This window comes from Lotus japonicus, chromosome 1 (genome assembly GCF_012489685.1).
Source record: "Lotus japonicus ecotype B-129 chromosome 1, LjGifu_v1.2".
Lineage (NCBI taxonomy): Eukaryota > Viridiplantae > Streptophyta > Magnoliopsida > Fabales > Fabaceae > Lotus > Lotus japonicus.
The window spans coordinates 136,010,342-136,133,180 of record NC_080041.1 but is presented as its reverse complement, the minus strand read 5'-3'; the positions used below and the strand labels follow the sequence as shown (position 1 = coordinate 136,133,180).

The window sequence follows — 122,839 nt, the reverse complement described above, 5'->3', positions numbered from 1 at the left end:
TTGGGATCGAGTTGATAAGAGATATATACTATCGTTTCACGTAAATTAGGTTGATAGAATACACGGAATTGAAGATTCAGATAATACTAAAAAATAATTAATTAAATTGTAGTCAACCAAATTTGACTGATCAGTGCAACGTTCTCGGGCTCAAAGCTAAACACAAACAAACAGGGTCCATAATTTCAATTTGAATTGTAGATTGTCAGTCTATTATTATATTTCCTTTTATAATATTCTTTCCTCTAATGATTTTTTATTCAAACATGCAAAACATAAAAGACTAGTGGTAGATTCTTCGAAATCATAACTCTTAATCATATAATTAAATTAAATCAAGTAACAAATCAAACCAATATAAATAAGGAAATAAGCATAAAAATATTTCATCCAAAAGTCACCTATTATTTAGCAAAACAGACTTTTGGACGTGTTATTTTTCAAGTTCAGCACTTAAATATTGTATTCTCGCACCTGACCTCACAAGAATTTCGGCATTTAACTAGTGATTTTGAACCCAGTAAAATACTCTACTCGTTAGTTTACCTCAATTTTAAATTTGAAATCAGTTTAGGCTTATAAGGATCTAACATAGTGGAGTGAGTCTATTATTTTTGTCTAGAGAGTGCACTATGGATACTTTGGTGTAAAGGTTAAATCACTTGAGAAAATACATTGTTGAATTGCGACACTAAAATTCCATAATGTGGTTTTGTTTTCACAGGGCGAGTATTTCTTCACTTGATACATATTGTGGACCTAGGTTGGTTATACTCATTTGTAATTGTTGATTGTTGATTGTTGAAGGTTCAATTAATTGGTTCTAGTTTGATGGTTAAGTACTTAATTTCCTTGATCCTTATGAGTAAGTCAAACTTTAGGGGAAAATGAGTTTAATTTAAGAGTTTCTCTTTTTAACTTGGTATCATTGTTAGTTCTTTACGGGATTTGTAGATTCATATTGGTTATCCTCAGGTTCAATAAGACTTCCTCTCCTATTCTTTCACATGTAGCCTACTATGAGCATTATGTATTTCTGCACAAACTAATCCTGATTTCTGAGTTCTTGTGATATTTTTGATTGATCGACTGGCTTTTCTATGTGGCATTGCAGGCTTTTCTGGAAGTAGACATTGTTGCTTCTGGAGGTACATTTATTGCTTTCAAGTTGTTTATAATTTAAATCACTATTCATTAGAGTTGTATTCTATTAGTGCAGTATCGTATGGAGTCAATTACTAATTTTCAAGTCAAGTATGAGAAATTGTGTGTTTAATAATTTATAACCGGTTTAGAGCCTCATGCTGCACTTCTTGCCATTATCAAATGAGTGGATGAATAAAACAGGACATGACCTATTTGTAGTTCTTGTTCTGGAATTTCAGGAACCTATACATTTCAAGAACCATTATTGATTGATAAAGCTATGCAATAGATTATATTACATTTGTTAAGATGTCACATTGTTAAGATTTACGGGATAGTAATCAATAATCATAGCTCGCTCACTCAATTGCATGGTCCAGCAATTGGAGCAGCTGAAGCTTTAGCTTAACAATAACTTACTCTGCCACTTTTCTCTTTGGATCTCCTTCTTTTTCTTAATAGGTACCAACGAGCAGCTAACTACCACCATACACAAAGCCTCAACTCCAAGTAATATTCACCAAATTATACAAATCAAACTTTCCCGTTTTAGGTTTACTTTGCTGCGTTTCTACATTAAACGCATTTTGTTGGATCTATTATTGCTATCAGTATTTAAAAATGTACTGGTTCCCCCCATTCAGCCACCTTAGGTTTCTTCTTCAGCTGAAAGGACTGATTTACACACTCATGTTCCTGTTACAGGTACAAAAGAATATTGATTGATTTTGCGGAAGCACTTGATCAGACTTAGAGTAAACTCAATTACTTTGATGAACTAGAGAATCTAAGGTTTGATTGCTAGCTTGACTGGATTTTTTTCTTGGATTTATTTTTCCATTGTCTTGTAAATATGCATGCTCTTACATTTACTAAGAAATTGAAGGAGTAGGAAGTGTAATCATGGAATAGGTTGAATTTAGATAGAGTAAATCTGCTAAAACTCCAAAAATATTTAATATCAACAGTTATCAATTTCAAACAGTCCATCTATGAAGTTAGTCAATATTGTTATTGTTAGTATTTTGCAATACTTGAATGTGAGAGAGGAAAGTGGAGAATTGAAACTCTATTGATAGGCTTTAAATAGGCAAATAAATAAATCTCAAAATAATCGGTTACAATTCATGCGTGATGGGGGTGCAATCCGTTGGGAACACAATCACTGAGCATGAGTTAAGGAGACAATTAAGGAGGCTGAAAGTTTGAACCAGGACCAAGACTTGTTGGATTCGAGATATGAAGAAGAGAAAATTAAGCAATTTGCTAATATTGACTTGAGGAAGTTGGATGTGTATGTGGGCCAAAAGTCCAAAACCAAGGGACTACATGAAAGAGGTGGGTTTTTGAAGATTATGAAGAACTGTATTGTATTTGACAAAAAAAAAAAAGAATTGTATTGTAAAATGTTGGGGTGGGCAAAATTCCATATTAATAAATGTTATGCTAGCTGGGAGACAACGATAACTAACGTGAAATTCAAGTCGGTTTGGGATCAAATCCATTGTAGTTATTATGGGAGCAATGGTGTTCAATGGATTCTGTTTATGCTTGTATGCGTATTTGTGGTTTTTAATTATCTCCTTGACATGCATTTCTAGGAAGTTGAAGACGCACAGAAGATTAGGAGAACAGTTATTGACTGCTTTGAGAGTGCAGAAGATATGAAAATGGTGATACAAGAGATGCCTCAAGTAATGTCAAAAAAAAAAAGTAGAAAGTCCTTAAGATGTTCTTGTCTCTTGTGCTATATATTTGCTCTGAGCAATCCCAATTGACTGATATTTTTTTTCTAGAATTGCTTGGGGTAAACTTGGATTGAACTACTTATGCTCAAATTATTTTGAATTATTTGGTTATTAATTACTAAAAGCATTCATAATTATTTGTTGTTTTGTATATGTACCTGCTAGTTTGGTTAACTTCTATTAATTTATGCGAACATAGTAATGATAAATAAAAGTAAAAAAATATTAAGACACTGCCAGATGAAATTATTTTATATTTAAATAAAAATATTATCATCAATAGAATGAGTATGAAATTAGTTGTAGATGAGCTGGCATTTAAATTACTTAATAGCTACGTATTAGCTGCGAGATTGCTCGCAATATTTTCCTGCCAATCAGCTAGGAAATAGATGTAAACTTTCCTAGTTAATAACTAGTAAAATAAAAAATTATAGTAATATATGACTTGACTTTAACCTGTAAATAGCTAGGAAACTTTTCAAATTTGCCTCCGTTTAACTGGAAAAATATTTGGAAGCCAATCAGCCACTCAAATCAGGCTACCAACAATCTGGTAGCCAAATGCTAATTTTTTTCTAGCTAAATGCAGTTTGCTGGCAATTTGCTACGAAAATTTTGGAGGCTAATCTCCGAATTTTTTGTTGTGATGTATTCTAATTTATTATTGATTTGTTCTAATTTTATTGTCGTGTCACACTCGTGCCCTCTACTATATCATGTCGTATAGCAATTCCCCACCGGAAAAAAAAAAACCATTTCCATACACATAATAAGGAAATAAGAAATTGAATTAAGTAAAAAATCAACCAATATAAATAAGGAAATAAGAAATTGATAATTCAAAAAATAATAATTATCATCAAAATTAGACTCTAAAATCTCTATAAGAAAATGAAAGTCTAAAAGCGCTATTCTTAATTTTAATAGGGTGAAACCAAACTTCCAATGTAATTGTGGACAATCCAAGCATATTGAGAAGCTCTATGACTAACTTTGAATGTATTATCTCTGTGGTTATATAGAACTAGTTCGTTGTAGGACATCAGCAAAACCTCATTAATCTCAGACAAGATGAACTGCATTGGACTGAAGTAAGGAATCATATGGGCGAGATTTCGTTCAAAACGAAAATTGAATAGTTTAGTCCATGATGCTTGAGCTCCAAACTCCTTCATTTGCCAAACCACAAATCCCTTCTCGCCGTCATTTTGCAAAATACACAAGGAGTCCTTCAGAACATCAAGGAGTGGAAAACAACGATCTTTAGCATGTTGAGAAGAAGGAGGCAGTGACAATTGTAAATACTCTTCTCTCCCCAAGTTAAGTGAAACAACAATGAAGGTTTTGGTCTTTGTTAATATTAACCAATTAAGTGCGCCACTCGCATAAACTCCATTGCTCATTGCGCTTGGCCAAACCCTATTTGGGAGATCTGGGAAAGATTGAATCCTTCTCCAACAAGTACTGCCCATGTCATAAATTTTCACCACATTTTTCTCAGGCTCTTCTTCGAGAGAATTTCGCATGTCCATAATAGCCACCATCTTATAAGTTTCATTCATACAATCATATCCAAACCCAAAACTATCGTCCGAATTATCCTCAAAAGGTTGTCGTGAAAAAGTCAGAGGTGGTGACATTGACCATAACCCGGTAATTGGGTTCCACAAACGGACCCAACAAGAATATGATGATACATTTTCAGAGTAAAAATATCTCCGTTTGGCAAAAGACACCAAGCCGTTGCAGACTCCAATCAAATTGTAACCACTCTCTATTGGGTATAGATTTCCCTTTTGGGATGAGAACAACAAAGGAATAGAGTAAATTGATACATATGATTGATCCAAGGATTCATTGCCCGCGTTGTAGGACTCGGACAATAATTGGATGTGTGCGAAGTCTCTAATGTTGTTATCTAAAGAACAACGAAGGTGTCGTTTCACGAATTGAGGATTAGAGATTATAAGATTCCATGACTTGCACACGAACCTGAACCGCATGAGAGATTTCACCGGAAGCAATAACAAGATTTCTCTAATGAGTTCATCGGGGATAAGAATCGGAGGCGGCAATAGCTCTGCTTCTCCAACAGGAATCTTCATGTCGGGCGGTGGTATTCGTTGATTCTACTCATTTATGCTTATATATATTCACTGAATCTGATCAAATAGTTACCTTTTTTATCATATTACTTTAGGACTGAATTTATACGGATTTTTTTTTCTTAATCAGGTATCTCCTCATTAAAGATTAGATTATATTAGAAGTTAATATATATATATATCAAATAAAAATTTACCCACCCTGTATATATTTTTTGAAACTATCCACTTGTATATAATATAAATATAAATTTGAGTCTTCACTCTTCACTCTAAAAACAGTAAAAAGTGAGGCAGTCAAAATTCCACACTCTGATCTCCCTCATCTTTATCCACTTCTTGAGTTAATTTTCTCAATTTATCACTACATTTTTCTACTACGTTCATCTGGGCAGTTTGCACTCCATACCCTTTGCTGGTTTTCTAATTTCCCTTGTCCAATCCAGCTCTTAATTATTCATTCTCTCATGGCTTTAAATGTTTATTATATTCTCAACAAGCCTACCCATTGCTAAAATTTCTTGGAAATTCCACAATTATGATATTTCTCCTTTCACACTCAATCAAATTATGTCATGTAAGACTAAACAGTGTATTTCTTTTCAATTTTAATTTAAATAAATATAAATTTATGATGTGATTGAAATAAATTGAATGTTTGTGTAAAAGAACTTTACACTCATAAGTCATTATGCATCAACATTTTTCATCAATCATCATATTTATTAGGCTTAATACATCAGAAGGCCCCTGAAATTGTAAAGGGAATCAGTTTCAGGGCCTGTAAAATTTTCGCATCAAATTGGGTCCCTAAGATTTTTTTTTAATTCAATTAAGGCCAAATCTCAATTTTGTCCTAGTCATCAGTGACACCTGGCTTTTATAAGTTTTTTTTTAATTAAAAAAATAATTTTTAATTCCAAGTCAACAAAATAATCAGAAAAAAAATTTAAAAAACTTAATAAAAACCTAATCTAATAATCCTAAACTAAACAACCTAATAATCTAATAAACCTAATTTAAAAATCTAATCATCAACACCATATCACCAACCCAGAAACCCACCGCAACCCACGCCACCCTCACCCCCAACCGGAAACCCACCCCCACCAATCGCAACCCACCCCACCCTCACCCCCAACCCCACCCAGAAACTGAGCCCACAAAGAGAAGATGAAGAAGAGGAAGAGGAGAGGGAGAGGAACAACCTTGCGATCAGATCTAGGCAAGAAGAAGCACCACCAAAACCCAGCACCCAGCTCACTTTGTCATCATCTTCAACATCTCACCCAGAAACTCACCCACCTCGTAACCCACCCCACCCTCACCTGCAACCCACGACAGAAACCACCCCCACCCAGAACCCATCACAACCCACCCCACCCCACCCGCAACCCAGATGGAGGACAAGAGATAGAAGAGGGAAATGGCGCCATCATCTGAGTCTGTTCCGCTCTACCTCATACCACCACCACCACCCCCACCGATTCCCCTTTCGTTTGCTGCTATTATTTTGGTTGTGGAATCCATGAATTTGACAAAATGCAGAAACAAGAGTTTCCTCTCTCTCTCTGTTCCTCAATCGACAATCGTACATTCTCTTCAAATCTGTTTGCCTTCTTCAAATACAGATCCAAAAATTAGTTACGTCTCCAACTCTCCATCCTATAAATTTGCAGTGTTCTTTTTATATAAAAAAAAAAAAAAAACATTACTTCACAGAGTTCTAAAACGGACAGTATCTGTTATGTGATTTTTTAGTTTGTTTTACATTTCAGTATTTCCTTCTTTTATATGGCTATGATTGCAATTTAATTGAGTTATTGAGATTTTAATTATTATATATTCTAAATTATTTTAGAATATCATATTATTTAAAATAATGGGATTCAATGCTTCATATTTGATTCACAATCAACGCCACACACATCTATCCGTCTTGTTCTAATTTTCCTCCTAAAATTTGAAGAACATTCAACAAATTAAATTAAACAATTCAACCTCCATCTACCAGGCGGACTTGGGGATAACCAATTCATCCTCCGTTGCCTACTTTCATGCATCCTTAATTTCAGTGATTAAGACTGTGTTTGTAAAATAGTTGGACTGAACGTGAAAGTACGTTCAACTAACTTTACAAGTGAGTTTCGTTCAGCTAACTTGCTTTGGAAATCGGGAATCCTACGTGAAATCACGTTACAACTGAGTTGAACTAAAAAACAAACAAACACTAAAACGTTCATTTGAAACCGAGTGCACTGATTCACCCAATGTCAAATACCAATTGTTGTGCCTATAATAACTGTAATTAAATGAGATACTACTTTGTTAAGATTTATTTTCAGATTAGGATTAAATTAGAATAATATTAATTATTAAAATAATCAAAGATTACATTTAATTTAGATGTACTTAAGATATTCTTTTTGAACTCGTACTTAAGATATTCTTGATCACTTAATTTTAGGAATTAGATTTTATCTTAAAATATATTTATTATTTTTCTATTATATTTTTAATCTAAGAGAGCATTATCAATACTAATAATAATTAGTTTTTAATTCTTTAAATTATTCAGATTTGTAAATCTGTTGTACCTATTCTTTAAGCAAAAGTCTATTGATCCATTCTTTGGCAAAAGACAAGCGCATGATTAGAGGAGAATAAATAGGAATTTGGTTGCTTGATTCACTGACAGCAACAAACAACAATTAGATCATTTTTTCCATTCACAATTTATCTCTCTATAAGCATATATAATCATAACAAAGTTTGGACTACATTCATATAACCAATGGCTGATAGGATTAGCGAGTTGTCAGACGAAATTCTCCTTCTCATTCTCTCGTTTCTTCCAACTGAGATATCATTAACACAAATCATGTTTCAAAGAGGTGGAGGCCACTTTGGCTTTCAGTCCCCACCCTTGATTTCGACTGTGACAGATATTATGAACGTGAGAAACAACAGTGTGGCTTTGCCAGTTTTGTATGGGCAACCATTCAGGCACGAGGTCCGCACCAACCAATCAAAGGGTTTCGCCTCCTCACAAAGGCGTATTATGACCAGCGATGGTTGAACAAAGCAATACAACGTGGAGTTGAGAACCTTGAAGTTGAGTGTCACCCTTCATTCTATTTGCCTAGCAACATCTTCAGCTGCACAACACTTGTTTCTCTCAAGTTGACCTGTGCATTTTTTCCAAATAGATATGATCTTTCTTCTCCTATTTACCTTTAATCCCTTAAAACCCTGAGAGAAGTTGTCTTTTTACCGGCTCAAGATTTTATGGAGTTTCTTTATGGATGCCCAATTCTTGAAATTCTGGAAGCAAATGATGTAGTCTTTTATGACTCTTTATTCCAACGGAAATTTAAGAGTTTATCCAAGTTGGTCAGAGCAGAGGTCTTTAAACTCAGCTGCCATCTTGAGGTATTTTTTATTCCGATGGAAGTTTTTTCTAATGTGAAGTTTCTGAGCTCAGACCAGGTTAGTATATGGTAAAGGAGGATAATGTTTAGTGTGTTTTTTGTTTTCTGCTTGCTTGTAGACTGTGGTGGTGATAATAATTTCTCTTTACAACTCTTGCAGTGGTGTGGTGAAGACATTCCTATGTTTCCCAATTTAATTCATCTGGAGCTCATTAACGTCGAACTTAAGCTATATATACTCAATTGCAGCCCTAACCTTCAAATATTTGTCTTTGATTTCAAAGATTCTTCTTCTGAGCATTGGTTCGTTCCGGAATGTTTTTCTTCACAGCTCAAAAAGTGTGTTATTGCAAATTATACAGGCATGGCAAATCAGATGAGATTTGTTAAGTATGTTATGCAAAATTCAACATCTTTACGCACCATGACAATAAGTTGCAGTAGTGAGGATCAGCAGAAAAAACTTCAAATGTTAATAGAATCATGCCCGCGGAGCTCTGCAACCCTGTCAACTTTTATTTAAGTAATGGATATCATATGCCTGTTATTGTTCCTAGACGGTCTGTGCCTCAGTTGATCTATCATGTTCTTATTTAGCATTGGCTTAGGCCTTATGTTTGAGAAGCTTCACAATATAGGCTCAAGATACTTGCTCTTTCTTAGCACCATCCACTACTCAATATATTTATCATTTATTCTTTCTCTTTGCTCACTTCTATGCAAACAAGTGCAGTTATTTGAATCTCAGGCACTCCTGACATCCCCTTAAAACAAGCTAGCTTGTATCCAATATAAAAATACCTTGGGCTTGTGCATACTTTTTGGACATGATCATCACAAAAGTTTTTCAATATTGCAGTATAAACTGGCATAAAGAGAAGCAGTTTATAATACAGGGCTGGCACTGAAGCCAGGAGAAAGGTCTACTAGTTCCTACAAGCAATGCTAAAATACTTAGTTCTATTTTTACATTGTAATTGCTTGAGACAATTGACAAACCTGATTTCACTGGTGTGTTTGCAGTTGACAAGGATAATAGCGGTTATCCCATTACATAACATGCAGCTATACATGCTCCTATACAAATATTAACTGTCAATGTACAAATTTGATAAGCATGCTACTTTCTAAGATGTATAGCAGATAAAATTCCATCTTAATTTCCACTGTTTTTCTGTCAAAAAGCATCATCCTAGGATCCTCTTTTTGTTGAAAGAGATATTAATCATATTATGAAAGCCTCTGTGTGAAACCACTTCTATTTCTTATTTCGTAGATATGTAGAGAACCAGCTTATATTCACAACTGTTTTAGAGTGACTCATAGGGATAAAACCCCATATTTTGCTGGTTAGATCACATGGAAACCTGTTTCTTTAATGTCCTTCTCTTTTTGTGTCAATCTGCATTGTGCAACCTAAATAAATGTATGGAGTAGTTTTAGTTTGCTTCTGTTTTTCCTTTTGAAAAATAACTGTTACATGTTTGAAATATAAATATGCATTGTGCAACGGCAGCCTAAGTTAAATGTTTTTCCTTTCTCTAGTAGAATTTGAAGCTTAATTCTTCTTAATCCATTAATCATTGTCTATGGAGTAAATGTATATGAAAAGGAAAATGTATTTATAACTCACACTATCACATGCCTATTTTCATGTTCAAGTTGAACACCGTTAATGATTGTTTGTAAATTCTTTTATTACTTTTTCCAAGCTTCCTTTAGAGTGTCCAACTTTTTTAGGAAGTCATGAATGTTATTTATCATAATGTCGTCTAGTAGATGGCTGATAGTTGTAATGTACACTTCTCTTTTCTTTTCAACAATAGGGAGTAATAAGCAACATGTCATAGATTATTGTAACACTTCGCAAAATCAAAGCTAACCAGAGAGAGCGTAAGTAGAGATGCCTATGGTGCAGCTTAGTTTGCAAAATTTGCAGGATAAGCACCTTATGCTTAGAAGCGCATCACATTTAATATAGGAAGAGTGAAAAAACATCTAAGCATGTTAAGCTTCACCATAAAACCTTTTACAATCACTTATTCTCCCACAAAAGCTACTACAAAACTACTAGTAGTATCTTATTCTAGAATCACTTTCGCCCTTTAAGTGAAAAAATATACTTTGCATTCAGCCGATCATGCTTGTTATTCCCTATATAATCCTTAGACAATGATTAATGGATTAAGAAGAATTAAGCTTCAAATTCTACTAGAGAAAGGTATGTATCTTTTTAATAATGAGGCTAAAAAATTATTCAATGATAGAGTTTATTTATAGAAGTTTAAATGGAAAATTATTCCCTAATTTTATTTACCCGTCAAACAAACTTACTCATGGTTAAAGATTAAACTCTCCAAAGATCAACCTCATTGCTTAACATATTGAAAATGGTATCGAACTTCATGCAATGTTTCATGACTTCTAAATATTGCCACCAAAACAGTAATGCACAGAGACTAACTTGGACAGAAGGCTTAATACATAAACCAAAGTCTGAAAAGACTGAGACTACCTTAGTGCACATATATCACGTGGAAAAAGCCAAATTAATATATCCTGTAGGAGAGAGTGGGATCGAAAAATGAGTGTTATAAACATACTCATGCCATGACACACTGGACCTTGGTACAAAGCCAAAGTCAGTAGTATACAGAACAGAACAATGGACCTTGGTATATCTTAGCGTGGATGCCATGGTTGCAACACATAATAACTCCACAAAATATCAAACAAATCCAAGAGTTTCTTCACACATAAATTTACCGTGCTAATAAATTTAAACACCATTGAGCATAAACCTCAGCTTGAAGAAAATTGATTTGGATATCAATTAGCGACGTGTTCTTTTTGTTCTTATCCCTCAGTTACATATGAGCATTCAGATTCAGACCTGTCAGGTCAGAATGAAAAAGAAATTCCTTAGACAATGAAACAATCAATGTTCAATTATATAGCTAGGCTTTCACATATTTTCAACAGACACCAAATAGTAACAAAATCAATATATAGATAGATAATCTTTAGTAAAGGTTTAATTTCTTTTTTTATCTGCGTTTTGGTACTAGACCTACAATGACCAAAGGGAGGCTTATAAATGAACTTGACTCGTTAGGATATGGAAAATTCTCACTTAAGCTTGACAATGAATAGAAATTTTTTACATAGTAAAAACAGCCATTTCATATTCTACAATGAAGGTCTAATTATGTGTACAAGGAAAAGGCCACACCTCAAGATTCAATAATCAAATGCTTTTCTCTGCAAGACCATTTTATTTTGCCAAATTTGCTTCTCTCCATATTGCTTTGACTTCATCTGTCCGGAACCGCTGGGTGAATGTCGAATCCTCCAGCGGAGTTGATGCACCGTGGGCATATTCAAGGAGACCAGTATAAGCGATCATTGCACCATTATCAATGCAGTACCGATCATCGGTGGCAAACAACCTTCCTCCACGTTCAGAGCACATTGTTCTCATCATCTCCTGCAAGCGCTCGTTGCAACCTACACCACCAACTATAAGAACATCTTTCGAGTCACAATGAGCCATGGCTCGCTCAGTTATCTCGACTAACATGGCAAACAACGTCTCCTGCAAAATACTAAGAAATATTAATTTGCAAGTTTATTATTTATAACATACAAGGAGGGAAAGGGAGCAGCAAAATCAGACTTACCTGCAGAGAGTAGCACAAATCTGCAGGCGTGCACTCATTATTTTTAAGCTGTTCAGCAGCAGTTGCTTCAATATAGCTCAATATTCCACTAAAAGATACATCCATCCCTTTGACAACATATGGAAGGTCTATAAATTTCTCTCCTTTCTTTGCAAGCTGAAGAAGAAGAAAACCATATAAGCCAAGTTGAGACAGATCAAACTATGACAACATTATTCAATTAAGCACAATACAACATAATACATGTAAAACTCCAAGTAAAAGTATTGAATAAGAAAACATTTTTCAAGTTTTTCATTACATTAAACATAAGATAAATGGGGAAATAAGTAAAACAGATAAAAACCAAGAAAGATTTCCGTGCTGGAACTTGAAGAAAGAATAGGCAAATACAATTCATTACTGCTTAAGTTGCATATAAATAACAGAAAACTAGAAGCACCAGGTTTGATATCAGAAACAAAAATGAAGAGGACAAACTCATTCAATTTTAACTTCCAATGTAAGACCATACAAGCAACCTCTCATATTGTAACCCAGCTAAGGGAAAAGTACAACAAAAATGTTCCATATTCCATACAAGCACCATAAACTACGTAAAATAGATAGTTAGTGAAGCACCTGCTCAATGTTATATCCAGGACTAGGATCATTAGAAAGAGTCAACACCCTTGCAAAGCGATCCAAGCAATTCCCCACAGCAATATCAATGGTTTCCCCAAAGATTCGGTAACGCCCTTCACTGTAAGCAATGACTTGAGTGTTGCCACCACTGACATACAGAACAACAGGATCAACAGCACCGGTGACAACCCTTCCCATCTCAATATGTGCTACACAATGATTGACAGCAACAATGGGCTTCTTCCAAAGCAGTGAAAGCACACGAATAACAATAGCAGACACTTGTAATGGAGCTCCCATGCCAGGACCCTTGGTGTAACAGATGCAGTCAATATCCTGTGGAGTGACCTGTGCTGTTTGCAGAGCAGATTTGACAAGGGGAAGAATGTGTTGGAGATGGTGCTGTGCTGTTTCCCTGGGAAGAAAGCCTTGACCAGGAGGAGTGATGTAGGTGTGGCGTGGGTTTGAAAGAATGGTGCCATCCAATGTCACAACCCCAACACCAATCTTGTTAGCTGAACCCTCAAACCCCAAAGCTATCATTTTCTTCATTTCCACTCTGGGAAAAAAAACAATGTTTTCATAATCATACTATCATTGAACCATTTGAGGCACTGGTTCAAGGTATATATAATAAAAATTACACACAATACATAGATTTCTAAGCTTTAAAGTTACACATTAAATTATAAAAGGAACCAATGCAAATGCAAATGAAAACTGCTTAAAAAGGAACCAATCTTTTGACATTGAAGATAGCACAATACAACGCGAGTCATCACAATCTGCAACTAAAACTGGGCCTTGATTTATGATCATGTTTCACATACTGGTATCCATACAGATTGAGCCAATAACATGCCTCTTGTACTCAAAACAATACACAAGCATAAGTACATGACCACATCTAAATTTGAAAGAAAACAAATAATTTAAACAAAAGTATCCATCCAATTAATAATTATTCCACATCCAGACCTTATATATCAGTGTGGCTAAACATAAAAGCAATTGTGTACTAAAATATATTGAAAATATTTATTTTTTCAAAAAAGAGAAATATTATAGATAAAACCATGAGAGAAAGTTTCTCATGGAAATAGAAGAGTTTACATTATAGTCCAAGAAGGAGAGTGGACGTCTTTCATAACATCAAAGAAAAATAACATAAATATAATACAAGTAAGCATAGCTCACAGCCCAGCCTAAAAGTCAAGATTAGGATAATTGAGTCAATGACCAAGACACGATACTACATAGCAAAAACAGAACCAGGAAGAATTGGCAGATGCAAATCTTTTCTCCTCATGGTTATAAATCATTGCAAGAGTAGCAGATTGAGTATTAGCGAATGTCATGTATATCCCTCTAATAGTAGCTGGGGTGGTTATGCAAGGGAAGCCCCTAACTCACACCATTTATCTACATACGATACAAAATCTTCATTCATATGTAACACCTGTATTTTGCTTCTTAAATCAAGGTTGTGGGATTAATTTGATGAACTAAACTACTTCAGTCTTCCCTCCCCTCCATCCTTCTATGTTGTACTTCTATCTATCAAACCCTAGATAGAACCCAAACCCTTTTCTAGAAATTTGAGAAAGCATTACCTTTTGAGTGACTGAGAATCACAAAACCCAAACCCTTGTCGCGTGCGTGACAGCCGTGACTGAGAACAGAGAGAACAAGTGTGTGTATGAAGAAACTCGCTGAGCAGGAAATGAAACTGACCGGAGTCGGGTGGTGGTGCCGGCACTCTGATATGGATAACTGCTTCCTCCTCGTTCCTTAAACCTGGGAATGGGAATGGGAATGGGAATCACAAGACCCGTTTATGTCTGTGCCTTACTTTTTGCCGGCTGTTTCTCTTTCTCTCTGGGCTCAAAGTTCTCAGCCCAAACCCACCACCCGGTAGCATATAGGCCCATCTAAAAAAATGGACATGAGATAATGAACATACTTGAAATATAATAACTTTACATTTTTTATTTATTTAGTATGTTTTTCTTTATTACTTAACAAAGGTGGAATATAAGTATATCCTGATAATTGGTTTTGACTTCACAATCAATTCAAGTTTGCAAGAGAGCAGAAGACAACTAAGCATTTCTAAATTCTAACAGGATGTGACGCATTTGTTCTGCTATTAACAGTATTGATAACACCCCAGGCAAGTTACTTTCTCATTTACTCAGCAACTCCTTCATCCCAATCCTAGCTGAGAAATCTTTTGAATATTCTTCCCTTGCCTTGTTGGCTAGTGAAAGCCATTTCCAAAAGGTTATTTGTTTGTTTATTTAACCTTTCTTTGTCACATCTCCACTAAGGAAAACCCATCTTTGCTAAATCAGCCGTAGACATCACATCACTAACCTTAACATAGCAGTTTTTCATCTTTTAACATTGCCAAAAATTAAATAGTGATGTGTGGACGGCACACTCAATCTCACTTGCAGAGAGTACAGAACACGATGTGGGCATAGCATGCCCATTGGTTCACCAATAAGTCAAAACTTACATTAAAATGTGTTAAAGATGCTCCAAAAGGTCCCATAAAGTCCATTCAAAATCATTAAGGAACCTCAGTCAACTAAGATATGTCTGTATGAAACTTCCTCTTTTTTTAGGTCACCACAATATGATAAGACTAAATATGTATGTGTTTAGATACCATTGGACTATTTGAGTATAACATTAACGAACTTATAAATCAATTCATAAGATGAACTTTTTTTACCTTGAAGTGCATGCTAACATCTGTTTACTTTGGAGCCAAAAGATATTCAAACATAGCCTAAATGGTAAGGACTATTAAACACATTGCTAGAAATCAACAATAGTAAATGCCTTTAAAATTCAGACTCTCAATACAAGTTTTAAAAGGTGCAACTGTGAAGACAGTCTAAAGCCATAAATATTGCACAGCTCTGAAGGACACAGGTAGTGGTCAGCAGAACAAAGTTGGTCTATTCACAATGAGGAAACTAGAACCAAATTGCCACTTGATGGGCACACATGAAACAAGTAAATGTAAATGCACACCCAAAAGAGCCATCAAGACGGAATCAAGATCCTCTTATATGTAAATTTCATCATGTTTCCTTGTGCTGACATTTTGAATCTATCTCTCTCTTCATGCAAATTAGTAGAAGGTACCCTTAAAATAATTATGAAGAGAAATATAGACACAATACTTTATTTGACATTGTAATGTAATATACGAGATAATCATAATCCCAACAAGAGGAGTGTAATATAGAGAGGGGGCGAGTACGGCATAATCATTTCTTAACACCAAAAGAAATGGAGAAGGCAGGAATTCTTATTAGAGCAAGAGCATGAACAGAGAGAATAAAAAAAGGTAAAAATAATATAGTTGTGGTATTTTTAAGTGCTTTGAATAATAATCTCGTATTCATGACTAAGAAGTTTTATCAGCAAATACATCTTGTATGAAATGCTAACATACAAAAATCATATTAAATTTTAGCTCAAAGAACAAGGAAGAACATAAGCTGAAGAGCCTCAGATACAAGTCTCAATAACAGCATTGATTGTATGGAGATCTATGGAGCAATTTCAAGCCTAGGCTCAAAGCAAAAACCAGTAAAGAACTGCAGGGAAAATCTTTTTGTCACAGGGCACTTTGGTGACCATTTCCATTGGTTATGGCTCATGTCATATATGAGAAGAGTGGGAGCTCCATAACTTTGAATAAATATAAGATCATCTGCACCACTACTAGCAAAAACATCATCAAACTCCCCAAAGCCTTGGAAGAATTTGAGCGGCATTCGTCCAATCTCTTCCCACTTCCTATCATTCAGAACCCATATACCAACTCCTTTTATTATGTCATGTCGAGCTGATTTACCGATTCCTCCCACCATTACAAGCTTCCCCTTCAAATTCATTAGACGGGCACATGTTAGATAACAAGGTACTGGAATAAAGCTCGTTGTTAAGCTATCTTGAGAAGAACAGTTGGACAAATTATATGCAACTAGGGCATGGCGATTTTCCAGCAGGCCGCCTCCAGTTGAGTAAGCTAAAAAGTATAGCACCCCATTACATATCACACTCTCGTTACCACCTCTCCAACCCATCGAAACCTCTGTTAAAGGTGTCTCCCAAGTTACTTTTTCTGAATGGTATAAATGAATTGAGATATCCCACTCGAAAAAGGTTTTTGGGACTTGCTTAGATCTTACAATTGCCACGGTGTAACTGTGAGATTCCCTGTTCACTGAGAGTGCTAATGCATTGTAATCAGAAAATTTCAAAGCTGGATGGTCCTCAAGTTTCTTGTAGCTTTTGGTAATAGGGTTGCAGACGTATAATTCATCCTTGATGTCATAGTCCATGAAGCAAACCATGCCACCGGATGAAGCAATAAACCAATTAGAAGTGTCAATGCATGGAAGTTCAACGCCATACCATTTGCGAAGGAAGGGATCAAAAGCATAACCGATTGGTTCATCACAGTTTGTAAACATAAAGTACCAAGGTTTCTGCGGAAGAATATGTGAAAGGTTCGATAAAAACCTCTCTTTAGTAACAATTTCACGCCATCTTTTACACACACAACAAGCTCTAAAAATGCTCGCAATGGGGAGATACATTAGGATATGTTCCAACAAGTCACCAGGCAAAACTTCATCCACAGAAACAATAGTTCCTTCTTTTTCATCTTCCTCACCAGGTTCTGAAAGTGAAACAAAATCCCGAATCTCCCTTCGTCTGTTATCATAGTGGCTTATCCATGATATTTCCCCTTCCATTGTTGTTGAAAGGAAAGACCTACAAGACCATATTACAACACAAGAATAAAAGAAAAAGACAGATGGTTAATTGGTTAATAAAGCATCATGATAACAAATAAAAGGGTATACTTAGATTGTGGAGATATGTCTTCCTATGTTCAAATTCAACAAGGTAAAGCACCTCACAAGTTAGTCACAACAAAATGAAAAGGGTATTTTGGATCATCCAACCATGATCTATTGTGCAAAAATCACAATAAAAATAACATTCATGTGCAGGGTAAATAATCAAAAGTAACTTGGAATAAAATACAACAAGGACAGAAGAAGATATAAACAGAAAATTAACTCCCCTTTAAAGGAAAAGAAACAACATTTGACACAAAGCAACTTTCCATAACCTTGAACATAAGGCACAATTCAAACAATTGGAAAAAAAAAAGGTGAAATACACATCAAGCAAACATCCAATCCTAGATCCTGAGAAATCCCAATCTAATATCAAAATTCCCAAAACACATACAGATCAATTGAGCAAAACACTAAAGCAATAAACTTTTTTCTGAAAAAAACTGAATTTTTTCGAGAGAATTGAACTGGAGAAATGAAAATACCTTGTTTGCAGGAAAAGGGTATGGAAGGAAGGAATTCAATGAGCGTTCATATGAGCGACCCGAAAAGGAAGGGACGAAGAAAATGGGAAATTAGATTCAGTGAATAGCGATTAAGATTCTTTGAGAGGTGCCTCAAAAGCATTCAAGTTTGGGGAATGGAGGAGGCGTGCATTTTGCTTTCAAAGGGAAGAACAGAGAAATGGGTGGCTCCAGATTTGGTTGATAAACAAGGCCAAGCAACACAACACAAAAAACACTTTAGGAGAGAGAAAGAGAGAGAGAGTGAGCAGCGTTAATTCATCTATTTATGTATTGTGTGTTAAGTTATTTTAAAGTATGAAGTTGGGGTTTCATCATCGTCCATGAAAATGAAACGCATATTATAGTTAGTCGTTTACTGCTCTGCATACTCGTAACAATAAGATTAATTATTGTTGTCGGCAGTGGATACTTTAAACTTAATTAAAAGAATAATGTATCAAAGTGAAATAAAAGGAAGAGAGATTAATGATTGATGCGGTATATATTTTTTAATGACACGTTATATTTTTTGTGCATTAGTTGTACTCTTGCTTTTTAATTTCTATATGGTTTTCCACTAATGGTGTTGGAGTAGATGATTCGACCAAGGTGACGACTATGACCAAGGTGACGACTATGATGGTAGTTTTTACTCAAAGTCAAGGTGATATTGTGAAAGTTTTATTTGGAAGGTTATGGCTAAAAAGAATTGATATTTAAGCGTGTATGTTGTGACCCACTTCCCTTTTCTATGTACCTACCTAGTGCACGATGTGCTCTTCATGGTGGAGTATCATAATTTTCTTTGTCAATATAGGCAATGAGAATTGGGATTGTCGGTTAAGACAGTGAAAGCTATAATTGTCGATGTACACAACGGAGACTCAAGACCTTGCAATCACGGTGGAAGTTGTTGAGGTTGATTATAATGTATGTCTCACATTTCTAATGTTGATGTAGAAAGAAAGAGGTCAAGGAAAATATCTTAGAAAAATCTCACATTGTGCGGCGTGGTGAAAGGTGGTCGAGTCCAAGATCACCAACACTATATATAAAGATTTCAAGTTCCTTGTAACAACATATCAAGCACTACCACGAGGAAACATTTTAGGCTTCTGTTTGTGTTTTCTTTTTCTTATACTCTATGATTTCTCTATGATTTTAGAGTCTTGTGAAATGTAATGTAAGTATTTGCTTTGGAGTATGTGAGTGTATTGAAGTCATGAGGTGGTTAAAAGTGAAATATGTGTGTTATAACAACGACCATAATTTTTCTCTAATTTTAAAATTTTCCCCACTATATTCTTGTGCGTTAACTATTCTCAAACTTTCTAATTTCTCTATGATTTCCCAATAAAACTCACTCACATACATAAAGATTGGAAGAGAAATTAATAATTATTCTTCATAATATACAAACAGATAGCTAGGGTGATTAACCCGTAACAATGGGTACGTGTTGAACACCACCTCATCGTTTTCGTAAGACAAAATGTTAATTAAAGGAGTAAAAGTAGAAAGTTGGCTCAAAAGCCATGCCAAGAATCAAATATATACTAGACATAAGTAGCATGTGGTGTCCTTACCTTTGGCCGAAGGAGTGTGCACAATTATGTTGTGTTAAGAATTGTTGCAAAAAAGAGTGATGGTGGCCACACCACACCACTAGAAGAAGACTCTTTCCAGCGAAGTAACGTGTAATGCAGGGCCTCACTTCCAATAGTTTACCCTTGGTTCCTCTACAATATCGATCAATTTCAGCTTTCAATGTTGTGATTGTTTGTCCTGTTATCTCCAAAATTTTAATGGAAAGCCAACCAAATATATTTGCAAAATGAAAAGAAAAAGCATGCCCGAGAGTCCATGGCCAAACATTGAGTCAAACGTCCTTCTTGTAGGTGGGCAAATGGTGGATTTGAGCTCTTTTACATGCTTTGCTTATCCTCAAGCAAAGTGTTTGACAATGTTGGGTATTGGGTCGTGGAACTTGAGGAATTCGAGCAGTAAAACCGTTTAATTAGGGAATTGATTTAAAGTTACCTTAACAGTAGCAATCATAAATTAGTTATTGCATATGTGTAATTAGGACACTCGATAAATTAGTTAAAAGGTTGCATAAGTCTCAATAGGTATATGAGGTAACTTCGCCTAATATTGTAAGTCCCAACGCACAATAACTGACCTTAGTATTGTATAAGTCATCCTAATCACATGAGCATATAGTCTAACATTGGAAGTTGGACACTCAGTAACTTGACTTAGTATTATATAAGTTAGCCAGGTGACATGAGGTTACTCGGCCTTGATGCACGGCGTAAGTCGGTCACTATATGAGTCCGCCTAGACAGAGATTATAAGTTGGCCATGATGCATGGGAATCTCGACCACATTATAAGACTCTCTTTTTGGATTTCATTTGTTGAATATGCATTAGAAATCGCGATCCCAATTTACAATATATCAAACATACACCATAAGTCCGCCAAGATGCTGAAGCACACCTCAAAACACTAGTCTATCTTAGTTTTATGCTTTCAATTAATGGATTGATCAATTGACTAAAGTGCAAAAATGTCTCTCTTTATTTTGTTCGATGAGTTGTTAAAGAATGTGGATGGATTTTCCTTGGAGGTTTGAAAGGTATGTTGGTCTCACATAAAGGGGAAATTGAATTGACAAAGGCTCTTGCTTTGGTGATGATCTGTGAGTACTGCTCATCTAATTTTAGTGCAGAGCAGCTAATCAATATTTGTTTCTTGATTATGATACCAAAATAAGTGAGCAAATAGACTTTCAAGTTCAATTACTTAATTGAAAAACATGCATCCCAGCACAAACTTTGAATTTCATGTATTTATGAAAGCTTGAATTGTAAGGCAACAAGCTAGAGCTAAAAAAAATTTCAAAAGCAGAACACTGTAGGCAGAGACTACTGTACAACAAGAGGCAGTGACAGAGAAATGGCAAACACGAATAGCTAGAGATGTGAATTCGCCACGGAGAATCTCCACCGTCCATCATGTTGACCAAACTAGACTATAGTACTTGACTTCTTCTTCTTCTTATGGTGATCGATGATCATGATTTTACCTTTCTAACTCATTGCGGTTGGTGGTGGGACCCAGGCACCGGATACTACCGGGGGCCACCAAGCAGCACAAGAATCCCGAACCCGCTAACCCCTTCTTTCCCGCTCCGGCCAATTCCCTCACCCCGTTCCACTCCTTCAACGCCGTCGTCGCCGCCGCCGTCGATCTCGGCGACGATGAAGACGACGTCGTCGTCGAAGACTCCGCCTCATCCAAATCCACCGACTCCGTGCAAGAATTCTCACAAGATTCGCTCGAAACCTCCTCGTTCTCCTCCGCCTTCGACTTCGACTTCATCTTCCTCCGCGGCCGGCTCTGCATCTTCTCTCCCATCAGGTCGCGGTAACCAATCGCCGATATCTTCTCCAGCGCCGGGAAACCTGACGAGCCGTCTATCACCATCGCGCCGATGTTCATCACGCCGTCAAACCTCCCCGACGGCCGCTGTATCTGGACGGCGGTGAAGGTGAAGCGCGGCGTGCCGGGAGACACAATGTTGCTGATCAGGAACCTCACGGTGCCGACGAGGTGGTCGCGGAAGGTCCCGACGGCGTAGATGGCGACTGAAATTCCAGAGGTCTCGCTAGCAACATACTCCGGCGTGACGCGGAAGAGGAACTTGTCGTTCCAGGTAGGGTTCTGGCCGCCGATTTTGTCGACTCGTGTTCGGAGCTTCATGGAAGGGTCGATCCACGTGACGGCGTAGGTTTGTAGCCTCCGGCGGAGAGAGGAAGGGGGCTTGAGGCCCTGTGCCGAGATCAAGTTGATCTCCAACACTAGCTGCTGCTGCTGCGGCGGCGTCTTCTTCGCCGGCGACGGCATTGTTTCTCTCTCTAACTCTCTCTCTAGAATGCTAGTGCACCATCTCTACTCTTTCTTGAATCTCCGGCGAGATCAACGGACAAGATGGTTCAAGAAAGAATCAACGGTGAGGTGAGGTGTCAAGTGAGTTGAGAGAGAGAGAATATGGTGTTTTCAGAGAGTGGGTCCTACGTGTGTATTTAAGGGGTGTATTTATGCAAATTTGAATTAGTTAGAGGGTTAGAATGTAAATGAAGATGCTAGCTGTAAATAACTGAACTGGGTTTAGGGTGTGAGGTCCTAAGTGAATTGTTAATAACGGCTATAATGGAATCTTCACAACAAACCCCACTTGACAACTATTATACAGGTCACACTAATAAGTAGTTAAATATTAATTAATCTTTATTTTTTAATTCTTAATGTGTGGGCTTTAAAATTGGGCTTGAGCCCAAAGGCCCACCATCATGTTTTTGTTTTCTCTTTTCTCTCTTCGTGGTTGTGATTACTGTAACAGTGCTAGGGTTTTGCAGAATCAAGGTCTGGCAACAATGGGAAAAGCGAAGAAGGGACCAAAATTTGCGGTAAGGAAGAAGCTTGTTTCTTCCAAAGCAATTAAAAAGTGAGTTTGTTTTTGTTGTGTTCTTTGTTAATTGTTAGTTTCTTTGTTATGTGCTCTGTTTTCACTGCTGGAATTTGTGCGAATTCAGCTATAAACAAGAGGTTTTGAACCCAGAAAAGAAGAACCATGTAAAGGAAAACTTGCCCAGAAACGTGTAAGCGTTTGTTATCACCTTTTACTTTCACTAGCACTATTTTTATTTTATTAATGTATGGTTTGAATTTGGCTTGTTTAGTCCACATTATTCTTCGGCTCTTTTCTTCCAATACAATACTGCGTTGGGACCCCCTTATCGTGTTCTGGTGGATACCAACTTCATCAATTTCTCTATCCAGAATAAGGTAAGTTATAGTATATTTTTCTTCTTCAAAACTTTGCACTTGTTGTGAACTTGTGATACTTGTTTCCCTCTGTTAACTGAAGAATTGAATGAACTATTGTATGATTATATCTGGTTCTGCATGTGTAGCAGCTTCTCATGGAATAGTATGTTTAAAATTATAGTACATGGTGTTGCTGATGATGTTTGTGAGTTGTGACTGTATTTTGATGATTTCCATCGATGGTGGCTCACACAATTCATTGGCTTTGTTTATGTAGTTGGATCTCGAGAAGGGAATGATGGACTGCTTATATGCAAAATGTGAGTTTAAATAGATGATTTAATGTCTCAGTTTATGAATTTCATGTTTAATTTTAGTTGAGTGTTGGGATTTCTATTAGGTTTCAGATCTTATGTTGTGATAACCTTTATAAGATTAAAAATTTGTTATTTGAATAAAACATCCCATACTTAACTCTTACTCTTATTCTATTGATACTTTGGATTTTCAGGCACACCTTGTATCACAGACTGTGTAATGGCAGAACTTGAGAAGTTAGGACAAAAGTATCGTGTAGCTTTAAGGTAGAAATTATTTCATGTTCCTAATCCTTGATTTTCATTGCTTTATATTCTCATTCATTCGGGATATGCATGTGAAATTCAAAATTATTCATGAATGCTAGCTAGGCTGAACATTTCTTTTGGCGAAGTTTCTTCTTTACTATGTGCATTATCAATTGAGTTTATGATTGGTATATTTCTATGCTAAAATCCCTAATTTTTTAAAAGATAACATGAATTAGAAAACCAACTTTTAATTTCATCCGTTTTCATATTCTATTAAAAAAATAGACATAGGAGGAGTTCACAAAGGGTAAAACTTTAGACAGAGTGATAGAGTACAAATCAATCTTCTTCGATGGTTTTTTTTGTTTAGACTTGAGCAAAGAAATAGTATTGTTCCAGTCTCTTATTGTGGATAATTAATTGCTTTTATACATGACAGGATTGCAAAAGATCCTCGATTTGAGAGAATACTATGTACACACAAAGGGACCTATGCTGATGACTGCCTTGTTGAGAGAGTTACTCAGGTGTGACTTACTTTTATGCATCTGTGACATGTTCAGAAACATGTGGGATCATCTTGATTATTAAGATTCATTTGTCTTTTTCTGGCTTTAGAATAGTTTATCTTTTTTGTTTTGTTCAACAATGAAGGCAAGATCTTTCTAATATATTAGTACATTTTTTTTGGTTTCTTATCAATTGGTCGTATTAGATATTTATTTCCTATTTTACTGGACTTAGGTATTTCTTCATATGGTTTTGTAGATCCGTAAGCTCATTTCTATTGATATTTTTCAATTGAAAAATGAATATATAGTATATCAGGATACTTACATTTGGGAGTTTTCCTCTCCCTTATGTCCCTTGTAATTTTTTACTTTGAAAAATTGCGACGAAGTTTTGTTTTCGTTATTTTTTCTCAATTTGAATTCATAATTAAGCTAATGAATATGATTGAGTGTTATTTGTTTCATTCTTGGTGTTTATGAGCCTTATTTTCCAAATTCTTGGCTTTTGCAGTATATTCATTTAAGTAAAGTGAACACTTCTATTAGAAATAGTTTCAAATAAAAATAGCAGGAAACTCATCTGCTGCTTATTTACTCTAAATATTTTCTTGAGTGCAGCATAAATGCTACATTGTTGCAACATGTGATCGGGACTTGAAGAGAAGGATCCGGAAGGTAAAGTCACTAATCTTTTCTCCATCTTTGATTGTCTTGCTATTGGACCTGGATGCATGAACCCTGAGCACCCCTGAGCTGGATTTCTGTATTGCAGATTCCTGGTGTGCCCATAATGTACATCACCAAACACAAGTACTCAATCGAACGGTTGCCTGAAGCAACAATTGGTGGAGGTAGATACTCTGTATTGTAAAGTAATATTATACAGTAATGTACATATCTGTTCGCTGTGAAGGTTGGCTACCAAGAAAGCGTAGGCTATAGCTAACGACTAACTAAGAAATTGAGCTTAGTTAATTAGTCTAGGGAATCCTTTGGTAAACAAGATAACCAAAGTTTTATTTAGTTTATCTCTTCAGCACACATGAGACAAACTAAATTTGAGCATGACATTGCCACTGACATACTGCTTGAATGGTATGAAGAGCTTTTAGGTGCTTTTCAATAGCCCTGGTCAGTATGATTCCTATAGTAATAGAAGAAATATACAGAACCTAAGTCGTCTAGTTATAATGAAGCAAAGTTTCTGCTTATTTGAATGTAGTCAATTTTGTAATAAAGCCACTGTTTGCTTCTTGCACCTTAACTTAGTGAAATTCATACCCAAATAATATGCCATTTTGTTGTTGTTAACAATCAAGTGCCTCATCCAGTCTTAATGAATGAAAATGAACCATTAATCCTATTAGCTATAAGCAGGATTAGACTATTCTATGCTGCTCTAATTATTTCCTTACATAGTAGTATTTTACTCTTTTTTGGCACTCAACTGATGTACCTATGGTTTTTAATGCAGCACCAAGAATTTGATACAATGACACAGCAACTGTGTATAACTCCATAATGTTGACACTATATCCCGCTACTTGTTTGGTCCGTTTGTTTGCTGTACTAAAATCTGAGGGAAGCTCTGATGGAAGCTCAACGATGAACAGGAAGCAACTCTTCCATTTTTGATACATGAAATTTCCCCGGTGTTACTTGGTCGATTTGGATGTTGTAAAAGTTTCTTTCCCTCTGTTGCCTCACTGATGTACCAAGTTGAACCTTGGAGAGTAGTACCTAAACTACAATGACATTTTCATAGTTCTAGTCATATAGATATCTTGAAATGCACTTCTTTTTTTATTTGGAACTAGTAAGGTACCCGTGCCGTTGCACGGGTCTGCACGACGATCACTGTGATTTTAACCAACAATAATTATTAATATACATAAATTTATTTATTTGTAAATATTTATTTGTAAAAGATAAGTAAATTTTACGTTCAAATATGTATTTCTAATGATATTCTTGAATATAAGCGAGCATAATAAATTAGAATAGCTTAACTAACGATCATTGCTTCTAAGCAAAAGCATGGTATTCAGCCTTACTACTATAAATATTGCGTGCAACAAAAGTGATTGAATCACAACACCCATGAGGTCAGTTATCCAAATTTGATGACAGAATACATTATACATTATAACCTTACAAATAGTTATATCCATGTAAACTAAAAATCCAGGCAAACATGTGTGAAAGAACAAATAATTGTAATTTTGATTTAGATTTGATAAATCCAAACACCATATGCATACGGTGGCCACTTGAATCGTTGAGAAGAACCTTTCTTGAATCGAGTAGTGACGACACAAAGGTTGAACCTTGGTAGATGATTGGAGCATCCACAGCCCCTACAATAACCAAAGAAATATTAAACTAAGGTAAAAACAATATGAAGAAAGCAAGTGATAATTAAGGGATAACATTGAACAATGTTAGAACATAAATCTCCTAAGTCAAGTGATACTTGTAAAGTAGAATTGATGCTAGCAACCATGAATTGATTAAGCAATAACAAAAGAAATGCTTTTATGGTTTAATGAGTTAGTACTTAGTACACTTCTAGTATAAGAAGATCAAAAGAAAGAGTAGAAGATTTGAAGTGATATAAAGTAATGAGTGAAATAGTAAATAACTCACAATATTTTGAATTTCACATGATTTGTTGTGACTTTGTAGAATCAAGAGCTGAAACTTGTATTTCCATTGCAAGCTAAATACATAAGATAAATTATTTAAGTCAGAAGGAGTAGCTTTAAACTTAATGTCAGCTCATATTTATAAACTTTTTAGCAAGAATATTTTATATTTTACTGATTAGTCTAAATTACAAAGCATTTGCTGTAATGAGTTCAAAATACAAACCAAATCTCCAAAAAGTAACACTTCAGCAAGTTGTAAATTTGGACAACAAAAATGGTGCATCGGCCCTGCAAATAATATGAAATGTGGTTATTAATTTGCCATTCAATATTAATATGCTAGTTTATAATGGGTTTAGAATCACTTACATGATGAGGAAGTTGAGAACTCCCAGATGAAAAAAAAACTTCTTCCACAATATGTAAACATACCAAAAAGCCTATATCATATTCAAATATAAATATTAATAATAGGGAAAGTGCAACTTGTATAATGTTGCTTTGGAAAGTTCAAACAAACTTAATGAGATCTAGCTCCATGAGAGAAAATTTTAGTAATAAAGTTTCTTAAAGACTCTCTTAATGGAAAACATGTTATCTTATAATGGATTTAGATAAACTTACAGGATTAGGAAGTTGAGAACTCCCAAATGAGGACAAAATACTTCTTCCGCGTCATGTAATCATGTAAGTGCACCTAAACCCTATATATTTTGAAAACATGAATATTACTTGCTATGGAAAGTTATAACAAATAAAGCTGTCTCCAAATTTCAATGGTGCAAAAAAGTAGCAAACTTGGTAGATAATGTTGCAAAAAAAAATGCATTTGCACAGGTAAATAATTGTGACATGTAAATATTTAACCATTCTAAACTAAAGCAAATATGGCTGTTATATTAACAACTTTCATACCGGAATGAAGTTTTATTATGATATATATCAAAAACCTGAAAAAAAAATATTCATATGGAATAGTTAGTTCCCTAACGATATATAATATATATAATTAAATTATATATATATATATATATATATATATATATATAAAAGACTCACCTACTGTAAATTTTGAAAGACCTCCTTGAACACAACATTAGTAGTTGTGTTTAAGGGTTTTCCTTCACTATCATGTATTAAGATCTTCAAACCTTGTTTACTTTGAACTCTAGAAAAGGCCACATACAATTGACCATGACTAAACACTGGCTTAGGCAAATACACTCCAACATTAGCTAGTGATTGACCCTGTGACTTGTTGATAGTCATAGCATATGAGACAATAATGGGGAATTGTCTCCTTACAAGTTTAAAAGGCCATGGTGATTGAGATGGGGACATGCACATTCTAGTAATGTAAGTCACAACTCCCTTGTTCTTTCCAGAGATTTCCTTAGCTCCAATAACATGATCTGAAAGGTGTGTAACAATCATTCTTGTGCCATTGCATAATCCTTCACATTGGTCTAAATTTCTCATCAACATGATTGGTGTACCAATTTTCAATTTGATCTTGTGATTAGGGAGACCAGAAGTTCTAAGTGAATTCAGAAACTCAGGTGTAAGAGTCTGAAGTATTGGATTTTGAAGTGCTTCTGATTTGTCAATTGAATCAGAGCTCAAATATTCTCTTTCATTACCTGGTATTAATGATAGAACATAATCATTAAGCTTGTCCACAACCTCAATTGTTGATGCAAGAATAGCTCTAGAATTTAAATATTCTTCTTTCAAGTAATTTCTTGCCAAATATGGATAAGTGCTTTGCACTATAGCACATATAGGATCATCAAAATTAACAATGAGGAATGATTCAGGAATCTCTATAGTTGCATAACCATCATTTGGCTCACCAAGTTTTCCATCACCAACATCTAATAACCATTGTGAAAATTGTTGAAGTTCATTTGCATTCAAATTATTTGGATCATTTTGTAAACGCATATTCTTTGTGAGTTTCAATACATGGCAATAGTCCCAAAGATATGAAGCATTAATTGTTGCATTGACAATATCAGAACGACTACCTTTTGGTATAACTGGAAGAATTTGTCTGAAGTCACCCCCAAAGACAATCACTTTTCCTGCAAAAGGAGCATTTACATTATTAGAGCAATTCATGATATCTCTAAGACTTTTATCTAATGCTTCAAAGCAAAACTTGTGTGACATTGGAGCCTCATCCCATATAATTAGCTTAGCCACTTTCAGTAATCCTGCCAATTCACTTCCTTGGTGAATATTGCAAGTTGAGTTCTCTGATGTAGGCACTGGGATAGCAAATTTAGAGTGTGCTGTTCTTCCTCCTGGCATCAATAAAGATGCTATCTCACTGAATGCTACAGTCAAAACAATATCTCCTTTTGCACGTAAAGCTGAAGCTAGTGTCTTCCACATAAATGTTTTTCCGGTACCACCATGACCATATAAGAAATACATCCCACCCTGCTCGTCAGAAACTGCTTTCATGATTGTGTCAAATATAGTCCTTTGCTCATCTGCAACGTATGAACAACAAATTAAAATATGTGTTACGAAAATATGAAAGATAAAAAATAAATAGTTTAACATGATATAAAATTGCACAACCTGTGAGAGACTTGAAGTAATTCTGGAACTCCTCATTCAATTTAGTTGTATCATAATCACGTTCAGCATATATGAGCTTGTTTCCCAAACGATTTGTGACATATCCTTGTGGATAAGGCATTGATGGGAAATCCTTCAGACTTCTTCTATTTGATTGCAGTAACTCTTCAATCAGCATAAGAGTTATATTTTGCAATTCATTATCACTAAGCTGCAAGTCTAACAAAAAAGAACAGAAAATAAATATGAATTATATCAGATTTTATAATGAACTTTAAGCAAATAATTGTGTTACAATATGGTATATGAAGTATAAAAGGACTAATTGTTTACCTTAGATATTTGATAGCTTTCTTTGTTGATAAAGAACATCTTCTGATAGCCATTGCCATGTTTGCTGCCACACTTTCTCAGGTCTCGTAATGCTGTTGGAGATTAGCAATCTTAAAAATAACTTTCTTAAATAGTGACCTGGTCCCCAATCTTTCGCTTCCTTAATAGCTGCAATATACTCTCTATCATCTTCCAAGAATCCCATTGCAAAGCATGCCTCGCGAAAGGTAGGATGTAGAATATCGCCCACAGTTCTGATGTCTTCATAGCTACATGGTCCCTTAACAACAGCTAACATCATTCTCAAGTAAAAAAGTTCACCAGAAATTGGAGGAACCCAATTAAGTCGTCCAACAGTGTAACCCCACTTCCTAAGTCGCCAACATCTTTTTTTTGTCTTGTAAACAAACTTTGACACAAACTGTGCATAAGTCAAATTTCTACCTTCATGATAGATCTTATTTGCATTCAACCATGATGTAAACATTGATTCTTTAACAGTTGCTTTAGAGAGTACGGAACCAATATCATCATCATCATTAAAATACACACAATGTTCACCGGGAAGATGAAAATAACATCTTTCAACCGCAGGGGATCTACCATGTATTGGAAATGCCAAAACTCTCCAACATGCCTCACATGATGAGATATATCGACAATCAAGATATTGTTTAATTTCATCAATTACATCAACTTGATTTCCATTTTGATCTTTAGTAGGGACAATAGCTGCAGTGATTCGATCATACCCTTTGTTGATGTATTTGAATAAGTACTTTATAGAAGTACTTTGATTACACCATTCAACATTCATATGTGTCTGATACTTCAATAAGAGTGTTGGATTATAGGGAACAACATAACGGTTGTCAAGAATGATACCTCCTTTTTCAACGGTGTTGCCATTATTTCTTCTCCTGTATATTGGATAACCATCCTTGTCAACAATAGTACCACTCTGATATTGCTTAGGAAAGTACTTGGAACATTTCCCATTTTTCATGCATGGTGATGATTTATTAGCTGAACCACAAGGACCATGTATCATATGAGAACTGACTATTTGATATAACTCTCTCTCATGTTCTTGGTTAGGTATTTCAGCTGAAATAATTTTGTCAATATCCTCTGGATTTAGATACTTGTTATCTGGATGCAAGAAAACCAGAATGTGCGCATGTGGCAACCCTCTCTTTTGAAACTCAATTGTATATATATCTGCATAGAAAAAAAAGAGGTAGTTAGAAAGTTTTCAAAACATATTTTAGTAAGATAAAAAAAATTGGATAAAAAAACGTAAAGGTATATTCTTTACATGCAAGCACACGACCAAATATTTTTCCCTTCTTTAAATCTGTCATTAGTTCTTCAAATTTAATCTTGAAAACTCTAGAGACAATATCAGGACGATCTTGTGCTGTTAACTTCATTGGTTTAAGCAACCTTTTAATTTCTGGCCAATTTGGATTGCATGTGAATGTAAGGAACAAATCAGGAAAGCCAACGGCACTACAGATTGCCATGCCATCAAAATACAACTGATCCATGAACCTACGACCTCCTACAAATGTTGAGGGCAATATGATTCTTTTCCCTCTATTTGATCCCTGATTTTGAGTATGATCAACTTGAGAAGTTTGCAAACTGCTATATTTATCAACTCTCAACTCTTTTTGATGATTCCTAATATAAGACAACCGATCAGACTCCATCATAGTGTATGCATCGACTATAAACTGTTGAAACAGTCTCCTGGCTCTCAACAAAGTTTGCCCTTCATCTCTACGCATTTGAAGTCTGAAAGATATCCACTCTCTAATAGTAACTTTGTTTCGTTTGGATTTTTTAGAGCCAGGTCTATTTCTATGTAGCACGTCATGCCTATATCCATCTTCACCATAAGGAAATAAAAGTGGATATTGCAAACCAAAATAGCCCGGATATAACTCATTTATTCTTTTCAATTTTCCACTTTGTCATTCAAGTATTATGTCTCTGTTTGACCCCACGTCAACATCACCAACAATAAGAGCAGCAACTTCAGAAACAGACGGTAAGTTATATATTCTTCCATCGGTAGCTCTATCAGAAATGAGTTTTAACTTGCAGTCATGTATATGTGAAGCTTTAAATCTCTCCTTTGCCATTCTAAATGATTTTGCATATGCATTATCGTGATCAAGCATAGCAGACAACCTCCTCATAATTTCTGGCTTGAGATGATCCTGATTCCTATTATGCCAAATATAAATGATTGTTATTATTTACACAAAAATGTACTTCTATCATAACTAAAATGACTAATTTAATAAATTTAATCTCCAAAAAAAATTATTATCTACATACCTGAATGTAGATAGTCTATTTTGCACCTCATTCTCAGTGTCATATATATAAAGGGCTTAATCATCATATTAGTCCCTGTCTTTGTGTCGCCGTCTGAACCAGGTCCCTGACCGGAAAAATTTGTGGATTAAATCCCTCTCTTTTAAAAACGTATGGAGCAAGTCCTCGCCGGAGCTCAGAGCTCCGGCGAGCTTGCTGAGTGGCAAATGAATGCTGATTGGGCTTTATCCACGTCATTTTTAATTAATTTTAAATGATACATATTTAATTAAATTAAAACTATTAATTAAAAAATTCTTAATTTCTAATTTCATAAATATTAATCCTAAATAAACACAAAAAAAAAAATTCATGAGGATCATCAATATTCTTCCCTTCATGATCTCCAACCCAGAAAAAAATCTTCCTCAACCAACAATCTCAGAAGTCCCAACAACCTTCCTGAATCTCACCCCAAACCCAACTCCTTCATGTCTCCAAACCCAACTCCAGATTCAGGAACAAACCCATAAACCCCATCTGTTGCCAATGAGCCAAAAGCAAGAACCTCAAATCATAATTTCTCATGATGAAAAGAATCTTGAATTGAACCCTCATAAAAACGAATCAAAACTGAAACTAGATGTGAAACCAAATTTGAATACAAAAGAACACATTTACTGAACTGAAATCAAAACCATAATTCATTCCAGAGCCAAATTTCGTTCCAAACCCATATCTGAGCATAAAAAATACTTTACAGAACTCAACCTGACCCAAAAATGGGAAAAGATGAAATGAGAAGAAGAAGAAGGACATCCCATCTAAAAAAATTCAATCTTTGCTTGGATATTGTGCAATAAACCTCTTTGATTGTGTCATCTCTGCTGGCTTTCCATCTTCCTCCTTCTCCTTCTCTTCAGTAGCTTATGTGCTGCCTCTGTTCTTCCTCACCCTCTACTCCTTCTCCTTCTCCCATGAACTCGAACTCAGATCCGCACCCAGAACGACCTATTGAACCCATGTCGGAAACAAACAAGCCACAACAACCACCCGAGCTCAAACCGAAGCAAACCTAGTCGTACCCGAACCCAAAACAAGCTAGATCGAGTCAAATCGGTTGTAGGTTGTGGTGGGGTTGGGGTTTCAGTTGCAGGTTTTCATGGGGTTTTGGTTGGGGGTGGGGGTTGCAGGTGGTGGTGGGGTTTTCATGGGTCCTTTGGTGATGATGAAGAAGAAGAGTAAGAAGATAAAGGAGGAGGAGAAGAATTTCTGGATTCTACCGGAATTGAGAAATTAGGTTTTGAGAAGATGAAAGGAGGAGAACGGCTGGAGAGGAGATGGATTTTCATGTTTTCCATCTATCTAATTATTTAGGAAATTAGGTTAAATAATAATTTTGGGTTTTTAATTAATTTACTTTTCTAATTTCTAATTTTTAATTTTTTTAATTCCACGTAGGACTCATTAATACAGTCATCATGCCATTTCATCACTCGCCGGAGCCCAGGGCTCCGGCGAGGACTTGCTCCATACGTTTTGCATTAATGAGGACCTTTTGCACAAATTTTTCCGGTCAGGGACCTGGTTCAGACGGCGACACAAAGACAGGGACTAATATGAGGATTAAGCCTATATAAAGTTGTGCAAATTTTGGAGAATCACCAGGCTTAGGCAATAGGCTACCAATCAGATGACATGTTTGTCCTTGTATTCTAATGGTAGGCGGCCCTTTGCCATCATTTATTGACGTATCTAGTTTTGCTCCAGGTGATGTGAAAGCAAACATCATGTTATATGCACGTATATGCTGTTGAAAATTCTTGCTATCAGGGGAATCACAATCAAACATAAGATGCTTCAACACATTTGGGGGGCTTTTCAAAAGTGGAAGTTGAATCTTCCCATCACCACAACACTTTTTAAATTTGGGGTTCTTTGTCTTTTTGTCTTTTTGAGTTCTTTCTTGGTACCACATATATGCTCCACAATGCCGACATTCAAAGTCAGGATTTCCAATATCAGCATATCCTAGTATACGAAATAATGATAAGCACATAATATGCCAACACAAAATTTGAACTAATAGTATTCTCACATACTTGTATTAGATGTCCCAATATCTCGCCCAAGATCATCTTCAATAACATATTCTTCATAAGAACTTGAATCATCATCTGATATTAAGGAAAAACGAAGACAAAGTTAGTTGTGGAAGGAAAAGCATAATATTAGTTTAATAATACACTAAAAGTTTGTAAAAGAATGTAATAAACATAAACATCAACTTCATCATAATCATAATCATAATAATACACTAAAAGTTTGTACTATTACCTGTGCTAGATAGCGCCATATCATGCCCAAGATCCTATCCTCTTCGAGAACAAAATCTTCATTAGAACTTGAATCATCATCTGACATTAAGTGAAAAAACCGAGGCATGTTATTTGTGCAACTTGTCTCCTCAAGATTGTGATATTGCACAAAAAGCATACTATTCAGTCTAATAATACATTAAATTTATTAAATCGCTGTAAAAGAATGACTTTACCATCAACGTGCCAAAGTTCGTCTTGAAGACCGTATTCTTCATCAGAACTTGAATCATCATCTGTCATTAAGTGAAAAACTAAGATATAATTAGTTGTGCAACTTGTCTCCTTAAGATTTGTCATACTGCACAAAAATCACCTTATCTAGTCTAATGATACATTAAATCTTTGTAAAAGAATGACTTTACCATCAACTGGATGACAATGAGAAGTCTCAGGGATCTGTGGTTCTTGATCACACACATGTGTTTCTCTTATTAAATGTGTATCTGACATCAATGATTGCTTCACACTTGAGGTTGTTTTTCTTTGTTGAGGCCTTTTCTTTCTCTCCATAGTAGAATTTTCTGCATCTACTATATTGTTGATGTTGTCATTGAATTTAGAGAACTTGGTAAAAAGGTTGACACCCAACAAATTAATGTCAACTGCATTTCTTTGCACATGCTTGACCTGATTGCTTGGTTGACTCCATCTATTGGATTTAGAACTTGAAGTTATATCGGGAGTCACAACACTATCATTTGCCTTGTTAAGAATCGCGGATGAGATATCTGTTAAAGGTGTACTATGCAGTGCTCTTAGGGAACATTCTCTATCTGCCTTCATAGAATTAGTCTCGATTGACATATGATTTTCAATATCTACAAAAAAAAAACATTTGAAACTTATTAAAATGTGAAAAAGGTAGACTGATCACAACAACGACTGTATCAAAATAATCAAGGTTTAAAATACCATGATGAGCCCGAAGCAAGATTTGTTCATTACGTTGACTAAATGCCATTCTTTTTCTTCTCTTCTCCTCTAATATTAACTTCCTTTTCAAACGTGCTTCCTCATGTTGACCTTTGTTATTTGGTCCTTTGTCCATGGCTTCAAAAGAAAGTAGTTTACTATTGTCAATTTAAATCAAGACCCAAAAAGAAAGTTCAGGAAACATATTTGAGAGATGAAAGCAGGAAATAGGTCCTGAAATCAAAAACCCAAATACATTGTGATTAATGGAAGAATGTGTTGGTGACAAAAGAAAGTTAAAGTTGGTAATGGAAGAAGAAACTTATTAATGGTGAGATTTTTTTCAAAGGGGATTAAAAATTTAATGGCAGGCAAAAAAGTACTGAGAAAAGAAAATATGTTATGAAAAGACTCATCCACAATATAGTAAAATGAAAGAAAATCAACATATTAAAAAAATATGTCTGACTTAAAATCTTGGAATCAAGGCAAGATTTTATAGGATACAAACAGGAGCACCAACATCCCAGGAAAATAACCAAAACAACACTAACCTTGCAGAGGGAAAAGGAGTTTGTCGAAGGAGCTTCACCGAACCCAAACAGAGCTCCAATCAGCAGCAGGAGTATGCTTGTAGAGGGAACCAAAAAGAACAATAGTCATCTTGGGTTTGAGATAGGAAAGGAAGAAAGCAAAAGTGGGAGAAGAGTATAACTGGCATGGTGGGTCACTTGTGCTGATCAAAAGTGATGGGGGGAAGAAAAGCAATACCGTACTTGTGCTGCAGAAAAGTGATGAGAGGAAGAAAACAAATATGGTACTGGCAAGGTTACAATTGGAATAAGATTATGAGTAGAATATAAAATAAAATTAGAATTAGAATAAAAAAACAAAGAGTTCAAAAAAAAAACCACCAATATATGGTGGGTATGTGGCCACGTCACTATTTTAAAGTGATCTTGCATTTGAATGATTTTATTATATCATGATTTTTTTTCACGGATATACTATCATGATTATATACTTTTTTTTTTCTTCTTTGAAGAAAAAGATAAGCTTATTTTGGTTAATATCAAAATATATTGTCAGTTACTTTTTTTTTTTGAACGTAATGTCAATTATATGATTTCTTAAAAAAGTATATTTGATTGGATTTGAATTATTTTATTTTATTGTTTACAGGAAAAAAAAAGGTATACTTTATACTTTATTATACTTTATTGATACTATAAATAAACTTGATGAGAGTAACACTCTGATGAAACATAAAACACCCCACCTCTTGTCTGTAGTATGTGTCATATTGAAACCTCTCTAGGACAAAACTCATTTAAGATAAAAAAAAATTGATGCATCGGAAAACTGATTAAAACTTATTTTAATTTGACCAAAGAATTTTAAAAATTATTTTAAAAACAGTTTATTTACAAAACAACCAAAGATACAAAAAATAAAATTGAGAGCATAATCAATCTGGCACTGTGTTATTACGTTGAACAGAAAATTTGCCCAATTCTATTTTTTCAAATGATTTCATATCCAATCAAACCAATGCTAGATCCTTACTGTTTTCAAGAAATAGATTAAATAATACAAACTTAAAATTAAAATTAATACAAGGTTCCAAGACATATATTCACTCCATATAATAAAGTGAGCTGGAAAACATCTTCCACATAGTGAAGTCAATACTGGCTAAACAGTTTAGATAGCATCTAATTACAAAAAGATTATATAGCATCTAATTACAAAAAAGCCACAGTTACTGATTCAACTGTTTCTAACAACTATGGTTAGTTTCTATTCTAGCCAAAAGATGCAAAAAGAAGTTTCACTCATAAGCTTCATCTTAATAATAATAAATGAAGCATATCATTCAGTTTTGATGTGCTTTGTGACTTTTGAAGAAGAGAGTTGAACAGAAGGCAAATCTTGGCATGCAAAATCATCATCTAGTGTATCCTTTGACAATCTCTTAGCAGGAGTACAATGTCCTATTGATGTAGTATCAGAATCAGCTGTTGCAGACAATGATTGCTGAAAATTTAAGAGAAATAAATACCAATCAGCACACTTCCAAATTATTGGAGCAGGTTTCAATCTTGCTTTATATCTTAGTAAGACACTTACAATCTCATATGCATCATCTTCTTTGAGGAAGGAGCTAATTGATTTCCCTTTCTTGCTCATTAGGGAATCCTACAGATAAAATCATGTGTTAAAAGTTTATAAATCCAAACTTTTTTCATAAGATGGATCAAAAGATACCTCATCAACTTGCAATTTGTCCCTTATGCTTTCAATGGTCTTTTCATTATCAGAAACTCCTGTGACAGAAAACTGTTTGTAGCCGGGTTGAACCTTAACTTTAAAGGCAAACAGTTTTCCAAGAATGCAATCAATTGGTTCTGGAACAACCATTGCATCAAATTCACCTTCCTACATAATGACGAAACAATTAATCTCCAAAAGAAACATGCATAAGACTTTAGTGTAAGTTGTGTAATTGTATATACTAACATCAAGAAGTTGCTTCTTAAGATCAATAGCAGTTTGCTTCACTAATTGGATACACTCTCGATCCCACAGCACAAATTTTGAACTATTATTGTTATAGGATACCATAACTTCAACCCTAAATCTGGAAATACATACATTAAACAATTAGTAAAGCATATCATATGCAAAAACGCATTCATCAAAACATAGATAGTGATTAAAGTATATAACCTTGGAACTGTTTCAGTGTTTTTTTTCCCACATTTTGGACAAGTGAATGGTAGACTTGAACAATCTGCCTTCCTATTGCACTTAAAGCATGCTTCATAGCTCCAACCATTTCCAACACACACTTTATCTATTTTGGCAACAGTTACTACATAGCATTCCTATCAAATACAATTCATGATCAAATTTGTAGTTGTGTATTAAAAAAATTGAAGATGACATAAAAACAATGCAAAAAAAATTATGTTTGAACCAGATACCTTCTGAACCTCATTAAGCTGAGACAAACTTTTAACAATATCATTTTGCACAAATTTCTCTTCACTTGTAAATTGAGAGCATGAAGAGAATTGAGACATTTTTTGACTGTAAGATTCATTGACACATATTGAGCCCAACCTATAAAATTATTAGCAATTTAAAGAGATGTGTAATAGACTCAAAAATATAAATATAACAAAAAAATCATCTTGATAAAACTATAACCTGAATCTAATAAAAGATGACAAAATTGTACCTATTTTTATACTCCTAAATCTCCGCAAGAGGTTCATCAATGAACAATTTCGAACAATACATTGAGTTTTGGATGGTTGTTGGATATTTCCCTGCAAAAAAATAGTGATTTCCATATTTCAAAAGTTAGTACAACAAAGTCAAAAAGCATAAGAGAATTTAAATTAAATATAAAATAACAGAACAAACCATTTGTCTCTTTTATCTTTGCAAGAGAAAGCAATATGACAACATGACCTTCTACATGTGTTTCCAGAAAACTTATCATCCTAGCTGCATAGTTCTCCCACAAAGTACAATGAAGAGTATTGTTCCTTCACAAGAGAATAGAGAAAAATAAATGAATTTAAAATTGTACTAATCAATTACATAAGTTGCTAAAAAATAGAGTTAATAATCCTATAAATTTATAACCTTTCATCCTTTAAGACCAATACCACCCTTTTTGGCACACTCTCTTTTTGAATTTGTACGACATCTGACAATTCACCGATCACATCTACAAATAAAACATAAGTTACAACATAACTTCTATTAAAAAAGAATCCTAAAAAAGTAACTTTTGTCACACCAAATATCACATTACCTACTAACACTTCAGTAGATGCACCTCCCGCTAAGATGTCATCAAAGGGAGTGAAGTGATAAATATTATGAGGTATTTCAGGAATTTGACGCGCTTGCACTATTGTCCCTTTCATGAAAACTAATTTGTAAGGATGATTTGAAGTCCTAAATTGACCATCATTGTGGTTAACCTCAAAGTTTTGAACAATATAAGTGTTGTCCTCCTTAAGCATTGACTTCCACTTGTCAATATCGAATTTTTTCACTACAGCTGTAATTTTTCCTCCCTGCAAAAGTAGGAACATAAAAATCTCATAGTCAATAAGTGTAGTATTAGAAAATGAACATGAAGCCTCAGTTAAAGAAACTACCTTTTGATCCATAAATATCATTTCCATAGCATTCACTTTCGATGACTTCTCAACAACCCAAAGATTAGTTATTCTTACTCCCAATTTCCATGTTTCTTTTGAATCATCAACTTCAGCAATCAAGCTAGTCTTACGTGCCATACCTTGCAGGGAGAATGGCAACACAAATAAGGCTTCTAAATCTAAAACCAAATAAAAGAATAATATTTTTTGGAAATCATATTTGGCTTCAAATCTTCACAATCTTCAAAATCTGACTCAAAAGTGTGAACAATGTTTTGTGAAGGGATTTTTTTTTTTAAATATAAGAGGTGAAACGGTGAACAATGTGCACACCTCAAAAGTGTAAAGCAAAGCAAAGTCAAATCTTTAGAGAGTAGAAAAAGAGGGAAACATATTGAAGGAAACCTATCATCTTTCTTGATAAAAAAAACAAATCTTCAAAGAAAAAGATTTGAATTTTTTTTATTTACATGTGAAAAAAAGGGGGAAAAAATCAAACCTTGATGAGTTGTAGAAGACTAAGGAAGAAGAAGAACAAATGCATTCACCGGTTCTTTACAGGAGAGAAGTGATGAATAGATTGTGAAAAATGTGAAATATGTAAAGTGATGGGAGGAAGAAAAGTGATGAGAGGAAGAAAAGCAATACCGTACTTGTGCTCCAGAAAAGTGATGAGAGGAAGAAAACAAATACGGTACCGGCAAAGTGATGAGATAGGATGAAGATGGCAGAATCCAGAGTAAAAAGTTAGAGAGAAATCTGGAATAGATAAGATTTTGCCTATATTTTTATTATTATTTCTCTTTCTAAAGTGTCAGAGTACATCAAATTGGTTTGAATTGAAAATAAATTAGAGAACCTATGAAATGAAAAGCAACATGAATAAGACAAAAAATAAGAGAGGTAACAAAGAATGAAGGAGAGAAGAGAACTTAAAATAATCTAAAAAAATGAGAGCACGACACGTCACCAGTTAGGGTTGGATTTTCTTAGAGTATATTGATTACATAAGTTGCTAAAAAATAGAGTTAATAATCCTATAAATTTATAACCTTTCATCCTTTAAGACCAATACCACCCTTTTTGGCACACTCTCTTTTTGAATTTGTACGACATCTGACAATTCACCGATCACATCTACAAATAAAACATAAGTTACAACATAACTTCTATTAAAAAAGAATCCTAAAAAAGTAACTTTTGTCACACCAAATATCACATTACCTACTAACACTTCAGTAGATGCACCTCCCGCTAAGATGTCATCAAAGGGAGTGAAGTGATAAATATTATGAGGTATTTCAGGAATTTGACGCGCTTGCACTATTGTCCCTTTCATGAAAACTAATTTGTAAGGATGATTTGAAGTCCTAAATTGACCATCATTGTGGTTAACCTCAAAGTTTTGAACAATATAAGTGTTGTCCTCCTTAAGCATTGACTTCCACTTGTCAATATCGAATTTTTTCACTACAGCTGTAATTTTTCCTCCCTGCAAAAGTAGGAACATAAAAATCTCATAGTCAATAAGTGTAGTATTAGAAAATGAACATGAAGCCTCAGTTAAAGAAACTACCTTTTGATCCATAAATATCATTTCCATAGCATTCACTTTCGATGACTTCTCAACAACCCAAAGATTAGTTATTCTTACTCCCAATTTCCATGTTTCTTTTGAATCATCAACTTCAGCAATCAAGCTAGTCTTACGTGCCATACCTTGCAGGGAGAATGGCAACACAAATAAGGCTTCTAAATCTAAAACCAAATAAAAGAATAATATTTTTTGGAAATCATATTTGGCTTCAAATCTTCACAATCTTCAAAATCTGACTCAAAAGTGTGAACAATGTTTTGTGAAGGGATTTTTTTTTTTTAAATATAAGAGGTGAAACGGTGAACAATGTGCACACCTCAAAAGTGTAAAGCAAAGCAAAGTCAAATCTTTAGAGAGTAGAAAAAGAGGGAAACATATTGAAGGAAACCTATCATCTTTCTTGATAAAAAAAAACAAATCTTCAAAGAAAAAGATTTGAATTTTTTTTATTTACATGTGAAAAAAAGGGGGAAAAAATCAAACCTTGATGAGTTGTAGAAGACTAAGGAAGAAGAAGAAGAACAAATGCATTCACCGGTTCTTTACAGGAGAGAAGTGATGAATAGATTGTGAAAAATGTGAAATATGTAAAGTGATGGGAGGAAGAAAAGTGATGAGAGGAAGAAAAGCAATACCGTACTTGTGCTGCAGAAAAGTGATGAGAGGAAGAAAACAAATACGGTACCGGCAAAGTGATGAGATAGGATGAAGATGGCAGAATCCAGAGTAAAAAGTTAGAGAGAAATCTGGAATAGATAAGATTTTGCCTATATTTTTATTATTATTTCTCTTTCTAAAGTGTCAGAGTACATCAAATTGGTTTGAATTGAAAATAAATTAGAGAACCTATGAAATGAAAAGCAACATGAATAAGACAAAAAATAAGAGAGGTAACAAAGAATGAAGGAGAGAAGAGAACTTAAAATAATCTAAAAAAATGAGAGCACGACACGTCACCAGTTAGGGTAGGATTTTCTTAGAGTATATTGAAGTGAAAGTTTTGTTCTTATTGAATCTGAATCATATCTAGTTCATGCTTCACTTAGAAGACTGAATTTGAAATTAGAAAAATCAAAATAATTATTTTTCTTTTCTTTTTTTAATTATTCCGTACATGTAAAAAAATAAGTGCCTAATGTGGGATCACGATCAAAACAACTGCAGGGGGTCCCAATCTCAAACACGAATAATTTCAAACAAGATCCTTTATATTATAAACTCTTTGAAGTAGTAAATCTCACGTTTCATATTATTATAACTTAAACTTAATTAGTACTTGTATTAATCTTAATGTGGTATACATATTTAAAAAAATTGTCTAGAAGGTTGTTAAGTTCAGTTTAGTCAAAGACATCTGTTCAAAATCACATTGATGTAATTTTATTCTCAGAACTGCTGTCATCTCTTCAAAAAAAAATGTCTCCCAAAGTAGAAAGAATATGTATGGGAGTTAAAACAAAAAAATAAGAGAAATGTTCTACCCAGAGAACGGAAGAAAATAGTGTTTCAAGTTCAACATATGATAAGACAACGTCTCGGCTTAAATAGTTCAAACGGTTGAATCTGAGCTAGTGTTTTCACCAATTGATTTCAACCTAATTTTAGTATTTATTTTTCAATCTAATTTTACTACTTATAAAGTAATTGTATTAATTCCTCCTTTAGGAAAGGGAAAAACATATGAAATAGGAAAAATTGATTGGATAACTGAGTATTAAATGCAAGGGGAGGAAAGTAAATAAAATGCATGAATATAAATCACAAGAAGCTTTGATTCAAATAATTGCATTTCGACCACTTCAGCATAGCAGCGTTTGTAGTCCAACGGTTAGGATAATTGCCTTCCAAGCAATAGACCCGGGTTCGACTCCCGGCAAACGCAAGAAGAATCGTTGTTTTTATCAATCATATAGTAATTTCAGTAATTTGAAAATCTTTTCATAAAATTCACAGTGCTAAGAAATAAGAATTGACATTGCTACATATTTTTTCCTGCAAGTGCAAGTCCCTACGATGCTCATTTTGCCAAATTTTCCAACACATGGTAAGACAAGTAAGTCAATGAAACCTTTTCCATAGAATTATCTCCACAATTATACATATTAAGTATGCCTATAGATCACATTTCACAAGTATTTATCTTGTGTGACCTAGCTAGCACAACCGCTTACTATACACAATGCACGGCCATTATTCAAAAGCTGGAATTACCAATATAAACTACACTAATTTTGGGCATTAGTAAACGCATGGTCCATGGAAAGAGATTCTCAAATATTTGAGTAGGTCTAAAGTGTTATCTTGATTCGCTTTTATCCGAAAGAAAAAGAGACTCTCATGGTGGATCCCCTGCATTTTGTCTTGAGAGGTGTTCATGAGATAGAACTAGCCCTGATCTTTGCTGCTTTTGTCTTGACGAAAAAACTAGATAGCATGCTTTTGCTGCGACTAGGAGCTTGGGCAGCCTCTCCCCTTTTTACATTGCCAAAGGACCCAAATGCTGTCAATGGTTTTATACCCTCCAATGCATCCTGCAGACGAAGAATCAGAAATGTTACTTCCTGCAAACTGGTTAGTAGGGAAAGTTGTACTGGTGCATCAGTTGTTAGAATCTCGAATGTTCAGTTATAAGTCAAATAACAAGAAATGTTTTTCCAGTGGAAACAATCCTTCAAAGTTGAAGAGTAGGAGAAGAAACACAATCAAGTAGAATATAGTATACATGTTGAATGGAAACCAGTATAATGTTTGGACATATCAACCAAAGAGTAACTTTGGATCATATCTTTTGGATCATTTCCATTCATTCTGTTTAAAGCACATATGCATCAAAATGGTCAAGCAGATAACCAAAATAGAGCATTAAATGCTTTACAGATATCACAAATGCAGCACCTTTTAGATCAAAGTATCTCAATAAGTTGGATCAGAGTTTATACTAACCTGGCTGTGAATTTGTGATATCAATAGTTTTACTAAACCGATACTCTACAAACATTTTAAATCTCAGTGTGCTGCTAGTACCACTAAGTTTCTGTTAAGTGTTTCCCCTCATATCACTGAACTTTAGAGGTTTTAAATAAATTTTAGCTCTACAAGGTTGGTTTTATATTGCTATAGTTCCAACGAATCTTATTTTAAAACCTGGATCTTTTATATTGATTTTGACATTTTGTGTAGAATTTTATGGATATGACGCTTCATTTCAAGAAATGTCTACGCAATGTCGATTCTATTAGCAAAGACTATCTTTACATTTCTTCTTCCACTGCCAGTGCATTTTTTCTTAACCATATAGTCCCTCAATGGCCATCCTGCATGAGTTTGGGCCGCCACAGAACGACCAACAATGCATCTATCCTACCTCATTTGTTAATGATGCATGACAAGTAATGAATCTCAGTTCAAAAGATCTTTCACTGGATGCATGTCCAACAGAACATGCACAACCATCCAAAAAACAGAATTATTCAGTGTAAGAAAGTAAAGTGATAGAGTAATATAAGTATCAACTAAAGCAGCCAAATACACCCCAATCCCTGTTACTCAGATTATCCTGTCCCATAAATTTGAACTTCTCTCTCAACTTCTATTCATGTTCAAAATCCAAAGACTACCCTAGAGATTTTTTATCCGAGATCTTATCAAACAGCATCAGGTAAAGCTGAACAGTTAAGAAAACATGCATAAAATTGACAAAAGTAGGTTAATAATAATCACAATCTGACTATTCAATCAACCACAATACCACCAGGTTATGAAGAATATGGCATTACCCTGCCTGTGACACCCACAGTATGGGTGGCAGCTCTAGAAGTAGGAACTCCATTTGGTAAGTGATTTTGTCCGGCAGAGGGTTTCATCTGCGTATTCTCTTCATTATCTACATGCATGCAATTCATAATTGTTAGGAGGTAATATTTCTACAGCAAAAATAAAAACTATTGTTTGCCAAATTATTTAATACAGGGGGGATACAGCTATTCAGTTTACCTAAAAGGTGGAAAACTCCAGTAGTCTTGGCCGAAAATTTTGGGTCCTTGGACCTGCAAAAGTGGATGCGTTAAATCATTAATAAATCACTCCAGTAAACTGTGCTACAATAATGCCATCCATGATGAAAAGGGCATAACACTACAACCTAAAATGGTATACTTACTTTGTTGAAGCATGCAAAGTCCGTTTTTTTAAGGTAGACTTAGTTTCTGATGCTAAATGCCATGAAAGAGTTTTTGCAACAGGGGTACCTAGATAAAATAATACACATCCAGTTGAATAATATAATATCCATTCACGACCAAATCAGAAGTTGTGAGAGAACACACACCAAAGTGAAAGAAGTCAGAATAGGCAGAGTTTTCCCAACCACATACCTGAAGATAGAGGACCAGTTCTGGTTTGAAATGAATTTTTTCTTGTATCAATCTTCTTTATATGTGGATTGAAATGTACCTTTTTATTGACAGCGTCTGGCTTGCATAATTTAACAGACAGTAATTACCAAATCTAGGAATTAATAATTACTTATGGCAGAAAGTAAAAGCAGCTAACCCTACTTGGCAAAATGTAGTGCTTATGATGTCTAGGAATATAAGCCAACAACTGCTGTTGCCGAAGACCTTCTTTATCCGTGTAAGTTCGGCATGTAAGAAGTTTCTGCACGGCCGGAAATATGTCACCAATCAACACCAGTTGAAATTTCTCTATTTTAACATGATATCTTTAAAATATTTGAAATTACCTGATTTAGACTAGAGATCTTCAAGTCCATGGTTGACACATCTAACGTTTGCTGCTCAAGAAGGTCGGTTAACTTGTAAGCCACAGTTCCAAGATGATCAACAGCATTGACAAGGGCTCTCACAGTATAATCTTTCAGGTTGTCAAGTACCCTGATACATAAATAAAATGAGCCTCAAGAAAAATCCATCCAGTTCAAATACACAAGAATTACCAGCCACTAAACTACACATACACAAGCCTATAGTATCTCTCCTATTCTATTAAAAAACTAGTCACAAAAATTTGAAGGCTGAAAATTCAAGTCATGAAGCAAAACATACTACTTGCATTTATGAAAATACCCAATTTATAACACAGCAGGAAATTTTAGCAAGTTCATTCAACAACAGAAAACACAAAATCTCCTTACATTTGTTTGTGATCACATTCACTACGGAGATAGGAATTTTCACAGTACTCTGCAGCAGAATAGAGTTGAGGCCTCAGGTTCTTAAGTTCCTGAAATGACCATAAACAGAGAGTGCATGCATTAAAGAAAAAACTAGCCACATGAACATGAATGAAGAAAAAGGAATAGATCTGAATGAATCAAGCAAGGAATCTACCTGCAAGGCGAAGACAAAGCTCTTGCTGTGTTCCATGGAAACCTCGTCGAATGTCATCGCCATTGAAACCAATGAAGAAGCTAGGGATTTTGATTTGGTTGATGAAGAAGAATCGAATTGAAGAGTGAGTCAGTGAGTGACTTAGAATCAATGTTTCTACTAGTTGCAGAGTCAATTACAAGCGAAAACTACGTTAATTAATGTTTCATTAATTTAATTTAATGCTACTAGTTGTTAAGTAGTTAATTACATCAACCGCCACAAAAAATTACAAGTGAGACTCAGCACCGTTACTATTTTTTTTTACATCGAAATGATAAATTGGAAGGAATCTACTGAGATTGGTCTCTAATAGGGGTGTACAAAGGACGGGCTGGGACGGGTTTTAGTTAACCCTAACCCGGCCCTAAATATTGATCGGGTCAATTCTTAGACCCTAACCCGTCCCTAGACCCGAAGAAACCCGACAATATGCGGGTCCAATTTAGGACGGGTCTATGTAGGACGGGACCGGGTTGATCCGAGGGACAATAAATCTAAGACTATTTAATACTAATTATAAAATTTAAAGACAATAACATATTAAAATGGTTACAAGTGATAACTATTTTTTACAAGAAAGAGCTTGAAATGATCCAATTCTTGCATAGTCTATGTCATAATCTATTGCACTTGAGAGGTTTACATTTTATTTGATCTATATGCACGTGTCACTCATTTTGTTTGATCTCTCTTCACTTGTCTCACATGTGCATTACATAATTTTCTCTTGTTAAAGCATGAAAGTGTTCATCTTTTAACCAACATTTATTTAATTAGTAAGATAGATGTTAAAAAATTTCATATCATCCACATGGTAAGATAAACTTGAGAATCATCTATCATATTTTAACCATTATAACAAATTAAAATTTTATAAAATATATATGTGGGACGGGCCGGGTGGCCCGAATGTCAACAAAAACCCGACCCGACCCGAAGCCAAATAACTCAATGATCAACCTTAACCCGACATCTTTTAATGATCGGGCCGGGTTGAACCCGGCCCGAAAGGCTTGGGCCGGGACGGGTTGGCGGGTTGGGCCGGGTCTTGTACACCCCTAGTCTCTAACCTCCCACATCCAACCTATATGTTTCCTAGCTCTTAGTACTTGAAGTATCATTTCGGGGACAACCGTTACTATTTTGAGTATTTTCTCTTGCTTCATGTTAACACATATTTTTTTTAATATTTACACTTACTATATTATCTATGTCTTTAAAAGGGTGTGAAGAAAATAAAGAAAGAGAAGGGAATATGGTCCCAAATATAAGCCAACAAGGCACCCAAAGATTCCAATCTTTCCTCACTAATTATTCGCTTCTTAACTTCTTTAATTGAAAGCGATGGCCCCAGCTTGTAACTTTTTAATTGATGATATAAATTTTTTGTACCATTGTACAATCTTACTAAACTTGCTTCAGCAACCAAAGGATTTTGAGTAACTGTCTGTGAAGAAGGCAGAAACTAAAAGATCATATATAATATACCTCTGCTTATTAGGCATTGATTCGGTATATATTGATTTTAAGCAACAATTTTGCTTGTCTTATCAAAGTGAGTAAAAGAGGCACTTAACATAATGTGCATAATTAATATATATGAACACACAGAAACACATCATGAACTCAAGGTCCAACATATCCATATGTATTTAATACATATTTGAAAACCCCCCTATAATAGAATCCAGAATCAATTCTGAGTAGCAGCTCTTGTAAGTAGCTTTTGGGCTCCAAAATTAATTCTGATAAAAGAGAAGCTGATCCAAACATGCTACTAAGATTCTAGACTTTGCTTTTGATGGAAGAACTGTATCCTGTTTGATCATCATAGTACTTGGACCACAACATGACACCGCCATACTTTGTGCTATCCTTAATAGCTGGAAGGACTTTTGATGTCAAATCACTAGCAGAGATGAATCCACTTCCAGCAGCCTGTGGTGATGCTGGTAATCCTAAGAAAATTTTTGAGGCTGGGATATGAGAAATCCACTGCTTCCACCCATTTTCAAGGTTAGCAATATTTCTAGGAGAATATTGGCAAGGTGGGTTGTTGTAGAATTGAACCCAAACATAGTCAAAAAGGCCTGTTTTGAGGGCATTACCAATCCAAGCATCTGGGAAAGGACACTGAGGAGCAGCACTTAGATAAACCTTCTTGCCTTTTTTGCTGTATGCTGAAAGGTACCTGCAAAATTAATGTTTCATAAACAAACAATTAACTCATTTTGATGTTTAAAAAAACCATTTTACTTTATTTTTGTTAGCTAAGTGTGTGTGTGTTTGGCTGTGAATCAGGCACACACTCAAAAACAAGTTATTTCAAAATTTACATGTTGTAGCATATGGCTTAACATGATTTATTTGCAAGACGTGGTTTTCAAAATGAAACCAAAACTCACTAAATTTTTTTTTTACAAAAAATAAGTTGGCTCACGAGCTGGCTAGCTCACTTCGATTCCAACCTGTTTAGCCCGCCAAGTTAGGTGAGTCGAGACAAAAACTCAAAAAATATGAGCTTCAATTTTTTCAACTCATCCAAAAAGTAGGTTTTGAGCTGAATTGACTCACGAGCTAGAGCTCATTTTGACAGAACTAGTTTAAAGGTACCTTGCAAGATCATCCCAGTGTTGGTTTGTTCCTTGTTCAATGTCAAAGTCTATGCCATCCAAAACAGCATTTCCAAGTGGTCTTCTAGATGATTGTCCACCTAAGAAGTTGTTCCAAAGGTAAGTTGCAACTTGCCTTGCATCCTCAGAGGATGCAAGTGAGTAGCTACCAACCCCTCCTCCAATTGAAAGGATCACTTTGATACCTTTAGCTTGGCATGACTTTATGTCAGTGCTTAACTTGGTGCATCCATTGCTAGACGCATCACAGTGACCAGAAAGGTCTAGCCTTGGAGTCCTACCATTGCCAAAAGTGGAGAGAAAAGCAAGGTTCACATATTTATAGTTCCCTGTGGCACAGGTTTTTGCCAAGGTGCCCTCATTCCCATTTTGACCCCAGTAGATGGAAATTCCTCCAGCATCTGACCCTCTTGCTAGGATCAACATCACTAAAAGTGAGAAAATTGGTATCACAGTTCCTAGCACACGTGCCATTTTTCTTTCTTGCCCTAGATTGAGTGGTACTTGCTCTCTTATGATATTGAGGCTTGTGTTGGCTGTGGAAAACTATGTTGTTTGGAGAGGTTTATATAGCTGGATTTGCTTCGACTGTAGCCATGTTTTACTTTGATGACAAGCGTGCCTTAGCAGTTAGCAGTTGTAGAATTGTTTAATTTTGGCTTCACATGATTGTCTGAGACTAAACAAATCAATTTGGTTATTGCCTTGTGCCCTTGTCTCTGGTTAGTCTTTACACTGTACGCCATGGGGGAGAAGTTACACAATTTCCAGGCGTATTTGAGTGTCGTTTTTTTTTTCCAATCAACATTATTTTTAACTTTGTATTTAAAATGCACAAATAGTTGTTACAAAAGACACATGCCTAGTCTGCTAATCTGTACCCTTCTTCTTTGTTAATCAAACAACTAGTTTAGAAAAATTATATAATGTAAATTAAATAAATATGGCAAATCACACAATGATGTGAAAATAGTGACTCCTTATAATTAAACTTGTATGGTATGTAGCTAAGGTTGTCAGAGAGTAAAGTTTTTGGGGTTAGAGGAGTCCAAACCCATTGCAATCCCAAAATCTTTGGGGGTTAGAAGAGTTAGTCTAGACATGAACCAAAACCAGAAGCAACTTCAAGCGAAGGAAGGAAGATATTAGGGATTTATTGGTTAGCTCGGTTGATGAAGAATATTGAATTGAAGAGTGAGTGAGTGAGTGACTTAGAATCTTTCTAATTCAATCTATGACTATCTCCTAATACAAAACAACAAGTTGCAGAGTTAATTACAAGCCAAAACTACATTAATTAATGTTTAATTTAATACAACTACAAGTTGTTAAGTAGTTAATTAGATCGACCCCTCCCAAAAATTATAAGTGAGAGTTGCATCGTCACTATTTTCTCTTGCTTCATGTTGTTCAACTCTCTTCCACTTTATCTTTAAAAGGGTGTCCCAATTAAAAGAATTTTGATACATTCACACTCTAATTTTTTCCATCCCATTTTCACTCTTTAATTTCTTTTCCTATCTCATTCTTATTTTTCTATCACATCATTTATCATATCTCACATTTCTCCCCCTTTTACCGTACATTTCAAGAGGTCGACATGTCATCAAGGTGTGCAAGGATTATTTTCCCAATTAAAAGCCAACAAGGCACCAAAAAGCTTCCAATCTTTCCTCACTAATTATTAGGTTCTTTGCTTCTTTAGTTTCCTCTCCGGCTCTCCCTTCACTTCCTTTTTTTTTGAGTTTTGATTTATTTATATTCTATTTTCTCATTCATATCATTTTTACTCACTTTTGTTTTTTTATCTCTATCATTTTTTTCCATATCACATAATCTACGATATATATGTCTAGACTCTAATTTCTCTCTTGATTATGAATTTTGAGTGTGAATAAACTTTTATCCTTCTCCCCACTTTTGTTTTCAGAAAAATAGCAGAAAGCGATGTGGTTTTTTTAAAATATAATATAGAAAATAAAACTATTCACTAAAAATAAAAGTAGTTTGAACAATTTATCAAAATGGGGTAGTTTTGATTATTTGCGGCGGAAATGAAAATCCGCCACAAAATCCTTGCCAGTGTGTTTGCGACGGAAAATCAATCCGTCACAGAATCTTGCGACTGAGAAATGTTCGATCAGTATGTTTGCGACGGAAAATACATTCGTCGCTTCTGTTTGCGACGAGAGAAAATCCTTCACAAGTTTCTTATCAGCGTGCTTGCAACAGACAGTGAATTCGTCACAAAGTCCTTGTAAGCGAGGTGAACTTTGCGACGGAATAATAGAGATGGGTTTAATCCGTCGCAAATTCCAACACATTTTTCATCTTATGCATATTAGGCATTGATTCGGTACATATAGAGGCATGCATGTTGCTTGCAAATTCAATATATACTTCTGCGTATTAGGCATTGATTCGGTACATATAGATTTTAAGCGACAAATTTACTTTGTATCAATGATGAAAGAGGCACTTATCATAATGTGATGAGTTTATATATGTTCGAAGAAAGTAACAATATCCAATTATCCAAATAAACGAGCATTACTAAATATATTCAAAACAAATACATGCATAGTAAATACATATGATCACACAGAAACACATCATGAGCAGAAGTATAATTGGTTGAGAAGCTAGAACTAATTCTGAGCAGAAGCTCCTGCGGGTAGCTTATGGTTTCAGAATTAATTCTAATATAAAAAGAGAAGTCGATCCAAACATGCTGCTAAGATTCTAGACGTCGCTTTTGATGGAAGAACTGTATCCAGTTTGATCATCATAGTACTTGGACCACAACATGACACCTCCATATTTTGTGCTATCCTTAATAGCTGGAAGGACTTTTGATGTCAAATCACTCGCAGAGATGAATCCACTTCCAGCAGCTTGTGGTGATGCTGGTAATCCTAAGAAAATTTTTGAGGCTGGGATATCAGAAATCCACTGCTTCCACCCATTTTCAAGGTTAGCAATATCTGTAGGAGAATATTGGCAAGGTGGGTTGTTGTAGAATTGAACCCAAACATAGTCAAAAAGACCTGTTTTGAGTGCATTTCCAATCCAAGCATCTGGGAAAGGACACTGAGGAGCAGCACTTAGATAAACCTTCTTGCCTTTGTTGCTGTATGCTGAAAGGTACCTGCAAAAATCATGTTTCATAGCAAACAATTAACTCATTTTGATGTTATTAACTTATTATATTAAAAACACCATTTTACTTTATTTTTGTTGGCTAAGTGTGTGTTTGGATGTGAATCAGACACACACTCAAAAACACGTTATTTCAAAAATTACACGTTGTAGCATATGGTTTAACGTGATTTTTTTGCGAGACGTGGTTTTCAAAATGAAATCAAAGCTCACTAATTTTATTTTTATAAATAAGTTGGCTCACGAGCTGGCCCAGCTCACTTCGATTGCAACCTATTTAGCCCACCAAGTTAGGTGAGCTGAGAACTTGAAAAAATATGATCTTCAATACCTTGCAAGATCATCCCAGTGTTGGTTTGTTCCTTGTTCAATGTCAAAATCAATGCCATCCAAAACAGCATCTCCAAGTGGTCTTGTAGATGATTGTCCCCCCAAGAAGTTGTTCCAAAGGTAAGTGGCAACTTGCCTTGCATCCTCTGAGGATGCAAGTGAGTAGCTACCAGCACCTCCTCCAATTGAAAGGATTACTTTGATGCCTTTGGCTTGGCATGACTTTATGTCAGTGCTTAATTTAGTGCATCCATTGCTATATGCATCACAGTGACCAGAAAGGTCTAGCCTTGGAGTCCTACCATTGCCAAAAGTGTAGAGAAAAGCAAGGTTCACATATTCATAGTTTCCTGTGGCACAGGTTTCTGCCAAGGTGCCCTCATTTCCATTTTGACCCCAGTAGATGGAAATTCCTCCAGCATCTGATCCTCTTGCTAGGATCAACATCACAAGTGAGAATATTGGTATAAGAGTTCCTGTCACACAAGCCATTATTTTCCTGTTTTCTTGGCTTGAATCGAATGTTACTTGCTCTCTTATGATATTGAGGCTTGTCTTGGCTGTGGAAAACTATGTTGGAGGAGAGGTTTATATAGCTGAAGGTTGCCAATTTGCTTTGACGGCAGCCATGTTTTTACTTTTATGAAAGATAAGCGTGCCTTAGCAGTTATCTAGTACATAGAATTGTTAAATTTGGCTTCACATGTTTGTCTGAGACTAACCAAAATAGCAAATCAATTTGTTTATTGCCTTGTGCTCTTGTCTTTTGTTAGTCTTTACAACGTACGCTATTGGGGCTGAAATAAAACTCACATGTATGTGAGTGTCGTTTTTTTTCCAATCATCATTATTTTAACTGTATTTAAATGCACAAATAGTGGCTGAAACTACGCAAGTACGCATCTGCAAAGACACTCCATCTTGTCTATCACTTAGTTGTTACAAACGACACATTCCTAATCTGCTAATTTGTACCCTTCTTCTTTGTTATTCAAACTACTAATTTAGAAAAATTATATAAAGTAAATTATATAAAAATGGCAAATATCACACATTTTGATTAAACTTGCTTTATTATAGTCTATTGGTTTAGTAAATAGTTACTCCATTTTGAGATATATAATGGTATGAACTATGAAGCCAAGGTTGACAGAGATTAATATCTGGGGTTAGAGGAGTCCAAACCCATTGCAATCCCAAAATCTTTGGGTTAGAAGAGTTAGTTTAGTCATTAACCAAGCTCGTAGCAGTGTGTTTGGATTGACGGTGGACACATAATTTAAAGCATAGATAACTCAGAAGCTGAACTTTGTAGCTTGAATTAAAGGAGTATAAATTCAATGAAAAAGTGAACCGGTTATGAATAGAAGCAATAAAAACATCAACAAAGAGAGCCTTTATTCCCATACCAAGTTTCTGAGTTTCTATACTTCTATAAATGCAGGTGATTTCCACTTAATTGGAAGTCACTTCTATAACCGGTTAAGGTTCATAACAGTAAGAAGAACATAATCTATACTACATTATATTATATATAAAGTATAAACGAATATGCATAATGCAATAGAAAGTGAACTTAAACCCCACCTTCTGTTTCTGAGTTGAAGACAACATTCTCTGGTACCACCACAATAGGACTCCTAACAGTATATCTTCCAGTTTCTTCAACCCACTCAAGTGCACCAGAAGCTACACTATGTTTCTTCTCCATTTGAGAGTGCTTCAATGTCAAAGTGAAGCTCAGTTTCTCATATTTTCTCTTGAAAACCAGCTTATTAGGAGAAACAGTGATTGCTGAATCATTTGACACGTTCACCCTGGCCATGTAAACTGCAGGACCATCTCCAACATTGGTCACAGTTCTCCTGAATTTTCTCTCCCCAGTTACACTCTCATTGACATAGAAATCTATGAAAGATGGGCAATTGAAATCATAAGATGACACTGAAATTGAGCAATTATAGCCTTTTGATCTAGTGATGGATAAAATTTGGCTTTTTGTGAGGTTCATGGCACATAAAAGGTTGACATAATCTTGAGGTGTCACATCATAAATCAAACCAGGATCAAGAGCTCTATTAGGATTAATCTGACCAGCTCCCATAGCCAGAGGAGAAGCTGGTTGAGGAGGATCATAGTAACCATTCTCTTCAACATGTTTTCCAGTGTTATCAAGTGGGTTTGCTGTGGTTATAAGTGCAGAAATAATAGCAGAAACACTCCATTCAGGGTGTGCATTTTTCAATAGAGCCACTACCCCAGAAGCATGAGGACAAGCCATGGAAGTTCCAGTTAACAAATTGTATTCACTGCTCAAGAACACATTTGAGCCAATCTGAGCAGCAGGTGAATCTGGAATCCAAGCAGCAAGAATTGATGATCCTGGTGCCATCACATCAGGCTTCAATACAGAAGGACACCCCCAAGAAGGGCCTCTTGAACTGTAGCTAGCCACAATTGGAGCATGCTTTGTTCCAACAAACGTTTGTTGAAACTTTATTGTTGCCAAAGGGTGTATTGTCGTTTTTACATATTCGATCACACTTTTTCCATCTTCAGGGCTAATCACAACACCAGGGCATGTCATTGTTAATTTTCCCCTTTCAGTGAGTCTAGAATCACTGGACATGAATATAGCTCCATACACTTGAGACTCCGTCACATGACGAATCTGCTTTGCAACATGCTTTATTGAATCACATACAACAATGCTTTTACGTCCTAACTGTGATAAAAGCTCAGAGGAGTCACATGCTGAAATGTTTTTATGGTAAACTAGAGCAAGTTTATTCACTGTGGCACTTGCTGGGAAAAGTGTCCACCCCACAAAGCTCTTCCCATTTCCAAGAACCAAAGTGCCCCCAAAAGAACGCTCAGTGTTGCTTGCTCCAACTGTTAAAACCCAAGGAATCCCATTGTGTAAGGATCCAAGGGCTGGACCAGAGTTTCCTGCTGAAGCTGAAACCACCACACCTTTCTCCATGGCAGAGAAAGCACCTATTCATGAGATTTTGATGAGATTTATGACACATTACCGAGATATTAATGCAGCTGTGATCTTATTACATGTTACATAGATATTTATACGACTATGCCAAAATATTGGGATTGATATAGGAGGTAATTTCGGAGTGAAATTCATGTAAATATTTTAGAAGTATGTGTACTAAGTGTGAATAGCATTTTGTATATATGTTCAATTCATATGAAATAGAAAGACATGTGATTATTCTCACTGCTAGAATCCTTTACCTATTGCTACTGGATCCTCGTACAAAGGCACCTTATCAAACCCCATTGAGATTGAAATCACATCCACCCCATCAGCAATTGCTTGATCCATGCCTGCAAGAATGTCAGAGGAGTGTGACCCTTCAGGCCATGAAACCTTGTAAATAGCTAACCTTGCTCTTGGTGCAATTCCTCTGGCTGTGCCATTAGCATAACCAAAATAAGATGTGCCATTCACATAGTTGCCGGCGACTGTGGAGGAAGTGTGAGTCCCGTGTCCCATGGTGTCTCTAACCGAGTTCATGCCAACTTTAGCATGTTCATTACCTTGTGCAGCAAGAACACCCTTGTTGAAGTGTCTTGCTCCTATGAGCTTGGAGTTACATAATGAGGGATCAAATTCTTGTCCAGCCTCGCATGTTCCCTTCCACTTGGAAGGAACTTCTGTTGTCATGCTATGGTCTTTGTAACTTTCACTCTCCGGCCAAATTCCGGAGTCGACGATGCCAACGATGACGTTTTCGCCGTAGTTGGAAGCAGGCCAGAGGCCATTGGAAGGGTTGAGAGAGAGGAACTCATAAGTCTGGGTGGTGTCAAGTGTAGCTGCTCTGTCATTATATGCTGAGATGAAACCTGGGGTTTGTTTCAGCATCTCTAATTCCTCTGGTGACAAGGTAACACAGAAGCCATGAAGTGCATTGTCATAAGAGTAAAGAATGGAGGGTGCTTTGTTGTTGTCATTGTTATGTAAAGAGGTGGAAATTGAGTTAAGGGAAGTAATGGTGGATGAATACCAGTGGTGATAGGAGGTGAAATCCTCAGGCATGTGAGTCTTGTCCATGTGGACTATGTAGGTGCTCCTCTCTGATAAAGCAGATGAATAGCATAATAACAATGACCAGATTGAGAGGCTGAAAATGTGTGATGAAAGAAACAATAAGCTTCTGGTTTTCATTGTGTGTAAAAGGAAACCTTTGCTTAGAGATGCAGATGAATGAGGTGCTAATATGGTGTTACATATCATTTCACTTGTTCAAAGGTTATAAAGAATACATGTTTAGTGTAGCTAATTTTACACAAAGATCGGTTAGTTTAACTTAACTTGCCGGCACTTGCCATCTTTTTTTACAATACCACCGCAGAGAGACCATAATCTGAGATCATTTGTAGTTATGGCTTTTTACATCAACCTAAGTTTACCCTTTCCTAAATCCCGATAATCATGTTTGAATATTTTAATATATAGATCAAATTCAGCCAACCATAATTTCATTCCACAACCTTGGACATTACATAAGGCCACTTGTACCTTTTCTTTTTCAGGAAAAAAATAACAAGCTTAAATCTCATGTGAGGTCAACCATTTGAATCACGCTCAGACAATGAAACTTTTAGCTCTTAGCGCAAACAAAACGATGGATAGAAAATTATAATACTAAATACATTCCAGTTGTTAATATATATATGTATAAAAATTATTATTGAACCTACTTCTAATGATAGCTTGTAAATAATTGATTTTGGACCATTTCAGATTAAAAAACAAAGGAAAATGAAAAGGTTTAGTCAGTATTAAATATTTGATACATTATAAGAAAAGATATTACTCACGATATATTTGGATTGCTAAAGCCGAATGAAGTAAAGTGAAATTAAATAATATTAGATTTCATTGTTTAAAACAATATGCAATGCATAGTATTCAATATTTCATCCAATACTTCATTTTTTTTATCATAAAAAATCCAAACAATAATGGTTACTTAGATGCAATTTCATTCCATTCTATCCTATACAATGCACTATCTATTGAATGTACAATATAGTTTAAAAACATAAATTCATATTCAACTAAATCATAATCAAGAAAATAGTATAATCTTAGATGCGATTTTTAAGTTCAACCTAAAAACCCTTTCAATGAAATTCAGATCCATTCAGTCGTCCCAATATATAAGTTTCTGTTTTCTTTTGATACATCCATACAGAAACGAAAAAAGATTCAGAATGAAGCAGTTATAGCAACCAATTTATAAGCCACACTCACCACTAATGGTCACACTCAATAGCAAGCAATGTCTTGAGGTGGAGCGACAGGAAAGGGAGCTTGCATGAAGGCTAGTAAGTGGGTTATGGCTAGAAATGAGGTTCTAATTCTGAGTAGCAACATCAGTTCTGAATTCTGATTCTTGTGTGTCCTCTTCCATTTTGGCCTTATATCTGCATTGAGAAAGAAACAGCAATCTATCCAACGACTACAAAAGCAAAACAAGAAAAGCCCTTATAGATATGCATTAGGCAAATACTGCAAAATAATGGAATAGAAGCAATAGAAGCAAATACATACATACCTTCCACTTAGTTATCATGAGTTTACATTCCTTTGTGCTAAATACTAATCAATCAAGAAATTGGAAGGCATGCACTAACTTCTAGACATTGCTAAGGAAGGGAACAAAAATTAGAAGAACTAAAAGCGAAGGCATGCACTAAATTGGAGGTGCAAGGGTTGAGGAATGAGGATAACCTAATTCAAATAATTTTGCAACTTCAAGTCATCATGAAACTATAATACAATTCATGAAACAGAACAAATCGGCAAGTCAATTTTCCGACATTAACTACTTGTTCTGTGAGACAATAAAACAGAGCATGCAGAAGACGGTTCACCACAGTAATGGGACAACTAGATAGAACTATGCTAACATGTCCTTATTTTGGCACTGACTGGTTCAGCATACATTAAATTACAACAATACAAACACAACATTCATTCTATTTGCTGTAATGTTGCTGAAGCAAGAGATATTTTAACATGAAAACTAATCCTGTCAAATTGGCATTGTGCATTTCTTTTGAGAATGGCCTAACATATGGCAGCGACCACATTGAACAATTCTTTTGGGACGCTTAAAGTTCTCCACTCTCAGAACCTTCTTTTTAGGCCTTCCAGGCGGTCGGCGAGTCTTTGGTGGGCGAATTACAATATCAACTCTTGCACCTCCTACACCTTCTGCTCCTTCTCCATGTTCTCTCCATTGACTTCTATCTGGAATAGGAATAATAATCTGTGAGTAGGCCATTCTATAACTTTGTACAGTGAAACATGGCTCAGCAAACATATGGGCATTGTGTCCACAGGAAATAAGTGCAGCGGCAGCATGAGCACAAGGTAAACCATACAGCTGCCATCGGCGACAAGAGCACTCACGACTTCGTATATCCACAATATTGGTCCTCTCAGTTGACACAATTTCAAACTCAACTTCATTTGCCCGGAGCACTTGATAGCAGTGAGCATCAGCAATTGCCTCCAAAATCCGCTTCTCAGCCGATGGTACAAGAATTGATGTCCACCTCATGCCCATGTCCTGCCGCTCGTTAAACCAAGAGGTCATCTGCTGGCGGATGTATTCCATCATCTGCACTACAGGGAGCTCATGACATTCAAGGGCCCAGTTATACAACAATTCTGTTACGCCAAGTGTGAAATGGCCATATCGAACACCATCAAAGTATGCAACCGCCCAAAGATAGGGAGGAAAGTGTTGAAACCATGGTATAACATCCTGTGAAATTTCTATCATCTCAGAAATCTTGCTTTCGAATTCAGCAGCTGTAAGTGCATAAACAGCATTCCAGAAGATATTCACCAGCTTTGTATTTTTAAATGTATCGCGAAAATTTTCACTAACATAACGCAGACAGAAACCATGCGAAGCGCTAGGAAAATGTGTTTCTACTGCTTCCACCATGCCTCTTTGCCTTTCAGATAGAATTGTCAGTCTAGGCATGTTGTCAGTGTTCACTCCTAAAAGTTTTCGTAATTCTGACATGAACCACATCCAGTTTTCATCACTTTCAGTATCAACAACAGCAATAGCCAATGGAAACAGAGCATCATCAGCATCAACAGCTGCAGCACAAAGTAATGTGCCTAGGTATTTTCCTTTAAGATCTGCTTTGTCAAGCTCTAAAAGAGGCCTACAAGCATTTATAAACCCATAAATTGATGCACGGTAAGAAATAAAGAGGCGTTGAAAACAATTTTCTTGTCCAGCGGCAACAACAGATGCAATGCTACCAGGGTTGGTTTTCCTTATTTGCTCACAATATGCAGGGAGAAGACGGTATCCTTCTTCAAATGTTCCATGAAGTGCTGCCATGCTCCGCTCCTTCCCCCGCCAGGCTTGCATGTAAGAAACAGCAACTCCATGCTGATCACGAATATCTTGCAATATTTCTCTTGGTTTGTATTGTGGATTATCTCGAATTCGTGATTCTACAGATCGTGCAACCCAACCTACCGACGCCTGCTGATGATGAAGGTTGCGAACTCCCTCACAAGTATGCTCTCCTTGTAGGGTTCTTATAGTGAAAGTTGGAACACCAGGACACTTTGCAACATGAACACGCCATGGGCAACCTTCTTTGGAGCATTTTGCTATAAAACGACTGCGATCTGACTTAACTATCCGAAGATCAAAATGCATAGCTATAGCAATATCTTTCAATGTTCTTCGACAGGTTTCCACATCAGGAAACTCTTGACCAATGACTAGTGGAGGTTCTGCTAAAGGAACTGAAGTATTATCAAAGCCTAAAGAATGATCAGCCATGTATCCAGCCGAAAATAAAAAGGAAGGAGCAATGTCTGTCACATAAGTCTAAGGGTTTCCATCATATTCATGAATTGTTAAGGGCTTCCAAGAGAAGGCATTGAAAATTGCCACCATGTTTAACTTCCTCCCAATTACAGATTCTGCAATACATAAGAGAAGGAATAGTTAAACTCTATAAATAGTTCAGAACAGAAAACCATTGAAACACAATGAAAATATGGAATTTTCTAACAACTAAAGAGCATAAAAGCTGTAAATAAAGAAACCCACGACAGGTGTTCCATTACAAAATGAGAAAATTGAGAACAACTGCAGAGGTAGAAAAAACTCAAAAGAAGTAAAAGCACCCATCAGTAGACTTTGAATATTTTACAAACTTATAAGAAAATTTAAAGGTTTCTGGAAAGATGATTGTTTGTGCACCCCAGGGTTGTTAATGGCAGATAGTGTAGCGTAGCGGCAAGCCCAAAAAACGCTATTGCGGCAAATAGCGGACAATAGCGGCAAATAGCGGTGAATAGTGGAGTGGCGGTGAAGCCCCAGGGCGCTACGCTATTGCGCTGCTATGGCGCGCTATTAACAAGCCTACTGCGCCCTGAACATTATGATTCTGTCAACAAAAGGAAAGTGTGTAGAACCTTCACCTTTTGCAAAATAATCAATCTCTGCTCTGAGATACATAGAAGTCTAAATTTTAAAGGGACCCAATAAACATCATATAAATTCCGAACTAAGACTTCTTTATTAGCAAGGAAAATTTGTTGCAGTGGTTAATCTAATTACATCCACTACAATTTTTGAAATTCTTGTAAAACCTTGTCTGGGTGAGTCTGTATAACTTAATCTGTAGGAATTATTACACAAATGAACCAAGCTATCGAGAAACAGGAACCAAATTTATTAGAAGTAGATCCTAGATCTTCATCCCTCCAACTTAATTGTGTTGTAAGCACAGTTAGTTATTTTTTAAAATATTTATTTAAAGAGATGATGAAATGGAAAAGAAAATTTTTAGCTGCCAGAGGATGGGGATTGAAATTAAACATTACATGGATAATATAGTGGCATAAGTATAATGGTTTGACATAGCCACCAAAGTATTTTATCTAAATTATTGAGTGTTGCTATACATTAAGACCTGAAGTTTCTCGAATCCAACGAAAAGAAACGTGTCTCCACCTTATTCGTTGTTTGACAGATTATACAATTGACTTGGTATAATTAAGAAAATATTAAACCAATCAAATTCAATCATTTGGTTTCGTCCGCGGTTTCCCCACGTAACATTAATCATTTCCCAATTATTCTCTAATACGATAATAAAAATTTAGAATAATAGTCAGCCTGACCTAATGGTTGCAAAATTGTGCGCAGCAATCTTACATGGAACGATAATTTTTATCCTTGGCAGTTTCTATGTAACTTGTTCAACTGTGTTTATCCATAACTTGCATTAATAGCTGAAGGTACCTATAGCTTACCCTTCATTATCTAGTCAATTATAATTCATATAATCCGTATATCTGAGGAATTTGACTTTGAGCAATGTTGTCAAATCGCGATCGCAGACCATCGCGGTGACCCAAAAATCCACTATTTCGGCCTCTATTTAGCGGAGAATAGCACGCTATAGTGGGCAATAGCGGCGTCGCGATTAGCCAAAAATCCACTACGCGCCGCTATAGCCGCTATTTGATAACACTGCTTTTGAGTATATCATTTATGCCAATTTACCTTGCCTGAACTGAACTGCCCACATGGTTGGTTGAGCACCCCTATTTTGATCTATAAAGTATAAACTGAGGTTAAGGGCTTTTGCATCTCTCATATCAAAAGCCAAACAGAATGAACAGCTCATAAATCAATGTTTAACACAATCTCTTAATAATAAGTTTGAGGGATTCAAGGTCAAGCTTCAAATCACAAGGTCACATTCACGGAACAAGAAACACATACATTGCTGAGTTAGGTCAAAACCTCTGCATCAAACGAGGCACTGGGAACGACAGAAAACTGCTAAGTGCTAACACTCACTTCGGATCCAAAAATTGGCAATCTGGGTATTTCAATTTCTGAATCAAACACTCAAATCTCATAAACTACGAGGTCGAATTTTCCCTTGACCACAACTCAATCCACAAATATAAAAAAAAAATCATACATTTCCGGCATAAACAGATTCGAAAAACATGAAAAATCAACCGGAGCTAATTGGGTCGGAAAAAAAAAACGAACAAGAGGTAAAGGTAGAGACTTTCCTCGAAAAAATTCTTCAGAGAGAGATAGAGTACCTTAGTTTACAGATGGTAACGGTTTCTGCAACTGTTGTTGCTGCTTCTTCTTCAGCTGCCGTTTCTGCAATTCGCCGGATGCTGAACCCAAGTAGACAAACTTGTATTTCTTCTGTGTTTGTTTTTTTCTTTTTCCTATCAAGGTATTATAAAAATTTGCCAAAATATTTTTTATTTTATTTTATATATTTTCTATGTAAAATAAAAATTGAATTTGAAATTCATGAGAGTCAAATCAAATCAGAAAAATCTCCTAGTTAAGAGTAATGAGAATGTGCTAAATAAGGAAATCGAAGTATTAGGGTAATGCACTGGCACACCATCCACGTCAATCTTGAGTGTGAGGAACAAGTGTTATGGTTCTGACTGAGGTTTGGTATGTTAATCGGCAAGTTGATGAGAGGAGAGCGAAAACGAGACTTGCGAATTATGGTTGGCAATGAGCTTGTGCGTAAAGTGGTAATCAATGGGCAGATCTTCATTCGGGAATGGAAGACAGGGTTCACACGTACTTAGGTTGCACCAATGTTGTATGAGAAAATGGTAGGAGTGTCAAGGATATAGAGACAAAGTTCATTGATCAGTTGGTACAGCCATAGTAACTAAGCAGTTGCGAAATCAATGGTGTGATATTCAACCTCGATTGATGAATGAGCAACAGTAGGTCGTTTCTTACAAAACCATTATATAACATTAGACTCAAAATAAACAATATAGGCTGATGTGGATCTATGACCACTAGTGTCTCCATAATGACTTCGGCTACCACAATCAATGCGAAGATACAAAGAGTATTGGTGGATCTTGAAAGTTATACCAACATCTTAATAATATATAAAGCTCATCCACCAGAGTGGGTCACATTGCTACATAATTTCCACATATTTGCATTCTATTAGTTGTTGCTATTGAATTTCCAAATGACATTGTTTGATTGGTCCACATGTTTAATTTTCATTGGTTGAATTTAATGACTCAATAAATATATAATTAAATCAATTAATTAACTAATAAATTATTTCAATACCAGCCTATTTTCAAATGGAATCCATTAATTAATTACATTAATTTGATACCATTGGTTTGACTTTTTTATTTTTCCTTTATTCCTTGATTGCTCCATTAATTACATTATTCCTTAATTGCTCCATTATTTTTCTTTTATCCGTTAATTACATTAATTCTAAGTTATTCGATAATATCCATACTTTTTCCCTGTTTTTAGTGTTTGGTTTTCTTTTTTAAGAAAAAACCCACAGACAATGATTATAAAGTGGTAAAAATTGAAATGGGCAAATGGCAATCGTTAATATAATGTTAAAATAGGTAATAGGTGTAATCTTACATGGTAAATTACTTAATTACCCAATTTTATACCTTTTCAATTAGATATAGGGTTAATGGTCAAATTAGTCACTAAGTTTATATGCGAGTTTGATTTTAGTCTCTCTGAGGAAAAATACATTTGGTGGTGGTAAAAAACCGCCAAAAATTGTAAAAATGACTGTCACTGAACGTCATTTTTCCTCAAAGTGATTAAAATCAAACTCGCTTACAAACTCAGTGACTAATTTGATCATTAACCCTAAGATATATTCTTAGGTGGAGTTTCCATGCGAAAATGGAGGTAAGGTATGTAGATTTTCAAGTTATATTATTAAAATTTGAAATGTTGCTATAATAATATAATTATTTCTTGAGATTTAATATAAATGAAATTCAAAAGTTTAGAAAATCATGTTGCGCATGATAATTATGCAAAATGTGTGAACACCATTAGTTATATTCGCTACAGTTAAAAAACATTAGTTAATCTTCCTTCTTGACTGTTGGACTACGAATCGTAGATGCTGATTTGAAAATTTATGTATCATTGAAATTGAGAAGTTGCTCTAAAGAAATGGTAGATCATTAAATGATTACTCATCTTTGCCATCTCCAGAATATGATGAAGTCCTGCAATTTGATAATAGATTTATTGTCGATGAACTAAACTATGACAAAGATGCAGCAATATGAAAAGTTGCTTAGTATGCTTACACCTGAGCAAAAGTGTGTATATGATAAAGTTGTCACATTTGTGTTGTCAAACTCAGGAAGCTTTTACTTTTAATATGGCTATGTGGAACCGAAAAAGACTTTTGTTTGGAACACTTTATCTGCGTCACTTAGATTTAGAGGACTAATTGTTTTTAATGTTGCTTCAAGCGGCATAACATCATTACTCTTGCCAGGAGGCAGGACATGCTCATTCTAAATTTTGCAGTCTATTAGATGCTACAGAGACCTCAATATGTAATATAAAGCAGGGAAGTCTACGAGCAAAACTTTTGCTTGAAATAAGCCTTATTATATATGGAATGAAGTTCCAATGTTGAAAAAATTTTGTTTCGAAGCTCTTTGCCGTTACACTCTAAGATTTAATGAGGTTGAAAAATGAAGACAACATACATAAACCTTTTGGAGGAAAAATAGTAATACTTGGAGGTGATTTTAGACAAATATTACCTGTAATAACTAGAGGAAGCAAACAGGAAGTTGTGGAAGCTACTGAAAACTCTCCATCATTGTGGAAGCATTTTAAAGTTATGAAATTGCATATGAACATGCGTTGATGAAGCAAAAGAAATTAAAAGAGTTTACAGATTGGATTCTTAAAATTGGAAACGACGATCATCCTGATTTCTAAGCATGAAAGTATGATGTAAAAATCTCAGCAGATATGCTCACCCTAATTAGACCCGACCCATTAATGGAATTGATTAAATATACATAACTTGACCTTCCACACAAAATGAAAGACCCGCAATTCTTTCAAGATAGAGCAATATTTGCCCCTACAATGGAGGATGTTGAAATGATAAACACTTACATGCTTGGCATGGTAGCTGCACCATAACATGAATATCTGAGCCCTGACTCTGCCTTGCAATCTGATGAGGATTCTGAAATTTGGGGTGAGTGGCTTACAATATAATTTTTGAACGAAACTAAAAGTTTAGGAATCACTAACCACAAACTATTATTGAAAGTAGGTACTCCAATCATACTTTTGAGAAATATAGACCAAGAAGCAGGTTTACGCAATGGAACCAGGTTAACCCGTGGATGAACTAGGTGAACTTGCTATTGGTGCAACTGTTATCACGGGAACACATGCTAAAGTCAAAGTACACATTTCAAGAAGAACCAAGTCCATTCTAATTCCGAATTTCCAATTAAATGCAGAAGAAGACAATTTCTAATTGCAGTAGCTTCGCGATGACCATAAACAAAAGCAAGGACAAACACTATCTTAGGTTGGACTCTTCCTTCTGAGGTCCGTCTTCACTCATGGTCAGTTATATGTACCTCTCTCTACAATACACTCAATAAATAGTCTTAAACTTTGTATATTAGATGCAGAGATGACACATGCGCTGGGTGGGGACGGGGAGTGTCTCCCCACTCCCCATCCCTGCTTCCCTTCTCTGTCCCCATCCCCACTCCCTGTCCCCGTGGCGGGGTGAATTTTCACCCCATTCTCACCTCCCCACAGGTCCCACTGATCCCATCGGGATCACTAATATATCATTAAAAAATAAGAAATAGATGAATTTATACATGGAACATAAATGTTTAAATATAGAAACCACATATTTTTTACCTCAATAACATCTTTATCTTCATAAAAATATGTTATTCAAACTGAAATTTTGAAGTACCTAATCGGCTACGTTTATAATCCTTTATATTTTTTATTAGCTACTTGACATTATTATTAAGGGTATTATTGAATTTTTACCTATGCACATGGGGCGGGGACGGTGATCCCCACCCCCATCCCCAAATTCGTCTCGTGGGGATTTCGTCCCCACCCCCACCCTCACAGAAAAATTCCCCAAGATCGGGTCCCCAAATTGGGTAATCCCCAAATGCAAGTGAAAATTGTCATCTCTAACTGGATGATTTGGGCAAACAATAGACCAGTACTGTCAATGTAGTGTTTAACAATTTTTTTAAAATTGTTTGATATATACAATATAATTTCATTTATTTATTTCATTTTTCTCTTCATATATTATTATACGGTTGATTTATACACAATTAACTTATTTATAATTTAAATTATATATATATATGAAAACTAATTTATTTATAAAAAAATATAACATTAAATTCCGTGCAACGCACGGGTTATCGCACTAGTAATGTTCTATGATTGCTTCGTAGTATTAAAACTGTTCACGAAGATCTAATTTCATTCATGACCAATTTGATCAACTTTATAGGTGGTTAGATGGATCCAATAGGGTATGTGAAGACTAGAATGACTAAGGGCAGAAAATTTCGGTAGGACCATTAATGCATGTTTTTATTGTAGTAGATTTTTCATCAACCTATAATGTGATTCTTGGACGACCATTTCTAAATGATTGTCGTAGCAGTGTTGTACATTTGGATTCTCTAATAAAGTTTACAAACCAAATATCCAATGTGATTTCCACTAGAGGAAATCAGGAAGTCGCGATAAGTTGTTACAATGTTAGTTTGAATGACATGAAAGAAGACAAGAAGTAAAGAAAATAAAGTCAATTTCAAAAGATTGTTTAGTTGATCATTACAATTTACCAAAATAATAATACTATAAATTATAAATACTAAAAACCAAGCATAATTTTTCATATCAAATAATATTAATTATTGAAACCGTGTAATGATAATTTTAATTAATAATAATGATTTTAAAAATCTAAAATTTAATAATATAAATAAATTGGTCAAATAAATTTTTATTTTATTTATAAGATAAAAATATTTTATTGTTCCCATTATAATTATAAATTTATATAGTTTTATAGTTTATGACTGTAAAATATTATAAATGACACATAATAAATCTCGTGCAAGGCACATGAATTATATATAGTTTTTATTTTTAACTAAAATCATACACAATAATTGTTATACTCCCTCCGTTCCTGATCTTTTGTTGTTTTAAGTTTTGGTCAAAATTTTAAAACTTTTGTTGTTTTACAAACCCAATGCATTTTTTTCTCAACTTATTCCATGTTTACCCTCATTTAATATTACATTTCTCACCTACCACCTTTTATTTTCACCAATCAAAATCATAACAAGTTTCTTAACCAATAACTATCATTATCTCTCTTAACTCTAACTCAACATTAAATAAGGGTGTTTATGTCAACAAATATTTCAATAATTGCACTCTTAAACAATGTGCATAACCTTAAACAACAAAAGATCAGGAACAGAGGGGAGTAATTAGTTTAGGAAAAATCATTTTAAATTTAAGTTGGTATCAGACACAATTTTTATTTTAGCGTCGTTTTTAATACCGGAAGAATCATCGTGGCCACCTCGTATTTTGGATTCTAATTGTATCGCCCTTTTTGTTGCTTTTACTTCTTTTGAGTTGTTTCATTCATGTGTGCCGCAATGGTAATTCAGCGGTAGATTTTATAGCTGAACATGTTTTGGTTTGAACTTTGTCTGAATAGAAGATGCCTCCATGGACCATGGGATTGAGGACATCCTATGCTTAGATGTTTGTTGTCGGTACTTCTTAATTGGATTATCTTTACTTTTAAAAAAATGATTTTTTTTTAAATGTTACTTGATACCTATATGCATGTGGAGAAACATGTTACAGTAGTATGCTACTAAAAATCTAATCTCATGTTAAGTTTTTTCGGCACAACAAACTCTCCATCATATTCTTGTATATCATATTACACAAGGAGAAATTATAGAAACACACTCTTTTCAAACACTGTTAAAAATGTGTTTAAAAGAATGTGTCGCTAGCACTTCATCACGGTTTACTATTGTACTTATTTCCAAAACTTTGGTTAATTCAGTCTTATTTAACAAAACAAGTCTTTTATAACTATTGATAACACTCGCGCGGGGTGGGGGAAGGGCAAAGTGAGCCTCTTTGCTTCTCGTCCTCGCCTCCCTCTTCTGTACTCGCCCCCCCAATCACTATGATGGGGCGAAAGACTTACTTACTTTTCAAAAGTGGAGATCACAATAGTGAGGGTGGGTGCATGAAGATATGTGCTTTCATCCCCCTTTTCAACTCCGTCCCGTGAACCCCTTCACCAATAGCCCCAATTGGCCCAATTGAGGAAGAAAATCAGTTGACTTCCACACCGTGAAAAAGGAAGCAAATGGCTCAGGACGCTGACGCATGGGGTAGGAAAGAAGGAACCTTCTAGTTAAACTTGCCATGGCTCTCAGACGGAGCATTCTGATAGCAATTTGTTTTAGGGCTTAGAATTTCTAATATGTGATCCGTATTTATAAAGTATTAATTAGGGTGTGATTTTTGCACTTTCAATAAATATAAGTTCGTAATCAAACACTCACTATTTTCATATATTTTGAAATGTTCACACTAATCTTAGCATATCTTGATGAGATATAGTTAAAAACTTTGGTTTAATGTAAAAAAAATTAATATATATGATCTATATGATAGTGACTTTCAATCGAACGTTGAATTCATTATACAATCATAAATACAAAATTATTGAATGATATGAGATTATTAAAGTCTGTGTAAGTTGATCCCTCCCCTTCAAATCCCTTGTGCAATGCTATACTAGATATTGGAATTTGGACAATACACCACAATTAATAACCACTTCATCTGTCTTCTTAACCACTTCATCTGAATTGATGCATTGTGTTGTTTTTTTTTTCGTTCTGAAAACATTAAGTTGTCTCCAACTAAAAATTATAATCTATTATCTATGTATAGAATTGATGTAACTTATAACTGGCTTACCCCAAAGTTGAAGTAATATAACCATATGGTTGTGGAAATTCAAAATGTAACCGAATTCAACAAAGTTAGATGCCATCCATGCATATATGTCCTGGAAGACAATGTATCAATAGTCATTTGAACCCAAAAACTGAAACATAAGTTCCACAATTGTCGGAATCCATGTAAAACGACACCTCATGATGATGTCCACTCAAATGTGTCCCCCCTTTTCTCTCCGAGCCTTCTGACCATTTTTTCCAATTCTCCTCCTGCATGGCTTCTTCTTCTTTTCTCCTTTTTACTCTTTATTTCCCTTTCTTTTTCATACCATCTGCTCTTCTTCTACGGGGTCCTTCAATCTCATTTGGGGGTACCCCCGTGCATTAATTTCTTCAATCCTTGTTCATTCATGTTGTCATTTGTTCTTGGATGAGAATAGTTTTACTTGCTCCCCCTCCTTCTTGGACATTCCTCATCATTTGATTCTTGATCCTAACAAGAATGAATTGCTTTCCCTGTTTTTCCAAGTCCAAGAGATGCAATAGCAAGAGGGAGCAGGGGGCAACATCACATGAAAACGTCGTAACAACAAAAACACCAGGTAAAGGAAAATGTTTTGCAGACACCCGACCCGATAGAGACAAAGAAAGTGATAGATATGATATATGATTAGAAGAAACATATAAAGAGAAAAATGGGATATACTTGAGGTTTCGGTACTATTGGTGTTCAAATTTCAGGATTGGTCCCGGAGCTCTTTTAAGAAAGATTGATGATAGAAAGTTGCAAAAACAACTTGATTATGTGGCATTTAGTTAATCACAATATATGAGTCATACAAACAATGCTAAATGTTTCAAGGGGAAGTTGTAAGAAATGCACTAAATGCTGATGTGACAAAGTTATTTGTGTTGTTTGACTGAAGTGGGTGTGATATGTAGTGGAACGTCTCTTTTCTTAACAATTAGCATTTTCCTAATTCATGTAGTGATAGTAGAATTTGGAAGGTCTAATCAATTTGTTTGACTTATTCATCCCTTGTTTGTAATTTTTTTAGCAATTTTATTTTTGAGACTTAAAAGGGTTGGTTGACAATGTAGATGTAAGGAAACAAAAGCCAGATGAACCGAACCAGGTTGACACTTCAAGCATTCAAGCACAGAATTTCACTTTCCGTGAGCTTGCAATTGCAACAAAAAATTTCAGGCAAGAGTGCTTGATGGGTGAAGGTGGCTTTGGCAGAGTTTACAAAGGAACCATTCCAGCAACAGGACAGGTCATAAAGCCTCCATTTTTAGTGCAATGAAAACAAAGTTAATAACTTCTTTTTGTTCTCTATGTTTACATGTTTGTTTGTGTTCTGTTCTCTCCTCTCTAACAGGTAGTAGCAGTGAAGCAACTTGACCGAAATGGCATGCCGGGCAGCAAGGACTTTCTGGTTGAGGTTTTGATGTTAAGTCTTTTGAACCATGAAAATCTTGTCAAACTCACCGGTTATTGTGTTGATGGTGATCAACGTCTTTTGGTGTATGAATTCATGCCTGGGGGTTCTTTAGAGAGCCGTCTTCTTGGTAGCCACTCATTCTTTCTTTGTATAATCAGTTTTTAGATAGTTATTTCATCACATGGTATCAGATTCTAGTTATAACATGTTTGGTTCCACGATTTCTTCTGATTAGAGGCTACAAGTCTTAACTTATGAGTAACGCCTTGTATTCTATGCAAATCATGAAATCAAACATGCTATTAGTTGTCTATGATCTCCATCATCCAATTCTAGTTTTATGAATCTAAAACAAAGCATGTTTTTGTTATGATCTCCACCATCCAATTCTAGTTTTATAAATCTAAAACAAGGCATTTTTTGTTGTTGGCACAGAGCGAGGACCTGATGTACCTTCGTTAGATTGGTACAGCAGAATGAAAATAGCATCTAACGTTGCGAAAGGGTTGTGGTACTTACATGACAAGGCCAATCCCTCGGTTATATACCGGGACTTGAAATCGTCGAACATCTTACTGGACAATGATCTCAATGCAAAACTATCTGATTATGGACTGGCCAAACTTGCTGGTAAAGATAAGATGAACATTGTGCCTACAAGAGTTATGGGTACATATGGTTACAGTGCTCCAGAGTATGTGAGAACAGGTAACCTCACATTAAAATCAGATGTGTTCAGTTTTGGGGTTGTCTTGCTAGAGCTCATAACTGGAAGAAGAGCCATTGACACCACAAGACCTCATGATGAGCAAAACCTAGTTTCATGGGTAATCTATTGCAATCTCTTTTGAACATTGTTTTGTATGTATGCATATGATCAGAATATTATGCATGGTTGCTAAAAGAATCATTTTAATATAAATCACATGTGGGATACACATGGAATTTTACTCAGTGGCAATTTTCTATAAGCAACAAGTTTGATACCCCTAATATCTGTTTTGTTGACTCCATGTATTTACTTACTATCATCATTGAACAGGCACAACCAATATTCAGGGATCCAAAAAGATATGCAGATATGGCAGATCCACATCTGGACAAAAATTTCCCAGAAAAGGATCTCAATCAAGTTGTTGCAATTGCAGCCATGTGCTTGCAGGAGGAAGCAGCAGCTCGTCCTTTGATGAGTGATGTTGTAACTGCTCTGAGTTTTCTTAACACAACTCCTCCAGAGGTTGTTCCTACCCCTCTCCAGCCTGCCAATTCGGCCTCTCATAAGAGTGCTGCTAGTGAAAGTGAAAGTGAGAGTGAAAGCGAAAGTGAGAGCGAGAGCGAAAGTGACGCAGGAAATGGTAAGGACAACCACAGTTCCAATGTTCAAAATGAGGCTGCAGCTAGTGCAAAATTCCTAGAGAATGAGGTCTCAGAAGCTGAATATGATTACTATGGGAATGAAAACCATCATGATTATAGTCCACAGGATGCGCAACAAACCAAGGAGTTTTACTCCAAATCAAGCCGCAAAAGCAGCACCAAATCACGGACTTCTGGCCGCAGAAGCAGCACTAGTTCAGAAAATGGAAGTGGTAGGAAGAAAAAGCATGGTTTAAGCCAGAAGAGCAGCAAGAAATCTTCTGGGAGAGATTTAAGCCAGAAGAGCAGCAAAAAATCTTCTGTCAAAGTTTTAAGCCACAAGGAAAGTAAAGAATCAGAGGATGGAAGTCATTCATACCATACTCATGGAAATGTTTCCACAAGCCGGCACAGTAGCAGCAGCAGCAGCAGTGAGGAGTCACAAGATGAAGGTGTTCGTTATGATCGTGGTGATAGCAGGCCATCACTAGGGACTCCATCTTTTGGCCTATTCAGCACTGACAGTGTCCACTATGAGGAAGGGAGCAGTACACATTCATATCATAATTTTGATCATCCCAGCATGGGATTTGAAGATCATGGAAGTTTTCACTATTTCGAACATTCCAGCAGCAAGGGATCAGATAAGAGCAGTGTCCATTCACGATAGGATTATCACTTATCAATCCGTTGTTGAGCGAGACAAGATTAATAGCATGTTTGGATCATCCTCTCTTTCTTCATAATCAATCCTGTCACCTAGAAGATACACAAAGAAGCTTCTCTCCAGAATTGGTTTTGGCTGCAAAATCAATTTTAGAAAGATTTTCAAACATGGTATCCTCAAAATCAAAACTTGAAACTCCAGCATCCATATATACAATATATATACTTGTTTTGTTTAGTAGGCTTCAGCTACGTTTATTTATTTGGCTTTTAGTTCAAGAACAAGGATGAAAATAACCGTGAATTTCCATAGGGGATTGTTGAAATTATTGGAAACAGTGGCCCTTATTTGTATTATATAATGATATGGCAATTCATGTTATTACTGCTCTCACAATTGTTTCCGGGAATCGAATCTCATGTCCTATTGATAGACAAAACAACATGGTACAAGCCATTGAATTTTATTTTTGAGTAGTTGAGACATATATTCCTATTGATTCTTCACTGAATCCAATATAAGTTTGGGTACAATCCGATGTGAAACTCCATCTAAAATTTCATAACATCTCACAGATCAAAGTTCTTCCATAAATTGAAAGACCTCTGTCATGTTTTCTGATATGTATCAGACTTGTATCAGGTCAGATACACCCCAACATAACAGAAAATTAACCTAGAGACAGTAAACAAGAAAGAGCTTCAAATTCAACTTTTAAGTCATGTAGAATTGATTCCGACTTAAGAATCTATTGTTAAAGGATTTCCAAACATGCACTAATAATATAATCTTCAAGCATAATAGTTCACAGATTTCTTTCACCGCGGCCAGAAACTTAGCTTTAGCTCTTAAAGTGAGTAACTATACTATTATGTTTCTTACTCCTCATCATGCAACTAAATTTTCACTCAAGAACATGTAGTAACAAAGATGATCTCTTATATGTGATATGACTTCATATTTTAGGCCAGCAAAAAATGCAACATTTTTTTACAGTGATTGATAAATCCATAAATGGACTTGACTTTACAATAAAAGGAGGGAACTGAAACACTGTAATTGATGGTAATCATCCAATGTACATAAGAAAGAAGAGAAACTGTAAAGCACAACAAATGAAGATAAAAACAAAAATTACTATACACATAGTCTATATATAAGTGATGGTTAATTAACAGGTTAAGGGAGGAGTTGCAAAATCTATAAGCATAGATTAGAATTACAGGTTTTGATAGTGTTGACCTCATCTTCAGTGAACTCAAATCTGACTCTACGATCACGCGATCTAGCAGCATTGAGATTCTTATCCTTCTTCTTCAGGCATGGCTTCAGCTTAGGGACCTTTTCCAAATCACGTGAAGTGTACTCGCCAGAAGAAACATGGGCAGCAAAAGCATGAACTCTGTCACCTCCTCTGTTTCTGTGTTTGTGATTGTGATTATGACCCTCTTGGTGGGTTTTACTTCTCTGTTTGAAACATTGGGTTTTGCTAACTTGTGATACTTGATCAGATGATTCCATTGAGCTGTGTGACTGTGAGTTCTTGTTCTTCAAGAGACGGCGAATGGTGTGAGAAGGGACGATAAAGAAAACGTTTCCTGGTGTAAGAATGGCTTGTGGGCTAACAACAATCCAAGGAAACTTGAAAAAGTCAGGTCTGGTAACCCAGTGTCTAGGATTCTTCTTCATGATTTCAGAGGCCAAGACAGGGTTGAAGTATAGCTCTACAATGCCTCCAGGGTGCACCAGTTTCAGAACATGGCTCTCTGTTCTTGTTGACAATAACGCCATTGTTTCGTGGGAGAGGGAAGAGGGAATTGGTGTGGACGATGAGACATATTTATGTGTATTTTGATTTGAAAAGTCATTGGTTGTTGGCAGAAGCAGACAACAGATAGTTGAAATTGGGCGGATATAGCTAGGATTGCATGGAAGTTTTCGTTCTAGGTGGATGATGATCCAATATCTGTGTTCTTCCCTTTGTCTCATTCTGCCAAACAAGGAAAAGATAAATATCTCAGATTATGTATGGATAATTTCTTTTTTTCTCTCTTTTAAAACGAGGGATTTGAGTCTTAAGTCTTAACATTTATAACCACTTACAATTTTGGCAATTTCTGTGCTACAGGAAATTTTTTATGGGTATGGTACCAAAATGACATGTACCAATTACATATTTGCATCTGTAAATATTCTTTTGATCAGTAATTAAGGTCACAAACTTATTATAACTTTAAATCAGCCCCATAGTATTATTATTATGGCTTAAATGCATTTGTTGCCCCTGATGTATCGCCAATGTGCAAAAGACAACCCGACTCTTTTTTTGTCGACGTTTGTACCCTCAATGTTTTGAGAAAGTATAGTGAATGCCCCTCCGTCAGATTGACGTTAAAAAAGTAACGGAGGGGCTGACGTGGATTTTCTTTTTTTATTTTTCTTTTATTTCCTCAGATGCCACGTCATTAAATGAAAATAAAAACCTTGAAAATTTATTGGAGAGGTTCGAACCCAGGACCTCATAGTGGCAAAACACACACATTACCAATTGAGCTACATGGACAATTGATATATTTGACAACAGAATTTTATTTATTTCATATATCTTCTTCATCTTCTTCCTCATCATTCATCTTCTTCCCTTACCAATCCTTAACCCCAACGGCCCAACCTAGATTGAACCTCCTTCCTCCGCAGCCCCACCAGCCACCGTCGTCGCCACTATCACGGCACGGCGACACCATGGTGGCGAACACCCTTCACGCCCCAGCGATTTCCCTAACATCAAACAACAACAACACCACCACTTCTCCCCAATTTTCCAGAACACCCAATTTTCCCAACAACAACACCCAAGAACATCATCCACACCATCATCATCATCCAGAACCCAGAACACGAATTTGAACTGCGAAATTGAAGGGGGAAGAACAAAAATTGATGGATTTGTGGTTTTCCATCATATCTGCATGTTTATCCCTTTCTTCCCCCTTCAAATTTGGGTTTCTTAGTGTTGGATTTGTGGGTTGTGGGTTTTGGGGTTATGGTGGGTCGTGGGTGGCTGGGTTTGATGGTGGGTTGTGGTGGTCATGGGTGGCTGGGTTTGATGGTGGGTCGTGGGTAGCTGGGATTTATGATCGTGGCGGTGGTGTTGGGTGAGAGGGGGATTTGGTGGTGGTGGTGGTGGGTTTCAATGGTGATGATGAGAAGATGGTTTGGTCCATGAATTATTATTTTCTTTAGTTTGTTTGGTCCGTGAAATAAATAAAATTCGGTTGTTAAATTAAACAATTCTCCATGTAGCTCAACTGGTAATATGTGTGTTTTGCCACTATGAGGTCTTGGGCTCGAACCTCTCCAACCAATTTTAAAGGTTTTTATTTTCATTTAATGACGTGGCATCTGAAGAAATAAAAGAAAAATAAAAAAAGAAAATCCACGTCAGCCCCTCCGTTAGTTTTTTAACGTCAATCTGACGGAGGGGCATTCGTTATACTTTCTCAAAACATTGAGGGTACAAACGTCGACAAAAAAAGAGTCGGGTTGTCATTTGCACATTGACGATACATCAGGGGCAACAAATGCATTTAAGCCTATTATTATTATCATTTCAGCCCTCTTTTGAAATCACTAGCACATGCAACAAAACCCAAATGAAATCTGGGTTGTCACGCTGCTGAACATGATTCAGTTTTTCTTGGAAGAGAAGATGATTGATTTAAAATGGGAAATTATACCAAAAAGGGGAATTCAAAGCTCAAATAAAAAATCGCCAATAACGTCCAATATCATCCAATATCAAACTGAAAACTTTCAGAGTGCAGGAAATTGCTATAACATATAGGATGCATCACAACAACACAAACACAATCCAACTAAGAACGAATGATAAAAGCCGATAGAAATCCTGGGAGCAAAGCTAAAATTATCAACAATTTGTTTTTTCAGGGAATTCCGAAAAAAAAACAGAATCTGAAAAGAACCAACTTTAAAGAGAAAATCAAGAAACATGTTACATGAAATAACAAAGAGTGAGTTTCTAGGGTTGAAGGTACTGAGATCTGTTTTGGGTGATGGCTTTTGGGTTTAAATGGGGTTTTGTTAAAGGGTTTCTGGGTTTGAAAGGTTTTTGGGTTTCGTTTTGAGTGAGATTGAGAAAAGAGTGAGAAAGTGGAAATGAAAGAGATTGAGTGTGTGGGTTTTGATAATGAGTGCTTGAAGAAGATGAAGAACATGAAGAACATTTGGGGTCTTATTGAGTTAGTTCAATAAAATTGGGGTTATTAAGTAAATACTGAAAAGAAGGGGTACAAATTAAAAATGGGACCAGGTCATCACTCATTTATTAAGTGTAATCATTTAATTGGTACATGTCACTCCTGTACAATACAGTCATGTCATCTCTTCTCAATTCAAATACTAACACTTTTTTTCCTTGTGTGGACCGTTTTATTTGACTTGACACACACCGGTGAGGGAAGAACTAAGTTAGACCACACACGTGACTTGCACATGCCCTAACCTATTTAAACAAAGTGTTTTCCCCAAATTTTCAAACCCTAGGGGTCCAAAATTGCACATTTGTGTTCTTGAAGATTGAAGGCGAAGGAGGAGATTGAAGAAGGCACACGAGTGAGAAGAAGCGCGATAGAGAGAAGAAAGTGAGGCTTGAGGCACGAGTGAAAAGAAGCTTAGAAGGGTATGGGAAGGGACCACAAGAAGCAAACTCCATCGTGTTTGCCCGGTAAAGAAAAGATGGTCTCAGATAGGGTTGTCCAAGATGAATCGGACCGATAAATGAGTTTTTCAGTGGGAAAAAACAATTTCTAGTGGTTTGGTCCGGCCAGTTCCGGTTTGAGCTCTAGACCGGCCGAACCAGTTTTAATTAAAACAAAAAAAAAGCCCAAGCCCAATCTGCATAAAACCCTAACCCTATCATATAAATTCTTTCATTATCACCACCCTTACCTTTAGCAGTTGTCAACCTCACCACAACAAACCCCAGCAGCCACTCACCACACCACCACCATGTGCCTCCCAACCGTTGCAGACTGTCAGCCACCACTACAACCTTCTATTCTCACCTCTCTCCTCCGCGACACAAACACCATTTCTCCTCTCTTCTCGATGTCGCCACCGACCCCACGAGCCACCGCGATCACCACCACTTCTCTATTCTCTTCGTTGCAACGGATCACACCAACCACCTCCACCACTTTTCGTCTCTTCAAATCTAAAAGCGCCACCCTCAGTTCTCACCTTCGTTGTTACCTCTCTTCTTTTGATCTTTATCAGATCTAGATGTTGAAGATGCAGTCACAAGGTTGAGATATGGGTTTCTTCCATCTGTTCCACTAGCATCGGCCTCAGATCTGTTGCACCAATGAGTGATCTCGACGAGGACAGACGAGAAGTTAAAGAAGACGCTCGTGATGGTGAGAAGATGAAGTCAAGAGATTCACCAAGTTCAGTTTTTTCCAACGGTTTGCCCCACTAACTCATGATACAAATATGAATCATCTGATCATTTATCTCGAAATAACATTTAATATATAAATTTTCAATTTATGTCATGATACTGATCTTGTAAGAAATTCTAGAATGATGGTTTGAAGAGATTTAAGAATCTTGATTTTAATTTAATATATGCATCTTCTATTTTTGTAATGGCTTTTATATTATGATTTTTCTGTTACTCGAAGTCATCCTCATCTTCATTTTTTGATTTTTTCTTTGATGTTGAACCCACACAAACCCACCCGTTGAAATCAAAAACCGTCAAAATCGAATCTGAAATACCCGAGGGTAATGGGTGGTCGGTGGCGGATCTGATAAGTTGCTGATTTTCACTCGACAATGTCAGCGCGAAACCGCCAAACCCGTCCGGTGGACAGGCCTAGTCTCAGAGAGAGAAGCAATGCCAACATTAATTTTTTTATGGAGTGATGATTGATGAGTTATTGTCTGCAAACCGTGTGTTAAGGTACATATTTTATTCCCTTCTTTATGTCTCTGTCGTTGAATGGGTGAGTTATTCAATGATTTGACCGTTTTATTTTGTCTTTTTGTTATTTTTTTTATAAACAAATGTTAGTGGTTAGTTGTTAGTAATTATAAATGTTTCTTCTCAGGGTTCGAACACTGGACCTCCATCTCCAACACCTATTTCTACCCTTAGCTCAACCAAGTGAGCTACCTCTCCCACCCGTCTTTTTGTTATGTTGATTCATTGGCATATGTATTTTGTATCAATTATTGGTATGCATGTAGGTTATGATTATTCATTGATATATGTATTTTGTATTCAGACATACTATGCTTTGTGTGAGAATAATGGTATGCATGCAGGAAGCGTGGCCTAAACACCGGTTCTAACAACGGTTGTAGAACCGTAGTCTATAGCTTCTTCACATTCACATTAAAATACACTTTCTCCAAAAAATTCATATAAATAATTTCCACTTATAAGAAATGAATTTTTATATGTTTGTATGATTTCATATGAGTTTACTATATTTATTTGTGTTCTTTATAGATATTTATTTTAAAAAATAAAAGTAAATATGAGTTTTTCATCAATTTAAATGTTTAAAATAAATATTTTCACTAAAATTGTTATACATTTTTAAAATTTCCTGGATTTATTTTTGTTCTTTATAAATATTTAAATAATGATCTCATATTTAAACAAAGAGTCCATATTTAAATTTCATGAGTTTATTATATCTTAAACATTTATATCTATCAAAAACATAAGTAAATATAATATACCCAAATGAAATTATAAAACATATAAAAATTTATTTCTTATAAGTGAAAATTATTTATACGAATTTTTGGAGAAAATGAATTTTAATGTGAATAAGAAGGCATAGGCTACGATTCTTCCCACGTGACTGTAACCGGTGTTCAGGCCACACGTTCCGAAGCGTGGCGTTTCCCGCCTTTAGGCTACTGGTTATTGACTGTGGCCCAGTGTCTGTGTCTTTTTCTTCAAGACTACACCAATTTAGTAAATATGATTTTTTTAACCCTTTTTCACATTATTCATTTTTTTTTCCCAATCGTGCAATAGCAAAAGGGTCTTGTCACTCGTGTGAAGTCATAAAAGATTTGGGTTTGGATAAAGTTTCTTCAATTGAGGTGAGTAAGTTAGTCAAAAGCTTAGTATATGTCAGCTTTATAGGCACCCATCGCTTTGATGGACCAATTGGGACTTAGGCTTTGTTTGGTTTCCGTGTTTTCTTTCCTTTCCACTTTCCTTACACCCAACCAAACAAAGCCTAAGCCTCTCAACAATGATGGAGATGTCTCACAATATATTCACTACATTAGAAATATTGTATGAAATATTTAGCAATATATTCACTACATTGAACAGATAGATACACACATCATATTTACATGAAATATTTTAGTTGAACAAAGTTAATCCAAACAATAAATATTGGATTTAATTTAATTTTCAGAAGTTGAAAGGTAATTTGTTCGATCTTCATTTAATAAATTTGGTAACCTATCATGAAATTTAACCGTTCGATCTTAATCAAACAACCACGATTTGTTAAGTGTACTCACTCTCATAAATTTTTGTCTCCACCAAATCAGGTTCAACTATCTAAAAGTTTCTAAAGGGGTTGAAAGTAAAAATAATTTGGGCAAATTACAAGGACTCCTTTGGATGAATGGAGGAGGAGGAGGAAAGGGAGGGTTTCATTCATTTAAAGGGGTCTTGTTGTTTGTCCAAATTATTCTTGCTTTCAACCCTTTAGAGATTTCTAGATAGTTGAACCTGATTTGGTGGAGATAAAAATTTATGGGAAGTAGTACATTTAATAAATTGTGATTGTTGAATTAAAGATCGGATGGCTTAAATTTCAAGATAGATTATCAAATTTATTGGATAAAAGTCGAATGGATTATATTTCAACTTTGAATTAAATTAAATGCATCATTTATTGTTTGGATCAACTTTGTTCAACTAAAATATTTCATAAAAATATGATGTGTGTATCTATACGCTCAATGTATTGATTATATTGGTTTCATTTTCGTCTCTATTTCTTCTTAACTTTCAAGGACAATATCATAGATAACTTCATACACCTTTTTCATCATTTTTCGGTAGTTGTTGAACCACCCCTCTCTAAGGCTTTGTTTGGTAGAGAAGAGAGTAGAAAAAAAAGAAGTTGAGTAAAGAAAAATAAGTGAGAAATATAGTTGACTTAGAGATTGTTTGCTATGATAGAGATAAAGAAGAGAGAGATGAGAAATAATGAGGTGGAAGAGAGAAATAATTATTTTATATTACATGTTAACTTTTTCAAAGAATTTTTTTTTTCAGCCACAAAGATGATACTAGAAGATTTCAACCGCCAGAAATAAAACAATAAAGGCAAAGAGCACGTAACATCACTTTACTATTCAATTTCTTCTCAAATTGGAGAGACCCAATTAAGCTGGTGGATCCCACATTTTCATCTCTCTCCCCTTACTCATTTCAAACCAAACAAGGGTGACTTCACTATCTCTCCTCTAACTCTCTCTTCTCTAAGGCTTTATTTGATAGGGAGAGAAAGTTAGAGGAGAGATAGTGAAGTCACCCTTGTTTGGTTTGAAATGAGTGAGGGGAGAGAGATGAAAATATGGGATCCGCCAGCTTAATTGGGTATCTCCATTTTGAGAAGAAATTGAACAGTAAAGTGATGTTACGTGCTCCTTGCCTTTATTGTTTTATTTCTGGCGGTTGAAACCTTCCAGTATCATCATTGGGGCTGAAAAAAAATAAATTTCTTTGAAAAAGTTAACATGTAATATAAAATAATTTTTCTCTCTTCCACCTCATTATTTCTCATATCTCTCTTCTTTATCTCTATGATACCAAACAACCTCTAAATCCACTATATTTCTCATTTATTTTTGTTAGGAAATCGCCATAGAGAATAGAAACGGTGACACAATCACAACACAAGGATTTAACGTAGAAACTCCAAATTCGGAGAAAAACCATGGTCACTGTCTAAACCAACAACCAGAGAATAAACACTATGTGAAAATTGTTACAACACACAGACATTTCTCTTAACCACCCCACAATCTCCCAATACACTCAACACTTTCCAAAGTTATTATCTGAATAACATCTCACAACACTCTAAAACAAGAGTATAAGAAAAACAACAGATAAAAGCTTAAAGCTTGAGGAACTACATCTTGCTAGATTTGCTCTCTACCATGAGACACAATTGCTGGGATGATCTTTCTTTTAGGAGTGAATCACCATTTTGGTCCCTAAGAATGAAGGCGCCGGTCATAATAGTCCCTTAAAATTATTAATGGTTAAAAAAATCCCTGTAAGTGTTGACGTCGGTCATAGTAGTCCCTATTTAAGTTTAGCCGTTAGACCCTGGGACGGAAAATGTCCATATGTCACATAATGTGCCACGTGGGTTTCAATTTGGTCCCCGACATTATCAATTTAGTCCCTAGGACAGGTTAAAAAAATCAATTTAAAAAATAAAATAAATAAATCAAATCATCATCTTCTTCCTCATCATCTTCAACATCATCTTCATCTCAATAACAACATTAAACTCAGATCTAGTCGCTTCAAGTGCAAAATCAACCCCAAATTAAACTAATCAATTTCTACATATTCCAAAATCCTTTCCTGTTAACAATCCCAAATCCCTTTTCCAAAAAAAAAAAACAATCCCAAATTCTCATAAATCAATTAGGAAAGTCCTATTTATACTTTTCTAGAAACGTTTCAGATTTGAAGATATACTGAAACTTTTTTTCAATTTCTACGCCAGACACCAACAAATAAACAAATCAAAGTTCCCAATAATTCAAAACAGAAAACTAAAATTCAAATTTCCAATCCCAAATTAGTGACGAATGAACCAAATTCAAAGCCTCAAATTTCAATCCAGTTGTTGTTATGAACTCTCTTCTGCAACAAATCGATGTAATTCCCACCCAACCAAAACACCGAAGCCACTCAACCTGCATCTTTCTTCTCCCTCTCTTTGATCCCTCATTGCTACTCTCTCAACACAGTAGGATTCTAAGTCATCAACTCAAACCCAGTCACCAACTCTCGACCAAAACCACAACCTTTCATCTCCATATCAACAAATCCTTCAAAAAGGCACAACCTTTAGAGAGTGATTGAAGATGGAGAGAGCGAGATCGTGACGAAGAGAGCTATTGAAGATAGCGGCGGGAGAAAAGGGGAAGAGGTGAAGATGGGTTTTTTCTGGTCTCTTTCTCTATCGGTCTCTTTCTCAAGACTCAGATCCAAACCCCAACAAGTGTATTTGAGCCTCAGATCTGCTTCCCTCTCTCCTTCCACCAACCTCAAGTGTTGAATTGACTCTGGGTTTTTTTTCTGGGGTTGAATCTGGGTTTGAAGAGGTGAACATGGGTTTCTTTTTGTCTTCTCTGGGTGAACTTGTACGGATCTGACAGGAGAGGAGGAGGAGGGCAGAGTTTCTTCTTCAATTGGAGAGAGGAGGAGGAGGAAGAATTAACAATGGAAGCATGTCACATTGCCAGCGTTGCTTTTCCTTTCCAGCGGCTGTCTTTTTGTCTTTTCTTTCCACTTTGTTGGATTTTTGGTTGGAGGTCTCCTTGGTCTCCTCCCAATGGAAGCATGGAGGTGGAAAAGAGACAAGGTGAGAGATTGATACCACTGTTTCTTTCCTTTTCTCTGTGAATCTGAGGTGGACATAAAGATGTAATTGTATAATGTTTGGGATTCAAACGTTTGGTTTGGTTTGATGAAAAATTTAGATTTCATATATATCATTCATGTGTTTGATGATGAGTAGGTTTGAGGAGATTTGTTTTTTATTTTTTAGAAGTTTCTGGGTTTCATGAGGAAGATGTTTGAAGAAGATGAAGACATAAGGATTTTTTATTTCGGGGACCAAATTGATGGATTTCATGTTTTTAACTTTTCTTTTACACACGTGGCAGCCACGTGTGTGATCTTATGTGTCACTTAACGTCCATTTTGTCCTAGGGACTAACGGCCAAACATAGATAGAGACTACTATGACCGATGTCAACACTTACAGGGATTTTTTTAATCATTAATAATTTCAAGGGACTATTATAACCGACGCCTTCTTTCTTAGGGACCAAAATGGTGATTCACTCTTTCTTTTAGCTTCCATTCCAATTTATAGACGAGAAGCTCTGTCTGTATGCCATTTTCTTCAACACCTAAACAATAGTCATTATTTCACTTTTCAACAAAACCACCACCGTTTCATTTATGGCAAGTTTCCAATGTCAAAGTTACTATTCTTTGAGTGGGTGGCATAGTAATTTGGACGGTAATCTAACAATCTCCCACTTAAATATTGACTTCAGTTGATCTTCACACCTTGATCAACACCGCATCGCACTAGCTCCCACTCAACATGCATCACTGTTTTCCATTGTCTTCATCGACAATCATAACTCTCATTGTTTTAACCGACAATCATAATTCTCATTGCCTATACCGGCAAAGAAAACTATCATACTCCACCATAATGAGTACACTTCACTTGTAATTAAATCATCCCAAGAATTTTACTTCACTTGGAACTAAACCATCCCAAGAATTTCATTGCACTTGGATTTAAACCATCCCAAGAATTTTGACATGTCGAAACCGTGCTGAAAATTTATGTTGCAACTTCCATGTTGGCTTTATCTGGAAGTTCATCAGCAATCGACATAACCATGCACCTTGCATCAACGCCAACCAATGTCTGTGCGCTATCACCACACACCTTGAATCCATGTCAGCCAATGCCCATGTGCTATCACCACACATCTTGCATTAATGTTAACCAATGCTTGTGTGTCACCTAGACAGTTACATGTCCACCTTGTGTAGTCCTGATTGCATCGACCATCCATGACTTGCAACAAGTTAAAATACAATCTCTCTATCACGGCACTGCCACATACCAACTGAAAAACGTGCACCAGGTAGGTTTCTGAGAGAACCTTCTAAAATAGCACTTTCACAATATCATTGTGGCTCCAAGCGGAAGCTATCCTCAAAGCCGTCACCATGGTCGAACCATCGGCTCTGATACCAGTTGTTAGGAAATCGCCATAGAGAAATAGAAACAGTGACACAATCACAATACAAGGATTTAACGTGGAAACTCCAAATTCGCAGAAAAACCACGGTCGCTGTCTAAACCGATAACCATAACCAGAGAATAAACACTATGTGAAAATTGTTACAAGACACAGACATTTCTCTCAACCACCCCACAATCTCCCAGTATACTCAACACTCTCCAAAACTGTTATCTGAATAACATCTCACAACACTCTAAAGCAAGAGTATAAGAAAAACAACAGATAAAAGCTTAAAGCTTAAGGAACTATATCTTGCTGGATTTGCTCTCTACCATGGGAAACAATTGTTGGGATCATCTTTCTTTTAGCTTCCATTCCAGTTTATAGACGAGAAGCTCTGTGTGTATGCCATTTTATTCAACACCTAAACAATAGCCATTTCACTTTTCAACAAAACCGGCACCGTTTCATTTATGGCAAGTTTCCAATGTCAAAGTTACTATTCATTGAGTGGGTGGCATAGTAATTTGGACAATAATCTAATAATTTTTCTCTACTCAACTTCTCTTTTCTCTACACTCTCTTCTCTATTAAACAAAGCCTAAAGAATATATGAAATGCGAGATAAGAGTACATTGATTAACATATAGTGTCAGGAAAATCAAACCGATAACCCATCAAATCTAATTGAATATTTTTTTTAATGTAATCTAATTGAATATCAAAACATCAAAAAATGAGAAATACTAATAACATTAATAAAAACAGAGTGGCTATAGAGACTTTTTTACTTGGCTGGTGTAATTTTTAAAAAAATTTACCAAACTAGTGCAACTTTTGATTTAATTGCACAATTGGTGTAAATCGCCACTTAAAGTGGCGATACCTCTTTATTTTTTAATTTTTTTTTGATAAAATCGCCACTTGCAGTGGTAACACCATAATTTTTTTTTTGACTCTGCTCGTTAGTGACGGACAAAATTCCATCGCTAATAATTTTGCGACGGAAATATCTACACTCTAATATCCGTCGCTAATATTGTTTGTCATTATTCACTAGGATTTTGTGACGAATAACTTCGTCGCAAACAAAATTGCGTCGCTGAACAATTTGCGACGGATGTATTCTCGCTTTACCTTCCGTCACTAATACCTTTCATATTATAATACGCTAGGATTTTGTGACGGATTTCTTCCGTCACTAAAAATGAAAGTCAAAAAAAAAAATTGGGTGTCGCCACTGCCAGTGGCGATTTCTATAGAAAAAAAAAGATATCGCCATTGAAAGTGGTGATTTACACTAATTGTGTAATTAAATCAAAAGTTACACTAGTTTGGTAATTTTGTTTTCAAATTACACTAACCAAGTAAAAAAGTCGGCTATAGAGTCAAATTTCTATTACTTTAAGTCTACAATAACATGCTATAAGATTGAAGATCATGATGACCAATTCTTTAGTTCATATGATTTTTTTTAGACTCGCAATTTGCCAAAGCATCTTTAAATGAGCATGTTAAGATCGAATAATAGGAGAGATGGGGGATATTATTTTTTCCCCTGAACTTCATAGCTTCTACCACTGTATTAGTTGTATGTTGGAAATAAAATTTGTTTAGAAGTATTTATTTTAAATTTTATAGTATCAAACACTAACAATTAAATACTTGATTAACCTTATGAAAATAAATTACCATATAATTTTCACGGTTTATAATCACATTTCGATAAGCTTTTCATTTTGGTTCATGAATATGTATTTATAATTACGTAGGAACTCTTTTAAATTTATCTCAATAACCTCCTCAAAATAAATTTATTTCATTGAATTATAGGTAATGTACATCTTCATCCTGATTTTCAGTTATTCTATCTTCGAATTCCATCACACGCACTTGTGTATGATAATCTTGTGCAATATCCTTTATGTCAATTAGAAGTCAATTTTGGAGGACTTTCGCTCGGGTTGAATGTTGTTGATGTACATGCATCCAGTTTTTTCTCCTGTAGAATTACATAAAGTATGTTAATTTTTTTAATTATATGTATCATCCATTGAGATAATTCTTTCTAAAATTGCGTCTTCCGAAGATCGAACTTTAAGATTATGGAGTTTAGGAGTCATCAAGCATTAATATATACCTTCCTTGCTCTTGCGTCCTTGTAGACCTTGTCCAATTCGTCAAAAATGATCTCAATGGTTGGGCGACCTTTGCTTGATTTGGCAACACACAACACTGCAATCTGTAAGATGGCGTTAAAGTCCTCCTTATCAACTTGTCCACCAAGTCTTGGATCTTCAAAATCTGACACAGGACGTTTTCCCATACTCACATCTCTTGCCTACAAAAATGATTGTTCCAAAGTAATTAATGCATGCTTAAGTTAAATGGCATGTAATTCATACATAGTTGCTTGTTTATGAATTAATTACCTTCCTAGTGAGTTGATCTCTGGCATCAAGATCCAATTCTATGACTTTCTGTCCTGACAGAATTTGTAAAGCAACAATACCAAAACTGTAGACATCACTAGCGCAAGTTAGCTTGGCATTAGTCATGTACTCTGGATCCATGTAACCTATGGTTCCTCTAACATCAGTAAAAACCTTGGTCTCTTCCATCCCCATCATCTTTGCCAATCCAAAATCCGACAATTTGGCTTCATAGTTCTCAGTCAAGAGAATATTAGTAAGCTGAAAATTAAAATTAGTATGAGTCATTACCATAATGCTAAATCAATAAACATTAACATATGTATGTATCTATGCATATATATACCCAAATGCATCATTCACAACATCCAGATTTTCATAGCATGTACCTTGATATCTCTATGTACAACACAACCCCCTATATGATGGTGGAGATACTTGAGCGCGAATGAACAATCTCTCAAAATCTTGACTCTTGTTTCCCATGTCAAATGACTATCTTTTCCTGTATAGAATCACACACACACATCAAGGGACATGATAAGTAATAGCTTTCCAAGAGAAACCAAAATGAAAACACAAATGCTCATCAGTTGAGCTAGATTTTATATTGGACATAGCAAATCATAGATTAAGATTCAAGGACATTACTTAAGAGATGTTGAGCTAGATTTCCATTTGCACAAAATTCATAGACCAGATATCTATCTCCATCTTCTGTGCAACAACCAAATAGACAAACCAAATTTGGGTGACGAAGCCTGGAAAGGCCTTCAACTTCTCGAGTGAAAGAATCAGCATTGTTACCCTTTGTTAAATGTTTGACCGCCACAACCTGACCGCTGGGAAGAACACCTTTGTAAACCATTCCTGCACTCCCACGTCCAAGGCATATCTTTTCACCGCCAAAATTGATTGCTTTCTCAATTTCAGTTTTTGAGAACAGTAATCCAGAGCAAGTGGTGATCTCTCTCAACTGAACCCGCTTACGAGGCTTTATGGAAATGCATCTTACCAGAAACACAAGAAGCAACACTACAAGAGCACCTGCCAGCACGCTAAACAGGAGTTTTGTCCATGATCCTGGCTTGCCAAAACATGCATCTTTTGGTCAGTTTCAAACACACAATATTAAACATGTTGGGTTTCACAATTTACACATCATTTAAAGTATGTTAACTTGAAATCTCATCCAATTTCATGATTTGTACAAAATTAAAGAGATTTTTAAGGAGTCAAAACTTGTAACTTCTAAAAAGTAGTTCAATAACATTTTGTCATGAAACCAAACATGCTACCAGAGTTAGTGCATGTCTAGATACACGGTAAAAAACCACGACAGGTCAAAATCACGGTAAATAGAAGTAACTTCCTTTAGATTTTAAGCTCTTCCATGATTTTGACGTCACCATATGTTTTTACTGTGTATCAAATATACATTAAGCTTTTTAAAATATAAGCGATTCTACCTCATGTTAGAATGTGTACAGGTATGTTTTCACGATTTGCACATTAATCAAAGCCAGGTTACTCAATACAGGTTTGATTTTGTGATTTGTACAAAATCCAAGACAATTTACTAATGCTAATATGTTAAATTTTCAAGGTTTGCGTTGAATTCAAGACATGTTTGTTCCGAAGCTAAACTTGGTAGCTTCTAATAAGAAGTGAATTTCACCGTAGAATGAAACATGCTATGAGTAGCATCTAATCCCAAGTGATCATAGAGCATCTAACCATGGAATCAATCATGCTATCTAAGACTAGCCAAAATTGATTTTACTATATTTCAAGAAGAACAGAGCATGCTATTGTCAGTTTCAAGGTCTTACTCGTGGTTTTTTTTGCTCCTGGAGCAGGCAAGCAGCGCAAGAATTTATCAGGTAAGGAAGGGTCGTCAGATTTGTCAGCTGCCACAGCAACCAGAGCAGCCACCCCACATATGACTCTCTCAGTATCATTGTTGTTGTCCTTCCCCATTTCAGAAGCATACAAACTATCTCTCAAACTCAAAATTGCCTCGCTACAATCTGCACAAGCCTCATTGTATGGATGGTCGAAGTGGGAGCACTTGCTCAATGCATCTTGGTACTGATCCATGCTCCTCACATCCTGCAAAACTACACTAGAGCATTTGGAACTCCCAAAGTATAAGCTATCAAAGCCACATGATGACAGTGACATCCCTTGTTGCGGATGAAATGAGTCACCACAGCTCTGCCATTGATCATGGGAAACAAACAATTGTCCCGCTGTTGAGTTACGGGCTTGCACCGCCATGGCATCGGACAGAACTGTAAGAGTATTACGACAACATACGGTGGCCGGAAAACCATCGCCACCCCAGTTGTTTATGTCCTCTTTCGCGTCCCCGCACTCACCAAATGCCACATATGTGCTGTTGAAATTCAACTCACATTTACCTGGGAAACATATTGCAAGTACCAATGGTCAATGAAATTATTGGATACATGTTAGTGCCTAAATTGTCAAAGAGTATATATACATATGATTTTTTTTTTCTACTGTAACAAAAAAAAAATACATATGATTTTTGGGTGACATTTAACAGACATACCCATTACCCGTAATTTTTAAACACCACTAATATTATTTACGGCAGATATTAAGCCGCCTCTAATGCATTGTATATTGAAGGTCAACCAAAATATTTACCAGACATTTCTGATATTTTAAACACGTGACACATCATATCATGTGTCACATGACAATAGTAGAATTTAATAGTAATGTTTCCAAATGATACCTCAAGTGATAAGAACTATGAGACATATATGTTAGGTGAGGGAGATCCAAGGATTAATCCCTGGAGGATGCAATTTATCTTTCTAATGTACTAAAAAAAGAATTTAATCGTAATGCACCGTCAATGTAAACTGTAAACATTTTTACTCATACATCCAATAATGAGTTGTCAAATAAAAAATAAACTTCTAATTTAATGAAAATAAAAAAAATGTTTTTAAATAAGTGACACTCAATTATTGAATGTCTGTATAAAACATTTTTACACTAATTGTGCACAATCATTAAACTCTAGTATTCAATATAACATTTTTGCTTTCCCAATTTGCACATAATATAATGCACATGCTTACTTATAATATATAATATGTTTGTATAAGTTTTTTTTTAATATGAACACAATTATGAAAATTCAAAAATTATTCATAGAAGTTTTTTTAAAATTAATTATCCTCTCGGTTTTTTTCTAGTAAGGTTTTAATGAGGCTCATTCTTAAAGTATGGTCACCATAAAAGGTTTGGTTGGGATGTCCGAAGTTGCTTTGGTTTGCTCTTATTTTATGAAAGGGTTGTTCTTCATGCAATTTCTTCATTAATTATATATTCTGCTTTAAAAAAAAGAGAGTTTATAAACATCCTTAAAGTGAAATTCATAAAAAAAATAGTGTATATATTATTAACTATAATATTAAAAGACTAGGCATGCCATGAATTTAAAGGAAGGAAATTGGTTTGACCTTGTGAACCCGAGGGGGAAATTTGAGTAGATACGAGAAGCGAGGAGTATAAGAATGTTGAGATAAAGAAGAATGCAAACAAGGGTGGTGAGAGATTGGTTTTTGTTGTCATGTCCAAATCAAACCCCTTTTTAAACCCGCAAGAGAAATACTCATTGAGAAGCTGCGAAACTTTGGGAAAATGATAGCATATAGCAAGGCAACCAAAATTCTTTCTCTGAGACAAGAGGAATTGTGTAGATATAAGTGTCATCCTTCTTTGATATCATCGTCCTGAATGTGGATATTCGGATTCACACAAAGGTCCTTACATCACAGCTTGCGTTCAATGGCATTGCAATTCTCACCATGTCTTGTATTCTTATAACTTCTTACATATTTATTAATAATATATGCTATTCTTCTGATGCCCCATGGGCTAACGACTATCCACGAGTTATCATTAATAAATTAGTAAAGAAATAATAACAGGAACAAAAATGATTGTGTCACACAATATGTTTTTTTGGCAAACACACTTCCTTAGCTGTACAATTTTGTGAATTATGAGATCGGAGTATCATTATTGACAATAATGACTAATCTCTCCATAAAGTGCTAGCTAGCACTAATCGATGAATGAATGGTGACATGGTGCATTTGATTTCCATGAACAATAATAAAACTTTCAACCTCATAGTTAAAAGACGAAGTAAGCAACTAACACGTCATATCTCATGTTTACACTATAAGTCACCCGACATTTATGCATTATCCAACTACATATCCTTGTGTATTTTAACATGGCATTGTTTCTTGGGTTCTACGATTCATGTATATTATTACATCATACTTATTATTAAAATAAACCCTAATTTTGCAAGTTGTCTCATGCCAATTAGATGGTAAGTGAACAATTCCGTCAAAAAAAGAAAGAGGGTAAGTGAACAAAATGCATTGCCAATTGTCGCCCGATGAGTTGTCAATGAACGAAAGTTACAAAGAAATTAGGATTTTCCATCAATCCTTTTTTAAGATGTTGCGCTCTGTGATGTTTATCTTCTTGAAGCTTTGCTTCTGTTTCTTTTGATTTATGGACATTGCCTCTTCAATTTATAGCCAACCACCATTTTACCATCTCAATTCTTTCTTTTCGATAGGATATTATTTACATTTTTTTGTAGGTATTACTTATAAGTCCAACAATTACTATAAATATGAACAAAATAATCTTAATAAATAATAGAAAAATTTCATCCCTAGGCTAACTTTTAGGGTAGAGTTTGCTCTAACCTCAATTCTAATATGTTTTCTCATAAATTTATTTATTGGAGACCATCCATGCACCTGAAAATTCTATGCTCTAGATGTCTAGTCCTGCCCTTGGGCAAGTGTGTTAAGTAGCCCATGGTTGGAGTCGACTGGTCAACCGGATCCAAACGTGAAAAATTAAGGTTAGTTCGGGCAATCGAGTGAGTTCGATGGATTTGATTTGGGTCTCACTTTCGGAAATTCTAATCCCGAACCAACCTGCAAGCCCCGACCATAGTGTTAATTATTTTTTATGTAGTACCCTCATTTCCAACCCTAACCTAACTTCACTTCGAAGTTTCACACAACACTTCACAATTAGATCATTTGAGTCGCCTCCTCCCTTCAATCCTCTCAAACCAGCCGCCTCCTCTCTCACTGTCGTCCGTCATGGCCACCTTCCCCGCTGATTGCATGTGCTAAAAAAGTGTCAACTAATAATCAATTTTTTTTTTTTCAGAATGAGGTTTCGGGGTTAGAAGAGGGAGATGAAGATGGTTGTATTTTTTGCACATTGCAAGATTTAAAGAGTTATGATATATACACACCTCTCCACCAATTTTCCACCTTAATTTATATCTATTCCTCTCTTCTTTATCAATCAAATCAACTATCACATGTTTATTTTATCTCTCATTTCTTCCTATCTTTCCTCTTCCATCTCTCCACACCTCAATATAATTATTAAGATTTAAATTATGCATTTGAAGCTTTTGCTTTTTCTTTGTTCACCACCATCACCATAGTCATAAAATGTGTTTGTTTCCCTGAATAATGAGTTTAGGTATCAGGTATGTAACATTTTACTGATTTAGTAATTAACCGCAGACATATTTATTTCCATTCCTATAACGTTCAAAAAAAAAAAACAAGTTGATGGATTTTATTGAGAAATGATATTACTAGTTAGTAGTAGTAGTGGGCCTTGAAATCAAGAACATGTTGGACTTAGAATATCGAGTCCAATTGCAAGGTCCTCCAACATGGGACCCCTAAAAAATCGGAAGTGTCCGCAAATGGAAGGGTCGACGACGTGTACACTTTGATGGAATTTACGAGTCTGTTTACAGACCACACGAACACCATGCTCTTATCTCATCCAATGAGACGTCGCTTCTTCTTCTTCTTTTTTCTTCTTCATCTTCTTCCTTTCACTTTTTCTCATTCTGTTCCATTGCACGCACGCACGCAGTTACCTGCACTTACAAGGTTCACCATTATTCTGCTAGCTCAATATACTTGATTCTACATATTATCTCTGCTTTCAATTGCTGATTTATGCTGTACTGTATTTTTTCTGTAACAGTGTGAGGTCAAGTTTTGATGTGAGGATATTTGTATATATATACAGAATTTATATGTATATATGGCAGCTTTGGGTGCACACTCTGTGTTATTATCTCATAAGGAATGCACCAATGCATGTATAAAAGTAGGGTTTCACAGGTTTCAATCTCCTCCAACTCCAACTTCAAGACTGGTTATGCTCAGAGTACTGTCTACTGCTAGAAAGCCAGCAAGCTTCTTGTTAAGGCCTCTTCGTCATTCTCACAGTTTGGGAAAATTCAAAGGAGATTCTTCATCAACAGCTACAAACTTTACACGGGTAAGAGCGTGTTTGAATACCAGTTGAGTAAAACATGAACTTTCAATTTTCATATTTTTTTTTGTGTCTTGAATTGTGTGTGAAGTTGTTGCATGCTGTATATAGTAGGTTTCGTTATATGGTGAAATGTTGTAGAGCCACTTATGTTTAGAAGCTACAAGTCTTAAGTATGTGTTTGGATTTCAGTTGGGTTGTTATAGTCCTGTCGATCCACATTAAACTTTGCATGACAAATTATAGCTAGCTTCTCCGTTGGTACATTGGGATATGTGAACAACGCCAAACCAAACATACACTAAAGCTTCTAAGAACCTGTTTGGATGCGGCCTAAAGAGCCTTTATCGGAGCCTATCTAGTGTATTTATTTTAGTAGAGAAGCTCCAATCAAAAGGGCTATAAGTTAAGGTGTCTTGTATTATGTGCAAATCGTGAAACTAAACATGCATGCAAATGGATAACCAAATCGATCCTAAGTCACTGCTAGTTCTGCCTACTTCATTGTTCTCACATTCGTACTTACTTGTCCTCTTGTGTGAAAATTGTGAGACAAGCCAAATTTTGCTCCTGATGCTACACCATTTTATCCATTGTTCAGTTTTCCCCTTGTTTGGATGACAACAGATACTTGACTTTGCCGTCAATCGGTTGCGTGTTCAAATCAAAGATTGGAGTTATTTGCGGATAATGGAAGTGGCCGGCATATTGGTGTGCATTTTAATGATCGTTCCCACAGCTGATGCTGTTGATGCTCTCAAAACTTGTTCTTGTTTGCTGAAGGAATGCAGGTAGGTATACCATCACTGTCTTGTCCTTTTTCCTGCTACAATTCCAGAAACACCTTGTATATTACCTCAAAACCATAACAGAAAGCAATACAATTGCCTTTCTTTTATATATGTAGGATTGAACTGGCTAAGTGTATCTCAAACCCGTCTTGTGCTGCCAATGTTGCCTGTCTCCAAACTTGCAACAATCGACCTGATGAGACCGAATGCCAAGTTAGTCTTGTACTTTACATCAAGTTTATACCTGTATAGAGGTAAACTCTGCTTATGAAAGCTTCTGTTTCTTCTTAATATTATTTTTTTCAGATTAAATGCGGGGACCTGTTTGAAAACAGTGTGGTTGATCAATTTAATGAGTGTGCAGTCTCCCGGAAGAAATGTGTACCTAAGAAATCTGACGTGGGAGAGTTTCCTGCTCCAAATCCTGATGTCCTTGTGAAGAGCTTCAATATGGCAGATTTCACTGGCAAGTGGTTCATCACTAGTGGCTTAAATCCTACCTTCGACGCATTTGACTGCCAATTACATGAATTTCACACAGAATCCAATAAACTTGTGGGTAATTTGTCATGGAGAATACAAACTCCAGATGAAGGATTTCTTACAAGGACAGCTGAGCAGAGATTTGTGCAAGATCCTTCTTATCCGGGAATCCTCTACAATCATGATAATGAGTATCTTCACTATGAAGATGACTGGTAATTTCTTTCTCAGAAGTTCTCACTTCAATTTTCACTCCCCTAAACATGTATAGGAAATTAGGAATTGGCAACTATATTCACATGAAGCGTAACTCGCATATTGCTGTTTAAAACAAAATTCAAGCGCTTGAAGGAAGTGAATGTTACTTCCCACTTAAGTAAAGACAGAACATGTTGCTTTTCTCAGCACCCTTTACATGAGCATACCTTAAAATAGTTCTCTAGCATCTTCATTAATAAATTTCACATTGCCAATGCATGAGAATTCTGGATTTTCTGTGATTAGACCCTACACTTTAAGGATTAGGATTCCCTGCATGGATTTGAGTTTACTGCACTGCTGTCACAATACAGTCTGCTTGATTAAGATCAGACGGATCATGTTTTTAACATGTATTTATAACTTATTTACTAAGATTAAATGTTAACAGTCCGATCTGAATCTAACGACTCTCATATTGAGTGATTGGAGTAACTGAGTCAAAAGCTGACTGCAGTGAATCTGAATCCTTCCCTGCAGTAAGGGAAATCCCGCATTCAAGCATTTTGAGCCGTCACATTAATATCTGGCGATTCACATTATAGCGGTAATAAACAACTCGGAACAGTAACTAGTAATGCGAATCAGACGGCCCAAAATACGTGAATGTAGGATTTTCCTAACTGCATGGAATCCAAATCCACCCTTTGAGCTCCACCTTACAGCTGTTCTTTGATATGTTGAATTTGGCCTTTCACTCCACCATAGAACTTACAAGCACTCATCTGCAGGTATATTTTGTCATCCCAGATTGAGAATAAACCAGATGACTACGTATTTGTATACTACCGAGGCCGAAACGATGCATGGGAGGGGTACGGTGGTGCTGTTGTGTACACAAGAAGTTCAGTTTTGCCTGAATCTATCATTCCTGAACTTGATAGAGCGGCTAAGAGTGTGGGAAGAGACTTCAGCCAGTTCATCAGAACAGATAACAGCTGCGGGCCAGAGCCTTCATTGGTGGAGAGGCTGGAGAAAAAGGTGGAGGAAGGAGAGCAAACCATTGTGAGGGAAGTTGAAGAGTTAGAAGAAGAGGTAGAGAAAGTGGGGAGGACAGAGATGACCTTGTTTCAGAGGTTGGCAGAAGGGTTCAAAGTGTTTCAAGAGGATGAGGAAAATTTCTTAAGAGAGTTATCAAAAGAAGAAACAGAAATACTTAGCGGGCTCAAAATGGAAGCTGCTGAAGTAGAAAAACTCTTTGGACGTGCCTTGCCTATCAGGAAACTAAGATAAGTGTCTGCAAAGGAACTCCAAGATAACATGGCATCATAGTTTTGTTTTGTTTGAGAGGAGCATTTGTGACATACTTTTTTAATGCTCTTTTTATTTTATATTGAAATTTTATGTTGATCTCGCTGAAAATTACAAACTGTCATTCTTTACTCTGTATTTTGTCACTCATTATACCATTACTTTGCTTTAGATCCTCCTATCTCTTCTCCTTCATTACTTTACCGGTTTCAAATTTCATCCATTTGTTCAATCAACACATTCCTACCACTCCTGCATTTTATCCTACGAAGAATACAAAAAACTTGCTTAGGTCTGAGACCAAAACTAAAAAGGTGTAATTGGATCAATTCAAGGATGAAACACTCATCACTAGTTTCCAAGGTATCTCACAATCGACGGTTATGAGACTAATCTTCTTGAGACACGGATATCATATTAAGTGATTAGACATCTTCCAACACACAATTCTCCATACACATTGCTCAACGGTCGAACTCTGAACTAAATGTTTAAGGAGTTCAGCTATCTACGAATTGTGCTAGAACTTGTTGGTAGCCATCATATTTTCTTCATTTAATTTCTATGATGGGTTGGGAAAGATATATTTCCAATATCATTCACATACTTAATTCTCATAAAAGAGGTCAGGAAAACTAACTTTAACATTAATACTCCAATTTTATTTTATTTTCATGTAAACCAAACACTTTCTTTTCTAAATTTTCTGACACCAATATTATTTAATTGAGGAACCCATATGGGCTTTTGGGTTTTGGTCTAACGGAACCCATTGATTTAAAAGGAGGAATGGCCTAAAGCAACTTTGATGGGCCTCCCTCTGAAATATCGAAACTAACTATATATAGACTGTTAGTTTGCTGATCAAAACAAATAAAGACCATTAGTTTCTTGTGGTTTGAGAAGATGATGGAGACCCCAAACTTTAGGTGGCCTTGAAGCCACGTTATCACTTAAAGCATGTCTAAATCTATTTGTTGTTCACAAAAAAAAGTTAAATGTTGCATTATAACAATATAAAAAAAATACAGATTATAGTTATAATACTAAGAAAGCTAATTGTTGTTCTTCAAAGGAAAAGGGGTTACTGAAGTTAGAAGCAGTAACCTGTATGTGGATTAGAGATGGTGAATCCGATTTGAAAGGGTGCAAATCTTTGTTTGAAGTTAATGAATCTGATATAATACAAATTGAATATTAGAATAGAATATTGGTGACAAAGTCATATTTGCAGTCCCGATGGATTGCGCACCCATTGAGGGGGAGATGGTCACGTGGAGTATTATTGTATTGTGTAATCGGTGGAGAAACAAATTAGAAAAGTGTCGTATTATGAAAGGAACCCCAAGTCCAACCCAACATAACATGGAGAGAAGAGAAATTTTGGCGTGTGTTGAAAAAGTTGGTGTTGACTTATGAACGTCACATATGGATTGTCAAAGTTTTTGGTAAGAAAAAAAGAGGCACATGATCCTTATCCCCCACGTATGTATTTATTTGTTTGTTTGTATATTTTAACTATGGTGAAAAATAAATGAATAGTACTCCATTCCATGGAATGATGGAAAACAGTGATTGGACGGTATGGATCACAGCACAAACCCCATAGCTAATTCTAGTACTAGTACTCACTAGCTAGCATAGCTTGCTGCGTAAGGTGCTGCTGCTGCTATGTTGGATTGGTATGGGGACGCATTGATCGATATATAGTCATTCAGATTCTCAGTCATGAGTCTAATAAGTCAAACTTGCGACCATAGAATAGAATAGATCACTTCACCACCTACGAATTACGATGAATCAATTGATGGATGGATGGTTACGTTTATGTTTCGTTTCGCTTCAATTCCATACTGCATCCGCTCTCTTTTCAATGCTCCCTCTCATCAACCCCCCCAAATTAGCTACCTCCTCTTTCATTCAAATCATGCATGCTTCAATCAATACTTCATAATCATTAATTTTAATTTTAATTAATCTTTCACTCAGTCACTCACACACGTTGATAAATACTTCCTCCCAATCACGGATGCAGGTTAATGGCCATGAGGGCAAGTGCCCTCCCTTGGTTTTTAAAAAAATTATTAAAAAAAAAATTGAGTAGTAAAAGTATGTGGTTTTTAATGGCCACTTTGCTAAATGCTCTCACTTGAATAGTAAAAGTATGTGGTTTTTTATAACCCATTTGGTAAAAAATGTCATCATTTGTGTTCTCTTTGATAAAAAATACCCTTGCTCCTAATAGTATATATTAATTTTTTTTTATGAATTTATATATATATATATATATATATATATTGCCCTCACAACCTTAAATTTCTGGATCTGTCACTGTTTCTCTATTATTTTTATTTTTCACAATTTTGAAATAATTTTTGTTCATATTTTATCTGTTATTTTAATTTTTTTTTTGAGAAAGTATTAAATTATGACCTGAACTTAAAATAATGCTTAATAGTAATAAGAAAATTGAGTGTTAAAATTAATAATAGGATAAATATTTTTTTTTTGAAATGTGGATAAAGATTAAATTATAACTTAACATAGTAATTTTGATAAAAACAATACTACTTCAATTCTTATTTAACTGTTCGGAAAAAGAATAAACACACATATTAAGCGGTGCAATTAATTTTATTAATTTTTCTGAAAAATAATATTTTTTTTTTAATATTTTACTCTCTAAAATGTGTTTTATCTATGCCTCTTCGTCTAATTGAAGAGCCAGCCTCGAAGTTAAAGATCTTCTTGCGAAAGGATCATTTTACGGAGATAGTAATAATAATAACAATATAGATTCTCAGCACTTATACTAAACTGCAAATGACATATAAATGTATAACTACATATTATTTTTCTATTTTCTCTTCATGCATTTCTCTTATATGATGAGTCTGACTTCTCTTCTCTATCACAAATTTTATTAATTTTTATAAAACAAATGAGTGATTCATCCTAAATAATAAATAAGTAATTACCACCGTTAATTGAATTATTTTATTAACCTTTTTATAATACATAATCACTATTAATAGTTATAATAATTTTTTTTTTGAAAGATATAATAATTTACTTTATCCTACAAAAGTGTGAGTCAGTCTCAACAATTGTCCACCATAATACATTAATGTAATTTTTCACTGCAAAACATACACATATTAGTTTTATTGATATATCTCCATCATCATCCTAATTTGAGTAATTTCTAACCTATATCGTGTTGACTCATCCCTCGGATCCCTTTGACTGTGATTTCTTTATGCTAATCTGTCTCACTGCATCCATCCGCTTTTACCGCTGACTTACACCATTACCATTGACTAATTTTCCTCTTTTTTTTCTGATTATTAAATGTTAATGCATCGAGCCAAACTCTGAAAAAAAGACTACCGTTACAGTTACAGCTGCACGCGTTCTTAAGATTATTTATTTTTTTTCCTCAAATAAAGCTCTTGGATGAAGTCTGATATTTCACACCTTAAACCTATTCAAAGAAGCTATACTACTTTTCAAAAAAAGAGAAGCTATACTAATAGCAGAAGAATTTCATAACATACATTGATCATCATTCAATTACTTATTTACAGCATCTAACCCTATAATTTAGACTTTTCTAATTAAACAAAAAGGACAATAAGGTGAATAAAACAAAATTATGAATTCCTCCAACAAACTCATATTAACTTCCTCTCATTACATGTTTATTACATGTTTGATTTCCGCTACTGATTTAAGGATTGTGTTAGTAGATAAGTTATAAATACCTCTATAAGCGAGCTGTATTTCTATACGCATGTCCACCAGTGGTGATCGGAGCTGAACTCTCACAATTATTTTATCCAATAAAAGAGTACTACTCTACATAGGTTAGATGAGAAAGAAAGTTTTGTTTGTGTAGTGTTCCCACAGGAAAAAGTTTGGCGACTTTATAAGCGAGTTTTGCGCACAGACATAAGCAGAGAAAGGGGGACCCCTTCCTTTATAAGTGCAAACTGTAGGCAGAGAACAGGGGTCAACAGTGACAGTTTGTCACAGCAGCCATAGATATAGCATTCAAATTCTTAAGCTTTTTCAGATACACAGTAACACAAACCTACCTTACTTGTCAGCAGTGACCAACACACACTCTCTCTCTCTCTCTCTCTCTCTCTAAATTCCCCAAATCTAGCTATAAAATCAAATGCTACACTAGAAGACCTCATCACTGTTCCTATTCCTATTCCCATTGAATTGGCTGATACATCATCATCATTCATCAACTACCGCACCAATTAACAGGTCGTCCAATTAACACCACATCAAGCCACTAACTTCTCTTCTCATGAATTGTTGTTTTATTATTCCACCAATTGTCTCTTTATAATTTTAGTAAAAGGAACAAAATCAATTCCTCTTCACCCAACTGCCCAGGTCCCCTGTTTCTGTTCTGTTCTTCCTTATTAATATCATATCACACCACAAACCCTGTTTCCTTCTGCAACATTTCTCTGTCATTACTACTGATCATGAGTAAAGCAAGTCCAAGTACCTTTATTTAACCCACTCTTTCTCCTTCTACCTTGTGCTTTTCACCTTTTTCAGATTCTTTTTCCCCCCTCAATTCTGACCAAGGAATTTATATCCCCTGCTTCCCCTGTCTGAGCTTTCTTGGGAGAATCCCCTCCAAGAAAAACCGTGTCCTTTTGCTCCTATTAAACCCCCCACATCAAACTCAACCCAACCCATTTTAGACCAAGCTTTTCTGCGTTGATTTCACTCGCCAAAAATGGATGTGAGCTTCTTATGATGACCCTTTTCTCTAGTTTTTTCATGATTGATGTTTCTTTACTTTTTATGGATTTTTCAATGGTTTTGTTTTCTGTTCATAGGACTATTGCAAGAGAAGTGGACAGATACCAGCGTTTGGGAACTGGGATTATTCAAATGAGATGCCAATCACTCAGTACTTTGAGAGTGCTAGACAAGCTGGTTTGGTTAATCGTTACAGTTCCTCTTCTGGTGAAAGTGATCCTTGCAACAACGTGCGTGTGGATCACGACCTTTACTCTGTTGATTTCAAGAAGAAACCTCTTAGGAACATGCCACCATCCACTCTCAGAAAGGTAACAACTAACAACCCTCCCTTTACACTATGCTTTCACCCTTCAACTGAAAAAAGTGAAAACATTTCTGCATTATCTAACTAAAACTCATGATGGGGCCTAGTTGAATTTTCCACCCATCATTTCTGTGACTCTCCCTTCACTCATCAAGATGTGATCGATGAGAGAAACAGTATAGATTTCAACTTTTTTCCAAATTTTGTATTTATGGTTAACTGTTTTCTCTGCAATTTGTTGTTTGTTATGATGATGGTCCATGGTTAGTAACTAAATATTAAATAATGTGGTGGTTGAGACAAGACGTGAAAGGTGAAAGAAAGCACATGGCTGTCTCTGTTGTTTGCTTGTTTGTTTATTTCCTACATTTACTTGTTTTGGTTCATGCTTCATTTGGGTTGAAAATGAGTGTTTTGTGTTGTTGGTGATGCAGGGGATGAGGAACAGAGAAAGGAGGTACCCGGTGAAGGAAGGTATGAACATGAGGAAGCAACAAGGGAAAGTGTGGGACGTGACTGAGCATCCCAGGAAGCACCACGACAGCGTTCCGCCGCCGGCACCGCCAAGAGCTCCGAAGCCTGTTGATGAAGATCTCTATAAGATCCCTCCTGAGCTACTTCGCAGAACCAAGAGGGTTCGTTTGAGATTTCATCATCATCATTATCATTTTGCTTCTTTTTGTTGTTTTGTGACTTTGTTAGTTTGTTTACTTGTTATTTATCCATGATTCCATGTTAATAACCTTTTTTTTGTTAACTTTTTATCCATGTTAATTAACTTTTTTGAATTTGTGTTGATCTGCAGAAGAAAATGCTGGGTTTCATTTCCAAGTGTCTGGTACCTGCTGCTTGCGTTTCATGAACAGTGGTGTGTGTTGGAATCTGAGGACATTTAGTTTTTTGAGGAGCAGGGAAGGAAGGACAAGTGCCCATGTGATATGTTTTTTGATTTTCTGAGTAATGCTGCTACTAGTGCTGGCTATGTTTTTTGCTGGTTTTTTGGTGCACTGTCTCAGATGCTAAATTACCCTTTTTTTTATGCTGAGAAATGAATGAAGGAATGGATGTAATTTATGGTTTTATTGACTTTCTTCTCTCCTTCATTGATTAGAGTCGGTGCTTGCATTTATTGTAAATTACTGATTTTGATGATTTTCTGTTGGTATTATGCGGTGGACCTGTGTCATGATGTCATGCTAATTCATACAAATGGCTTTTGCTGATGTTGCTCTACTTCCCTTCACTTCATAGCAGAACTAATACTAGTATAAGGAAGGCACGGTTCATGAAATTTGATTTGAATTCCAATAATCTTAACATTCACACCACACTGTTGTGTTGCCATGCTCCATAACTTATTAACTAATAGCCTTTTGATAAAAATTTGAATGGATCGTTTTAAATGAGGTTCAAGATCAAATTTACCGATATGATCATGTTTTCTTGCAACCACTCACTCTTCCAAATTTCCAACCCTCAACCACCATGCTGGAAAAGGACTTCCTTATAAGCCACCGCTTCCTGTTCTGAAAAAACCTCCTTGCTCGGCGCCTCCTCTCCTCATTGCTCTTAACCAAGCTGGTCACAAAGCATTGGCTTGTTGTCTCCGCCATCAAACCTTGACGTGCAACAAATCCCCACGAACATTACATCTCTCGAAGTATCCCAATATCCTAGAAACCCTAGCGATCCCACCCTTCTTCCTTTAACGACCTGATGTCTGTCCTAACAAACTCTCTTAGAAGAACAACAAAGCTCTATCGTGGATGCTCCAAAAAATCGCCTCACTGCTTTCCAATCAAGCAATATGTGGATGATATTTTCAATGTCTCATAATGGTTCTCCATGTTACCTTTCAATGTCTTAAAATTCTTGCTCCCTGACCTTTCAATGTCTTAAAATTCTTGCTCCCTGTAAAGATGTGAAGACCCTAATTGTGTCTTAGAAGCCGGATGGGGGCTTGCCTAAGGCTGATGCTCCTCCACTTGATGACAATGTGCATTAGCTAGAGACTTTTTCGAGGTTATAGGACAACCCAGGTTATAGGACAACCCATACCGCACCTTTTGTGAAGGGTGAATTCGAATGACAAATGGTCACATAGAAAATATTACACGAAGTTGGCGAATGTGAAGAGTTGGTTGGCGGCGGCGATGAGGGTGGGGGGTGACAAAGACTGAGGGATTAGCATGGACGCAGATGTTGAAGAGGTGTAGCCGACGAAGAACTTTTTGCATAGGGGTGAAGGAGAGCTTGGAGTTTGTAAGATAAGGAAAGTCGATTGCATGGATGGAACTAGAAATTTTTTACAAGTAGAACAAAATTTTAACACACGAAATAAAATTAAATACTACTACTTAGCACTTATTAAAGGAATGAGACAACATACAATATTTTAGGCGGGGTGAATAGAACATTACTATATGAAGAAATTTCTTTAACGAGGCTAATTAATAGTTATAGCTCATTACTAGCCTTATAGTGCATTTCAAAAAAAAAAATACTTAGCCTTATAGTGAGGATGGCTGATCCCAAAATTTATCAGCTTTTGGGATATACCCTAAATCCTTAATGTTGCATTTTCTTTAAGGCTTAATATATCAGAAGGTCATTGTAATTGTAAAGGAAATCATCTTCAGGGCCTGAAATTTTTTTGCATCAAATTGACTCCCTAAGAATTTTTTTTTTAATTCAATTAAGGCTAAAGTGTACCAGCCTTCAATTTTATCCCAGTCATCAATTCCACGTGACATTTTTAATTTTTTATAAATGGAAAAATTATAAAACTTTATTTTTTAAATCCAACTCATATATTAAAGCCTAAATAATAAAAAAAACTTAATATAACCCCTAACCTAAATAAAAACATAATCTAAATAAAAACCTAAACTAATCTTCTATCCTTAATTTCTAAATCTTCACGGGCCATTTTTTTTTGTATATGCAATCAGCCTCCCACTCGAAGCCATTTTTGCCTCCCATCTCTAGCTGCAGAATAACACTTTTTCCTCCTCTTCGGCTATGCCTTCCCTACCTATACGTTGTATTGTATTGTTTTGGTTTTGGTTTAGTATTTTTAAATTCCCCCAATAAAATGAAGATTCATCTCTTAAATTATAAGACTGCATTTGATTTATTTGGAGTCACAAGCAAATTTGAGATTTAAGGCTTAGTTGGGTAGTATGGAGCATCTTTTCTTCATCATTTTTGGTTTATTGAAGATGACCAGGAGGCTCCTAGCTTTCTCTTTGAATCTGCAGAGCCAAATTTTCAGTCCTCGAATGTGGTAAGTGTGCTATGGCATTTCCATGATTTTGAGTTTTAGGTTTAATTGTTTATTTAGTGAAATTCAGGATTGGATTGATTGCAGGGTCGCTATAGTGTTGTAGGAGCACAACCAACAGTGGAAGTTGTGGCAAAAGATCTCAGAGGGTTGGAAACCTTATCTCACTGATGAACTTCCAGATGCATTCTGTGGTAAGAGTAGTATGATCATAACACCCATCGTGTGTCAAGATTGAATATTGGCAAATTACGGTTCAATTATGAAATTTTCAGACAAAATAATTTGTTTATGAAATAATGAGGCTGAATTGTTTTTTGTTTAATTCTGTTGTTTATATGTGAATCATGAACTCTGACCTATGATGCATGATGTCTGCAATGCAAACAACTTATTTTGCAATAACAGAAAATCCTAACGGTTAGAATGTGTTTAGTAAGCATGCCTCAAGTACTTCACCTCATATTGATCCTTTTAAAACAGTGAGGTTAATGAGGTTAATGGCGGATGGTGGATTATGACGGAAAGCCATAAACAGGTCACATTTGACAAATAGTGGTGGCGTTGACGGGTTTTGGCAGCATTTGGCGGAATATTGGCCAAGGTAGCTTGCTAGAATTCCTCCATGAGATTCAACCTTGGCGGATATTTGACAGCACTCTTTTAAAACCACTAACTTCTTTTAAGCTTCAGTAAGCACAACTATAAAACAACCTACAGATGAAAGCAGTCAGTATATCAAACAAGAAATTATATGATATGTATTAATTGAGATAATCATACCAGGTGTTAATACATGACTAAGATGTCTAGATTTAACATCATTCAAAATAACCCTGAGTGAAGAGCATGCTTGGGCATTAGTTCACAACCACGTAGAGCTGAAATAAATTCTTGTAGTTGCTTCTTTGCTGCATCCTCATACAGAACCACTTTATTAGCATTCCTTCCAATAGCATCACTGCATTCATGAAAATAAATGAGCATAAATACTTTCGAAGAAGATGATCTGTAATCACTTGTAGTTGCTGCATAAATATCTTTTACCTAGCAGAGAAGATCCTTGCAAGCAACCGCTCCATGTCAGGTAGCTTTGATAATGCTTTTCGAAATTCTAACGCAGAAGGTAGATTAACTCCCTGAAAGCATATATCAAGAAAATGAATATAATTTACTGATTTGTATATCTGATCATTCTTAAAAATTAAATGAAACATTATATCAGCAGTTGAAAACGTTGGTGCATTTTTCTTTGCCTATTACTGTGATGATTTGTTTAGGTGCCCCGCTTTCATCCTTTTACTTCAATCCGGTGTTATCTTTTCTTGCACAAAATTCTGAACTGAATCTTTGAGAGTTTCTGTAATCTGAGTAATTGTAAATCTTGAAATGAACTCTAGATAGAGTTCTCATATCTATATAGTCTGTTGAGAAACTAAACTCCAGTGTAGTTTTGAGTCTGTTGTAACGGATTCTAACAACAGAATTAACTGTCTGAATTTTTATAATTCATGTGCGCTCTAAGTATGATCATTGACCAATTTATTATATTGTATTTCAGTCAGTTGAATTATACATGAGTTGAAAACCATAAAAACATTTGGGGTTAAAGTTATTTTTGTTGGGGAAAAAGTTTGTTCTTTTTTGGTGTTGGAGTGTATAAAAAACTTCATAAGTTTATGTTCTTGTAACATATGATGCATTGCAGATAAAGTTTTAGTTAATTTGTCTCACGTAATTTCTATTAAAAAATTATTGAGAAATCCTTTTACTTCTGAAGTGATAAATTTGTATAAATTTATGAAGCAACTTCCTGCTATGCTTTGTGAAAAAAACCTTGACATGAGACACGTAACAGAGACATTATATGATAATCAATCATGTTGGAGCCATCCGTGCTGAGCATGATGATTTCACAATTCGTTTTGCTTCAGCGATGAATCAGGTGATGCTCTCTGCTTTGTTTGGGTTGTAAAAGAAAAGTCCTCCCTCAAATAAAATTTTCCCTGTTTCTGTTAACTGTTCCTTAGCATGTAAATCTCTGGTTTTGCAGCTGTTATTGTTGAAGTCCACCGATGGTTCTGATGTTGATTGGAGCAAAGATGTCAAGGGTAACTTCTGTTTGTTTACTTCTTTTATATTGCTGTCCTTTTGTCCTTCATCTGATCTTAGTCCTTTGTTTTAATATGTTATAGTCACCCCTTCGTACTCAATTCTACATGAAGGATGCAGCACAATTTTATTTTGTTTTCTTTGTCTAATGTTTGAACCTGTTTATTTTCTTTTTACCTATCACAAATTTATTAGTTTATTTCAATTATCTATGTATTGAACTTTGATGCATTAGCTTGACATCATTCCTTGTATCAGTAGTTTAAAGTGTAGCAATTTTTTGATTTATAGGGACTCAAAACTACTGTACCTTTCTTCTGAGTACCCCTTAGTTACAAGTTAATCAAAATATATGGGATATCTTGATTGGGACTGGGAACTTCTGTACTTATTATTTATAGTAAATTTAATCATGTTTTTTTTTTAAAGAGAAGACTTTATTGATATAAGGAAGTCATGAGGAAACCTCCTCATGATATCAAAAGTACAAAACGAAACACCCACCAAGTAATCAACCTCACTTAAGAAACTGTGCCTCATTAAAACCTCCCTAAGGAAAACCCAGTGGGAAAAAACATTAGGAAGGGAAAAAAAGTACACAGATCAAGAGTTAATCAAGTAAAAACATACAGCTCCCTACCCATTGAAATATATGTATTCTTTCCCTTGCCATACAATAGTGTCATATCTACCATACTTTGTAACCCAGCATGTCTCAAGTCACATGAGATCGCGCCTTCATGCTTCCGCTAGCTTCTTTCCTTAACCTATGTTCCATCAATTCCAGATCACTCAAACATTTTTCTACATTTATTCTCCATGCATCAAATCTGATCTGTCCTCCAACCTGAGCAGTCCACCAAATCAACAAAAAAACATACCCCCACCATAGGTAACTTGAGTGAAACCCGCCAATGCACAACAAACCAGCAATCAGAATACAATCTTAAACAAACAGTCACAAGAAATTAGCTTGACTCCTCCTGCAATAAATTCATGCGGTAGCACCTGAGTCATTGATGTTGTTACTTCTATCAGGGATGGATCTTATTCAATATTAGGTGAGAACTGTCTTCTCATTCTGTGGAGTTGTTTGGGTTATGTCAGTCATTTAATTATTTCTTTGACTCTGTGTTCATCAAAGTTCCTAATCTTTTACATATCTCTTTGTTTTCATAAGTTGAATGAGTTGTCTCTGTGAATGTATATCATATCTATCCTCTGCTTACCTAATTTTTATGAGGCATCTTAAAACAGTCAATTTTTATAACATAGGTGATCTTTGAATTTTTGTAGCATTTACTAACTTTTAGAAGAACTCATAGGTGACAGATGGTGAGGGAGAACATGCTGCCCATGTTGCTGGATATGGAGAAAGTATCAATGATAGTGCTCCTAAAAACTGTGAAAAGAAAACTGAAAGTGTATGGGAGTGAGCTTTATGAAGATGCAGATAGCAAGTCACGAAAGGTTGAAACACACGTGGTGGAGAAGCTAGAAATCAGTCGTCATGACTCGGCCAATGCTGATGATGGAATGTTAGGTTAAGTTAATCGCTTGAAGGCAATTAAGATAACTGATGGGGGGGTCCAACTGCGAGGGTCATTTTTTACCAATTGCTGGGTTCAAGGCCCAGGAAAATCTTGAACCTAAGTTTAAACCTGCTCGCTTTTAGAGGTTCATTACTTGATGGTGGATATGGCTTAGCTGGGTATTATGTGTTAGCATTATGTAGGTCCCTTTTTTTGTATATCTATGGGCCATTGAACTAAGTATTGTATTTAATTAAGTATGATGTTGGATGTCCTATATTACAAGTACATGTAGTGTGGTGAACTTGGTCTTTGTAACCTTTTGATAATTGTGACCTGTAGAACTGTAGTTTAAGTAACCCTATTATCAATATAAGTTGTTGTGTTTGTATTTGAACTTCTTATTATGTTATCTTCATTTGTTTGTTTCCCAACAATATGCTTATAAGCATGATTAAATCATATGTAAGGCTTATTCTGATGGTCATGGGAATGAAATAGACTTCTATCATTTCCTTCATTTTATTTAATGATTGAATCACGGAACTCAGATGCAAGAAATAAGCTTCTGCTGATTTTAGCAACATATAAGTAAGAGAAGTCATCTTCCAGATTTTGATGTGGTTATACACTTACAATTGGTTTTATTGAAGATGGACTTCAATTGCCGTGAACCTTCAAAAAAAATATAAATTAATAACTTTTTTCAATTTCTGGGCAAGTAAACATCAGATAAAATTTTAAAAAATCCATTAGTTTATAGAATACTTCTGTAAAACAGTGCTAAGGAGAAAATAATCCTTAGCATTTGAACTTCTTATTATGTTATCTTCATTTGTTTGTTTCCCAACAATATGCTTATAAGCATGATTAAATCATATGTAAGGCTTATTCTGATGGTCATGGGAATGAAATAGACTTCTATCATTTCCTTCATTTTATTTAATGATTGAATCACGGAACTCAGATGCCAAGAAATAAGCTTCTGCTGATTTTAGCAACATATAAGTAAGAGAAGTCATCTTCCAGATTTTGATGTGGTTATACACTTACAATTGGTTTTATTGAAGATGGACTTCAATTGCCGTGAACCTTCAAAAAAAATATAAATTAATAACTTTTTTCAATTTGTGGGCAAGTAAACATCAGATAAAATTTTAAAAAATCCATTAGTTTATAGAATACTTCTGTAAAACAGTGCTAAGGAGAAAATAATCCTTTTTGTATTAATGTTAGGGAAAATATTTTGTTTTCTTCATTTGTGCCTGAATGTATACGTACATTTTTCCAGTCTGACAAAAGGAGAAATTATAGTCGAATTTGATATAATATAGTTTTAAATTTCATTCACAAAAATTTATAGTTGCACTAAACTTTGGAAGAAATTAGTAATATTCCGTTAATAGTTTTTGTATTAATTTTGTTATTTTACTATGAAAAATACATGATCTCTTGTGTATTAAAAATGATTTTGAATTTAAAAAAATTTATTTAATGTTTCCTAAAATTTTACCAGTTATTCTTTAGGGTAGTAGAGCTGAGGTTGTTATGGCTACCATCCATTCATCCCGCTTGTGGAGATTCTGCAAGATTCTCACATTGACAGAAAACATGTGTTTGCTTGGTAACTTGAACAATCTTGAGATTGAAGAGGTTAAGTATTTCGTTTTGCTCCTAAACTCCTACAATTAGTTCAAGCCAGATTATCCTTGAAAGAAACACCAGTTGTGGCCATGCTTGGTTGACATCATGATACATATTCTAACCATTTCTTTTGTATAAATTGCAAAAGAACATAATTGATAAAAATTGTGTTTGTTGTATGTATTATAGGTTTGTCATGATTTTTATCAATATTGAGGTTGATCGTGTGCACACACTGTTTTCCATCAAATAGTGTCATAAATCAGTGATTAATATTTATATTTATACGTCATGTGATTATATAAATTAGTACAAATTTATGAAATATTTAAGGTGACTATATATTCTTCATATTTATGCTTTAGGTTGAATAATTTCTCTTCACACCTCTCATAGAGGTGGAGAGAGGTCGAAGGAGGAGAGAGAAAAAAAAAGTAAGATGCAGAAAGTATCAGATGTGATAGATGATAAGACGAAAGAGATAGAAACAAAAATAAGTAGAAATGAAGTGTTTAAAAAATGAGGTGTGTATATATCATTGTTGTTTTAGGTTTATAGACAAAATCTAATTATTTGGTTTTGTCATTTACAATTCATAAATAGATCTAATAAAAATGTACATCGACTTCAATGGGTAACAAGAAACAACTCTCTACAAAAATCCTTTAGGAATGGTTTGAAGTCAAGTGGTGGTATATTTGGTTTTGATTAATCAATAATATACCAGTTAAAATTTTTAAATATTAAAATATATCTTAATAAAAAATAAATTTAAATTATTGTTTAATTTTATTATTGTACAAAATTTTAAATATTAAAATATCTTAATAATCAGGCTAATTAACTGCTCATCTTAACTATATAATTACTCTTAATTATATTATGTGATACATTCGATAAATTTTTTTGATGAAATTAAAACGAAATCAATGATTTAATCTCTGTGCCTCGCTCGGGTTAACAGGAGCTATGAATTTATATTTTTTTCTATTATGCCTCTGTCCTTGCTAAGAATCTCAGCTGGTTAAATAAAACTTTAGGAATTGAGAAAAGGAATTAGAAAAAGTGGCAAGTCAACCTCAACTTCTATTCTAAAGTATTTATATACGTAAATTTTTCATTATTGGCTTATCTAATGCAACTTTATTTTCTACATATACTTTGCTCTCACCTCTCATTCTCACATAATTTGGATATGAGATTGTTAAATGTTTATTGTTGATTAAACTTTACACAAGTTCATCCTTTTCTATGCACTGGTAGCAATCCTATATAATCCTCATTGTATAGCTTACTCTATATTAGGTGTATTTTCACTCTAAGCCTTTTTGAAAGGTTGTAATTCACTCACATCACTGATTATGCCGACATTGTGTACTGTGATACATGAATTTGATATGTGAATGATCATCACAAGTATTCTAATGAAAGACATCTACTGAGGTAAATATGTAAAGATTTTTAATTTGTCCGTTGGTAACGCTAAGTAAACATAAATTATTGACATATCTGCAGAGTCAGTTAGTATACATTTCGATTAGATCTTAACCCATAAAAAATTACGTATAAAGACCCGTGCCTCACAATCCTAGTCAAAACTAATCACTAATACTCCCTAATTGAAAAATAAAAAATCCCAACACAGCAACAGATTATTCCAGGCTCTGGTGTTAAAAAACCAGCATAAGAAGTGCCAAAGAGATGCAGATACAAACAGAAAGAAAAGAAAACAGCAGGCACGAGGCCAAGAGGGAGAGGAAAAACAAAACAGATTAAACTAGAGCAACATCAGCGGGAATAATAGCGTCACCGCCCAAGTCTCCCTAAATCCCTAATGTATCAAATTGACCCGGACAGTGTTGAAGCTTGACAGCACCTCCAAATAGAACCCACACCAAGTCAGATAGTGTGTACCCCATAACCAGAGCTGTGCTAAACCGCGAAATTGCTCCTCATCCCAAAGACATCTTCCTCTAATTGCTCTTCCAACGCACTGGGATTGGGATGACCTCTTCACCACCACTGCTTCACACCAAACCCACTTCCTCTGTTGCTGAATCCACGCACAAAACAGAGGACCAGGGAATCAGGGTCTCAAAACATGTGGTGGTGGTGTGGATCGAAGCATAAAGAAGAAGCTTCCGTCGCAACCTAGAACCGCCACCGCTCACAACCCCAGCTCCACCGCCGCAACCTCATCCAACCCCACCCATTGCAACCCATTCGAAACCCAGAAATCCTCACCTACTGAAACCCAGAACCAAGAACCCTCACCCACTGCAGACCCACCCAAAACACCACACCCACCTCCACTACCGCAACCCCCATTATCCAACCCATAAATCTCAAACAATCTCTCACCCCCCCCCCCCAAACCTCCAAAACGGATGCAGAACGGATGAAGAGATGATGAAGAGATGCAGAACGGATGCAGGGAAGGGAAGGAAGAGGTGGTGGCGCTGGTGTGGGTAAGGTTTTGTGGCTGGGGAAAGAGGAAGGGAAGAAAGGGATGGCGGCTGGAATGCTAGCTTTGGTGGTTTAGAAAGGGATTAGGGATTTTATGGTTCAGCCTTATTAGATTAGGTTTTATTTAGATTAGGTTTTTATTTAAATTAGGTTTTTTATTTTTTTTATTTATGCTTTAATATGAGTTGGAATAAAAAAATAAGTTTTTTAATTTTTTAATTAAAAAAAATGATAAAAGCCACGTGTAATTGATTACTATGACAAAATTGGGGTTTGATAGCATTTGACCTTAATTGAATTAAAAAAAATTTCTTAGGGACCCAATTTGATGCGAAAATTTTTCAGGCCCTGAAACTGATTTCCTTTACAATTTCAGGGGCCTTCTAATGTATTAAGCCTTTCTTTAATTGAAAGAGGTTTACCTTTTTTTTTTTGGTCAAATGTTCATATTTCATTCATAACCCAAGGGTTGCCTAACGACACTTACAACATGCGAGAATAAATCTCAACGAGCGATATCGCAATGCAAAACATGAGCAATTTAAGTACAAGAAGCATGCACACTCAAACATAAAGCTGAAACATCCAGCATAAAACATGATGTAAAAACCCTAAGGGCCATTCAAAAGCCCCTAAACCCCAAAATACCAAAGAGCCTAATTGACTTCTGAGCGGAGAAGTTTCAATCTTCAATTTTAACCGGCGCTCCCCAAACACAACTCACTCGGCTCTGTCGTAGTTGCAAACAGTCCGCTATCGGGAAAGCCCAAGAACGGCTTCAGCGGCACCAACAGGGGGACAATCCAACATCTCAGAGAAGTGAGGGGATAATAGGGAAGCTTTTGTAGATTGGAACAGGGAGTTGATGGAGCCAACAAGAGTGTGATAACAGCAAGCCAACCAGTGGAGTAAAGGAAGAGCATGCAGAGGACGACCCAAACCCTACTTCCTAGTCAATAGCTACGCTAACTTGATTGGGCTGATAGAATGGGCTTTTATAACTGCTTAGTTGGGTTCGCATTATCATAGTACTGAACAAAATACTATAGCTAGTGTTTGACCATAAAAATAAATACTATAACTAGTATAACAAACAAAATCACTATCCCTATCTTTTGACAAAAAAAAAATACAAGAATTATCTCTAGTTCTAACTTTCCACTCTTTATGCGTTTGGTCAAATTTTAATTTGTCTCTTTCTAGGTTTTCTTCGTTTTTTTCTTCATGCTCTTCTCTTAGGGCTTTAATTTCTTTGCATAGCCACAATGTCCCTTTCACGCCTCAACCAATTCATGCCATATGAAAGGCACGTGTGAGAGGATAGTGGATTTAGCCATTTAGGACATTGATGTGAATAGTTTAATCACTAAATATGGGAAAATATGTAAAGAGCATGAGATAAGCAACTTTTAAGGATTCATATATGTAACTCTATTTTGACATCACACTCTTTCTCATTCAGGCTAATGTAAGACTTCCTATGATAAATGTCACTTTACCAACTCATTATGATGAAATTTCACATGAGAAAATGCACTCATTCCATTTCCCTGAAGAAAGTACTTGACTTGAGAACAAGTTCAATGTAGAGAACATATTTCTAAGCATTTTCAGAGTTTAGTTTCCTTGAAAGATTGGGTTGAAGTCGAGCTTTTATTGATTAGCGAATTAGATGCCTAGATTTTTGCGCTAAATAAATACCTAGCATAAACAAAAGTACACGGGCAGTGGCGGCATTCTACAATCTCACCGCTCATACAATGCCCCCTATCATAATTTAGCATGAACATGAGTTTCAGAAGTAGAATAATATACACAACATTGCAGAAGAATATACACAAACATTGTTTAAATTTAAGAGTCAGGTTGCTCAGACTTCAATGTAGATGATGCAGAACTTCCATTCTGCAGATTGAGGCTGTTTGCAACCATGGAGTCACTAACCAAACCCACATCTGCTGCATCATCGAAATTGAGGGCACCTCGGACCTTGCGGTTGCTGAAAACAGAGGCAGAATAAATTAGGACATCATCGTGTTTTCTGGTTATGTAAATAAGTTTCCAAACATACCCATTCAAATGGTTATTGATTGCAGTCAGGTCTTTTGAAGGGCTCTGATATGCATGAGTGCTCTCCCCAACACATGCATAATAGCTTTTCGAGCTATGTGATATTAGAGCATCCATCTATGCATGCACATAAACAATGAATGAATACACTAATGCTTCTTCCTTCCCCTGTACAATGTCATATAGTGAAATGAAGAAAGCCAGACAAATAAATATGTACCTTCGACGATCGTAAGGGAGAGACATAAACATTGTGTGCGGCAGACACTTTTTTTGGGGACATATCAGGGAGGCTTGGGAAAGGTGATATTTTAGGAGACCCAGGACATTGAGCTAAATTTCCGGGAAAGAGGGAGGAAGCATACAAGTCAATGAAGTGCAGGACTGGCATAAAATATTATTAGTTTCAATTTAGATAATAATCAAGTACCGTCATTTTTATTATTAACTTCATGCATTTGGTCACTTTTCATGGTTGCTCCACCAGGGCCAAGTTCAACCAGCAGTGGCTTTACAGAGGGAATGAATATTTGATTGTAAAATGTAATGATGTCGACATGATCCTGTCCTGTTCTCTGTTTACTAGCTCCATTACGACGTGCTGATGACCAATCAACAAATACACTACGAAAAACTTGGTGTTTGCAATGTGGTTGCTTTCTGTAGCCCTGTATGATCTCCCTAAAGGTTAGGCTGAGTTGTGAAATCTGCAAAACAGTACAGAATGAAGAAAGATAATCGAATAAAAACAAATTCCAATCTCAAGATTCTTAACCTAAAGAGAAACCTTTGCAACTCCGTAGAAGCAACACAGAATGATTTGGTCAATATGGCGGTTGAAGAAAAGAGATGTCCGTTGATTTAGGATTCGCTGGAAAAGACAGTATACATTCTCCCTTATCTGCTGGGATAATTGTAGTCTTTCAACCATGCCACTTATTCTGACTGCTCCCAACTTAATGATCTAGGAAACATAGGAAGTGTAAATAAGTTTTAAAGCTTAAAACGACCATGAGAAGCAACAAATCATTAAATCTTAGTTGAACACATGAACCAGAAAAACTGCCCCATCAGCATGTAATAACTCAAATGGAAGTGATGTAAGAATCCAATTCAAAAAGGAAACTTAAAAGTATTTACGTGAAAGACAAACACATCTAGTAGATGCTGAACCAACATTAAAAGGTTGAGATTCAAAATGACAGAAATGTCTAGCCACATTGAACGACTAGGTCGTACATGCACAGTTACACAATATTTTCCTATGGGTCCATCAAATTGAAAAGTAGTTATCGAATGAACTTTTATTGACAACTATGCACAAGTTGCAAATCCTTTTAACAATCAAGATGGTATATAACAGTACGAAGGAAGCCCCAATACCTTGCCAAAAAAGATGTTGATCCCAGTTTCTGCACATGTTTCCCCTCCACCTCCTGGGTTTGGTTTTGTTGGACTATGGGGAATAAACATTCAACACAAAGCATCAAAAGAAGGCAACAGCAAACCGGTGAAAAATTGAAATAATGATAATTACATAGATAACGACTGCCAAACTCATCACAGTTATACCTGGCAAATGCTGACTGCAAAGGAGGTGGGGGTAGCTTTGACATAGGGTTGCTGAAGGGAAGAAGCCGATCTTTCACTGGTGAAGCGAAAGAATTCCGTTCCACAAACACATTTCGATGTTCTGTACAGAGACGCTTTGGTGATCTGGTATCCCCAATTTGAACTGAAATCCATTCATTGATAGACATGTTAATGGAAGTGAAAAAATATGCATTTTTCAACATGTGCTCTTTGAGGAAGAGTAGGTGTGAAGAGTAGGATAGAAAAGGAACAATTTTATGTATCATAATAGATATACATGGCAGCAACTCTATGGAATGATGAACAAAGAAGTATATGGAAACAGAGAATGTGTCTTAAAATCTTCAAACTAAGAGAGAGAGAGAGAGCCATTACTTGGTGAAGTCTCAAGCTTAGGCAAGGAAGGCACAGGAGGAAGCCCTCCGTAAGAGAAGTTAATCTGCATTGCAATCTCATCCAATGATGGCATTGGTTCAGCTAACATTCCAAGACGATTGATTTCTGCAGAAAGGGCAGGTCTAGCAACTGCCAAAGAATTATACATTGAAGAACCCTTTTGCCATACCATGCTCTCCAAAAGTCGTTCTTCCAATGAGTTCAGATGTCGCCTCAATTCTCTTGGGAGCGATTCTTCATGTCTAATGAAACTTTCAATCACCTTGCTCAGATCAAAAGCTGTAATCCCAGTCCTCTCCAGTACTGCAGGGAACAGCATTGTTACAGTCTTGTGAGTTGCCAGGACCAATTCTGCAGAACATGCAAGCATACACCTATGAAACCTCTCATTAGTTAGAAGAGAAGTTAAATTAGTTGCATGTAGTGTTTGGGCTTCTGCTCTGCACATTGCTTCCAATACCCTATAGTAAAACTTCAGTGCTTCTAATCTTCGCTGTTCCGCCCATATATTGTCCATGATATTTGCACTTTGCAGGCTTCCAGTTACACATCGTTCACCAAGAGGACTACTAGGAAAAATAGTCTGCAATATAATCAGTGCTCTGCACACCACATCATTAGTAATATCCTTGTCACATGATGTCAAGAATCGCTCTAGCTCTTGTGAGGGCTTTGAGGCAAGTGGACAAACAACAGTCCGAAGCCACTTTGCAGTAGTCATTGCCGTGCTTACAGGGGTGGCGGCTGCCATCTTTGAATTTGTACTACCTGTGACGCCATTAGCATGGGATGCAGGAGAGCGGTGGGGTGAGAGCGGACTTATAACAGCCTTAGCAGGTGATGCTATCGAATCAAATTTCCTCTACAAAGTGCAAAAATAGATAATTTTAGGTATTAGTCATACCAAAATAAAACAAAATTTCAGATTTTTTTTTTTCATTAAAGATACCTTTAGACCACTAGCTGAAACAGAGCCACCAGACAAACTTCCTGAAGCTAGCAGGCTGTCATCCTCATTTATGAATAACCTCTCATCTAGTTCACCCTTGTTACGAATCATGTCATCATAATCTTTTTCTAAGATGTTTAAACTAGATGGCAGAGATGATTCCTCCATCAGATCTTTGAAATAGGTCAAGCTATCTGCAAAGAGCGATAATAAAAATCTGTTTAAGAGATCATGTATAATGATGCATCAATGGCCAATGAAAGAAGGAAAGTGAACCTCTATCAAAATTCTCTAGGTTATCAGTTTGGCATTCAGATGCCAAACAGGGCTTCTTCTTCAATATATCTGCTATTAAAGTATTCGCTTTCACCATGGTCTTCCTCATCTCATCTTCTGAAGTGTTATAGATGTTGCAAAGTGAAGCGAGGAGGTCCACGCCTTTGCTACTTTTCTTAACTGCAAGAAATTTTGATGGAATTAGAAGAATCCACTTTTAAAGTGGCCTACAAGTAAATGAGTATGTGTGCATAGAGCAGGCCTCCATGAAAGAGAGCATGAAAAATTAAACCAAAATGCAGGGAAGAAGGGAAAACAAAGACAATCACCAAAGCGTGAAGAGTCACTGATGTTGAAATTCCGAAAACGAGCAGGAACATGAATAATTAAGATAGCCTGCAACAGAAACACCCAGCAAGTAAGAAATTGTTGCCTCCCCACCCCCACAAAAAGAAGCAAATATTACAACTTAAAAAGAATAGAGCAATTGAATCTATTTATCATGAAAGTTTTCAAACAGTCATTTTGTTATAAAAAATCATGTGTTTAAAATTCTAACAATTCTCTTCAGTCTATTCTACGAGTAAAGAAAAAGATATGAAACATCTTCAGGAAAATTCCAATACAGAAAAAGACTAAAGCTATAAAAATCTAACTTACCAATATGGAAATTAAACCGTTGGTGCAAGTCACCAAGTCTTTGAAACGGCTGAAAGCGTGTACACGAAGTGCCAAGAAAAGTAACCATCCAAAGCGATGATAATCAGATGCATGAACAGTAACAGATGAGTTCTTTTCAATATTTGCATCAGAAGCAACAAAGAACTCTGCAAATATACGTTTGTAGTACCTGGAACCATCAAAGTTATAAGATGTCATGTCAACTGTTAAGTAATATCATTCAAGCATGATGCGCTAAAACAATAATTAAACGTAAACAAACTTATATGACAAGTATAGGAATGCTTAGATATAGCATCTAAAAGTCTGAGATATGACTAGATACCATCATGCATCTGGCACGTTGGGTCCTTACAGATAAATTAGCATGTAAAGCTGAACCACAGCATAATTGTGATTACAGATAAAGTATTTGGTCTTTGATAAGCTCACTACAAATTCTTAATCATCTTATATTTCATTCTCAACAAGTCTATTACCATTTCATAATGCTTATAGTTATACACTTATACCACCTTAAGTAGATTACCTCTTATATACATATTATCATCCTTCAACAAAACATTAAGTCTTCTTTTTATGATAAAATACACCTTATATATGATATTACCATGGCATTACTAAAATGCAATGCTAGCAATCAAATACAACACATAATGTAGCATGACCTTCACTACCAACAATCTTCAACAACGTAAAAGAGGAATGTGGGATATCAGTCACGAGATAGGATTTCATTCAGGAATTCTAGATGCAAGGACTCAAAGGGTACACAACTACCCATGGAAAATTATACTTCATAGTATTAGCACATACTATGTAGTCCTTTATTACATAAAAATTAGCTTTTGATCCAAAACTCCCTTGAGCATTCAATAATTATTATAATATATTTTTTCAACACAAAAACTTGCTTATCCAAAAAGAGATTTAGCCATCAGGTAATTTAAGTAAATCCTAAAGGAAAAAAAAACTTGTTTTAGATTAATATCAAAAGAGGGAATGAATGCATGAGTTCAGGTAAACTTATGCAATATACATATTGGATAGAAAGTTCAATAATACTACAGATTAAGGAGTAATAATTGCCGCTGAAGACAATAATTAAAGAAATGGATGCAGACAATGGGCAACTCACTTGCTAAGAATCGTCAAATGAATAGCATTGGCATGCATCTCCTTTGCCTGGTATAGACATAGCAAAATAAAGAATGGCTTAATAAAAAACTGTTTCCAAGGATTACAAAATAATGAGACCATCACACACTGATACACACACAAGAACATAAACTATGCAGCTGCTTTGTCAATACCTGAAGTCTGTTTTCCCAATCTTTGCCATATAAATTACTTAAAATTGGACCAGCCTTAACAACAAACTGAGGAAGCTCTTTAAAAAAATCTGCAATGCTGTTGAATACGAGATAAATGATAAAAATAAATAATATAACAGACTCAATCTTATATATTAGGGGAAAAAGTCCAGTAAACTATTATCTTACATACTAGAAAGAAAAGTCCGTAAAAATACCTAAGCTTAGCTGCTCTCAATATACGACAAAAGGTCAGCCCAGTGTTCTCAGTCTCTTCCTCCCCACTCTCCTCATTTTTTGTAGTCAATCTCTTGACAGAGTATAAAATAAAAGCGAACCAGTATCGCTCAGCATCTTCAGACTGGAAAGGAATTATACAACCTCATGAATCCAAATAAAAAAATTAAATACAAGTAATATTTTGCACTAAAGAAAAATGAACTTATGTACCATTCCATTTCCCATTGATGAAACATATGTTAGTAGAATATGTTCGGTTTCTCCGAACAGATTGATTGCTTCTTTACAACTTTTCTCATCCAATGCTAGCCCATTCTGTCATTAAAGAGCAAATCAATAAGAATTTATGGATAAAGAATCACAACTTAAACCTCAGTTAATCTGCCTAAAAGCAAGCAGAAATTATATATGGAGTATGGACACATCATAACTGTTTGTTAAACCCAATGCGCCATATCATAACAAACCGATTTAATGGAATTTTTTTTGTTGAAACATTTGTCTATATTAGCGCATTCTTTTTTCTTTAAAATAATAATTCAACCGGGTTGGTCGATTCATTGCTCTGGACTTTTTTCATTCATGCTTGGCTCATTGCCCGTGTTCATTGCTTTGGTGGAATGCACCAACTTTTGGCCATGACCGAAACTCATTGCTTAGCGCAAATGGCGGCTGAACACTTAGCCTTGACAAGAAACTCATAACTTTGCGCAAATGGCAACTGAATTGTAGAGGATAACACTTTTATACCATCAAGTGGTGGCTATTCCCACTTCACACCCCAGTCCCTCCATTTTCTAGTCAAGTCCTTGTAGCCCATATATATTTCTGCCTAGCTTGCCCCTTTTTTGCTCAATCTACTCCATTTTCTGGCCATGTCCACTCATTCTGGCAAAGCTTTGCAGCTTCACCTGTTTCGCACAACTCTCTATCTTTCAATGTTTATTTTGTTACTTTTCTATCATCTCTCTATCTCCTGCGTTGACCATCGTCAACGTCTTTCTATACATTAAACAACTGTTAAACGCGACGCGCCATATAACCACAAAACGACAAATAATTTAATGTAAAATAATTTGTTCAATTAATAACTCAAAAGGGTTCGTGAATTCATTGCTCTGTGGACTATCTTAATTCATGTTTCGCTCATTACACGTGTTCTCACCTACTGTCTCAGAATATTCTTCTTGCGTTGATCTAGTGTAACTAAAATAAATAAATAAAAACTAAACTTGATCCTTTTTCATGCATAAGAATGTATAAGACGTCCCGGTTGAGGAATAAAATACTAGGGTACCTATGTCACTAATTTTTGCATCTTACTATCTTTATGAAAAGCTTAATCAGTTGATCAGTAGAGTAATTTCAGTTATATCTTCCTATGCCTCTCTCAGAAAAATGGAAATTCAACTAGAGCTAGGGTAAGTGCTTCATGAAAAGAACATAGCTTTGTTAATATCCATGCCCACTAGCACTAGAGGTGAGTCCTACAAGCAATTACAACAACACAAAAAAAAAAGATAATCTCACAAGAATCAAAATTCAGTAACAAAAAACTAAAATTCACACGAAATTGACAGTAAAGACAGAACCTTGCAAAAGTCGGCGAAGCGAGAGTCAGCTTGGTCGCCATTATCGACAGGAGCAACCGGAGGGTTGACAAGTTCCATGTCAGGTGCAGCTGGAGGACTCATGTAAGAACCCTAATTGGCACAAAATTCAGCCAGGAAGGTCGACGAATTGCAGTGAGGAACCACGAACCCTAATGAAAATGAAAAAAGTTTCTGAATTTTGCAATTAAGGGTAAAAAGCTTTGAAATTTTCAATGAAAATGAACACCCAAATGATTGAAAATAAAGATGGGCAATTGAACAAACAAAAAAACAAAGAAATTTGGAGATTTGGGAATTAGGGCACAAAAAGAAAGAAAGAAAGAAAGAAAGAAGAAGAGTGTGAGAAATTGAAATTAGTAGCAATGTGAGTTGTTGTTACAGAAAGTAAGTCGGTGAGTGAGTGAATGAAATGAATGTGATGAAGCTATTGGGATTTGGGAACAAGATGAAGAGAAGCGTTTGATTCGAAGTCGTTAGTCGTTACTTACAGTTACAGTGAGACACACAGAGCATGCGATGAAGCTAGCTACTGTTCATATGTTCTTCTTGAATGACACCACTCAACCATTTTTTACTTAAATTACATTTTCTGTCCCTTAAATTGCACTATGTGTGATTTTAGCCCCTTAGTCTTTTTAGGATATATGATTAGGGTTTTTCTTTTTGAAACATTATGATTAGGCTTTAAAAATGTCAAAATTTGGAATTTTCTAATTTTTTAAAGATTTTATTTTTTGTTACAACGGAAGATTAACAAACTAACTAAGAACGTCCTGACACAGCAGGGGAACGACACTCGCCGGTGGAAGCCTCCATTTAGTCAAATGGCAACGCATTTTGATAGCATATATCGCAAAATAATCCGCCACCATATTCTGCTCCCGTGGGACATGATGCACTGAAACCTGCCAATTGCGGCGCAATAGTTCACGAACCCAGTGTGTA

The 122,839-nt window shown here is 35.6% G+C and overlaps 17 protein-coding genes, 1 long non-coding RNA gene, 1 other non-coding gene and 1 pseudogene across 26 annotated transcripts; 6 read left to right on the top strand and 14 right to left on the bottom strand.

Moving 5' to 3' along the window:
* Positions 1-3,817: 3,817 nt before the first annotated feature.
* Positions 3,818-5,002, bottom strand: LOC130727281 (F-box/kelch-repeat protein At3g23880-like). The gene has a single exon (XM_057578388.1). The coding sequence runs from the start codon at positions 5,000-5,002 to the stop codon at positions 3,818-3,820; it is 1,185 nt and encodes a 394-aa protein (XP_057434371.1).
* A 5,966-nt stretch (positions 5,003-10,968) lies between these two features.
* LOC130731360 (uncharacterized) lies at positions 10,969-14,573 on the bottom strand. Its single transcript, XM_057583628.1, has 5 exons — positions 14,351-14,573; positions 12,735-13,296; positions 12,114-12,269; positions 11,666-12,028; positions 10,969-11,326 (listed from the first exon to the last, which is right to left on the bottom strand). Exons 2-4 carry the CDS (start codon positions 13,287-13,289, stop codon positions 11,708-11,710), a joined length of 1,032 nt encoding a protein of 343 aa, XP_057439611.1. The 5' UTR covers positions 13,290-13,296; positions 14,351-14,573; the 3' UTR covers positions 10,969-11,326; positions 11,666-11,707.
* A 1,559-nt stretch (positions 14,574-16,132) lies between these two features.
* On the bottom strand, positions 16,133-18,409 carry LOC130731359 (F-box/kelch-repeat protein At3g61590-like). The gene is made up of 2 exons (XM_057583626.1): positions 18,118-18,409; positions 16,133-17,540 (listed from the first exon to the last, which is right to left on the bottom strand). The coding sequence occupies exon 2, from the start codon at positions 17,519-17,521 to the stop codon at positions 16,307-16,309; it is 1,215 nt and encodes a 404-aa protein (XP_057439609.1). The 5' UTR covers positions 17,522-17,540; positions 18,118-18,409; the 3' UTR covers positions 16,133-16,306.
* Positions 18,410-21,301: 2,892 nt separating this feature from the next.
* LOC130731358 (uncharacterized) lies at positions 21,302-25,966 on the top strand. 2 transcript variants are annotated; one of them, XM_057583624.1, is made up of 10 exons: positions 21,302-21,858; positions 22,562-22,650; positions 22,739-22,804; positions 22,886-22,991; positions 23,251-23,293; positions 23,485-23,557; positions 23,982-24,069; positions 24,673-24,729; positions 24,827-24,905; positions 25,529-25,966. In XM_057583624.1, exons 1-10 carry the CDS (start codon positions 21,784-21,786, stop codon positions 25,540-25,542), a joined length of 690 nt encoding a protein of 229 aa, XP_057439607.1. In that variant the 5' UTR covers positions 21,302-21,783; the 3' UTR covers positions 25,543-25,966. The 2 variants fall into 2 exon arrangements, with proteins under 2 accessions (XP_057439607.1, XP_057439608.1); XM_057583625.1 differs by lacking the exon at positions 21,302-21,858 and adding an exon at positions 22,119-22,160.
* Positions 25,967-26,167: 201 nt separating this feature from the next.
* LOC130731354 (uncharacterized) lies at positions 26,168-32,019 on the bottom strand (annotated as a pseudogene).
* Positions 32,020-32,303: 284 nt separating this feature from the next.
* LOC130731355 (uncharacterized) lies at positions 32,304-36,012 on the bottom strand. The gene is made up of 7 exons (XM_057583621.1): positions 35,800-36,012; positions 35,246-35,383; positions 34,696-35,151; positions 34,507-34,566; positions 34,290-34,369; positions 34,055-34,129; positions 32,304-33,983 (listed from the first exon to the last, which is right to left on the bottom strand). The coding sequence occupies exons 2-7, from the start codon at positions 35,379-35,381 to the stop codon at positions 33,834-33,836; spliced, it is 957 nt and encodes a 318-aa protein (XP_057439604.1). The 5' UTR covers positions 35,382-35,383; positions 35,800-36,012; the 3' UTR covers positions 32,304-33,833.
* Positions 36,013-36,915: 903 nt separating this feature from the next.
* Positions 36,916-41,912, bottom strand: LOC130731356 (uncharacterized). 2 transcript variants are annotated; one of them, XM_057583623.1, is made up of 15 exons: positions 41,510-41,912; positions 41,006-41,148; positions 40,654-40,921; positions 39,929-40,566; positions 39,427-39,569; positions 39,075-39,342; positions 38,903-38,987; positions 38,678-38,802; positions 38,490-38,580; positions 38,233-38,371; positions 37,976-38,133; positions 37,766-37,886; positions 37,514-37,684; positions 37,376-37,444; positions 36,916-37,282 (listed from the first exon to the last, which is right to left on the bottom strand). In XM_057583623.1, exons 10-15 carry the CDS (start codon positions 38,329-38,331, stop codon positions 37,118-37,120), a joined length of 783 nt encoding a protein of 260 aa, XP_057439606.1. In that variant the 5' UTR covers positions 38,332-38,371; positions 38,490-38,580; positions 38,678-38,802; positions 38,903-38,987; positions 39,075-39,342; positions 39,427-39,569; positions 39,929-40,566; positions 40,654-40,921; positions 41,006-41,148; positions 41,510-41,912; the 3' UTR covers positions 36,916-37,117. The 2 variants fall into 2 exon arrangements, with proteins under 2 accessions (XP_057439606.1, XP_057439605.1); XM_057583622.1 differs by lacking the exon at positions 41,510-41,912 and having other exon boundaries at positions 41,006-41,432.
* LOC130727274 (uncharacterized) lies at positions 38,504-41,146 on the bottom strand. The gene is made up of 7 exons (XM_057578383.1): positions 41,006-41,146; positions 40,654-40,921; positions 39,427-39,608; positions 39,075-39,342; positions 38,903-38,987; positions 38,678-38,802; positions 38,504-38,580 (listed from the first exon to the last, which is right to left on the bottom strand). Exons 1-7 carry the CDS (start codon positions 41,144-41,146, stop codon positions 38,504-38,506), a joined length of 1,146 nt encoding a protein of 381 aa, XP_057434366.1.
* A 924-nt stretch (positions 41,913-42,836) lies between the features above and the next one.
* TRNAG-UCC (transfer RNA glycine (anticodon UCC)) lies at positions 42,837-42,908 on the top strand. The gene has a single exon. It is a non-coding gene; the product is annotated as a tRNA-Gly (tRNA).
* Positions 42,909-43,080: 172 nt separating this feature from the next.
* On the bottom strand, positions 43,081-46,562 carry LOC130731353 (protein ABIL1-like). Its single transcript, XM_057583620.1, has 9 exons — positions 46,375-46,562; positions 46,179-46,267; positions 45,768-45,918; positions 45,583-45,682; positions 45,400-45,495; positions 45,186-45,273; positions 45,020-45,072; positions 44,803-44,909; positions 43,081-43,557 (listed from the first exon to the last, which is right to left on the bottom strand). Exons 1-9 carry the CDS (start codon positions 46,435-46,437, stop codon positions 43,399-43,401), a joined length of 906 nt encoding a protein of 301 aa, XP_057439603.1. The 5' UTR covers positions 46,438-46,562; the 3' UTR covers positions 43,081-43,398.
* A 1,327-nt stretch (positions 46,563-47,889) lies between these two features.
* LOC130731352 (hevamine-A-like) lies at positions 47,890-49,601 on the bottom strand. The gene is made up of 2 exons (XM_057583619.1): positions 49,030-49,601; positions 47,890-48,607 (listed from the first exon to the last, which is right to left on the bottom strand). The coding sequence occupies exons 1-2, from the start codon at positions 49,521-49,523 to the stop codon at positions 48,202-48,204; spliced, it is 900 nt and encodes a 299-aa protein (XP_057439602.1). The 5' UTR covers positions 49,524-49,601; the 3' UTR covers positions 47,890-48,201.
* A 1,979-nt stretch (positions 49,602-51,580) lies between these two features.
* On the bottom strand, positions 51,581-53,133 carry LOC130731351 (acidic endochitinase-like). Its single transcript, XM_057583618.1, has 2 exons — positions 52,540-53,133; positions 51,581-52,197 (listed from the first exon to the last, which is right to left on the bottom strand). Exons 1-2 carry the CDS (start codon positions 53,028-53,030, stop codon positions 51,792-51,794), a joined length of 897 nt encoding a protein of 298 aa, XP_057439601.1. The 5' UTR covers positions 53,031-53,133; the 3' UTR covers positions 51,581-51,791.
* Positions 53,134-53,894: 761 nt separating this feature from the next.
* LOC130731349 (subtilisin-like protease SBT3) lies at positions 53,895-56,957 on the bottom strand. The gene is made up of 2 exons (XM_057583616.1): positions 55,791-56,957; positions 53,895-55,535 (listed from the first exon to the last, which is right to left on the bottom strand). The coding sequence occupies exons 1-2, from the start codon at positions 56,791-56,793 to the stop codon at positions 54,115-54,117; spliced, it is 2,424 nt and encodes an 807-aa protein (XP_057439599.1). The 5' UTR covers positions 56,794-56,957; the 3' UTR covers positions 53,895-54,114.
* A 1,329-nt stretch (positions 56,958-58,286) lies between these two features.
* On the bottom strand, positions 58,287-62,820 carry LOC130731350 (uncharacterized). Its single transcript, XM_057583617.1, has 2 exons — positions 62,683-62,820; positions 58,287-60,531 (listed from the first exon to the last, which is right to left on the bottom strand). The coding sequence occupies exon 2, from the start codon at positions 60,386-60,388 to the stop codon at positions 58,601-58,603; it is 1,788 nt and encodes a 595-aa protein (XP_057439600.1). The 5' UTR covers positions 60,389-60,531; positions 62,683-62,820; the 3' UTR covers positions 58,287-58,600.
* Positions 62,821-69,730: 6,910 nt separating this feature from the next.
* On the top strand, positions 69,731-73,167 carry LOC130731348 (probable serine/threonine-protein kinase PBL26). Its single transcript, XM_057583615.1, has 5 exons — positions 69,731-70,061; positions 70,561-70,736; positions 70,842-71,031; positions 71,340-71,731; positions 71,947-73,167. The coding sequence occupies exons 1-5, from the start codon at positions 69,962-69,964 to the stop codon at positions 72,928-72,930; spliced, it is 1,842 nt and encodes a 613-aa protein (XP_057439598.1). The 5' UTR covers positions 69,731-69,961; the 3' UTR covers positions 72,931-73,167.
* A 13,653-nt stretch (positions 73,168-86,820) lies between these two features.
* Positions 86,821-91,152, bottom strand: LOC130732757 (wall-associated receptor kinase-like 8). Its single transcript, XM_057584749.1, has 7 exons — positions 90,956-91,152; positions 89,285-89,875; positions 88,104-88,535; positions 87,842-87,957; positions 87,453-87,713; positions 87,161-87,361; positions 86,821-87,022 (listed from the first exon to the last, which is right to left on the bottom strand). Exons 1-7 carry the CDS (start codon positions 91,065-91,067, stop codon positions 86,948-86,950), a joined length of 1,788 nt encoding a protein of 595 aa, XP_057440732.1. The 5' UTR covers positions 91,068-91,152; the 3' UTR covers positions 86,821-86,947.
* A 2,149-nt stretch (positions 91,153-93,301) lies between these two features.
* On the top strand, positions 93,302-96,799 carry LOC130731347 (violaxanthin de-epoxidase, chloroplastic). Of its 2 annotated transcripts, XM_057583613.1 has the most exons (6): positions 93,302-93,454; positions 93,552-93,851; positions 94,473-94,636; positions 94,753-94,849; positions 94,943-95,334; positions 96,109-96,799. In XM_057583613.1, exons 2-6 carry the CDS (start codon positions 93,612-93,614, stop codon positions 96,608-96,610), a joined length of 1,395 nt encoding a protein of 464 aa, XP_057439596.1. In that variant the 5' UTR covers positions 93,302-93,454; positions 93,552-93,611; the 3' UTR covers positions 96,611-96,799. The 2 variants fall into 2 exon arrangements, with proteins under 2 accessions (XP_057439596.1, XP_057439597.1); XM_057583614.1 differs by lacking the exon at positions 93,302-93,454 and having other exon boundaries at positions 93,715-93,851; positions 94,447-94,636.
* Positions 96,800-100,598: 3,799 nt separating this feature from the next.
* On the top strand, positions 100,599-102,912 carry LOC130731346 (uncharacterized). Of its 2 annotated transcripts, none has more exons than XM_057583612.1 (4): positions 100,599-100,906; positions 101,497-101,730; positions 102,161-102,361; positions 102,532-102,912. In XM_057583612.1, the coding sequence occupies exons 2-4, from the start codon at positions 101,557-101,559 to the stop codon at positions 102,586-102,588; spliced, it is 432 nt and encodes a 143-aa protein (XP_057439595.1). In that variant the 5' UTR covers positions 100,599-100,906; positions 101,497-101,556; the 3' UTR covers positions 102,589-102,912. The 2 variants fall into 2 exon arrangements, with proteins under 2 accessions (XP_057439595.1, XP_057439594.1); XM_057583611.1 differs by having other exon boundaries at positions 100,600-101,399.
* A 1,725-nt stretch (positions 102,913-104,637) lies between these two features.
* LOC130731345 (uncharacterized) lies at positions 104,638-109,044 on the top strand. Of its 2 annotated transcripts, XR_009016650.1 has the most exons (5): positions 104,638-105,012; positions 105,097-105,203; positions 105,493-106,954; positions 107,063-107,120; positions 108,447-109,044. It is a non-coding gene; the product is annotated as an uncharacterized LOC130731345 (long non-coding RNA). The 2 variants fall into 2 exon arrangements; XR_009016649.1 differs by having other exon boundaries at positions 105,097-106,954.
* Positions 109,045-114,397: 5,353 nt separating this feature from the next.
* LOC130731344 (retinoblastoma-related protein-like) lies at positions 114,398-122,485 on the bottom strand. Of its 3 annotated transcripts, none has more exons than XM_057583608.1 (18): positions 122,383-122,485; positions 121,874-122,043; positions 120,492-120,596; positions 120,260-120,402; positions 120,042-120,138; positions 119,867-119,913; positions 118,708-118,897; positions 118,377-118,443; positions 118,048-118,227; positions 117,772-117,965; positions 116,802-117,684; positions 116,406-116,568; positions 116,217-116,289; positions 115,621-115,797; positions 115,264-115,540; positions 115,054-115,166; positions 114,835-114,950; positions 114,398-114,762 (listed from the first exon to the last, which is right to left on the bottom strand). In XM_057583608.1, the coding sequence occupies exons 2-18, from the start codon at positions 121,973-121,975 to the stop codon at positions 114,618-114,620; spliced, it is 3,072 nt and encodes a 1,023-aa protein (XP_057439591.1). In that variant the 5' UTR covers positions 121,976-122,043; positions 122,383-122,485; the 3' UTR covers positions 114,398-114,617. The 3 variants fall into 3 exon arrangements, with proteins under 3 accessions (XP_057439591.1, XP_057439593.1, XP_057439592.1); XM_057583610.1 differs by lacking the exon at positions 122,383-122,485 and adding an exon at positions 122,274-122,354; XM_057583609.1 differs by lacking the exon at positions 122,383-122,485 and having other exon boundaries at positions 121,874-122,358.
* Positions 122,486-122,839: the final 354 nt, after the last annotated feature.

Excerpts from the sequence above, each read along its gene's own strand:
- LOC130727281 (XM_057578388.1), bottom strand. The coding sequence starts at position 5,002 with ATGAAGATTCCTGTTGGAGAAGCAGAGCTATTGCCGCCTCCGATTCTT.
- LOC130731360 (XM_057583628.1), bottom strand. The coding sequence starts at position 13,289 with ATGAAGAAAATGATAGCTTTGGGGTTTGAGGGTTCAGCTAACAAGATT. Across the intron at positions 12,270-12,734 it reads CTGGATATAACATTGAGCAG|CTTGCAAAGAAAGGAGAGAA; the intron begins GTGCTTCACTAA and ends CTTCTTCTTCAG. Across the intron at positions 12,029-12,113 it reads ATTTGTGCTACTCTCTGCAG|GAGACGTTGTTTGCCATGTT; the intron begins GTAAGTCTGATT and ends AGTATTTTGCAG.
- LOC130731359 (XM_057583626.1), bottom strand. The coding sequence starts at position 17,521 with ATGGAAGGGGAAATATCATGGATAAGCCACTATGATAACAGACGAAGG.
- LOC130731358 (XM_057583624.1), top strand. The coding sequence starts at position 21,784 with ATGGCGACTGAAATTCCAGAGGTCTCGCTAGCAACATACTCCGGCGTG. Across the intron at positions 21,859-22,561 it reads AGAGGAACTTGTCGTTCCAG|AATCAAGGTCTGGCAACAAT; the intron begins GTAGGGTTCTGG and ends AGGGTTTTGCAG. Across the intron at positions 24,070-24,672 it reads TTGTTGAGAGAGTTACTCAG|CATAAATGCTACATTGTTGC; the intron begins GTGTGACTTACT and ends TCTTGAGTGCAG.
- LOC130731355 (XM_057583621.1), bottom strand. The coding sequence starts at position 35,381 with ATGGACAAAGGACCAAATAACAAAGGTCAACATGAGGAAGCACGTTTG. Across the intron at positions 35,152-35,245 it reads CTTGCTTCGGGCTCATCATG|ATATTGAAAATCATATGTCA; the intron begins GTATTTTAAACC and ends TTTTTTTTGTAG. Across the intron at positions 34,370-34,506 it reads CGAACTTTGGCACGTTGATG|ATGATGATTCAAGTTCTAAT; the intron begins GTAAAGTCATTC and ends ACTTAATGTCAG.
- LOC130731356 (XM_057583623.1), bottom strand. The coding sequence starts at position 38,331 with ATGTCTCAATTCTCTTCATGCTCTCAATTTACAAGTGAAGAGAAATTT. Across the intron at positions 38,134-38,232 it reads AGCTTAATGAGGTTCAGAAG|GAATGCTATGTAGTAACTGT; the intron begins GTATCTGGTTCA and ends TGTATTTGATAG. Across the intron at positions 37,283-37,375 it reads AAGATGATGCATATGAGATT|CAATCATTGTCTGCAACAGC; the intron begins GTAAGTGTCTTA and ends TTAAATTTTCAG.
- LOC130727274 (XM_057578383.1), bottom strand. The coding sequence starts at position 41,146 with ATGGCACGTAAGACTAGCTTGATTGCTGAAGTTGATGATTCAAAAGAA. Across the intron at positions 39,609-40,653 it reads ATCTACTGAAGTGTTAGTAG|ATTTAGAAGCCTTATTTGTG; the intron begins GTAATGTGATAT and ends ATTTGGTTTTAG. Across the intron at positions 38,988-39,074 it reads ATCTACTGAAGTGTTAGTAG|ATGTGATCGGTGAATTGTCA; the intron begins GTAATGTGATAT and ends TTTTATTTGTAG.
- LOC130731353 (XM_057583620.1), bottom strand. The coding sequence starts at position 46,437 with ATGGCGATGACATTCGACGAGGTTTCCATGGAACACAGCAAGAGCTTT. Across the intron at positions 45,919-46,178 it reads GAATGTGATCACAAACAAAT|GGTACTTGACAACCTGAAAG; the intron begins GTAAGGAGATTT and ends TTTATGTATCAG. Across the intron at positions 44,910-45,019 it reads TGGAGTTTTCCACCTTTTAG|ATAATGAAGAGAATACGCAG; the intron begins GTAAACTGAATA and ends GCATGCATGTAG.
- LOC130731352 (XM_057583619.1), bottom strand. The coding sequence starts at position 49,523 with ATGGCACGTGTGCTAGGAACTGTGATACCAATTTTCTCACTTTTAGTG. Across the intron at positions 48,608-49,029 it reads CACTGGGATGATCTTGCAAG|GTACCTTTCAGCATACAGCA; the intron begins GTACCTTTAAAC and ends TTAATTTTGCAG.
- LOC130731351 (XM_057583618.1), bottom strand. The coding sequence starts at position 53,030 with ATGGCTTGTGTGACAGGAACTCTTATACCAATATTCTCACTTGTGATG. Across the intron at positions 52,198-52,539 it reads CACTGGGATGATCTTGCAAG|GTACCTTTCAGCATACAGCA; the intron begins GTATTGAAGATC and ends TGATTTTTGCAG.
- LOC130731349 (XM_057583616.1), bottom strand. The coding sequence starts at position 56,793 with ATGATATGTAACACCATATTAGCACCTCATTCATCTGCATCTCTAAGC. Across the intron at positions 55,536-55,790 it reads CGAGGATCCAGTAGCAATAG|GTGCTTTCTCTGCCATGGAG; the intron begins GTAAAGGATTCT and ends TCTCATGAATAG.
- LOC130731350 (XM_057583617.1), bottom strand. The coding sequence starts at position 60,388 with ATGGCTGATCATTCTTTAGGCTTTGATAATACTTCAGTTCCTTTAGCA.
- LOC130731348 (XM_057583615.1), top strand. The coding sequence starts at position 69,962 with ATGAATTGCTTTCCCTGTTTTTCCAAGTCCAAGAGATGCAATAGCAAG. Across the intron at positions 70,737-70,841 it reads CCATTCCAGCAACAGGACAG|GTAGTAGCAGTGAAGCAACT; the intron begins GTCATAAAGCCT and ends CCTCTCTAACAG. Across the intron at positions 71,032-71,339 it reads TTTAGAGAGCCGTCTTCTTG|AGCGAGGACCTGATGTACCT; the intron begins GTAGCCACTCAT and ends TTGTTGGCACAG.
- LOC130732757 (XM_057584749.1), bottom strand. The coding sequence starts at position 91,067 with ATGACAACAAAAACCAATCTCTCACCACCCTTGTTTGCATTCTTCTTT. Across the intron at positions 89,876-90,955 it reads TTCCCCCTCGGGTTCACAAG|GTAAATGTGAGTTGAATTTC; the intron begins GTCAAACCAATT and ends TATGTTTCCCAG. Across the intron at positions 87,023-87,160 it reads AGGACGCAAGAGCAAGGAAG|GAGAAAAAACTGGATGCATG; the intron begins GTATATATTAAT and ends GTAATTCTACAG.
- LOC130731347 (XM_057583613.1), top strand. The coding sequence starts at position 93,612 with ATGGCAGCTTTGGGTGCACACTCTGTGTTATTATCTCATAAGGAATGC. Across the intron at positions 94,637-94,752 it reads TGTTTGCTGAAGGAATGCAG|GATTGAACTGGCTAAGTGTA; the intron begins GTAGGTATACCA and ends TTATATATGTAG. Across the intron at positions 95,335-96,108 it reads CTTCACTATGAAGATGACTG|GTATATTTTGTCATCCCAGA; the intron begins GTAATTTCTTTC and ends ACTCATCTGCAG.
- LOC130731346 (XM_057583611.1), top strand. Across the intron at positions 101,731-102,160 it reads CACCATCCACTCTCAGAAAG|GGGATGAGGAACAGAGAAAG; the intron begins GTAACAACTAAC and ends TTGGTGATGCAG. Across the intron at positions 102,362-102,531 it reads TACTTCGCAGAACCAAGAGG|AAGAAAATGCTGGGTTTCAT; the intron begins GTTCGTTTGAGA and ends GTTGATCTGCAG.
- LOC130731344 (XM_057583608.1), bottom strand. The coding sequence starts at position 121,975 with ATGAGTCCTCCAGCTGCACCTGACATGGAACTTGTCAACCCTCCGGTT. Across the intron at positions 119,914-120,041 it reads ATTGGGAAAACAGACTTCAG|GCAAAGGAGATGCATGCCAA; the intron begins GTATTGACAAAG and ends TGTCTATACCAG. Across the intron at positions 118,228-118,376 it reads CAGTGACTCTTCACGCTTTG|TTAAGAAAAGTAGCAAAGGC; the intron begins GTGATTGTCTTT and ends AATTTCTTGCAG.